This window comes from Callospermophilus lateralis, unplaced genomic scaffold (genome assembly GCF_048772815.1).
Source record: "Callospermophilus lateralis isolate mCalLat2 unplaced genomic scaffold, mCalLat2.hap1 Scaffold_66, whole genome shotgun sequence".
Lineage (NCBI taxonomy): Eukaryota > Metazoa > Chordata > Mammalia > Rodentia > Sciuridae > Callospermophilus > Callospermophilus lateralis.
Window position 1 is genome coordinate 6,490,081 of NW_027514882.1, and position 144,179 is coordinate 6,634,259.

Here is a 144,179-nt window from a genome sequence, read left to right on the forward strand (position 1 = left end):
AGGTCTGAAATCAGAAAGAAAATACAGAAAGTGAAAGATCACCTCAATGAAGAAACAGAGATTATGTAAAAAAAAAATCAAGCAGAAATAATCAAAATGAAGGAATCAATAAACCAAATTAAAACTTCAATGGAAAGTATGTATAACCAACAGAGAAGATCACTTAGAAAACAGAGTTTCAGGCAATGAAGAGAAAATATATAATTTTGAAAACAAAGTTGACCATGGAGAAAAAATATTAAAAGACCATGAACAGAACTTCTAAGAAACAATCTGAAAAGACCAAGTTTAAGATTCATTTGGATAGATGAAGGCTAGGAGATACAAACCAAAGGAATGCACAATCTTTTCAATGAAATGATATTGGAAAACTTCCCAAATATAAAGAATAAAATGGAAAATAAAATACAGGAGAATTACAGGACCTCAGCTATTCAAAATTAAAACAGACCCACAGTAAGGCATATTTTTATGAAAATGCCTAAAATACAGAATAAGGATAGATTTTTAAAACCTGTCAGAGAAAAATTGCAGGTTACATTTAGAGGGAATACAATCTGAAGCTCAGCTGATTTCTCAACTCACACCCTCAAAGCTAGGAGGTCTTGGAAAAATATATGCCAAGTTCTGAAAGAAAATGGATTCTAGCCAAGAGTATTATGCCCAGCAAAATTAAGCTTCAGAATTGACAATAAAATAAAGATCTTTCATGATTAAAAAAAAGTTAAAGAATTCACAACTAGAAATCCTGTTCTACAAAACATAGTCAGTAATATATTTCATGAAGAAAAAATAAAAAGTAAAACTGAAAACCAGCAAAGGGAGTAACTACACTAGAATAATAGTCCATCAAAGGAAACTAATTCAAATTAAAAACCAGATAAATCTAAGTAACAGGGAATTTATTAAGAATAATAATTTATTAAGAATAATATTTCTCAATAATAACATTGAATATAAGTGGCCTAAACTCATCAATCAAAAGACATAGGCTGGCAAATTGGAATAAAACCAAGACCCAACAACATTCTGTCTCTAAGAGACTTACCTCATAGGCAAAGACATCCACAGATTGAAGGTAAAAAGATGGGGAAAAAAACATATCACTCACATGGATCATGTAAATAAGCAGGTGCTCTTAGCCTCACATCAGATAAAGTTGACTTCAAGTCAAAGTTAATCACAAGGGACAAAGAAGGACATTTCATACTGCTTAAGGGAATTATACATCAACAAGACATAATAATCATAAATATTTTTGCCCCAAACAATGGAGCATTTACATATATCAATCAAACCCTTCTCAATTTCAAGACTCAAATAGACCTCAACACAACTATACTGGGTGATTTTAATACACCTCTCTCACCACTGGATAGATCCTTAAAACAAAAACTAAATAAAGCAATAAAACTAAAAAATACAATGAATAATTTAGACATAACAGTTATACATACAGAATATTTCTTCCATCAATGACTGAATACACTTTCTTCTCAGTGGCACACAGATTCTTCTCTAAAACACACCATATCTTATGCCACAAAGCAATTCTTAGTAAATACAAAAAAAAAAATAGAGATGATAACTTGCATTCTATCGGGTCATAAGGGAATAAAATAAGAAATCAATAATAAAATAAGAAACAGAAGCTAAACTAACACCTGGAGACTATATAACACACTATTGAGGGACCAATGAATAGCGGAAGAAATCAGGGATGAGGTAAATGAGAACACTGATACAATAAAGAAAAATCTCTGGGACACTATAAAGGTATTGCTGAGAAGAAAGTTCATCACATTGAGCTCATTCATTAAAAATAAAGAAAGTAAACAAATGACCTAATATTACATCTCAAGGCCCTAGAAAAAGAAGAACAAATCAACACCAAAAGCAGTAGAACACAATTAAAATCAGAGCTAAAAATCAATGAAATTAAAACAAAAGAAATAATCCAAAAAATTGAACAAAACAAAAAGTTGGTTCATCTAAAAAATAAATACAATTGATAAACCCTTAGCCAAGCTAATGAAGAGAGAGAGAACTCAAATTACTAAAATTCATGATGAAAAAGGAAATATCATAACAGATACTACTCAAACACAGATGATAATCAGAAACTATTTTGAAAATTTATACTGTAATAATACAAAATTTAAGGGGCTGGGGATGTGGCTCAAGTGGTAGCGCGCTCGCCTGGCACTGGGTTCAATCCTCAGCACCACATAAAAATAAAATAAAGATGTTGTGTCCACCGAAAAACTAAAAAATAAATATTAAAAAAAATTTTCTCTCTCTCTCTCTCAAAAAAATACAAAATTTGAAGACAGATAAATTTCTAGAGACATATGACCTACCCTAATGAATAAGGAGGACATAGAAAAGATCAATTTCAAGCAGTGAAATTGAAAATCCATCAAAAGCCTACCAACAAAGAAATGCCCAGGACTAGACAGCTGAGTTCTACCAGACCTTTAAAGAAGAACTAACCACCAATCCTCTGAAATTATTCCACGAAATAGAAAAGGAGGGAACCCTTCCAAACTCATTCTACGAAGCAAGTATCACCCTGATACCAAAACCAAACATACATCAAGGAAAGAAAACTTTAGACCAATATCCCTGATGAACACAGATGTAAAAATTCTTCATAAAATACTGTCAAATCACATACAAAAACATATTTTAAAAATAGTGCACACAATCAAGTCGGGTTCATCCCACAGAGGCAAGGTTGGTTCAAAATACAGAAATCAATAAATGTAATTCATCACATCAATATATTTAAAGACAAGAATCATATGATTCTCTCAATAGATGCAGAAAAAGCATTTGACAAAACACAGCATCCATTCATGTTCAAAACACTAGAAAAACTAGGGATAGTAGGAACATACCTCCACATTGTAAAACCAATATATGTCAAACCTAAGGCCAACATAATTCTAAATGAAGAAAAAAATGAAAGCACTCCCTCTAAAAACTGAAACAAGACAGGGATGCCCTCTTTTACCACTTCTTTTCAACATACTCCTGGAAATTCTAGCCCAAGCAATTAGGCTAAAGAACAAAATTAAAGAAATTTAATTTAAATTTAAATTTAAAGGAATTATAATTTAATAAATTATAGGAAAGAAAGAGCTCAAACTACCCCTATTTGCTGATGACATGATTCTATATTTAGAAGACCCAAAATCTCCATTCAAGAACTTCTAGAACTCATCAATGAATTCAGCAAAGTAGCAGGGTAAAAAATTAACACCCATAAATGAATTGTGATCCTATACATCAGTGATGAACCAGCTGAAAGAGAAATTAGAAAAACTATCCCATTCACAATAGCCTTTAAAAATAAAATATTTGGGAATCAATCTACAAAAGAGGTGAAAGACTTCTTCAGTGAAAACTACAAAACACTAAAGAAATAAGTTGAAGAAGATGGAAAAATCTCCCAATCTTGGGTTGTCAAAATGGCCATACTACCAAAAATCTATACAGATTTAATATAATTCCTATTAAAATTCCAATGAAGTTCTTCATAGAAATAGAAAAGGCAGTCATGAGATTCATTTATAAAAATAAGAGATAAATCCATTTGATGGAGTAATAATTTGAATGGAATAATGCATGGTCACTGTAAGCAGGTAGCATGTGGCAAGAGGCAGTAGGTTGGTGGGGATGTGTCCTTGAGGGTAATATTGTGCCCCGTGTTCCTCCCTGTCTTTCTTTGCTTCTAGACGGCCATGAGCTAAGTAGCTTCCTTCTGCTGTGATGTTCTGCCTCATCTTGGGCCTAGAGCAATGGACTCAACTGACTATGGACTGAGGCCTCTGAAACTGGGAACCAAATTAAACTTTTCCTCCTCTCAGTGGTTCGTAGTAAGCATTTTGGTCACAGCAACAAAAAGCTTACTAACACAAGATCCAAGTGTAAACACAAAACCACTGATGTGCATGTGCACCTCATACTGATAGCTTAAAGGCAATTGTATACAGTCTTTTTACTGTGGCTGCATTTTAACTGTGACCTGTCTCATAAGGTAAGGAGTGAAATGTATCCCTTGTGGCAGCCTGTTAGTGCCTATAGATTTGGATTTTGGAGCATTTCTGATTTCTGATTTTCAGTTAGGGATACTTAACCCATACTCTGATATCCTGAAGGAGAGAGGCTATCCTGTATTCACATATTGCTGAATGAACATCTTGATCCATGTGACCCACTTCCTCCATCACCATGCACAATTTTTGCCAACTACTAAAGATTTTGCCACAGTCAGCAACAAGGAGTATTTGCAGATGCTTTGCAATCTATTCTGGGATTCTCTAACTCACAGGGAAGTCCTCTCATCATGCATTTGACAAAATGTTGATCAGCACCCAGGAGTCTGTAAGAAGTAGGTCCCCAGAACAGGAGATAAAGCAAAAATTAAAAGGTAAATCATCTTTGATGTGTTGGTTAGTTGATTGTTAGACTTGAGTTTCATAGATGTGTCTAGATGGACCAAACAAATTATAGGCAAAATCATCAGAATGATTCAGGATGAATGATTTCATCTAAATAAGGCAAGACAAAGAACTGAGTTGAAAATCACAAAAACAATTTTACTATTTACTTTCCTGAACGATGCAATTCGAGAAGTGATCTCTCGCTCTGAAGAGAACCCAAATGAACTTGGGGAGAGTATATCATCCTATGACATGGTAGCAACAGGAAGCGGAACAAAGCTCTGCTCGTGCCCAGGAGGGCTTCCCACTGAACTAGGTCTTGAAGAGGGACTGGTGTTTCAGGTAGATGGACTTGTGGGGTGAAGATGACATGGAGTCAGAAGAGTGGTCAGAAATGAGACTGGGGTCAGATTATGACGTCCTTCCGGGCCAGGCTGATGACAGCACACTCTGCCCTTTAAAAGCACCTTGAGGTCATTTTAAAAGAGTGACGTTTGTCAAGTGTGTATTTTAGAAAGATCACAGTGAAGGCAAATCATGGGTTGAATGTGGCAAGGACGGAGGCTGGGAGGCCAGTTAGAAGTTTCCTATAGGAAATAAGATTTCAAAGAGGACAGTGGCAACGTAAGGTTGGAGGGTACTTAAATTGAATGTTGATGTAATTTTAAATATTTGGGAAATTCAATCAGTAATATTTAGTAATTGCTTAGACTTAAGGAACAAGAGGAAAGGGGAGTTGTTAAAGATGATTCTCAGATTTCTGGCTTGGAGAAATTGAATAGTGGCATCAGAACCAAGACCATGCAGCTCACATAATCTGCATAACAACTCTGAGACACACATGATCATGAGCTGTTTCACAGATGAAAACGTGAGATTCAGACAGATTAAGTGATTTGCCTAAGGTCACACAGCTAAGAGTGAGTTTTATAGCCCACAGTCTTCATAATGATAGTTAGCCTAAATTTCTTATTTTACTAATAAGAAATTGTGACTCATGTGAAATTGTGTAGGCAGTTAGTATTAGGCAGGATCAAATTATGGTTACATAGTCTAGAAATTAAACTCAGCTTCCCCATGTGGATGGTAAGAATTCCAGTAAATTTAGTTCTCTTCAAGTATACAGGGAAAAAGAAGCTTGTAGTTCTCAACAAAAAATAATAATACATTTAATGCATTAATGCATTTAGTTAGTTCTGGAGGTTAGAAAATCAAGTATAAGAGTAAACATGTATTTTATGTAACTGCTATCCACATCACAAGATGACACAGGGAGTTCTTTCTTCACAGAGAATACTGGGAGAAAAAAACTAGGGTGCTGCCAAGAGTGTCTTCCTTTAGTGCTCCCAGTGGAGGTTGGTCCTCTGACTTGTGCTTGGTAAATGTATTAGCCAGAGTTCTCTAGAGGAACAGAATCAACAGGAAGTGTAATCACGAAAAGGGAGTTTTATTAGACTGGCTTATGCAACCAGAAGCTGGAGAGTTCACAGTGCCATGTGAAGGCTGCAGAGCTGGAGGAACCAGCAGCTGCGCAGTCCAAGAGGCTGAAGCCCCAGAACTAGAGGGGTCAGTGGTGCTACCCTAGTCAGAGACCAAAGGCTTCTGGAGGATCACTGGCAGAGTCCACTTTAGAGGAGTGAAGAAGCCAGAGTCTTATATCCTCAGAGGATCCCAGCAGCAATCAAGAACCCCTTCAAGAAGAATCAAGCTTGCATCTGCTCTGCTTCCTTGTTTTTCCAACTTTCCAAGCCATCATCCTACTGGACAGCACTGCCCATGCTTAGGGAGTGTCTCCATTTCAGTTGGCTATCCCAATGCCAATCATTCCTGGACACACTCTCATTGACATAAGCCTCTTAATAATTGGCATCTCTTAATCCAATCAAGTTGACAATTCGAATCATTACAGTAAATAAGACCCTTTAATTCATGCTTTCCTTCATTTTATGTCATCAGATAGAGCATTTGTTAGAGGGAGCCCCCTCCTCCCCACCTCCACTCCCTTACTCATTCCTGGTTAGCACCATGCCAGGACAAAACCACTGCCACCAGGGTTCCCAGCTAAAAACCACTAACTAGTGATTGAAAAGACTGCCTGAACAACACTCTGAAATCTAAGAAGCAATACAAAATAATCTTCATGTTTGGGGATTTCACTATATCTAAAGCAGCTGGACAGAAAGGAAAGGAAAATCTGAGCCCCAGTTTTAGCTCTGCCACTGGCTAGGGGTGGACCTTGGGATAAGCACATAAATTCTCTGCATCTCAATTGCTTTGCTTGTAAAATGAAGGTCTGGACCAAATGATGTCCAAATTCCCTTCCAGTTTTTAATTCTATGATTCATGAGATTCCCAATACCTCTCTTTATTTCTATACAAAAGGGTCACCTATCCTGGGTCCCATATTTAAATGGACCTGGTACTAACTGAATGAGCCTACACTTGGACCTGCTCCAAACAGCTAGGACTCCAGAAGTCTCTGGTGGTGTAGGCTCAAATTTCCACATGCATGCATATGAGGGCCTCAGAGGACCAGGTAGACTGGGATTGGGAAGCACAGACCACTGACTCTGCTACTGAATGGTACCCTATGGAGCTCAGAACTCAATTTTCCAGGTCATTACAACATCTATTAATGGAAGAGAATAGAATGTATTTAATAGCCCAATTTTCAACTTTGAAATATTTAGGAATACAGTGAGTGGGCTTCCATTTGCATTTTTACCTAGGGCTCTGAAAATGTTAAAGATTGCCCCAGAAATCTGTATTCAACTGTCTTCCTCCTAAACGTGGCACCATGGTACACCCCTGTATCCCCAGCTACTTGGGAGGCTGAAGTAAGAGGATCACTTGAGCCCAGGAGTGCAAAGCCAGCCTGTGTGACATAATGAGACCCTATATCTAAATAAAATAAAATAAAGAGACTGGCTTTCCAGAGTTCTGAAAGTTTTAGTCAGTACAAGGTATGAATAAATTTGCAGGATGTGGTGGGCACAGGGTAGATGGGGTATACATACATTAACTCAGAGTCTCAAATGGTCATGTATCTTTCAAAAATAAAATATTATGAGTTATGGTTTAGATATGAGATGTTCCCCAAAAGCCTGTGTATGAGACAATGCAGGAAAGTTTCAAGGTAGTAATCCCTGATAAGGATTCAAGGACTGGTAACTGTAGGCAGGAAGGGTGCCACTGGAGGAGGTGGATCATTGGGGGTGTGTCTTTGGGGTATATATTTTTTTAGCTGAGCTTAGACTCTCTCTGGTTCCTGGTACCATGTCCCCAGCTGCTTTCCTCTACCACACACTTCTTCCATAATAGTCAGCCTCATCCTGGGCCCCAAAGAATGGAGTCAGCTGTTTATGGACTGAAATCGGGAGCCCCCAATAAACTGTTCTTCCTCTAAAATTGTTCTTCTCTGGTAGTTTGGTCACAGAAATGAAAAACCTGACTGCAACACTCTGCTTATTCTTAAACCCCCTAAGTTATTTTATGGCCTTTACACAGAACTCACTGTAAATCACTAATCTGTGCATTGTAAATCTAACCTCAGAGTAGTATCATTAATGAAGTGTTGAAAGCTATTTATACAATTATTCTCTTTCCCACTCCCTTTGTCAAAAGGCAAACAGAAAATTGAGTTCAGTGGGTGAAATCTGGGGCTCCAGACATGCACTAAATGATAAGAATATCCTAAGGATCCCAAGGAACAAGAATGAATTCAACAGGCTTTGTTTTGTAATATACTCTCCTCCAACTCCTCAAATACCCATCTTCATATTCTTCTCACTTTTGCTCTCATTCTGACTTTTACATTCTTTTCATACCTTAGACATCAGCCTCTAAGCAGAGAAGATTCGCCTGAGAAACTCCTTAATGCTACCTGGTCCCAACATCTTATCCTGGCTCTCAAATGACTCCAGCTACAGTCAGTCCTCCATATCCTCTGGTACAATAAATGTGTATTCAATCAACCTTGGTTCAAAAATATGTGAAGAAATAACTGCATCTGTACCAAACATGGACATATTTTGTTCTTTTTTATTATTTCATAAATAACAACTATTTATATAGTATTTACTTTGTATTAGGCATTGTAAGTAATCTAGAGGTTTAAGTATACAGGAGGATGTGCATAGATCATATGCAAATACCCATTTTACATGAGGGATTTGAGCTTACACATAGTTTGGTACAAAGGAGGCCCTGGAACCAATCCACCAAGGATACCAATGGACTATGTTAGATTATGTCCGTAGCTCTCAGCCTTACTCTGTACACCTTTCTGCCCATCCTCCTACCCCCATTTTTTATTTTATTTTCTTCCTGGGCTACTCCCTGCTCCCTGTAATCTTAAGTATTTCATTATATTCACTAATATTAAAATGTTAAGGGCCAATAGTAATGCTATCACACCACTGATATTTTTCAACAGAAGTTCCAATACCTCATTTGGGTGTTCTCAACATTAGTGTGCTGAAAAGTTGCCAAGAGAGCTTGTTAAAATTCAGATTTCCTAACTGGGAATGGAACCACCATTTGACCCAGCTATCCCTCTCCTCAATCTATACCCAAAGGACTTAAAATCAGCAAACTACAGAGACACAGTCATATCAATGTTTGTGGCAGCACAATTCACAATAGCTAAGTTGTGGAACCAAACTAGATGCCCTTCAGTAGATTAAAGGATAAAAAAAAAATATGGTATATATATACACAATGGAACATTACTTATCAATAAAAGAGAATAAAATCATGGCATTTGCAGGTAAATGGATGGAGTTAGAGAAGACAATGCTAAATGAAGTTGGTCAATCCCAAAAAACCAAATGCCAAATATTTTCTCTGATATAAGGAGACTGATTCATAGTAGGGAGGGGGAACAGGGGAGAAATAGATGAACTCTAGATAGGGCAAAGGAGTGAGAAGGTAAGGGAGGGAGCATGGGGTTAGAAATGATGGTGGAATGAGATGGACATCATTATTCAAAGTACATGTATGAAAACAGGAATGGTGTGAATATACTTTATATACAAGTGAAGATATGAAAAATTGCGCTGTATATGTGTAATATGAATCGTAATGCATTCTGCTGCCATATGTAACAAATTAGAATTTAATTTTTAAAAAAAAAATTCAGATTTCCTCACTCCCAGTATATAGGTTCTATTATTGAAGGCCAGGGGCAAGATCTAGGGGTCTGTATGTTCTATAAAGTATCGGAAAGGGCTCAATGAGAAATAATAACTTATAGAAATTATTTTTATAGTGCAAATTTCAACATGATGGCAAATGGCAAGACAATGGGAAGATTTTCAGTGTTTTTATTAGTGCATTGTAGTGACACATAAAAGTGGAGTTCATTTTGACATAATAATACATGCATCAAATATCACTTGCCCCACTTCAATCCCCAGTATTTCCACTTTCCCTCCCCTGTTTCCTTTCCTCTACTCTAGTGATCTTTCTCCTATTTATTTATTGTTAGATATACATAAAGGTGGGATTCACTATGGTATGTTTGCATGTGTACAAAGCATGCCTTGGTCAATTTCACTCCACAGTCTTCATATCTCTCATCCCCTTCCTCCATGTCACTGATCTCCCTTCTATTTTCAAGGGATCCTCCACACCCCATTCCCCGCCTCCCCACCCGTTGATCTCATGTTTTCTGCATATGAGAGAAAACATTCCACTTTTGACTTTCTGAGTCTTATGTCACTTAGCATGATGTTCTCCAGTTCCATCCACTTACTGGCAAATGACATAATTTCAGTCTTTTCATGACTGAGTAAAATCCTCTTGTGTACATATACCACATTTTTGACCCGTTTTTTGTATTGATGGGCATATGGGATGATTTGATAACTTGGCTGTGTGAATTGGGCTGCTATAAAATTGCCTATATCACTGTAGTGTACTGATTTTAGTTCATTTAGGTAAACATCAAGGGGTGAAATAGCTGGGTCATATGGTAGTGCCATTTCTTATCTTTTGAGGAATTTCCATACTGATTTCCAAAGTGGTTGTACTACCCCCCAAATCCTCTACAACACTTATTATCATCTGTATTCTTAATGATTGCTATTCCAAATGGAGTGAAATAAAATCTCAATGTAGTTTTGATATAAAATTTCTGATTGCTAAGTACATTTAACTTTTTTTTTATATATTTTTGGCCATTTCTTCTTTTGAGTAATGTCTGTTTAGTTATCCCCCCCCCCTTTTTTTAAATTGGGTTGTTTGTTCTTGTGTGTGTGTGTGTGTGTGTGTGTGTATGTGCGTGCATGTGCATGTGTGTGTTAAGTATTTTGAGTTTTTTTAATAAATTCTGGATTTAATCCCCTGTTGGAGAAGCAGCTGGCATAGATCTTCTCTCATTCTGTAGGCTCTTTCTTCACATTCTTGTTTCCTTTGCTGTGAATAATCTTTTAAATTTGACATCTTCCTGCGTATTGTTTCTTGGTTTATTTCTTGAACATTAGGAATCTCATTAAGGAAATCAGTGGCTGTGCCAATAGGTCAGAGTGTTGATTCTATGTTTCTTCCCAACAGTTGCAAAGTTTCTAGTCTAATTTCTAAGTCTTTGAACCACTCTGATTTGAGTCTTATTCAGGGTGAGAGATAGAAATCTAGTTTCATTCTTCTACATATGGATATCCATTTTTGCCAGAACCATTTGTTAAAAAAAAAAAGCTATCTTTTTGAGGCTGGGATTGTGTCTCAATGATAGAGTACTCACCTTGAATGAGTGGGACCCAGGTTCCATCCTCAGCACCACATAAAAATAAAGGCATTGTGCTGTGTCCATCTACACCTAAAAATATATATTTTAAAAATAAAAAATAAAAAAGCTATCTTTTCTACAGTGTATGATCTTAGCTCCTTTGTTGAGATGACTATATGGGTTGGTCACTGTGTGTTCTGTTCTATTACATTGATTTTCATATCTGTTTTTTGGATGCCTCTTGCATGGGTTCTTCTTACTCAGGATTGCATTAGCTATATTTTTTTTTTTCTTTCATATGAAATTTAGGACCTCTTCTAGTTCTGTGAAGAATTTCATTGGTATCTTGACGGGGTCTGCATTGAATGTGTGTATCATTTTCAGTACTATGGCCATTTTGAGAGGTGTCTACCCAAGAATGTGAGAGGTCTCTTGGTCTTCTAAGGCCTTCATCAATATCTTTCTTCAATATTCAATTATTCCACTGTAGAGATCTTTTACCTCCTTAGTTAGCTTTATTTATTCCCAATTATTTTTTTAATGTTATGGTGAACAGATAGTTTTCCTGAGTTCTTTCTCAGCGAGATCATCACTGGAGTATAGTGAACCCATTGATTTATGTATGGGTTAATCTTATATCCTGCTATTTTGCTGAATTTATCATTTCTAGAAGTCTTCTAGTGGAGTTTTTTTGGGGGTCTTCTAGATATAGAATCATGTCATCAGCAAACAGAGATAAGTTGATGACTTCTTTTTCCATTTATCCCTTTAATTTCTTTCCCTTGCCTGATTGCCCTGGGGATTTTTGAGACCAATTTATTGAGTAGGAATGGTGAGAGTGAACATCCTTATCTTGTTCCTGACTTTTGAGAAAATTCTTTTAGCTTTTCTTCATTCAGTGTGATGTTGGCTTTGGGTTTGTCATATATAGGAGGGAAACATTAACGAAATAAGCCTTCATTTTGGCATCTGGTGACATCGGAGAAGTGTCACGTGCCTTCTGTTCACCCAGGTCCTCTCTGTAGGTAATTTCCCATCACCTTCCTCCTCTTGTCATCACACTCACCAAGAAACATGCGTTGGTGCCAAAGACCCATCTGGCACTACTCAGAGGGACAAGACAGGCTCCTTGCCTTCCTATACAGCCAGCTAGAGACATGGGGACAGTGATATAAGAAGGTGGTTTAAGTTTCCATAAATCCTAACAGACAAAATGTGGCCCAAAATGCAACTTTTCACAAAGTTAAAAGAAGCAAACAGTTTAGGGGGCTTTGTTTTGCTTGCTTGCTTTGCATGTTTTGTTTTTAATGCATTGACATGAAACATACATAAGCAAAGATCTCTCACCTGTGTCCAGAGGTCTCAGCGTCCTGTCTCAGCTCCCAGCAATTACAGCCTACTGTCTCCTGATCAAGATCCATCACAGATTTGACCTGCCATGCACTCATTCTATAAACAATTACTAAATGAATGCTTACTATATGCTGTCCTGAACACTAGGACACAGTTTCTCTCCTCATGATGCTTAAATTTCTGTGAGGGGAGGGTGGTTGAGACTGTGTTTTCCTTTGGTGCTGGGCATTGAACTCAGGGCCTTGAGCATGCCGAGTACCCCTCCACCACTTAGCTGCACCCCCAGCTGGGTGTGAGATAGTAATCAGATGTCTATGAGTATAACATGTAATATGTTACATATATATGTTTTACACACATACACTTGGGGAAAAGTCAGAGGTATACACACTCAAATGAAAATGGTAAGAATTGCTGAGGAATAGAATTATGGATTTCTTTTCTTCTTTCTAATGTTTTGTATATTCTCTGATATTTTTTGCAAGCTTTGCAATTTCATAATGAGGAAAAAAGCAATTTTCATCATAAAGACTGTATGCTTTTGAAGATTTATTGACACAGGAAAATGTCATATATTGCTAAAAACAAAATCTAAGATTGCAAAACAGCATGTATAATATGATTTCATTTTGAGTACATGATGCAAATAAGAAACTGAAAGAGCATATACCAAAATACTAATAGCAATTATCTCTGATAGAGTAAGAGACAATTTTTAATTTCATGCTATTTTTAATTACCCAAGATTTCTGCATCGAGCATGTACATTTTTATTTCTTGAAATCGCACCACCTCTGGGAAGCCTTCTCTGATCACCACCATCTACTGAAACTCCCAGAAAACTTGTTGAATTTTTTGCCTCCCTAACACCAAGCAGGAGATGCTGCTCATCATTATTTCTCTCATGAGCTCTGAGAGGAAGGCCTTAGGTGTTTGATTTCTTTCACCCACGCCAACATTTGATCATGTTCAGCAAACGCAAGTAGCTTCATTGATTACTCTCAAATGCTACAATGGCTTTCTGCTGCCCAGGTTTAGGGTTGGGTTGTAAGGTATGCAGGCAGCAGAACTGCCCCCAGCAGCCCTTACACTCTGTTCCAACTCTCTCTCAGAGCCAATGAGTGAATGTCGCTTCCTCTTCCCATGCAGAGTGCACCTTGGAGAGATTCAAGCTCATTTCTAAACACTTTTTCATCCTCAGCCCATCAAGGTTTGCTGTGAAAAGTAGACCCACCAGATGGAACAAAAGGAGAGAGCTCATTATTACAGAACATAATTTATTACCCACAGGATCCCTGAGTCACTGCCACAGAGCGCGGAAGTAGAGATTCGGAGACTGTTGAGCCTGGAGGGGAGTCCGCAGAAGCTCAGGCTTACCCATGCTGACACTGGGTGCAGAGATAAAAAGCGACACCCCCACAAGAAGTTGGTGACGGACTCATTTCTCCCACTGCCACAGCCCAAGAGATAAATGAAATACAAAATCATCTGCACAGAATGATGGAACAAGGATAGGAGGGAGAAAGTTCCACATTTGGCTCTGAGTCTGTATGGCTTGCATATTTAAAGGGAAACTGAACAATGTTTACAAATGGATGACTAATGTCCGAACCTAACAAAGATATACCATTTTAAAATTAAAAAAAAAAAAATCTGCCAAACCGAATGACTTTTACTAAGAGCTTGGCTTCTGAGCAGATTTCTGGGACCACCTGTATGGCCTTATCACGTTCATGTCATACCCTCCAGCATAGAAGCATGTGGTTAAAGAATAGATTTTGTGGTCAGAGAGACTCAAGTTTCAATGTAAACTTTATATCTAACCAAAAAAAAAGTCTTACTGTGTGACTTTGGAAAATCAATTAACCCACTGTGTTCTGTTTCCACGGCAGTGGAGAACGGAGCTCACAGGGTCACCATAAGAATTGAGATACTGTGACAGTCCTGGGAACCTAGCCTTGGAGCCTAGCAGCTGCTCACTTTTCTGGCTCATTTTTTTTTGCATAATCTCTCTGGTTGTGGCTGGTTTCTGCTACCACTTGTCTAGGCTGCTTTTGTGATGCAGGACAGAAGATAAGCCACTTGTCATTCAGCCACTTTACTCAGGTGGCTCCTGATCCCTTGGAAGGGCCTCCTCTCTTCTTTTGCCCCCTTAAAGGCCTGAATTTTCTTCCAGAATCAACTCAAGGTTTGCCTCTCTAAATTTATTCTCAAAGCACCATCACATAAATACTCCTTTCTCCAAGTTGTGACAGAGTGTTGGGAGAGTGGCGATGATATTTAAATGTAAGAGGACATACAGGGAGAGAAAACAGGCAAGAGGAAAGACTCTGAGCTTCAGGGTCAAGAGGCTGTGACTAGAAGCTGGTCATCTGCCAATGACCAGCTGTGTGACCCAGAACAAATCACCTTGAACCCTGAGCTCCCATCTCTTCATCTGTTAAATAAGCATAATAATTCCTCTAGCCATTTCTTCTGCCAAGAAGAGTCCAGTAAGTTAGGAATAAGGATAAGGAGGAAGGGGGAAGGAAGATTCAAGGTAGAAAATGGGATCATGATAAAAAGGACATGGGGACTTTGGGCAGATGAAGATGGAAGAGATTAGTGGAGAGGAAGAATGCAGGGACCCCATGTCCACATCAAGAGCAAGATTGGTTGTGATGCCTGTGGGTAGAGTCAGAGGGGCCTCGTGCCACCAGATTAGTGAAGACAATACTCTCTATCCTAGAACAAAGCAGTAAGTTTGGCATTAGTTAGGACATGGAAGGACATAGAAGGACATACAAGGCAACCACTCACCCTTACAAGTGGCAATAGGTAGCCTGTCTGGGATGCTTAGTTGCCAACTGTGTGGCCAGGGACTGTTGTATACTAAATTCAACCAAAGAATGTTCAAGGCCTATTTCAATGGTGATAATGTTGGGATCACTAGCACATTTCCCCCCATCTCCACAGCAATGTCATGTGTCCTACCACCCGCGCTTGGCTCACAGAAAAGAGAGATGACCCAGATCTGGTCCATCAGAACAGCACATTTTCAGGGCTGCTACTCAAAATATTTCACAACTAGAACAGCAAAAATGCCACTTGTCAGCATGGGCTCCTGCCACAGATAACTAGTACAGCCAGGCTGGACGCCGGCCTGCCCACTCCTGTGGGCTTAGGATGAGGCTGGCGGTGGACCCAAAACCAAGTAAGGTCAATCAGGTCCTCCTCTAGGAATGAAAACTGGACCTTAGGAAAAAGAAGGAAGGTTCTCTTTTTTTAAAATATTGTTTTAGTTGTAGATGGACACAATGCCTTTATGTTATTTATTTATTTTTATGTGGTGCTGAGGATCAAACCCAGTACCTCAGACACACAGGGCAAGCCCTCCACCACTGAGTCACAACACCAGCCCCAAAAGGAAGGTTCTTGACATTCAGAGAGCCAGGATATGAAACCTGAGACAAGAGAGCAAAATGAAACCAGAGTAACAGAAATGGGAAAGAAGATGGTGGTAAATGGTATCCCTGGTACTGTAGTTCTTTCTTGAATTCCATGGTCTATACCACCTTCCATCCCAGTTACCTGAGCCAATCAACTCTATTTTTTTCTTCAGCTTGTTCAAATTGGCTTTGTCATTTACAATCAAGGGTCATGACAAAAACTCCTTTGTTCACAGTGGCAAACCTTAACTGTGTACAAGAAGGAGCCACGTGCCAAATTAATCATAATAGAGACATAAGAGATCATTAGGAGAAAGGAAGGAAAGGCCCTGGGGACTCACCCCTGGATGAAGAAATCTCTACCCTCGCTCGGCTCCTCTGATCTCTGGTGATGGCTAACTTCAGACAAGCATCTGCTGAAAACTGAGCTGGGGGCCCCAGGCACCCCTGCTTGTCACAGGCTAACTCCTCAGACCTCAGGTGTTTGGTCTGCTTCAAGTTAATGCACTTTCTCCTGTGCTGGGATATCCCTGGCCCCAGGTTGTCTCAAATTCCACTGTGGCCATCTATTATTCTCTGAGCATTCCCCAGGAATACAGTCTCTGGGCTTGCGTACAGTTAACACCCAGTAAGTGCTCACGCCATGAAAGAGAGTGGCGTTGTACAATGACATCAAGTTCCTGGTCTCCCACCTAACCAGGCAGGACAGCTGTCTCTTCATGCAGTTTGAGCCCAGCAGAATAAACATACAGGAAAATATCACTGGCTACTCTTCTAATTCCTTTGCGACCAGAGCACAAGTGACTGAAGCTTGTGGGTTTTGTCAGATCCACATATGAGTGACCTTGACCATGAACAGTGAATGGAGAAGGACACCTGAGGTTATAAAACTTTCAGTAGGCTCTTTACATTTAAGAAAAATCCCTGAAGTGCAAATACTCAAAAATGCAGAACTCAGTAAAAGAGTAAATAGAGAACACCTATAACTAATCTTACCTAAAAAAAAAGTTAATCAAAATGGTCAGAAAGCCCTTGACAGACATCATGAGGCTTACAGTGCTTGGGGCTTTCTATCCAGCTATGCATGATAGGCAGCCAGGAAGATAGGAACATGTGGGACGGACAGCTCATCAGAGGACAGGAAGGTGGGAGCAGGCACAGAGTAGCAGGCAGGACACATAAACCTTTTTCCAGGTCATACACATATCTGCTCAACCTCACGGTCCCCTTACCCAGGGAAGCTTTTGGCCCACTCCAAATAAACAGGATCTATTCACTCTCCGTTGTAAGCAATAATAGACATTCAATAACTGCTAGCTGGGTAACAGGCACCATGCTAGACTCTTTGTATGCATTAGACAACTTAACACTTGGTAAAAAAAGCTAGACTATGGAAGCAACCTAGATGCCCTTCAATAGATGAATGAATAAAGAAACTGTGGTATATATACACAATGGAATATTACTCAGAATTAAAAGAGAATAAAATCACGACATTTGCAGGTAAATGGATGGAGTTGGAGAATATCATGCTAAGCGAAGTAAGCCAATCCCAAAATAACCAAAGGCTGAATGTATTCTCTGATATGCGGTTGCTGATCCATAAGGGATGGGGGGGAGTGTGGGAGGAATGGAGGAACTTTGAATAGGGCAAACAGGAGGGAGGAGAAGGGAAGGGGCAGAGGGTAGAAAAGATGGTGAAATGAGATGGACATCATTACCCTGAGTACATGTATGAAGACAGGAATGGTGTGGCTCTACTTTGTGTACAATTAGAGAAATGAAAAATTGTGCTCCATTTGTGTACTATGAACTGTAATGCATTCTGCTGACATGTAGAACAAATTAGAAAAATAAATAATTTTTTTAAAAAATCTGACACAAGTGTTTAGATACATAGTAAGGGGTTCCTAGATGTTAAGTATCATCACCATTTTTAATCTTCACAGTATTTCCATGAGGTAGGTACTATCTGTTAGTAGTTATTTTATAGATCATAAATCAGAAGCTGCTATAGTTTGGAACTTGAATGTCCCCCAAAGACCTATGTCTTGAAGGCTTGGTTCTCAGCCTGTGGTGCTACTAAGAGGTGGTGGAACATTTAGGGGGTCTAATGGAAGGAAACTAAATCATTGGGAAATGTTCCCTCGAAGGAGATGTCAGGACCCCAGCCCCTTCCTGTCTCTCTTACTTCCCAGCCTACATGAGGTAAGTCACAGTCCCATTATGATGTAGTCCCATCACAGGCTCAGAAGCAAGGAGGCCAATCAACCATGAACTAAAACCTCCAAAACTGTGAACCACAATAAACCTTTCCTCCTTATAAGTTGATTATCTCAGATATTTTGTCACAGTGAACAAAAGCTGACTAATACAGAGACTTAAGAGAGATTGAGTGAGTAGTATGAAGTTACTCAATAAGCAGAGAGGTCAGGATTATAAACCAGACAACCTAGTTCAAGAGCTCTTAAACCACAAAGCATGGTGGCACACCTGTAATGCTAGTTACTCCTGAGGCTGAGGAAAGAGTATCACAATTTGAAGGCCAGTCTGAGCAACTTAGAGAGAACTCATGTTAAAATACGATTTTAAAATGGCTAGGGATGTAGCTTGGTAATATAATGTTTGCCTGGCATGCACAAGGTTTGATCCCCAGCTCCTGGAGGAAACAAAAACTCTTAAACATTAAGCTCCAGCACAAAGTACATGTATGAAGACTTGAATTGGGTGTCAACATACCTTATAAAAAGAGATATGAAAAACTGTGGTATATATGTGTATTAAGAATTGTAATGCAAAAAAGTACATGTATAATGGCATAAATTAATGTGAACATACTTTATATACAGAGATATGAAAAAGTGTGTTCTATATGTGTAATAAAGATTGTAATGCATTCTACTGTTGTCATGTACTTAAGAAAATAATGAAATCAATTTTTTAAAAAAGGAGTCTCAGAAGAGATAGGGAACAGTTTTCTGACAGTAATTTTCATATTCTACAAATGTGTAAGCTTGACCTTCTCACTCCTTCCTATCTGGTACTCCAGTGGTTCTCAAGTATTATCATGCATCAAAATCACCTTGCAGACTTATTAAAATAGAGATTTCTGAGTCCTGTCCCCAGAGTTTCTGAGGCAGGAGATGCAAGGTTGGAGCTGAGAACCTGCAGTTCTAGCAAGTTCCTTGGTGATGCTAATGTCGCTAGTATAGGCACCATACATTAATAAACACTGCCAAGTTCTTGCTTTCAGTTCATGGGTCTATGGATCATTGAAATGGTCAACTTCCCCCAAGAAACACTCTAAAGTTTCTTCCTATGTGAGGATCTGTTCACAAAACAGTCTTCTCCCACATTTTCATTTTGTTGCCTAATTCACTCATTCATTGTACACATAATTACCAAACTCCTACTATGCTCCACCTACAGACACTGGGAATAGAGCCATGAATGGTGCAGAATTGATTTTCAACCTGGAGGAGCACACAGCAGATATGTACCAAATAAAGACACAAAATATACTAAATTTCAACTTGGACAAGTGCTACACAGATGAGGAGCTGGGTTCTTTAAGAGAAAACCACAGGGGAGGCTACAGTGGAGGCTCTTGGCTTTTGTCTATTCAGTATGCATTCCTCCATTCCTCCCCACCACAGCCTCCCACCTCCTGTTGTCCACATTGCTCTGGAAGCATGATCTCAAATGTAGGGTTCCATGCCCTCCCCTCACCCACGTTAAGCCAAGACAGCAAAGAAAGACATGAGATGGTCTCCAACCAGGCCTCCCTTTTGCCCTGCCTCATGATGGAAATCAGTTCCCAGGTGGGAAAAAAATGGGCACAATGAGTGACAAAGGTAAGAGGTAGGAGGGAAAAATCAGAGCTAGAATGCAGTTGGCATTGTTGGGAATTCCTGGATCCAGTCACACCTAAGGTCAGCTGCTTCCCTGGCCAACTCAAAGACCAACTGAGTCCTTATTCTGCTGAATTTTCAGTATTTTATTGAAGATAACAATGATAAGCACAGGAATCTAACTTATTGAGAGGGATACTTTGGGGGACAAGTAACGGTTAGATGGAGGCCTAAAGACTGAGTAGGAGTAGCCAAGAGGCGATTTGGAATTATAGTTCCAACAAAGAAAACAAGAGATACAAAGGACCCGGAGTGGGAAAAACACTTCCTGCAGGACTTGGAAGCAGAGGCAGTCTGGGGGGGCCAGCGTGCTGGGAGAGGAGGTGGAAGAAGTAGTCAGATCATGCAGGCTATGTAAAAGCCTTTGTAACTCATTTTAAATAAATGGACCATAACAATCAATCTACAGTTAATCTTCCAACTTAAAACTAAAATAATTTTCCTTTAACCAAAGTTTCCCTCCACACCTACTCCAACTCAAAACAGAGCTATACACACACCCTACCACCCTATGACATCTCCTTCACCTCTTTTTTTTTTATTAAGTATTTCCTACTGCATTCAAATGACTCTGGGCCCAAATCCTTCTCTCCTAGACTAGAAAAAAAAAGCAGACATCCTCTGATAGCAGATGGCAGGGGACAGAATTCTCTGGGTAACACTGCTGTTTCGATAACTAAGTCATGGAAAGCAGACCCCATGGGGCCAATTAGCACCAACTCTAACTACCAGCAGAGGCCCCGTTCTCAGATTTGCTCTTCCCTTTATAGAGCTTTGCTTACTACTTCACGACCTCAGATAGAAGGGCACTTGGGGAGGTGGAAAGCGTCCTTACTGAGGAGTTCAAACACCTGCTCCCTCTGAGGAAGGACATTTACTCTTCCTTCCTCCAGCATTCCAAGGTCCCAATCCTAAAAACGACACTGTAAATTCTTAGAACCCTTACATATGAGTTCTTTTAAATGGATTACTTTAGTTACTAATGGACATCTCAGGGGCAGCAGCAGTGGCAGCAGATGTCTCGGGCACCCATCACTAGATGTCAAACATCAAGAAGTACCCCTGTGTGTGAATTTACTCTGTTTTTCCAAATTACCTAGGACTGAGGCTCAGAAAGGTGAGTGGTGACTAAAGATGGCCAACAGTTAAAGGTAGTAAATGAGAATGGAAACTGAGTGCCAAAGCATGGGCCCATAACCACTGTGCTATGCGACCTTCATCATCAGGAAACTATGCGGACTGGTCTACAGAGCTATTAGATCAAGACAACCACTGTCCTCCAGTAGTGTGAACACCCAGTAAAATAAAACAAGGTCACACAAAGAGATAAGCAAAATGCCAAGCCAATAAACACAACTGTGTTTCTCACTGGCTGGTTCAAACCTAGAGCTCAAGAGAATCCATAGTTTTTCCTGCACTCTCCCCTGGTTGTCACATGGATCTACTGCCCACCTGGCCAATCATCCTCCATAATGTGCTAGCATCTGGCTGCATAAATTTCATTTCTCTGAAATCCTCTGACAATCCACCTTTTTCATAAATATCCACAGTGCCAAAAATCAAGAAGAGAAATCACTGCAACTTATCTTAATCACGTTGTTTCTCCTTAGAGTTTGGTTCCACTCTGTATTAACTGGGTAATTTAAGGCAAAGTATTTAACCTTTGTGAGCCTTAGTTCTCTCATCTATGAAATTACCTTCCTTCTGGGGCTGCTGCAAGGAATATGAGAAATAATTCATACACAGCATTTGGCTTAGGGCACAGTGCCTGACATGTAATAAACACTTAATAAATTTCAACTATTTGGGCCATATTAGTATGTATAATCTGATATGGATATTATTATGTATAATGTGATGTCTAAAAATTCATAATTTTCAAATAGATAAAGATCATGGATTATATTAAAAGAAATCATTTTACAAGAATTTATCATAGAATCTTTCCTTTCTTCTTTCCTTCCTTCCTTCCTTTTCTCTTATTTCTTTTGTTGTTGTTGTTGTTTTTATTTTTAATTAATTTTTTATTTGTTTTCCTCTTGTTTCTATTTATAACACTTCGACACCAAATTTGTTGGGTTATTCCTCACACCAACCAATTCTCCCACTCTCCAGGACTGAACGTCCTAAAATTTAATCCAATTCTGACACCAACTAACCAGAGCTAGTGTCAGACTCCACAGGCCTAAGGGTTCAGTCTTGTAGGGCTGCACTGACTTCAGATTCCAATCCCAACTACTTGACTTGGCAACTGTATTGGTTAGCTTTCCGTTAGTGAAACAAAATACCTCAGATCTATCCTTTACAAAGAAGAAAGGTTCATTTGGGCTCACAGTTTTGGAGGTTTCAGTCCATGGCCAACTGGGTCCATTGCTTGGGGCCTGTGGTGGCACATCATGGAACCATCACATGGGGGAGAAAGCCCATGTGTCTCATGGCTAGGTACCACACTCTCTGTGGTAGTGACCAGAGTCCCACAGTCCCCTCCAAGGTCATGGCCTTAAGGACTGAAAGACCTTCTACTTGGCCCCACCTCTTAAAGCTTACATCACCTCCCAACAGTACCACCTAGAAACTCCACCTTCAACACGTGGGCCTGGAGAGGACATTCCAGATCTAAACTATAGCAACTACAGATGGGAAGGTTCCTCAGGACCTAGGTTCCTTTTTTTAATAAAAGATACAACTCAGGAACAGAGAAAAGAGATGCAGAAAGGAAGAGGAAAGGTGCATAGAGTTTCCCAGGCCCTCTCCAATCGCTCTAGCCTCTCAGCACCTCAATGTGTTCCCCAACCCAGAAGCTCTCTGAACACCATCACTTAGGAGTTTTTCTAGAGGTTTCACTCCTAGGTATTATTGACTAAGTTATCTTGGTCACCAGTGATTATGTCAATCTCCAGCCACTCTCCCCTCCACAGAGGTTGGAGTGGTGAGGCTGAAAGTTGCAACCCTCTAATCATCATGCCTCAGGCTTTCTGGTGACTATCTCTGATGCTGAAGCTCTCTAGGGGTTGCCAGCCACCAGACATCTCATTAGTACACAAAAGACACTCTCGTCACTTGGAGTTTCCAAGGATTTTAGGAGCTATATACCAAAAACAAGGGGCAAAAACTGAATACACATTTCGTAGTATACCTAAAAGTTAAATAACTACAACTTAGAAAAATGTCTATGATGCAATGCAGGGTACATTTCAATTATAGGGCTTAATAACCTCCATATCCATTAAAAATAAATTCTAGAAGGAAAAAGAAAGTCATTTAAAAAAAACCTGCCCATTTATGGAGAAAGCAAGCCAGCTAAAAGTAATTCCCAAACAATTCACCAGGAAGGAGAATAACAGAAGCAAATCCTTCCTAGAGATCTGACCTGTTCACAGCTAGGCACCACCTGGTTCTGAGAGGTGGAATAAGTTTCTTACAAGAAGTTAAGGAAGTGGAGTGTGATGTAACCAATGATGTAACCTCAGCCAGCTCACATAATCTCTATAGACTTCAGTTTTCTTGTTGATGAAATGAGATAAGTACACACCAGTGATTTCTCAGGCCCTTTTTTGCTTTCAAATGCCATGACCCAAGAAAGACTACCATTGCCTGTGTAAGATGATACAGGGAACTTTTTTCAAATAACACCATTCTTCAAATCGAAAACATGCTATTATATTTTAACATCTAACCTTGATCCCTGATGGTACCCAAACCAGGTAATGATTAAATCTGTCAAAAACAAAACTTGAAGATGATACTGAGGAGTAGGTTACAGGTGTTTGCCACCCTGACTGGACATCCCAGTGATATGCCCTTTCCTGCTCATACTGGCAAAGAAAGGGACATCCTCCTGAGCAGCCGGAGTCAGGGATAACAGCCTTCTCCTAAGAAATCACCATACCTTCATAACATATAGCCCTTCATGTTGGAAATATCATAACATTTATCCAAGGAGTATGCCAATAGCAGCACGCTATTCTCCAAACAAGGGAGAATCCTGGCAAAGGGAGGTAAATAGGTAAGCTACATGGGAATATAGGATATAAAAATAATTCTACTTTTATGCCACAGTCACAAGGAATTTATCACCTCTCAGGGTGACCTTATTACAGAGGAATGCATTGCATGTTTTATTGAGTCTAGCAAAGATAGGCATTTCTTAATCTGACAAGTATCAAAGGGTACAGGACATTAGAACTGGCTTAGTAATTAGTACAAGTGACTAAAACTAGAGAGTGTCTCAGTTACATTCCTCCTGGAGCCTCACTGGTCGATGTAAATGGAGTCCATTTTAGGCTGCTAGAGTGAGACGTCAAAGCTCTTAGTTATAAGCAACAGCACTGATCACTTCATCAGAAGCAAACATTTTGGGGAGAGAGAATATCACAGAGCTAATGGGAGCCTGGAGGAGCAGGCTGAATACCATGAATCAACCCTGGGAACTCCAGGGATGCAGAAGTGGCAAGTCCCACGAGCACATTGGCGACCAAGGGGTGACTGCAGCTGCTCCCCATGATTGGTGATATCCAGGTATCGTTATGTCCTTCAATCACTTGCTCAAGATTCAAAGTACCAAGAAAGAGAATCCAATTGCTAGAGTTGGCACATGCCAGTCTCCTGAGATCAGAGAGTAAAAAGGCTCTGATTTCTTCCAGTTCCATGGAGGGAGATGGCCACTGAACATTGACCCTGCCAGAAATGCCACAAAAAATCGTGAAGGTCAGTCTCTCAGAGGAAATCAGTGTGCTATGAAGGAAGATTTCATGCTTGCTTGCAACCAAAAAAAAAAAAAGAAAGTTGAAAACAACAGAGCTATGCATGTGTTTATTTATCATTTAATAAGCACGTCATATGATTCTATCGTGAAGGAAATCCCAGGGCATAGAAGATCGCATCAGCCAAAAAGTGTGATATCTAACACACTCTCAGGGCCTTGGATATTCTAAGCTATTGTACATTAAGAAAGAAAGAGATTCCAAATTCCAATAAGATTGATAGTCCTATGACTCAAAATAAAATGCCCAAGGACTTGGTGGCTGAACAATTTCCCATAAAGTCACTGGGTTCTTTTTCTCCTTTTCCTCCTTTTTTTGGTACTGGGAATTGAACTCAGTGGCACTCAACCACTGGGTCACATCCCCATCCCTATTTTGTATTTTATTTAGAGACAGGGTCTCACTGAGTTGCTGAGGCTGGCTTTGAACTTGTGATCCTCCTGCCTCAGCCTCCTGAGTCACTGGGATTCCTCCCTCTTTTAAAGAGGGGTTTGAAAAAAAAAACTCAGGTTTCACCATAAGTACCTGATTTTCTAATTCAGATACCTCCTAGGTGCAGCTGCAGATAACAAAAGCCTGTGGTTTTACGGAAGGCAAATATCTGTACCCTCTCCTAAGCCAGGTTTTCAACAGTGAGTCCAAAACAAATGGTCCTGACTTAGAAGTCTCATCCTTATATCCCAGGCAAAAAGCAGGGTTTGGCAGCAGCACACTCTTTGTAGATTAGTAGGCAAATGCTACACCTTCTGTGGAAGTGTGGTCAGCGATCATTCTGAGATCTGCAGGTGGCATCATGAGAAATGTCACCATGGCTTATCACATCAATGTGATTTGATGTGTATTGAAAACCACCTACTTTGAATCTCCCTACTCTGCTGAATGATGAGGTAAGGGGTTCAGAGAAAAAAAAACTTCTTTTAGGGAATTTTGACCTGTAGAAGGCAATTGCCTTATTTTTTATAAGCCGCATTCATTTTTTTTAACATAAAATTCTCACAAGCTCTTCTTCCTATTCCATGAGGAAAGAGTTGATCTGGGTGTTTTCACTGAGTAACTACTAAATTATTAAATAGTAATTATAATGATAAGCACCACCAAGCTCTTTTGGTATATGTACATTTTTTAAAACAGCCACTAAAGGCTACCCTGTTCTACTAAGAAAACACACAATGAATTTGAATTCTCTAAAGTAAGCTTTCAATTCAGCAAAGCCTTGAAATACCACACTACCATTTCAAAATATTTGAGCCATGAGAGACTTTGGACACAGATGAGCAGACATGAAATGCTGCAATAGATGTTTCTCAAAAGAGTGCCTGAACCTGAAAAGTTAGGTGAGGATGTGAGTTATAAAACAAAGTCAATGCTAAATATGCTCACAAAAGAAAGTTAAGTGGTCAAAAGCAGGGCACTACTCTTCCCCAAAATAAAAGCATCCATTTTATGTCCACTGATGTACTAAGTAAATGCTCAGTTGTGGCCAGAGGTGCCCCAACATTTGCTAGGTTCCCCCAGGAACTGGGTCAATCCTGCCTAATTAGTAATGAACTCTTTGCAGCTCATTGGTAGCCCATATGTACTGTACTACCTCCTGTCCTGAAGAATCTGATCATTTTTCTAAAGGTACGCAAATTGGGAACCTGGCTCATCTTGCACAGGATGCCCAATGCTAACCGTTCCATGGTGTTTAGTTCATACACAGCAACCCAGAGTCAACAGGCCAGGATCTGGTCCTGACTGTTTCTAGAACAAGTCACGTAAACTTTCTGACCCACCGTTCCTCAGTTTCAAAGTCAAGAATTGAATACAGGGATGAATTTTATCATAAAATATTTCTATTTTATAGAAGTAAATTAGCACTGGAAAAAGGGAACCGAATTATCTAAAGTCAAAGGAGACATGAATTATCACCTGTCTTCCTTACTTCCAGGGAACTTCACCTTCAGGTATTAAATGTCTTCTTTCATGCAGCTGCTGTTATTTGTTTTTCCTGCAAATGATCCCTATGTAGCTGAATGGAGTGTTTCCATTTCTCATGCTCACTCATGTATTCATTCACAAATGCTGGTGTGTATGTGCATGTGTTTCAATGCATATGTGTACATACACACACATACACACATACACATATATATTCATACATATCACATACATAAAACTCAGTTTAGTAGAGTCATTTGTGCAAATAAGATTTACTCCAGCCTGAGACATGCCCTGATAGAAGAAGTAAAAATTGACCTGTGAGTGGTACCTAACCCAAACTTTAGTGATCAAAGAAAGACAGGGAGAAAGAAATATTCAAGTCAAATATAGTTGCAGAAAACAAGAATGAGTTACCAGTTGAAGAGGGGTAGAGGGAATATTTCAGGCCAAACAAATAGTTTCTATGACATTCCAGAAGCCAATGAGAGCAACTGGTGTAGTCAGGGAAAATAAATTCTAGCAGAAGATGAGGTTAATTAGGTCAGTAGGTACATCATAAAAAGGCATTTGTATGGATATATTTACATACATGTATGCACATATGTGTGTCCATATATCCATACACACACATAATGTGTGTGCATGTACAAAAGACTTAAGCAAGAGAGTAACATTAATCAGATATGTATTTTCAAAAGATCACTCTGGCCTCAGCTCACTGAGTGAATTTGGAGAGAGGATCACAGGAGACATAGAAACCAGACAGAAAGCAGTTGCAATAATCCAGCTAAGGAAACATGGCGTTAATATACTTTATATACAACCAGAGATATGAAAAAATGTGCTCTATATGTGTAATAAGAATTGCAATGCATTCTGTTGTCATATATAAATTTTAAAAAGAAAGAAAATTATGTAACCCAAAAAAAGAAGAAAACATGGTGTCCCATAAGAACAACATAGCAGCAGAGACAGACAAAAATGAATGGAACTATAAAAAATGTAGCAGAGAGCTTCAGTAGAATTTGACGATTGATTGGACATGAGGGAATGAGTGAAAGGGAGGTGTCAAGGTTGATGCCCCATTTTCTTGCCTGACCCATTGCTTGGTGGTGGTGGTGTTCATTGTAATTTTAAAGATTAACAAGTTTTGAAAGAAACTTGAATTTCATAAATTTGAGGCACCTGCTCAGGAGAGTAATTACGAGGCTAGATTGGAAGTACAGATTTAGGTATCACCCACATATTGAAAGTGAGATCACCTTGGGAGAATGTGCCAGGAAAGGAGGGCCTATATGGGAAGAAGACCCTAAATGATAAACTATTGGTAAATGGCCAAATTAATTGTTACACAACTTTACAGAAATTATGAGTAGTAAAAATTGTAATTAGGAAAAAAGCTTTATTATACTGTGTTGCATTTAAGAGGTCAATCATAAAGCCAAAACCTATTAGTATTATGTTCTTATGGGGCACCCTGGGTCCTTCTCTGGGAATCGTTAGGAACCTTATGCCCTCGTGTTTCTTCTGACAGTGCAAGTCTGGAGCAGGTAGCAACAAGTGCTAGCTGCTTACTGTTTTTTATTTGTGAGCAGCTCAGATCCTTTTAAACTGACATCCCATTGTCTGGTTGCCTTACTCGGGTTGCCCTGAATTGGATTGTACCTCCCTGCCTCCTCATCTCTGAGCTGGTTTCCATGGCAATGACAAAAAACTGAGGAGAAAAAAAAAACACACCACTATCCCAAGGCATACAACACATTAAAATGAAGATATCAAAAATATAGTTTGAAAGCTACAAAGAAAACTTAGTAGAAAACCCATATATCCAACAAAAATTGACAGGGGATAATAAATGTGAGCTAAATTCCTCATCATTTTTTTTCTTTTAAAAGGTTTCAGTCAAACTTACCAAAGCTGAGAAATCAAGGACTGGAGATAAAAATATCTTACCAACTACCAAAACTAAAAAGAGAAATGAGGAATGGCAAAGATGGATTATTTTCTAAAGAGTGGGCCTAAAAAAACAGGAAAAAAGGGGCATGTTTTAAAAACAATACTTTATTTTCTAAAGGAGTTTTAGATTCACTGCAAAACAGTGTAGAAAGCGGAGTTCTCATACATCCCATGTCCCCCACATATGAAGTGTCTCCAGCACTGAAACATCCTATATCAGAGTGGTACCTCTGACAGTTGTTGAGCCCCCCCACACACTCCCTTAAATCCTAGTCCACAGTTTACGTAAGGGTTCACGCGTTGGTGTTTTGCATCTCATGGATTTTGACAAATATATAATGACATACATCCAACATTATGACATAATACAGAATGTTTTTTGCTACTCTCAAAATTTCTCTGTGTTTAGCCAGGTGCAGTGGCACATGCCTGTAATCCTATTGACTTGAGAGGCTAAGGCAGGAGGCTGTCAAATTCAAGGTCAACCTCAGCAACTTTTAGTCTCAAAATAAAAAAATAAAAATGGCTAGGGATGTATCTGAGTAGCAGCTACACACCCCTGGGTCCAAAACCCAGTAACACAATAAGTAATAATAATAATAAAACACTCTCTGGGTTCTACTGAACCCTCCTTCCCCACTAAACCCTAACGATCACTGATCTTTATACCATCCATCTCCACAGTTTTTGTTTTGCCAGAATGACATACAATTAGAATTAAACAGCATGTAGTCATTTCAGATTGACCTCTTTCACATCATAACATAAACTTAAAATCTACCCATGTCTCTTCATGCATGGCTTGGTAGCTCATTTATTTATATGGCAGAATAATATTCCATTATATAAGTGTATTATAGTTTATTGATCCATCCACCAACTAAAGAACATCTTGGTTGCTTCCAAGTTTTTAAATTATGACATAATATAGAATAGTTTTGCTACTCTAAAAATTTATCGGTGTTTAGTCAGGTTTTAATAAAAACATCTGTGGGCCAGTTTGGGTGAACATAATTTTCAACTCATTTAGGTAAATACTAAGGAGTGAGGTTGTTGAATGGTATAGTAAAAGTTTTGTAAGCAACTGCCAAATTGTCTTCAAAGTGACTGTAGCATTTTGCATTTCTACCAATAAGAAGTGGAAAGTTCCTGTTGCTCTACATCCTTACCAGCATTTTATACTGTCTATGCTCTAAATTTTACCACCCCAGTAGATGTGTATTGATATCACATTGTTTTAATGTATAATTTCCTAGTGACATAGGACAATTAATTTTTGTTTGCTATCTCTATATTTTCTTGGGTCTTTTATCTTCCGATCTTTTGCTTGTTTTTATTTGGATTGTTCCTTATTTTATTGTTTCAGTTTGAGTCCCTAATACATCTGGATAACATTCCTTTACCAGAAATTCTGCAACTTGCAAATACTGTGACTTTTATTGTCATTCTGACAGCATCATTGGCAGAGTAGATGATTTAATTTTAATGTAGTGTAACTTATCAATTATTTCTTTCATAGACTATGCCTTTGGTGTTGAATATAAAAAGTCTTCACCAAATCCACGGTTATCCAGATTTTCTTCTGTTATCTTCTAGAGGTTTTACAATTGTGCATTTTACATGTAGATCCATGACCCACTTTTCAAGTAGTTTTGTGACAATATAAAAAAAAAGTTTTTAATGTTTATTTTGAATGCTTTGTTACTTGTCTGTTTCCAACTGCTTATCTTATTTTTAGATAATTTTCAAAAATCAATATCCAAGAGCCTGATAATTTTTAAATAAATAAGTTTATTTTCATTGACTTATTTGACCAGGAGCCAAGAAAAGGAGTACAAAATTGTTGAGAAGAAGTTTGAATCTATTACCTCTGAAACTCTAAAGAAATTTATTCAGGTTCTGCTCTGGGTTTGACACTGGGTTACAGAAATGTGCTCTACAAGGACCCCAATCAAGGTATCAGGAGAGCAAACCTCATGTTCCAGAACAACTGGAACCCGAGCCAATGTAATGTCAGATGTGGGCTGACAACTTCATGAGTCAGTCATTCATCCAGAGGCAAAATGTTGAGAAAATGGGAAACTGGTTCTTCATGAGTAATTTCAGACAAATGAAGTCAGAAGAAGTCAGTGCACTGCACAGATGGTGCTCAGCATGCCACAGGATCAGGACCAGGACCAGAGAGCACCCCGATGTCCTTTGCTTCTTTTCAGATTGCTGTTGTATTGACCGTCCTACTGTTACAGGTTGGGGTCTTCCAGGAAACTGAGGCAGTACAAGGGCTCCCTACAAGCCCCAATTCATGCAATCAAGTCAGAAAAATTTCAGACATGTCCGCCAGAGTAGCAGGCATGAATTTATTAGAAGGATGGGAAAGAGGCGATGGGGGGGGACACTCTCATGGCTCGGTAGCTCATTTATTTATATGGCTGAATAATATTCCATTAAATGAATGTATTATAGTCTTCTAAGAGGGGAGAGGGATGGTGTGCTTCTCTTGCCCTCCAGTTTTATTTGGGGGCGTGGGTCCCTGATTTTTCTAGAAAGTTGCTAGAGTCACACCCAAGTCCACCTTTTGACTTTTGACTGACAGCCTCGGAGCTGCATGGACCACCTCCAAGAGAGGATGCTGTGACCCTCTTAGAGTAGGATAAACCTAACATTTTAACTTCTAAGAATTTACCCTAAGAAAATTTGGATAAGCTGTTTATCCAACACCATTTATGACAGTGGGAAAAGTACATGAATAGTTCAAATAGATTATATCCATACGATAGAATGTTATGAACCTATTTAAAATAATGCCTTAAAATAACTTTTATTTTCCTGGAAAGAATTACACCAAATATTATCAGTAGGATATTTATACTTTATTCCTCGTACCTTTTCATATGATGTATATTAGTTTTATAATCAGAAAAAAAATAAATTTTTTTCCTCAGGGACTTGAAGTATCAAGTAACCTTTTAAAAGAGTTACATTAAAGCGTCCACAAAATAACTAGTGACAATTTTCCAGATTCTGGACCAAAACAAAGATATGATGTCCAGTCTTCCTGCTACCACAAAATAGGTTTAAGCACTGAAAGCACACATAAAACTTTCCAGCAGAAATCAGCGAGACATAATTAGTAAAGGTTGGTTTACTAGAAAGAAAATTTAGATGATTAGAAGGGAGATCTGGGGGTTTCAGAATTACAGGGGAAGGATAAATGATAGAATTATAGCCAGGAACCAGAAAAGGCTCTTCAAATATTTCTGTGAAAGGCAATCTGTTAGCAGACAGAAAGGAATCTTCAACAACTGCGTGGTAAGCTATTACTGCATCTAGTCCATCCTGATGTCTGTCTTTCTCTTCATCATGGGACAGGGAGCTAACACATGAAATTTTGCAGATCATTTTCTCCCAAATAATATGTCTACTTTCAGAAGAAACATCTTGTTATTTGTGGTGTAGGTCCTGGACTGAAGGTCCAAGTTTAAGTCACAACTCAATGGGTATGATGTGGATAAGTCACAGAGCCAATGTGAGATAGCTGTCTTATTTATTATGATACCAGCTCTGTCTCTATCACAGAGTCATCATGAAGATCAAGAGAGATCATGTACTTGACAGTAAAGAGGTGCCAAACAAACAGGATGTCTTTTATAGTAAGATGATTCTCATCCTATCAACAATTCATTGTTTGGCCTCTAGTAGCAATTCAAGAAGAACAAAAATTAAAGCCATCATTGAAAGGGCAACTGACTAATGTGGCTGCCTAGCAAAGCAACCTCTCACCCCTGGTTACTGTGTGTGTTGTACTCCTGAATCTGGGTCCAGGGTCCACAGTGTCAGATGACTTTCTGCATTCAGGTAGACAAGGGTCATTCTTCAACTGCAGTTAACATGTGGCTATGCTTCCAAACTAGACCTACCAAACTAGACCTACCTCTCGAATGCACCACCAGCCACCACTTCTATGTTGCATTGCTATGTCTGTTCATTCATCTATCCATTGAGAAAAGATTATGTGCCGAGCTTTGGCAAAAAAAAAAAAAAAAAAAAAAAAGAACAGAAGTCAGACAAAACCCTGTCCACATGGAACCCACACCAAGGGGGAAAGCAAATATTAATCACAGAATATGTACATAAATATGAAATGAAAGTTGTGATGATAAATAAAAGAGATATTTTTGTAAGAATATTTAGTTAGAAGGGTTTATCTGGGCCAATGGGTATGGAGAAGTCTTTCCTGAGTGGTGATGGAAGAGATGAATAAATGGGGAGATAAGACTAAATAGGTCATGTAGAAGGATCAGCATGATAAAAGATCCTGTGGCATAAAATACATTCAAGAAAATGAATAGAAGACAGTATCTCTAGAACAGAGATCAGGAAAAGGAATGGAATACAAGATGACAGAGGAAGGTAGACTACACTAAGGTTTGCTATCTTTAATTTGAGAGTAATGGCAGCCATTGAAAGATTCTGATCAGAGAAGTGACCAAATTCAATTTGTATTTTGAAAGATAATTCTGACCATAATGTATCAGGATGCCAGGTCACTTCATATGAGATTTACATACAATTTTTTTTCCACATACACAGTTATATATAGGGTCCTACAGTTGAAAAGTTTCTATTAAAGTTCTAACTGTAAAAGACCACAATATGCCAAATGTAGTGGGGAACACCTGTAATCCCAGCAGCTCAGGAGGTTTAGACAGGAGGATCAAAAGTTCAAGACCAGCCTCAGCAACTTAGCAAGGCCCTAAGCAACTTAGTGAGTCCTTATCTTAAAATAAAAATTAAAAAGGCTAGGGATGTGGCTCAGTTGTAAAAGTGCCTCTGGGTTCAATCCCCAATAGTCCCCTCCTTGGAAAAAAGACCACACTATTTTCTTAACCCTATTTCTATAAGACAATATTGATGACCAAAACAACAAGACATTATTGACAAATCCTACCTTAAGCAATACTGCCTGGGAGGAAATAATAAAAGGTAATGAGTTTCAGCCTCATTTTCCTCATCCTTTTCCAACATGGCATATCAACATGTTTTGGTTAATGAAAAAGATAAAATAGATTAAAACAGGCAAAATCCAAGTCTAGAAAAGCTGGAAAATTCTGACAAGCATTGTGAAGTTAAGCCACAACATCTAGAATAAATCTTACCCACATTATGCGATATGCTAACATGCAGATCAACAGCAAGATATCCAAAGTATCCAGTTCTAATAATATCAAAATAACCCAAGTACTGAAGTTAGTGGGTGATTGACTTCTTTGTAGATATCCCTGCAATCACTTCACTGTCTCTCGAAATCATCCTGAAAGATTTTCTTGACTGAAAGAAAGGCACTGTGACATTAAGCCTGCACAGTTCACAGACTCTCATTTGTGCTAGAAATTTCACTGACTTAGCACTAATATATCATTGGTTGTTGAAACTATGTATGTAAAACATAATTTTGTTTTTCACTTTTTTCTTACATAGGCATACATATTTAGTAATAAAGTTAGCACAAATTAAGAACATGTGAATAATAATGATACACATTTATCCAGCGATAAACAATAATGATCCTAAGGGCATTTCTGCGAGTAACAACATAACAATTAAAATTTCTAGGTCAAAAACTGCATGACAGTAGAAGTGAACTTTGTAGTGATGTTAATCATGCAAATAATATACTTTAAAACTTAAAACTGTAAGTTTTATAATCATAACAAGGTATTTTCTGCTTATTTGTTGATGGGATGTACTGGCTTATTTCATTACCTAGTAAAGCATAACTTCTAAAGTAAAGATGAAAATGAGATTATTCATGTGAATTGATTTTCCTATATAAATTATAATTTGACATTATAAAATTGGCAAATATATTGTTGACATGCCAGCAAATTAGGGCAATGAATGCCATGCCAGATGGATATAAATTAGTGACACTATATGCTTGCTTTGGATTTCATCTAACTCTGAATGCACTTGTAGAAAGGTGAGATGCATGGCAGCAACATCTGTCTTATGCATCCTGTCACAATAAAGTATGACATCCGGGAGCCTTGACAAGGCAGAGTGAAGAAGGCAGTCCAGGTTAGAGATACAGAAGATCAGCACACATTAAGAAGGAATAAGCAGGCATCCAAGGGTCACAGAGTTCTGGCTGTTAGCACAATGAACACATAGCGAGAGACCAGAGATGTCAGCCAGGAGCAAGGATGTCAGTTAGAAAACAGGGAACACAGAAGCAGTTATCCAGGCAGCCAGAGTGACCAAATGAAATGGGAAGCTCAATGAAGTAAACTGGAACCAGAGACCAAATTCTGAGAAGCAGAGCAGAGGAAGGGAGTGGTGAGGAATCTGACTTGAGCCTTGATTGTGGGCTCCTATCTCAATGCCTAAGGACAAAGCTGTGTGCTGGTAGCCTCGGAGGGACATGTGCTTCTTATAACCAAAGAACTTAACCTCCTAAGAAAATCTAATGTAGAGGCCCAGAAAAGTCAGGAGAACTCTACAAAGAACAGAGCCCTAACTAGAAAATTTCCATTGTGTGAGGCAGGATGAGGAATGAGAATCACCCCTGGGTTCAAATTCTGGCTCTATACCAACAGTTTGCATTTAGGACAGTTATTTAATCTCCATGCACTTTGGTTTCCTTCTCTATACAAGATAGATAGGCCTACTAAATCTCATTTCTCAAAGCTGTTGAGAAGATTAAATAGGAGACTCTATGTGAAAGAACCATGGACCCTGGCAAAATAAATGTCCACTTCTGGATCTTCTCCCTCATATCTGCCAGCACCTCTTACCTTTCTCCAACAGGGTGACTCTGCTGCTTTCTGTTCCATATGCACAGGGTGGCCTTTTCTACATGACTTTGTTAATCCCTCCCTTATTTTACACAATGCTCCTTTCCTTTCTACGTGTGACCATTGAACAATATTCTTAGTCTTAGGGATGAGTGCTTATTGTTTTAAATAATCTCTTCACTATGACAACAGTGTGGTTATGGGGGTGGGGGGGACAACTGAAATGCCCCCTGGTCCACAACTCTCCTTTTGGCCAAGTTGACCTCAGTGCTGGAGCAGTTAATTTGCTCCAGCGGCCTTGTTTCAAATGAGAGGCAAAAGAAGCAACTAGATCATACCAACTCCAAACCCTGTCGTTTCTTAAAAAAAAAAAAAAAAAAAACTCTGCTAATTTTTGTATAAGTGGCATCAAATGCAAATAAGCAGAGCTCACTGATAATGTCAAGTGAATACTGGCATTGTCTAAAGTTATCCACTTGGGAACAGCAGATTTCCGGAATGCATTTAGAAAATGAGGGATTTTTTTTTTTTCTGGTACTAAGGATTGAACACACAGATGCTCTACCATTGAGCTACATCCTCAGCCCCTTTTATTTTTTATTTTGATTTGGAGTCTCACTGAAGTTGCCAGGATTGTCCTCAAACTTGTGACCCAACTGCCTTAGCCTCCCAAATTGCAGGATTACAGGGATGCTCCAAATGTACCCAGAAAAAAATGGGAGATTAAATTTAAAAAGGTTAATTGTAACAGTGTTTAGGTGACTACAACCTATATATTTTAGAAGTAAATATATCCCTTTTTCCACAACTATCATTTTAAAATATCAAACCCTAAAATCAGTTCTGAAAGTTCTATCACTTTCATCAATTTGTGCTCTGAACCTAGCCAGCCAACAAGGGATCAAAGCAAATGTAAAACTACAGGTATTACAATAACAAATCCCTGTATTTCCATTGTAATTATTGACTGATTCAGTCAGTCATTCAATTTAACAAACAGTTATTGAGTGCCTGCCACATATACAACCTTATGATACATAACAGATAGTAAATTTTGTCCTTCAAATTAAAAGATGAAACATAAAAGCAAAGACATTGAGAGTCTAAAGGGAGAAAATGGGAAACACAGTATCCCAAGGAATCAAATTATTTTAAATTACTTTATCTTAAGTGACAGTGTATCTCTCTCTCATCCATACTCTATTTCAAATCGCTAACTCTTATAAGACTTAAATAATTCTGAAAACCAATTTACTGAAATCTTGATCCCATTCTCTTAGCAAAGTTTTATCTTTTTCTAGGGTCTCTTCACATTTTTGGTAATTATCAGAACCTTCTCTGTTCTGGAATATACTGGGAACAAACTCTTGATTTGTATTATTTCTGCTGAAGACATCTGACTTTCTTTCTATCGGCATAAACAGACAATAATTAAAACACTATTAAATTAAGTTGAAATAATGTCAAATACTTCTTCTATACCCCACAATTTTTTAAAACAAAAATTTTGTCCACTTAAATTATGAGATTTTCCTATCTTTGGCTACAACTATATGAGTTCTGGCCTTGGTATGTGATCTTATGATGTAGGGATTCATTAGAAACTCCTGGACTCATTCAACTCTCTTTTTAAATGCCATTGTCACATAAGCGTTTTGATTTTCTGTGTTTTCTGGTATCTATTATTTGAAGATATTTCACAAAATGCCAAGAAAAGTGGTTGAGATACCAGATTTAAATACTTATCCCCAAATCTGACATTTCCATGTTCCCATGATACAAGAATAAGAAAATAAATAACAGTAACCTGAAGTAGTAGAGCTCTAATTCTGTAGGTCACTCATCCATTTCTTTTAATTACATATTTTTTAACACATAAATTTTTTTTGGTGGGGGAGAGAGTACTGGGGATTGAATTCGGGGTCACTCGATCACTGAGCCCCATCCCCAGCCCTATTTTGTATTTTATTTAGAGGCAGGGTCTCACTGAGTTGCTTAGGGCCTCACTTTTGCTGAGGCTGGCTTTGAACTCAACATCCTCCTGCCTCAGCCTCCCAAGTCACTGGGATTATAGGTGTGCATAACACATAAATTCTTTTTGTTAAGTTCAATCAATTTTTTTCAGGGATTATGAGTCCCTAACAATTATGCACTTCTAAGCATATATCATGTGCAATTGATTTCAAAGCATATCCATGATGTGACTTCATGTTTTAAGTATTAATTTCTACCCTTCTATTTTAATGAATTCTGTGCAAAGATAAAACTATAGGACATCACATGGCACAGTAAGTGTATATTTTGCACTGCCCCATTGCTTAGATGGTCAAACAGTGAATCAGCAGCAGAAAGTGGGATTCGAGTCAAGGCCAACCAAATAATCCACTGTGCAATTTCCAATGCATAAAGGTGGTAGAATTTAGGAGCATGTGTTCTACAATTTTCACTTGTGTCCCTATCTATTCAGAGCTAATACATCCTTGATATTTCCAAGAACAGCAAAAACCATTAATTCAAATCTTCAACTATATGCTAAACTGAAATCAACAGGCCCCAAAATACCAATAAAGATTTCTATGTAAAGCTATTAAATTAGGTTCTGAAATTAGAATTCAAGATTTTGCAAAGTGGAAGTGTTCACTATTCACTACATTAATCATTCAGGAAATCTGATTATAATCTACCAGAGTACATTAGCACTATATGAAGGAGGAGCAGAGGGAGTGAGAAACCCAGCTGGAGAGCTGGAATACTGGGGGAGGCCGGGCAGGAGACTGGCTTAGATTTATTGGAGACTGAGTAAGAAATGAGTTGGAGCAAGCAGCTGACATCCAGACTAAAATTAGAGGAGCAAGCTTCATTACAGACAGAGGGACTCGGCCAAACACCAAAGGAAGAATAGCAGTCCGCTAGCCACACAAGGATATCAAGCAGAAAAATGCAATGACCCACACAAGTCTATGTAAGACCTATTGATCCAGAAACCAAGACTCCAATTAAGTGCAAAGAGTGCTTGGGATCACTCAGTTCTCGTCTGGAATCGAAAACTCAAGATATGTTTCCTAGGGATATCTCCTTGATCTGAGTCCTAACCCTTCATAAAAAGTAGGAATTTTTAAAAATTACCTTATAAAGTTATGAACAGAATTATTTCCATCAGAAAATGGTTTGTGAAAAGCAAATTGACACACAAATGTTATTAAGTTGTGGCGGTGTTATTATCATGGCTTTTGATATTTCTAGTGTTAACTGAGTGGAAAAACATTTGAATAAGGACTGACAAACTTTCATCCGGGTCAGTTTGTTGCCCCATGATCCCTTGCCACTGAGGCTGAAGCATCTACTGCTGGCTGGCAGAACCAACTTGAAAACAAAAAGTCATTGCTCAGCCCTGACTTTCAAAACAGACGATTTTAAATAATAAAAGGCATAGCACACAGGACAGTAAATGTTTTAACTATAAGAATCATGAGTCTCTGCTTCTTGATCACCACAATGTGAGCTGCTTCCCGCTACCACATTCTTCCACCATAATGTTCAGTCTCCAGCCCTGAGAAATGGAGCCAGCCTTCTATAGACTAAGATCTCTGAAATTGTGAGCTCCCAAATAAAATTTTTCTCCTTACAAAAAAAGAAATCATGAACTTAAGAGGAAGGGGGTTGTTTTCTGAATTCCAGAAGCTTCCCTTTATATTAAAAACCAGAGCCTAATTAAAGACATAGAGCTTTGTTTGTTTGTTTCCTATCAGAAGTATAAGAGAAAAGATAGAGGACACAAAAGGAAAGATCCTCAGAACTACTCCTAGGCTGGATTAAAGAACTGCAAGAAAAAAAAAACAGTAGAAGTTAGATGTGCCAGGGCTTCTGCCACTTCCTCCACATCCCCACACACCTGAGGTTTCACTCCTGGAATTGGAGAAAGGGAACTAGAAATGCCTCTTCCCCTCCCCTGTGATTGAGGTCTCAGGAGTGGGAGGGACATTTTTCCTGCTTCTCCCTGGAATCCCAGGAGGATGCAATCTTTTAGAGTACACCCCACCACCACGGGGTAGCTGCAGCAAAGAAGAGGCAAGTAGGTACAGGCAGAGAAAGGGTCCCTGAGAGCAACATGGAGTGTGCAGGGAAAGCAGCCATTCCCAACTGCCCCGCTGGAGCCTGGAGACTCACTGAGCAAGTCAGTGGACCCAGAGGAACCCAACATGGGATCAAGGAGAAAGACAGAACACCAGGGGCCGTGGCAGATCATGAGCATGGGCTTTCATCCCTTCTCCCCTTCTCACTGAGTGGCAGCTGCTGGTGTGCCTGGAACCACCCATGCAGGTGGGAAAGGAGGTCTCCCGCCTCTGCCTCGGGAGATGTCTTCCTAATGGACTGGCAGACAAAAACCAACAAGGAAAATAGGCTGTGTCCTCTAGCAGACTCAGTGCCATTTGTCTTTGACATTTAGCAAACCCAATATCAAAGGAATTCTAGGCATTGTACCAAGCTTCAAACCCAAATATAATATATGTACATATATATATACACATATATGTCCATGTATATACACATACAAGTACATATAGCATACATACATACATTATACATATATTTTATCTATATAACATATGTACATATATTATATTTGGGTTTGGAGCTCAATACAATAAATACATAAATATATCTTTCTGTGGCTCCTTCCTGACCCCCCATCTGTTGATCCCTTTCCGCCTCTAGGCCCTTCCCCCATGATGTGCTGCTGCATGGTGGATCCAGAGCAGGGGAGCCAGTTATCTATGACGTCTGAAGACGTCAGCCCCAAATAAACTTTTCCTTCTCTAAAGTGTTCTTGATGTATACTTTGGTCACAATGGCACAAAAAAATAACTAAAGCAAGGGGAGGGGTCCTTTGGTTTTCTATCCCCCTTTTTTTCCCTCCACACTTGGGGTTCTAATTTGTTCCTCTATTGCCACAGTAGCCAACAGTCACAGAACACAGACTTCTGACAGTTGGCCCTTCTTAGGTACTGGATTTGGGATCCGAAGGACTTCAGACATCCTGTTTATGCCTCAGGAGTTGGCAGCATCTCTTTCACAAGGGCCAGGTGTGACAAAGCCTGCAAATGTGAGTGTGAATGTGTGTGTGTGTGTGTGTGTGTGTGAGAGAGAGAGAGAGAGAGAGAGAGAGAGAGAGAGAGAGCGAGCGAGAAAGATTGAGAGAGAGAAAGAGAAAGTGATTGTGTATTCTCTTCCCTATTGATTTGCTGGAGCATCGTGCGAAATGCTGGACTAAGGATATCATCAGATGATGGGGGGATGGATATTTAAATATCTGTATTTGTTCTAGAAAGAAATTAAGTATCAAATAGCATAACTTTAATATATTTGTAATCTTTGATCCAATAATCCAACCTATAGGACTATGTAAAGACAGAAATTTTCAGATAAGGGGGTTTACTAACATTAATAAGACCATTATTAGTGGTCTTAATCATCTAAGGGTCATTGATCACCTAACTTAATGGTCATTAATAGGTAATCACCAAAAAGAGTTAATGAAAAAGTGGTTAAAAATTAGAGAAGCAGGGTGCAGTGACGCACATCTGTAATTCTAGCAGCTTGGGAGGCTGAGGCAGGAAGATCAGGAGTTCAAAGTCAGCTTCAGCAACTTAGCAAGGCCCTAAGCAACTCAGTGAGACCCTGTCTTTAAATAAAATACAAAAATATAAAAGGAGCCAGGCATGGTGGCGCATACCTGTAATCCCAACAGCTAAGGCAGGAGGATCACAAGTTCAAAGCTGTCCTCAGCAATGGCATGGCACTAACAAGAAACTCAGTGAGACCCTGTCTCTAAATAAAATACAAAATAGGGCTCGGGATGTGGCTCAGTGGTCGACAGCCCCTGAGTTCAATCCCTGGTACCTCCCCCCGAAAAAAAGGGTTAGAGAATAGCCATATACATGTTTTCTGTAAGCTGTGCCATAAGATTTAGTAATCTCACTTTCTTTGATGTGACATCTACATTTTTAAGGATGTGCACATACATGTACAATCCATTGATTGATAGTTGGATGGATGGATGGATGGATAGATAGAAGATATAAAGAAAGAGAAGATTATAAAGAAATTTATCAAACTCTTTTGCTGGTGGTTATAATTCCCCTGGAGATGCTCATTGCAGAGGGTTATTACACAATAGAAAAAGTTTTTAAAGAGAAAGAACTGCCTCTTGTGTCCTTGACTAGGGAGTACAAATACAGGATGCACTTCTGCCTCAGTGAGATAGTTGTGAATGGAAAAAAGGAATGGGTATTATTTGCTAAAGTACATGACTCTCTTCCCAATATCAGCTATTATTGTTTTTCTTTTGAAGTTTCCAGTGTTGAAGGACACTGGGCATTTGAGCCCTTGAACTCCATGGAAGACTCATCTTCCAGAAGCAACTGCCCTGACATGGAGCACAGCATTTCGAAATCCATATCCAACCAGAGTGTCTCAGTGAGCTATTTCCCTCATGAGGACAGCATTGAGTGTGAGGATACCGTACCCTGTGAAGAGTTGACTTCTGAGGGTTTTCCCTGCCACTTCCTCCCTACTGTCCAAGGGGGATGGGGAACCAAAAGTGTAAAGAGACCCACGGGGAGGCGAAATCAAATTCAGGACAACCCAGAGGAACTTGGCGAAGAAGCCATCATTGAGGTCTTGGATGCCTATCTGGGCTGCCACCATGAAGACTCAGTAGGTAATGCTCTGAGTGAAGACAACCAGAGGATGGACCAGTGCCCACAGAGGAGGACCAACCAGACCCTCTGGGACCTAGATGATCTAATGAAAAATCTTAAGGCCTTTCTAGACAATGAGAAAGATGACAAGGACCATGACACTGTGGTCTCTAATTCTCAGGAGGAAGATCTCCAGCTGTCCAACAGGATCTCTCCCCATATGGATCAGGTCAGTCATCAAGAACATGAAGCTTGTCAGGACTTACCCCCGTGTTGCCCACCAGAAGACAGAGACATTGACCAGTTTCTGGAAATGCCTCCTGGGCTTGAGGATGATGAAATTGTTGAGGTGAGCACAGAGCTGCCTCACTGCAGAGCAAGGCATGGGCCCAGTGTGGGGTGCCAGGTTGGACAGCATGGAGTCCCCGCACCTGCTGTGAAGCAGAGGTGGACCCCAGTGTCTGCGCAGATTTGCAATAGGAGAAGGATGACAGTAAGGAAAGGAGCCGAGCCGGGAACGAGGTATGGGGAAAATGCCAAGGAGCAGTGAGAGAGGCAAGAGAGGGGAGGAGCAGAGAAGGAGTAATGATTATACAAACGTGTGTGTGTTTAATGATTAATGAGTAATGAAACTTTGCATTTACAGTTGGCTAGTTTGGGTAAAAAATTAAATTACATATCCATGAATGACTAAGAATTGACTCCGTTGCTGCTGACATGGTATGTCTCTAACTCATCCTCTTCGCCTTGACATATGCAAAGCCAGGAGACTGGCACGGCAGTGACGGCCTCAATCTCCTCCAAGCAGTCAAAGGAAGGGAACAAGGGGGACGTGTCCTCAGATAAGGAAACCACGTTCAGTGGGAATTTCCAGTTCAGCTTCCAGTGGTTCAGAAAGCAACTGGGCTCCTGCCTGCCAGGGAGGAAGCACCCTGAGAGGGCCAACAAGGGGCTCATTCTGCTGGCACTAAAGAGAAGACATTTGGGGGGAAGCAACAGAATCCTACCTCAAGACTCGCCCTAGTTAGGAAACCCTACATATCCAGAATTTTAATAGTTTTGATAGACCCTATTGTACATTACCATGATTTTATGTTTTCCCAATAAACAAATATATATGTATGTATATCCCAATTTCCTCACAGTTTTCACTGTCACCAACACTGGTGGACTGTGAAGAAATTGGGATATCCCTAAGTAAAAAAGAGAAATGGGTTGGGCCGGGGGTACAACTCAGTTGGTAGAGTGCTTGTCTTGCATGGACAAGGCCCTGGGTTCAATCCCCCACCCCCCAAAAAAAGAAATGTGTGATACTGAAAAAATTATCACCAGTTTCTGAGAATTATCTTAATCTCCTACAAAATATGTAGAATCTAGAAAATGGACACAGATGAAGTGTGTGAACTATATCCCTTTCTTCCCTTTGGGCTACATAAGTGTTGCTTCTAGGATACCCCAAGTCCCTAAAAAGTCAATTAGAAAGTAGCAAATAATAGTTTTGCAGAAGGTTTTGGATTCCTCTTGAAATGCATGCATGTGCGTACGCACATACACACACACACACACACACATACACACACACACACACACCCCACAGGCCGTTTAAAAACATTTGCACAACCTGCCCAAATTGTCTATCATCCCAAAATAGAAAAATAAAGTAATTCCTAAATAGATTCACCCTTTGAAACTTCTGAACTTTTGAATATTGAAAAATAAAACCCTGAGTGGCAGGAGTGGGGAATGAAGGGAGCCAAGCTCATTACCAGCCTTCCTTTTACCTTTTTTACAGGTACAATGAAACTTAAAGGTCTCAGGGAGAGAACAAAAACTAGGAAAATTGAAAGTTACACCCTCAAGCAGTTTTTGTCAAACTACTTTCTTACCAATTTGCTATGTGCATCCACCCAACCCCTTCAATGAAGGGGGAAATCCATTCTTTTGCCAGATACAGGGAAATAGTGGCAAAGCAAAAAATTCTCCCTCCAAGAATAAATACTGCAAACTGCCTGACTTGGTGAAAGTAAAGGCAATCAGTAGATAAGCCAAAATTGTACCTCGTTTTTATTTTTAAGCAAAAAAATACACCTCAAAACAAACATGCTCATGGTGTGTATCCTTAACTAAAATGACACTAATCATTTCAGAAGAGCAATGGCTCTTCTGAAACCAGCTACGGAGGACATTTGACTCAGATCCTGTAACTTTGATTGCAATTTATCACCAATTAGATTTTATGATGTGCTTCTCCACAAAGGTTTCTAGATTTTTAAAAAATGAGCTAAAGGACTGGGGTTGTAGTGTTGAGGCCCTGGGTTTGATCCTCAGCAGCACATGGGAACAGATAAAGAAAATAAAGATATTTTTAAAAAAGCTCTATAATTTGTTCAACACGTTGGAATGTAATATTTAAAAAAAGACATGAGTTCCATTGTATAACTAACACTTGGTTTGCTTCAAAAAGTATCTTAATTTGAATATGAACCTTCTTATCTCTAACAATGCTTCTCCCCAATATTCTTGAACTTTCATGGCTACTGCAATTTTAATTTAAATTAATGTCATCCTATTTGACCTATATATTATAAAAGGTAAAAACAATTTCCAGGGAATCTGCAATTGCAGATTAAGATGATGTGATCGTTCAACACATTACGAAAATTTCAAAAGTGACTTTTTTTATATGATTTTCAGACTTTGCATTGAAGTAATATTTGAATTAGATATAGGTTATCTGTCTTTTCTAGACTGTAGTTTGATTTTTATTTTCCTTTTTTTCCTATCAAATTTCAGCAGCTTGCCTTCTGGTTTATAAGCAGGTCTGAACAATCTAAGAAGGGAATTGCATGTCTCAAAATACCAAGCAAGGAATAATTCTCCATTCAACTCTCTTTTCAGTAATAGTAGCACAAAGCCTAACAGAAAAATAAAAGATGTTTTCAAAATAAATAATTTCTATTACATTTTTTTTCAGATTGTAGAAGTGTCATTTAGACTAAGGATAACTGGAAGAATCATTTCCAAAAGGAAGACATTAAAACAACCCTAAATTCACTACCTAAAAACTGGAGTAAATGTACGTTTTAATGTCATTATTTTTAAGCCCTGATTATTGCAGATTGAGATGCATCTGGGTTGCACCTAGGCGACGTTCTTAATTTGTAAAATGGTTCTGGATAGATACTAAGCCTCCACAAACAGAATCTAATAATGATAGAGGCTTAGGATTCACTATATGGTAGGCAGATTAATGCTACCCCTGCCCCCCGCACCACACACATACATAAAGATGCACATGGCCTCATCATCAGTACCTATGAATATGTTACCTTACATGGCAAAAGGGACTTAACAGATATCATTAAAAACTTCAAGATGGGAAGATGCAAAAGGGACTTAACAGATATCATTAAAAACTTCAAGATGGGAAGATCATCCTGGATCAACCTGATGATCTCAATCTAATCACGTGAGTCCTTAAAAACAGAAGAGGAAGGCAGAATAGTAGAAAGTTGAGACATAAGAAGAACTTTTCCCTCCCTCCATTACTGGCTTTGAAGATGGAAGAAGGGGTAGACAAGCCAAGGGACAGTGACCTCTAGAAACTGGAAAAGCCTAATAATGAACTCTTTTCTAGAGCTTCCCGGAAGGAACATGGTCTCACCGACAACACCCTGATTTTAGCCCAGTGGACCAAGATCATGCTGGACTTCTGATCTACAGAACTTTCAGGGGGAAAAAATTGTGCACTGAGTCACAAATTTGTTATAATTTGTTACTGGAAACAATAACAAACTAACACACAGACCATAGTCTGACATTTTACATATGGGAAACTCAGGTCCACAGAGTATGAAGATAAAGCTACAAAGAGAGTACTTCTCAAGATTCCAGCCCAGTGATTGTCCCACTGTGCCAGTCTGCCTTGATTGCTTTTGTGTTTGTCTTTATGTAATTTTCTCATATGGGTGGAATGAATAGCATTCAGAGAAAGAGAGGGATTCTGTTTAACTAGGACTTAAATTGAAATCATAATGTTTGGATAGAGATTCAGAGCTAGATAAGAGGAAGAGTAAGGAAAAGAAAGGAGGAGATATGTATTCATATGAAAAACAAAAAGCTGCTCTCCTATGTAAAATCAGCCTACCTTTTTATTGTTATTTACATGCCTGTCTTTGATCCTTTACTGTCTAACTAGTTTGGAATTTGCAGAAATTAAAACAGCTTGGGTATGGGTTGCATGTCCTGCTGTCTCTGGAGGATTTGTAAGGATCTGTTATCCCAGGGATTATGCACATTTTCTGTTGGCTTAGGTGTCAACCATCTGCAGTATAACTAGAGCTGTAATATGCCTGCTGAGATCATGATTACAATCACAGCTCCATGGCAACAGCAATGCCAGAGTCAGCAGAGTGAAGGACATCAGAGCTCAAGCTTGCTTCAAAAATCTCTCCACGTTCACTCCGGCTTCCCTTTCTGGTGTGTAACAGAAGACCAGCATCAACGCCACAAAGAGACTTCTCCCACAGGTCTCACAACGATGGTCCGTCCTATGGTCAAAAAGACAACTGGTAGGAAGAGGAGATGCCTCTGTCTTTTTGTCCTAAAAGTCCACAAGAATCCCATTCCATTTCTATAAACAGCCCACAGGCTGACCTTTCAGGATGTCTTTGTTGCTCATGTTAGCTGGGTTTCATCAGGAAAAAAAAAAAAACTGGGATGACAATAAAGCACAAGCATATAACATGATCTGCGCTCTTCTCAAAAATAGCCAAAATGGACCACAACTTTAATCTGATCTGTGCACATGCAAAGTCTATAATCAAAAGTGTATCTGCAGTCATGCCTCATCCAAGGAAAACAGCTGAAAGGTAGGGCAGCTCCTCCCACCCTCCATTTATAAATGGAGGACCTGGAGGATACCTGGAACTGCCCATTCCTTTGGCCAAGGAGGGAGAAGCACACTGCTCTCAGCACAACCTCCAGGGTGTGACAGGGAGAGATATGCCTAATATTACAAAACAACCAAGCCGTCCTGCAAAGCTCTTCAGAAATCCCATCTCCAGTGTTATGACTTCCCAGGCCATGTCAGCTCAGTGACTGCCTCCTTCCTCTGAGTTTAAGCCCTAACACCCCCAAGCATTTCTCTCTATGCATCTGTCAATGACAGAAACACAATCCAAAATAGCTAAAGCAAGACATAATTATTGGCCGACAAAACTAAAACATCCAGGACCATAAGACTAACTTCAGGTATAGCTGGTGCTCAAACAAGGCCATCAGAAAGCTATGTTTCTCTGGCTCTTGGGTCAATTTCCCCACATAGCCTGAGAGGAAGTTTTGTAGGGCTAGGGATATAGCTTGGTCAAGCACGTGGTTAGCCACGCACAAAGCACTGGATTCAATCCTCAGCACCAGAAAAAGGAAAAAAAAAAGAACATTTCTTTAATTTTGCTGCTAGGCATCTGTCTTTTTTAAATACCTTTATTTTGTTTATTTAGTTTTCTTATGTGGTGCTGAGGATCGAACCCAGCGCCTCAGGTGTGCTAGGCAAGCCCTCTGCCACTGAGCCACAGTCCAGCCCTAGGCATCTGTCTTTTAAAAATCAGAGATGGCAATGCAGCTCCATATTTATGTATGAGATACTCACTGTATGTTTTACCCCCTCAAAAAAAAAACAGTAATAACCTAAATCTGCAACAATCAGAGCTAAATAAAATTTATTTCTTTGACTGTTTATCCAGCTGCTGAAAGAAATGTATTGGTGACAACTATTCATGTAAAAAAAAAGAAAGAAAGAAAGAAAAAAAATGTTCACTCTATTAAGTAGATAAAAACAAGATTTTAAATATTGTGTCCAGTGTGATCCAAATGCGATATGTAAAAAAAAAAATCTATGATGTATATATACCAGAAACACGTATGCCAGCCAATATGGTAGTTCAGAGCAGGAGCTTTGGAAACAAACTGACCTGGTTCAAATCCCAGCTGTGCCACTTTCCAGCTGTGTAACCCTGGGCAAATTAGTTAACCTCTCTATGCCTCAGAATGCTCTCCTGAAAAATGGGGATAATAGTACCTACCTTACAGAATTGAATCAACAGTAAATGAGATAATTCATGAAAATGGCTAAGCACTATGCCTGGCACACTGAAAGCACTCAACATCCACTAGCCAAGAATGAACAGAAAGGAAATGCACTAAAATGCTACCAAGAATTCTCTCTGGGTGGCACAATATGAGATCAATTTAGCTTTCTCTTTACAGTGGTCTTTTTTTTCTAAAATTTGTACAAGAATACCTTATTAAGGGATCAGGGGAAAAATACACTATAAAAGTGGGGGCTATTGGCGAATGGCCCCCAGTACTAGGGAGGCTGAGGCAGGAGGATTGTAAGTTCAAGCCCAGGCTCAGCAACTAAAAGAAAACTCAGCAACTTAGCAAGTCCCTGTCTCAAAATAAAATTAAAAGGTCTGAGGATGTGTCTCAGTGGTAAAGCATGCCTGGGTTTAATCTTCAGTACAAAAGAGAGAGAGAGAGAGAGAGAGAGAGAGAGAGAGAGAGAGAGAACATCAGATTAAATACTGATGTTGGCCTGTAGAATATCCATTGTGGGCCCCCTGTGACAGCGATGAATGCAGTCCGCGGCCACCCTCCTTCACGGGGTCACTACTCACGGGTGCAGTTCCTTGGAAGCCGTCCTCGGCAGTGTTGGTCACTGGGAACTCGCCCTGCCAAATGTTGGCATAATGTTGGCCTCTCGGCTGCAGCTTGTTGTCCCAGGGGAAAAGTCTGTTGGAAAAGACACGGGCATCAGCCTGCCAAGAGGAACGGGCTTCTGGGTTAAAGTCAAGGGACCGAGGGAACGACACTCTTGCTCTGAGTGAGCTTTTAAAATATACATATATAAAGAGAGAAGAGCTTTTAATCAGTTTTTCCTAGTTTCCTTGTAACAGCTCATGTCAAGTTACCAACAACCTCAGTCCTTCCTGAGCACTCGGAAGGCTGGAGGCCAATCCCATCACTAACAGCAGGACTTGTGAGAGCCGGGGAAGGAGGCCTCATCCTGGACTTATTTGGTAGCGTGATCAGGCAGCGCCACACCACACTTTTTTATAAAGCCATGGCTATTTTAAGGAGCTTTTCCTAGAAGATGTGTCCCAAACATGAGTTTTCTGTCTCATAGCTCTAGAAGCGAAGAAATACCACTGCTTCAGAAGATGCCTAAAATAAGAAAATGCTAACAGCAAGGCGGCCTACCAAGCCGCTCCAGGGACTAACAAGCAACACGTGAACCGCTGGAAGTTGCTTCAGGGCTGCAGGGAGCCCTGTTGGCCAGAAACCTGGCTTTGGGGACTGCAAAAAGTCAGGGGGTCGCTCACCAGTGTCACCTAAGTAACCTCACAGGGAAGAGGAAAACCCTGTAAGAACAAGAGCTGCTTGTGTTCAACTTTCTGAGCAAAGAAAGTTCCATGGAGTTAAACAAAAAAGGTTTGGGCAACATGAGGCCATCAATACTTATCTGCAGCTCTCCTCGACAGCTGTACTCCTACTCAGCTTCCGTGGGCAACCGCTTTCTTGCCCACGTGCAGTAGGCAACCGCTTCCCTGCCCACATGCACTAGGCCACTGCGTCATTCCAGGAGACGTGGAGCACCGGGTGATTCGGCCTGGGGAGGAGGGAGAGCAGAGTGAACAGACACTCCAACCAGAACAGGAAACAGAAACTGGCATGTCTACTCATCTCAGTTTGGTTGGTGACCCTGTGATGAAAACCATGGCCATGCACACCCCAGGGCTCCATGCACTTATTGGGCCTGCATTGGAGTTTCTGTTCCCTCCACGGGGGACCCACAGTGGACATTCTACAGGTCAACTCTATCAGCCTCAGTTTCCAGAGAACCCAACCTAGGACATCCAGCTTCAAACTCTGCATCTTTTCTACGTTTCCACAAAGGACTGACTCGTCATATCTGTGTGGCTGGAGCAGATCCCAACTCGTTCTCCCTTTTCCTCAAGGGACAGAGGGATGGGGATGGCATCTTGGATTGAATCCCCTGCTCACTTTGTCTTTAAGTGGTCTACACATTCTGAGTTCCTTCCACATACATCTTTGAGTTTTCTACAGTAATTACACCAGGACTTTCATGTATTCTTTCAACGAATGTTTGCTGAGTAGCTATTATGTGCCAGATACTATTCCCAGCACTGATAAAAGATGCACTTTTCTCAGAAGACTGACTCAGCCAGCCATTCAGTTTACTACATGAATTTAAAAATACATCCCATGGGGAGGCAGCACCACGGTAGAGCACGTACTTAGTATGCACGAGGCCCTGGATTTGATCCCCAACACTGCAAAAAATAATCCTCTTCGGATTTTTCTGCCTCCCTTCTGCCTGCTTTTTCCTCTCCCCATAAACTCAGGAAAGAAGTTATGAATAGGGAGCTCAGGGGCCGGCCCTCCTGAAAGATATCTGACTTTTGTCAAGGGGCCTATCCCTAAAACTGAACTCATGTCTTCCCAGCTTCTGACAATCAGGGGAGCAACCAGGAATGCTGTGAAGATAGACACTTGAAAATGCCACCTGAAAAATGAGGTTAGGAGAGCAGTCTGCTTGGGCTGTAGAGGGACGAATCCTCACCCAAACCCTCTCCACCTCCGGGCTTAAAGTCGACTCTATTTTTGCTTGAGATAATTACTTCCTTGCCACCCTGGAGACTGGCTGATCGACTTGCTGCTCTGTGGTTTTGGAGTCAGATGGTAGCTCCAAAGTATGTCAGCCCGGAACTACAGAGCTCATGGATCCTACACTCAAGGGCCACCTGGCAGGACACAAGTGCCCATCCATGAGACAGACAGTCCTTCCTCATAAAGATGCACTCACGAGGCAGAACAAATGGACAGACTGGAAAGATTAAACATGACATGAGCTCTATAAGAGGCCTGTCAAAGGGGGAAATCTGCAAGAAGATAACTCTTTGACAGGCCAAATGAGGAAGGAAAGAGGCCATCTATTAAGAGCCTTCTGGGAGGCCACAGTGTTTAGGTCGTCACAGACATTATTTCCTGTCATCTCATTTTCCTACCAATCACTGATGGTTTGTCACTCTTGCCATTATCTTATAGCTGAAGACGGCCACTGGGTTCTTTCTCAAGAGCACAAGAATCTGTATGGAATGAAGCGTGTCACCTGGGCCTCACCTGACTCACCTGTGCAGAACAGTAGAGTCAGGCCCCTCTGGGTGTCTCCAGTTAGCGCCTTTAACAGGTAACCACCAGGGAGCGGCTGCAACCTTGAAGCAACCCAGAAGAGGCTGATGTTAGCCACTGTGACGGTCGAACACTGCACTCGGCACCAAAGCCCCATCTGGGTTACCAAACATATACCTCTACCAAAATATCAAAAGATTGTTTGTAAATAAGTCTTCAATGAAAGTATCAATTTATATTATAAAATGTCACAGTGGTGAAATAAGTATGTATTTAACTGATGTGTGGTTCTAAGATTATATATATATATATATATATATATATATATATATATATATATATATATATCTGGCATGAACCCAGGGGCACTGTACCACTGAGCTACATGCCCAGCTTTTTATTTGTTTGTTTGTTTATTTGTTTGGAATAGGATCTTGCTAAGTTGCAAGACTATCCTCAAACTTGTGATTCTCCTGCCTCAGCCTCCCAAGTTGTTGGGATTACAGTTGTGCGCCACAGTGCCCAGCTTCTAAGAATTTTTAAAAGATGCACAACTGGGGCTGGGGATATGGCTCAAGCAGTAGAGTGCTCGCCTGGCATGTGCGGGGTGCTGGGTTCCATGCTCAGCACCACATGAAAATAAAAATAAAGATGTTATGTCCACCGAAAACTAAAAGATAAATATTAAAAAATTCTCTCTCTCTCTCTTAGAAAAAAAAAATGCACTGCTGACTAATCCTCTGTGATCTCTGACAAATGTAAGATAGCCTGTACTTCTCCTTTTTAAAACATGGAGAGACAGCTAAACTTACCATTAAGTGTGGGGCCAAAGTGAACCAAGGTGGTCAGAAATCAAGTTGAATCACTGAGGAAAAATGGAGTATGTTTTTAAAAGACCTTGATTTGATTTCTAGCCCCACATGGGCTGTGTGAGCTGGGGTAAATTCTCTACTTAGCTAGCCAGCCTGAGAGCCTCATCTGTGAAATGCTTCCCCTAACTCAGAATACCAGAGGAGGTCAGATCTTGGAAAGGCTCAGTAAACTGTTACTTGGATCTTTAAGGTTCTGTTCATCTTCTTAACAAAAATAATAACAGCAAGGGTCCTCAGTTAGTGAGTGGTGAAGAACAAGTCTTTGAAGCCATCAAAACTAGATTTGAATCTTGGCTTTGCAGTTTACAGTGTGACCCTTGGCAACATCTTTAAGCTTGAGATAGCAGGCACCTACGTCTTGAGTTTTAGCAAAGAAGAAATACAGCAAAAAGGGCTTAGGAACTTGGCTCTTAGCAGCTTAGGCTAATGACTCAAGGAGAAGTCAATAAAGGGAACCATTCTCACATGATCTTCCCCATGACAATCAGTGACAAGGACAGGCTCAAAAGATAGTAAGTGAAGAACAGAAGTTTGCAAAGGATTCTTCTAATATAAACTCCAGCGGTCAAGGTCATCTCCATGACAATGGTACTCTCCATCCACAGCATCCTGCTGAGCATGGCTGAGTGGAATTGACAGGAGCTGTGTCCCTGCTACCAGCAATAGCTATAACTGGAAGCCCAGACTCCAGTCTCACTCATCCTTTCTCAGAGCTGGGATCTTCAAAGAAACAGAGGCAACATGAAGACCCCCTTCAAACCCCAATTCTTGAGAGCAAGTCAGAAAGATTTAGACATGACACTCAGAGTAAGAGGAATGAGTTTATTCAGGGAAAGCAAAAGGGAAAGGGGACACTCTCAAGGGAGAGAGTGGGTTCTCTCAGAGAACCTGCACACCAGGTTTATTGGTGATCCCAGAGAAGTTTCCAGACAGTTCCACCCAGGTTCACCTCTTGACACAACAGGGTGACTTTCAAGTCCCCACTGTCATGGCAACTGTAGGTCACCTTGGCACATGCTGACCAGTTCTAATTGGATTTTTTAAAAATATATTTATTTTAGTTGTATACAATACCTTTGTTTTTATTTATTCATTTATATGTGGTGCTGAGGATTGAACCCAGGGCCTCGCGTGCGCTAAGCGGGCACTCTACCGCTGAGCCACAATCCAAGCCCTCTAATTGGATTTTTGACTATACATTCTTGTAGATTTTATGGTTAAGAGGAACTATCCTTATGTCCTAGAGTTTCAGGATCTGGTCACAAGAGTCTCCTGGGTTCCTCCCATCAGCATTATCTTGGGCCTGCATTTCTCTTGCAGTGAACAGGTAGTTTGCTGAGGAACGTAACATAGCTTGTCCACTTAGGCCAGGCAGGACTGCAGGTAAATGGCTTCTTGGAAAACCAAGCACATGGGCCCATTCTATAGAATTATTCTCTTCATCTCATGTTCCCACTATCCTCATCGGTCTGATCCCTAACAACATCAACAAGCTCAGGACATGCAAGGTCTCGATCACAATGTGATGGCAAAGTCCATTTCAACACAGAAGGCATTTTGTCCTTAAACAGCACTACTGCACGGGTCTCACCCCAGAGAGCACAGGGTGCAAAGGCAGGGTTTCTTTCTGTTTCATTTGTGGCACTGCAGAGACTCATCTGAGACATTTTCCTTGACTGGACCACTCCATGTTCAGGTGCCAGTGACAGACAGTTTGCCACATGTCAAGGGAAGATGTGCACAGAGAGCCACAGCAGTCACTCCACTCTTGTGTTTCAATGCGACCTTCAGATCACTCACCCGACCCAGCTCCATCCCCAGCACTAAGCACCCCACAGGAAGTTCTAGTCTTAAGTTTAAAAAAGAAAAAGAAAAAAAGGCTAGCATAAATAAAAATGGCAAAATACAGACACATATAAACCTTTGTTAAATTTGGGGTAGCTTTTCTCTTCAGACCCTTTTATGTTTTGAAATATTTCCTCATTAGCAATTAAAAAAAAAGACTCACAGCTGGATGTGGTGGCCCAAGTCTGTAAGCAGAGCTACTCCAGAGGCTGAGGCAGGAGGATCGCAAGTTCTAGGCCAGCCCTCGCAACTTACTGAAACCCTGTCTTTAACTAAAAAGGTTTTCTAAAAGGATTGGGATTGTAGTTGCAGTGACAGAACACCCATCTGGTTCAATCCCCAGTACACAGAAGAGAAAAAAAAAATCTCAAAGGGTTTATCTTTCCTACTACTAATGGGCATTTGGGCATTTCCAGTTTGGAGCTATTTTGAATTGTGCTGCTTCCCTGAATATTCTTCAAGGAGTCTGTGACCTTTAATAAACATGTGCATGCCTTTCCATGGTCTGTACACTGTGGAGAGCAACTGCTGGATCGTGACACCCACACCCAGCTTCAGCAGAGACAAACACAAGCCTACCAGGCAGAAGCCCCCGCAGGGTTTCAGGACCTTTTTAAAAGGGGAGCTTCCATGGCTTACCAACAGAAGACCTGGGCCTGTGCTCCAGGGGCCAGTCAGGCCATTCTTATCTTTTTCCCCTAATTCAAACTGGTTACAAATACTTATTGAGTATTTGTATTGAACCACCATTTGACCCAGCTATTGCCCTTCTCGGACTATTCCCTGAAGACCTTAAAAGAGCGTACTATAGGGATACTGCCACACGGATGTTCATAGCAGCACAGTTCACAATAGCTAGACTGTGGAACCAACCTAGATGGCCTTCAATAGATGAATGGATAAAAAAAAAATGTGGCATTTATACACAATGGAGTATTACGCAGCACTAAAATATGACAAAATCATGGCATTTGCAGGGAAATGGATGGCATTAGAGCAGATTATGCTAAGTGAAACTAGCCAATCCCTAAAAAACAAATGCCAAATGTCTTCTTTGATATAAGGACAGCAACTAAGAACAGAGCAGGGAGGAAGAGCAGGAGGAAAAGATTAACATTAAACAGGGACGAGAGGTGGGAGGGAAAAGGGAGAGAGAAGGGAAACTGCATGGAAATGGAAGGAGACCCTCATTGTTATACAAAATTACATACAAGAGGTTGTGAGGGGAAAGGAAAAAAAACAAGGGAGAGAACTGAATTACAGCAGATGGGGTAGAGAGAGAATATGGGAGGGGAGGGGAGGGGAGGGGGGATAGTAGAGGATAGGAAAGGTAGCAGAATACAACAGTCACTAGTATGGCATTATGTAAAAATGTGGATGTGTAACCGATGTGATTCTGCAATCTGTATACGGGGTAAAAATGGGAGTTCATAACCCACTTGAATCAAATGTATGAAATATGATATGTCAAGAGCTTTGTAATGTTTTGAACAACCAATAAAAAAATAAAAAAAATAAAATAGTTATTGAGTGCTAGTGTATGCCAGTCCCAGAGTCTAATCCCTGAAGGAGATCTCAAAATCCCAGAAAACCTCAGAGTACCACTCAGGACAGTTGGCACAGTCACAATTTTTACAATTATTTGTTTTACATAAAATAATTAATTCTGTGATTGCAAAAAGTGGAATATAAGTGTGAACCTAATAAACTCTTTTTTCCTTCAAATACATGCCCAAAATTCAAATTGGTGGGTCTCTCTTGCCTCTCTCTCACTCTAGACGTCTGCTTTCCATTGCCCCCGGTATTTTTCAGAAATTTATCACATTGCTCTAGCAACCCATCTGAAACAGACTGTTAGCTCAAAAGTCACACAGTCACAGAGCCATGAGATCCTTGGCAATCTCAGTGATGTGCACAGAGAAACAGGGCACAGCCTGGCTTGGGCATGGGAAAGCCAGGACACCACTGTGCCTGACCAAGTATCAAAACCTAGTTCTTTGGTTCAAAACACTGAGATCTGAAGCAAGTATGCAGAGACATGTGCACAGCATATGAAAGTGTTATAAACAAAAATTACAAAATAACCCAACTGTCCCTGGTGTTCATCCATACCAAACATACTGCTCAGCTAGTCACCCAAGAATGCTCTGACATGGGAACACACATATTGTGTATTAAAGGTGACATGTACCATACACATTGATTCTGTTTCTACAAATACATACGTAAAATGATAGTGGCAAGACCAGAAGAAAAAGATTCTAGAAGAATATACATGCATTTTGCAGGGGTGAAGGACTGGGAGAGGAATACTTTTTAGGAATGCACATGCAACACCAAAAGGTTTTCTCAACCTTGGCATTACCGACTTTGGTTTATTTGTTTGTTTTTCTGGTACTGGGTCTGAACCCAGTGGTGTTCCACCACTGAGTGACATCCCCAGCCCCGTTTTTATTTCGTTTTGAGACAGGGTAGCCCCCTGTCTGAATCACCCTGTTGACCTTGACCTTGTGATACTCCTGCATCAACCTCCCAAGTCACTAGGGTTACAGGCATCCATAGTGCTACAGGGCATGATGGCACACATTTTAGGCCACATACTCCCTTGGTGCAGAGGGGTGCCTGTGCACTCTAGGAAGGTCAGCAGCATCTCTGACCTCCACCCACTAGATACCAGTTGTAGCACAAAACTGCAGAACACAAAAAAATATCTCCATTGTTGCCAGATGTTCCCTGAAAGGAGCAAATCACCAGCTGGACCAATAATCAGGGGAAGAGATTACTCTTCTTAAGTGTTAACATACAGTTCATAGTAACAGAGGGTCAAAGCATCTTACCCAGAGTCAGCTGCCTGGAGTTTAAGCACAGTAGTTCATTTACAAGACACAGGCTCCTCTGGCTCTTTGCCCTCTCCAGGCCCCAGCTCACTCATCTGTGAAACAGATGTAAAAATACTACCATCTACTTCCTAGGCTCACTATGAAGACTAAATAAGGAAACCTATGTAAAGCACTTGGCCAGGTAAAGAGGAAGAATCGCAGCAGTATCAGCGTCATTATTGGTATTTTTTGTTTACATTACTACAGGGTGCAACATTCTTTTGGAGCTTTCAATGAACAAGATCCTACTAGTCAAAAGCCTACCCCAGCAGTTCTTCAGCGAGGCTCACCCACCCACCACTTCACCCTTTCAGAATATTGACAGGCTGAGAAAAGTGCCGGAGAAGAGGAGGTGGTCAAGGATGTGCTGAAGAACATTGGTCACTTGCAAAGAACTCTCGGGAAGAGTATGGAGTGGTGTCTTCCACTGAACTCATGATGTGAGAGCCATGTTCAGGGAAACTGACCCACTCCCTGAAACAAAATGGACAATGAGGGTGTCGGTGATGCTTGGGCACCGGTATGGGCACCAAACCGTCTGTGAGACAGACCACAAGTCACTACTGGAACAGTCAGATGCAGAATCCCAGTCCCCTCTGACACATGCAGAAAGGAAGTCAAGTAATCAGAATCTGACCGGAAGGACTGGTGGGAACGGAGGCAGGGCCTCCCTCATCCTCAACAGCAGGCCCTGGAAGAGCCAAGGAATTTTCTGGTCAAATTCATGCAACTCCCATCTGATGACACCAGACATCTTTCTTTTCTTAATGTCACTGTTTCTTAACTCAGCATTTAAAAAAAATGTTCTTGAACACCTGGTTCTGTCTTGAAAAATGAATGTTATTCTAATACGTTTAGGAACTTGTGAACAACTTTTGAGTTGTGTATTAGCTAATTTATCAAGATTACATGCAAACAATGACATTTTCCATTCTTTTTCCTTTTCAGGAATAATCTCCACGTGTTTTCTTTACAGAGCAGAAGCAACATGAGTAGACTGACATATATGCTCCAACACATCCTAAAAAAGAGAAGTATTTTTTTGTGGGTTTTTTTTTTTTTTTGTGTGTGTGTGTGTGTGTGTGTGTGTGTGATGTGATTGTCCACCTACACATTTTCTGCTCAACTGAGACAACTTCCAGAGTTACAGACTCCCTTATATCCAGGAGGAAAAGGACTTTAACATGACTTATTTCTAGTCAAATCTCCATAGCAACTGTCTTGGGTTTTAAGTTGAAACAGCTGTAGCAGCCAGTGACCAATCACAGTGTAAATGGGATCTGCGTGGGCACTGATGTCCCCTTGAGACATGGACTTGAGAGAGCAAAGACATCCTTTCCCACCTCTCCCAAAAGACATACCCAGATCTGTGGTAACAGCTCAAAGGAAAGGAAAGGGGAGACAGCAAAGGTGCCTTCATTCTTGCCAGAGGTGATGAATTATGCTTCTTAAACATACACAGCCCAGAATAAAAATGGCACTGGAAAAAGACAGAGTGTGGTGTGATTATGCAATGTCGGGTGTAAAGATGTCAAGTTCACAACTTTACAACTGCTCTCTTAAAAATTTAATGCTTTTAGACAAGCAAATTAAAAAGATGGACATTTCTTGAAATGTAGTATAAACATGACAGTTACCCCTATAAAAACAGCCTGTGAGAATTTTTCAACTGGCACCAGTGAACAATGAGAAATTACAGATCCATTCAAATTCATGAAGTATAAATAAAACTGGAGGGGAATCTAACAACTGAAAGAATCAAATGGAACAGTGAACACCCAATACAATGCAGAAGGTTGGAGAGAAGCCTTAAATAAACGAAAGAGTGAATTCGTCATCAAAACAGATAGGTAGTTGAGTCTGACAGCTTATTTCAAATTAAATCTTAAATTGGGTACCTTGACAACTTGATACACTCTATGGAAAGAAAAGTGCATGCTTTTTCAGATAGGCCAACACAGTCATTAAAATTATATGCAGAAAACCACTTCTAGGGCTGGGGTTGTGGCTCAATGGCAGAGTGCCTGCCTCACACATGTGAGGCCCTGGGTTTGAACCTCAGCATCACATAAAAATAAATAAATAAAATAAAGGTGTCATGTTCATATATAACTAAAAAAAGAATATTTAAAAATATTTAAAAAGGAAAAAATTAAAACACCCAAGTAAAAAAATATGCTAACTCAAAATAATTCAGATACTTAAAATGGCCTAAAAAATTCCGTTAGACATCATCTCCAATCTCATCACCCAGAAATAATGATTACAAAAATTTCCATATATAGGCTACTAATAATTTTGTGATGTGTCTCTCTACATGTTGATATATCTTTTACTGAATTTTTACCATACAGACATTTTTATAATTGGCTATTTTACTTTTAGTAAATGGTGAAGATTTATACAAGTAATTAACATTGAAAAACAAAAGCAGGCAATATTAAATGTTCATTAAAAATTACTAATTTACTAATTACTAATTTACTAATATAAAATTTCACTTTTATATTCACCTTCCAGTTTCACCAATAAGCATATACGTTTTACACAGTTTTCTCAAATTATATATGGATCATTTTCATTGGTCTTACTAAATATTTCTCTAGGTTTTAAGTGGACTCACAACAATCATTTTTTAGTGATTTCATAGTATTTCTGAAGACAATCTATCACAAATTACCAATCTCTAAACATTGAACCACTCAGTTATATTCAGGTTTGTCCTCGCCTTTTTGCTTTATCAATTACATGACAGTGAACATCTTCAAAAGTCTTCATTTCCTTCTGCTGAATTTAAAGACGCAGGGACTGGGGTTGTGGCTCAGTGGTAGAGCACTTGCCTCACACATGTGAGGCACTGGCTTTGATCCTCAGCACCACATAAAAATAAATAAACAAAATGAAGGTATTGTGTACATCTACAACTAAAAAAAGAAAATTAAAAAAAATTTAAAGAAGCAGCATGAGGACTGGGGTTGTGGCTCAGCGGCAGAGTGCTTCTCTAGCATGTGCGAGGCCCTGGGTTCAATCCTCAGCACCATATAAAAATAAATAAATAAAATAAAGGTATTGTGTCCAACTACAACTACAACTACATTTTGTTTATTTATTTTTATGTGGTGCTGAGGATCAAAGTTATAAAGACACACTCTTAGGTATAGTCATGCTGCTGCATGACTATACCTAAGTCATGACTATACCTAAGAGTGAGTCTTTATAACTCTTGCTAAAAAAATCATCATCTTTAAAAACTCATCACATTAATTTATGGCATAGGTAATTTCCCTCTGGAAAGAGAACTGAGTATATATGTATTAATCATGGCATCCCAGATGAAGGTATTTATTAGAACTCTTTAGAAGGAGGATCTATTTAGGATATTTAAATTGCTAATGGCTTACTTGTACATTTTTTTCCAATGTATGAGACAGGGAAATTAAATACAGTCTGAATGCCATTTGATTGCATCTGAGTTATTTCTTGATGCTTTACAAACACCAAAGCTTCTGAGAAGAAGGGCCAAACAGAAAGCAAAACATAGACAAGGTGATCCAAGAAGAGAAGATTCTCCTACACAGGTTGCCTTTAGAGTAAACAACCAAATAAGTAATCCCAGGTGTCTTAGTCCGTTTTTTGTGTTGCTATAACAACAGACTACCCAACGCTGGATAATAAATAAAGAAGCTTACTGGGCTCTTGATTCTGTGGCTAGAAAGTCCAAATGGCATGGCTCTGGGTGTAATGAGGGTCACTGGGATGCATCACAACATGTAGGTAAGAGGAAAGGAAACTGGATGCATGCAGAAGGGGCCAAGCATGTGTGGTAGCCTCACACAGTAACAACCAGCTCTCTTGGGAATTAATCCAGGCACATGAGATCTCACCCACTCCCTAAAAGATGGGCACTAAACCCTCCCAAGGGCAGTGCCATCATGATCTGATCACCTACTAGGACCCACCTCTTAAAGTTTCCAACACCTTATTCCCCGGGGCCCAAGCTTCCACTAGGTGAACTTTCCTAGTAAACCATATTCAAACCATAGCAGCACCTATTATTTGAAAAACAATGAAAAAAAAGCATCCTCACCCCACACAGCACTATAATAAAAGAGGACAGGCACTCTTGTTGCAAAGGCAACGCAGGCCCACATTTGGAGATGACTTACTTCTGTCACATGGTTAGAGACAGGCATCTGCAGAAAGCCATATAATGCCATGGATCAACTGCTGCCCCTTTAAACAAGAGTCTGCTACTGTATCAGCTAGTCTCAGCCAAGCCTGCAAGGATAGAGAACAGGCTGTGAGCACTTCACAGCTGACCTCCTAGGTTGCCAGGCTGGCAAATACTATTTCTCCCTACAGCTGGATGCTATGCACCAGTGGCAGAAGGGTGACTCCCTGGGGAGCACACTGTGCAGGAAATACCTGTATACTTTTCATGATACTGTGCATTTTGCAAACTTCTGCAAGAATAGGGGAACAAATAGGCTTGGTGAGAGTGGAAACCTGGACCCAGAAGGCCAGGTATTGAGTGAAGTTCCAACACTGCTACATGCTTAACACATAACTGCTTACAATGCCACAGGATTTTAAAGGTAGAAAGGATGTAGGACACATTCTACTGAAAGTCCCTCATTTTACAGATGGAAACATAAGTGCTGGAAACTTTGTAGTGGCAGAACTATGGACACAGGCTTTCAGTTCATAACTCTTTCCACTATTCAAACATCTCCCAGGGGCTATTTGTAAGTATCTTCCATAAGATGTTAAGGGGGGGTGGGGAGGCTATAGCTCAGTGGCAGAGTGCTTGCCTCGCACCTGTGAGGCACTGGGTTTGATCCTCAGCACCACATAAAAATAAACAAATAAAATAAAGGTATGTTGTCCATCTACAACTACAAAAATAATTAAAAAAAAAAAGATGTTGGTGGGGAGAAATGGTTTACCATGAAAGTAGTCACAGTGGGTAGAAAGGTCCTAGGTTAATCAAAGTTAAACTATTTTTAACTACAGGACTTCTGTGAGTCTTTAAAATGCTAATGTAGTGTGGGCTAAGTCTTGGTCAAATGCAGGATGTGGTTTGCACTTGAGTGGAGAAGTGAAGCATTCCTGGTCCCCATCCTGACTCTCCTATTACAGGATTAACCACGTGAGGTTGGCTTGGCAGTTTACTTAGAAGTCTCAGAGCCTCTGTTTTCTCAATCAGTAATGTCAGTATTCCAAGAAAACTTACTTAATTGGCTTGCTGTGAGGACTGAGCCAGGTGTTGGTACATTACTGGACATCTACAGAATGGATTCATGATGTTACTCTGTGCTCAGCCCTGGGGGTACAGTATATGATCTAGAAATGGAGCAGACAAATAAGCAAATAATTGCAAGTCTGTGATAAGTGAGGCCAAGAAGAGCTCAGTGAGCCATGGAAGTCCAAGGAAAGGCACCCAATCAATGTCAGGGGATGATCCCGTGGATTCTTCCCATTGTAGGTGAGGAGGTGGAGAAAGTAGAGGTGGTGGTGGGGGGTGCACCCAGGGCTTTCCACATGGGAGTCCATCCACCACTATATACGTGGTCCAGCAAAGGTGGGCATTGATTTTTCTTGTCAAGTAAAATGTACCAAAGATCTTTAGAACCTCAGCTCTGGAGGGTGTGGGGAGATCAACTAGATTCAACCAGCACCCAAAGGCATCCCCTCTACCATGTTTCTGGGAAGAATAGGGATGAGGTAGGATGGATACTGGTTCCTATGTGACCTGGTAATTCAGATTTACACCTGTTACCCAAGAAGAATTAAAAACATTTCATTTCACTCCCAAAAGTACCCCAAGTCTGGCCTTTACAGTCACTCAACCAACAGTTGGTCCCCCCAGTCTCAGTATGAACAATCTATCAGACATCACTTCCTGATGGGCAGCCCATCACATGCAGATCCTTCTAAGAAACAGAGTTCTGATTTACAGCTAAACTGATATTCCTCCCAGAGACCTCCCACCTGCTGGCCCTGATTAGGTTTCCAAGGCCCACACAGCATGAATCAAATTCCTCTTTCATTCGCCTTTCAAACATCTGTAGAATAAACTACACTCATTCACCTCTTAGGTCTTCTTTAGGTTTGGGAGCCCATTCAACCTTCTCTAAGCTCTCCCATCTCAAAGTTAAGGGCATCCCCATCTCTCCCCAGTTTCTCAAGTCAAAATCCAAAAGTCATTAGATTCCTCTTTCCTTTTCTAGGTTCTCAGAAGTTATTTTCAAATATCAGACCACTTTTTAGCATCTCTACTCCAACCACCCTGCCTCCCAGCTCCATCACCTCTCCCCTACACTATCACAAAAACCACACAAAGCCAGGTAGTCTCTCTAAAATGTCAGTTAGATCCAATGGCTTCTAACTGATGTTAAGATGACATTCAGACTCCTCTTAACCCACTACCTGGCTCAAGCCCCACCTCATCTTGGGTGGCCCTCTTCTGGATAAACACCAATTTTAAATACAGTCTTTTCAGTAAAATATCTTTTTGTAGTGAGAGAGAATCAACTCCTGGCTTAAGGGTTGAAGCAGAAGTCTGTGGTGGGAAGAGTGAGGCTGGCTCTAAGGCACCTCCAGGTGCCCCCTCAGATGGATCTGGAACTGACTAAAACCATTTCCCCTTCCTGGGCCACAGCTCACCTGTAAGAGGAAGGCTTTTCTGCTGGGTCATTTTGGAAGTTCTATTCATTCTAAATACTTATTTCTTCTTAAGTTGATCTTGAAGCAGTCCAGGCTTTCTGATCAACAGTCTATCTGTTTCTCTAGGGAGGTGGATGGTACAAACCCCAACAATTGGGGCCAGGAGATATCAGCACCATTTTTCTTTCTTTCTTTCTTTCTTTTTTTTCCTTAACTTTTAAAAATTTAAGCTTTCATTGTTTATTTAATTTGTTTTTATGTGGTGCTGAAGATCAAACCCAGTGCCTCACCACACTAGGCACACAACCCCAGCCCACCATTTTTATTTCTTAATTCCAGTTAAGCATCAAAAGACCCATGACTTTAAAAGAAATTTATGGATACCTTACACAGGCATTTCTAATCTGAACCTCTGGGGCTCAGCATGTCTCAAATATATTAATTGTGATCAAGGGCCTTGGAATGGGTTGGGGAAAAGAAGAACCTGTGTCTGTTATCGTCTCGTATGGGGCTCTCTTCCTCTAACCTTATCATGGTTCACTTCCTGAGCTCATGCCACACTGACTGCTCAGTCAAGCGAACAAACGCTCTCTTTAGAAAGGCACAAGAGACAGTGTTACCTTCTTATCTTATCCAATCGGCCAGGCCTGGACTGCCTCCCCCAGAACTCAGTTACCGTGAACCCACCTTAACCCTGATGACAGACCAGTGTCTCTCGCCAAGGAAAAACTGACTGTGTAACCGACACAGGTCACATCAGGTCTGAGTCCTGCGGCTTTCAAAAACTAAATGCCTGGCAGATGATACCCAATGGCATGCTTTCATTATTTTTTGAGAAATACATATTAAGTGCTTATTAAGTGACAGTTTTGTGCTGAGGACATAATGGTGAATACAACATGTGAATTCCCACCTACCCTCACAGAATGAATCTAAGAGAGGGTAAAGTATTCAAGAAATATCTACACAAATAAGTGTCATCAGAAATAAGTGGATGAACACTGTGAAAGGAAGGCATGAGGAGCCACAGGAACACACCTGGGGAATGTGGATGTCAGGAGGGTGTTCTGACTGACAGCCCAGGGCGGTCAGCTGAGACCTGACCACACAGGGCTGAAGGGGGGAGTTAGTGATGGGCGCGGGAGGCCCTCTGCTGCAGGCTCTGCCCTGTGGTTTCCAAAATGCGTTCCTCCTCATCTGCAAGGGTCCCTTCAAATACCTCTTCCTCACTCAGACCTTCTCAGAGCAAAAAGCATGGAAAATCCCCAGCAGCCAACAAGTGTCACAGAAAAGCACAGGACAGTTTGAGAAGAACAGCACAACCGGAGGAACTGTGCCCACCAATAACAAGTGAGGGGGAGCCCACAGGAAGAAGGAGTGAACACGCTTCAATAGTCCTGCCCCAGGAACCCCCTCACAGTGCTGGAGGCCCCAGAACTCAGCACCACTATCTGCTGACACTGGGGAGGGCTCCCTTGGATATACCATGTCATGGCAGATGGGATCATGGTGGGAGCACACTCAAGAGGAAGGAATTATGTGGCAAGACGGGAAGCCAGAGGGGGGGTTCAGAGGTGAGGCCTACATCTTCCTCACAGTTCACCTCAGTGAGACCAGCAGCAATCCTTCCAGTGGCAGCTCCTGCAATGACCTAATGACCTCCCAATAGGCTCCACCTCTTATTATATTTATCAATTTTATATTTATTTATTCATTTGTTTTCATACTAGGGATTGAACTCAGGGCTACTGACCTACTGAGCCACATCCCCAGCCCTTTATATTTTTGAGACAGGATCTTGCTAAATTGCTTAGGACCCTGTTTAGTCACGAGGCTGGCATCTCAGGCCTGCACAAAGGAGCTAGCTAGGATCTGCTGCCAAAAGGTCTACCACCTCTCTATACTGCCACTCTGGGGACCAAGTTTCTAGCACATAAAACTTTGGGGACAAACCATATCCAAACCAGAGCAGAAGATGAGTTCAATTTAAAAAAAAATCCAACACACAGTTTCAAAATGATGGGAATGGCATTAAGAAAATGATAAGTGAATAATAAAATAAATCCTAATCTGTGAACTCAGATGAGGTACGGAAATTAAAAAAAAAAAACAACTGAAAATAAAACAAAAAGTCTTTTCAGAAATATTGCTTAAGAGGCAAAAGACAAAAAGAAGAATATGTAAAAGAAAAAGATATAAATTGTTTAAAAGAAAATGAACACTGAAAACAGGTAAAAAGAATCCTATGTGGGCTGGGGCTGGGGCTCAATGGTGGAGCACTCGCCTAGTGAGGGTGAGGCACTGGTTCAATCCTCAGCATCACGTAAAAACAAATAAATATAAATAAAGGCATTGTGTCCATCTACAACTAAAAAAAAATCTAAAAAAAAAAATCCTACAAATTCCTGATGACAGGACACAAAAACAGCAATTTATTTAAAATTCTCTTAATGTTTAAAAATTGTGAAAGTACAACACATAGAAAAAGCAAACTGTAAGTGAAAAACACTAACCACAAGGACCAACAGCAAGATACTAGATAATAAAGAAAAATAAATCCTTGGGTTCTCAGGCAAAAGTAATGAGTAACTTCAAAGATAAAGAAAATGAGATAATCATTGGCCCTTTGAAGAACAGTACTTCAATCCAAAAGAAAAATAAGTATGTAAAACCTGAAGGAAAACATATGTGAATTAAAGATTTCATGTCCAACAAAAGTGACTGTGAAGTAGAAAGAGTACTAACAAAGCACTGTCAATATGTGAAAGTCTGGAGAAGAATGTCCCCTGGCCATTACTTGAAGAACCTGGTGCAGAAGAGCTTTGCCAAGTCAAATGACTAGGGCAACAATGTCACAAAGCACCAACCATGTGCTTCCTTGGATAGATAAGCTTCAACAGGAGCTAAAAAGCAGAGAGTACTCTATGCATGGACATATGTTCCGATAATACAGATCAAGTGCAACTATTTTAAAACTGGGGAGAAACAGGAAAAGCATATATAAAAGTCTGGGTTTTTTTTTTTTTAAACCTGTTCTCGGTAATTACACTGGTGATGATAGCACTGGTGTTGTTATTTTGAGACTGTTATGTATGTAATCTGGGATAAAACAAATGAGTAATTATGGACTACTCTAATTCTATCCCCTATGTCCTTGGGAATCAGGATTACCGGTGTCGGGAAAAGAAAAGAAAAAAAAAGGAGGAAAAGATGTCATGCAGAACAGGTTTAAAAACCTGAAGTACAATGTGGACTCACAGGGCACTGTATCTTAGCTCTGTCCACTGGGAGATCTAGAAACAACCACAAACCTAACAGCAGCAAGTTCACCTGGAACCTGGAGAAGGTTCTAGAAACATTATTCTCTACAAAAAGTAGTGTCTGCTTAGAGTAATGGGCAATTCCAGGCAGGGGAGGGTGATATATCCTGCCTTAGAAAAAGCAAGAAGCTACAAAGGGTTCCTAGGGTCAGTTCAAAAGGGATCAGGATCAGCTGTCCAAAGCAGAACGTCAGAATGGGGAGTAATGTGCAAATGGACAAAGGGTTTCTTTCTTGGCTGATGAAAATGTCCTATTCCATTCTGTGACGATGGCACATACATGGCAAAACAACTCCATACATACATGGTAAAACAACCCAGGAACTGTTTGCTTTAAAAGGTGTATTTCAAAGCATGTAGATTATATCTCAGTATAGCTGTTAAAAAGAGAGAGAGAGAGAGAGAGAGAGAGAGAGAGAGAGAGAGAGAGAGAGAGAGAAAGGATTCCCAAGAACTTGAAATGGCATCCAGTGTTCAAAAGTCAAGGGATCATGATTCCAAGTGAATCAAACCCACAACATGTATTTAAATTCTGAGTTCATAAAGATGATTTTAAAAATCTGGTTCCAAGTACATAAATCTACATTTATGATAAAACTGCACAGAACTGTATACACACAGAGAATGAATACATATAAAACTGGTGAAATCAGATGAAGACAAGTGGGTTGGACTAATTTCCAATTTTCTGGTTGTGAAAATATAGTATAATTATTTACTATGAGAACAATAGAGGAAACACAGAAAGGGGTATACAGGATCTCCCGTATTATTTCTTTGCAACTGCATGTGCATCTATAATTACCTGAAAAATGAAAAGTTCAATTAAAAAAAAAGAAAGAAATAAAACCCATCACCTATACAGAGTAATGGGAAATCAACTCATTTTTTTAAAAGCTAGTAAAGATTCATTTACCTATTTTTCTTCTATGACCCATATGAATGGTTAAGAAAATAGTAAGAGGAGCGAGCTTACCTCTTTATTATTATTATTATTATTATTATTATTATTATTATTATTATTATTATTATTATTTGTAAAAGGACACAATATCTTTTTATATATTTATTTTTATGTGGTGCTAAGGATCGAACCCAGTGCCTCAGTGAGGTACAGCCCCAGCCTGAGAACTGAGCTCTTTATGAAAATATCCTCATTAATAAATGAAAAGAGGGGCTGGGTATGTGGCTCAAGCGGTAGCGCGCTTGCCTGGCATGCGTGCGGCCCGGGTTCGATCCTCAGCACCACATACAAAAAAGATGTTGTGTCCACTGGAAACTAAAAAATAAATATTTAAAAAATCTCTCTCTCTCTCCTCTCTCTATCTTAAAAAATAAAAATAAAAAATAAAGGCATGTACCACCACACCTTTTAAAAAATAAATAAATAAATGAAAAGAGTAGATAAATAAATGAAAAAGAACTATTTAGATAATCACTCTTACAACCCCAAATAAACTCCTGGAGTTAGCCACCAGGCATTAACAACAGCTAGCATGAAGAGAAGCAGAAGGAACACGTATCTGATGCCTCCTATGGGGGAAGACACAACTTTAATGTCTTGCCATGGAGTGAACATGGGTCTGATCAGATTTGAGGATGTGGTTACCAATTAGCAGGTCACCAATGACAGAGAGAAGAGCTGAACTGCACTGTCAGAGCACAATCAGCAAAATTCAGATGTGGGCCAGTCTGCAGGTCCTGTATTCTTCCAGGGATAAACCAGGAGGAAAGACAGGGGGATGGGGCAACGCAAAGGAAACCTACAGATTATAAGAGTCTCAAAAGACACAGGTTTCCTTAAAATGGGTAAGGTTAAACTTGGGACATAACCTGGGCGATTATACTAGAAAGAAACTTAAGGGTGCATCTGCTTTAAAAAGCAAGATAGGGGCTACCTTAGGGACAGTAGGGGCTGCTGGACTAGGCAGCCAAATTCTAATCCCTGACCTGTGTGATGGTCACAGACATGTCTGCCCTAGGATAACTCAGAAAGCTACCCCTCTGTTATGTCACCTTTCTCCATTTGTATTTTATTTTGCAATAAAAAGGTCTTCAAAAGTGTGGGGGGGGGCATTGTATCACTAGCATAACCTGCATAAATGCAAGGCAACATTTAAAATAAATAATGAAAATAAGTAATACTATTTAATTTTTAGCTACAACTATAGCCTGAGAAAGATTCCAAGCCCTGTTTTCATCTCTGGGATATATAAGGAACTCAAAAAACTTACCATCAAAAAAAAAAAAAACCAAAAAACAACCAACCCAATCAATAAATGGGTCAAGGAACTGAACAGACACTTCTCAGAAGAAGATATTCAATCAATCAACAAATGCCAGGTGTCATTCTGATCGGCTCTCAACACAACATCTCTAGTAATTAGAGAAATGAAAATCAAAACTACTCTAAGATTTTATCTCACACCAGTCAGAATGGCAGTTATCAAGAATAAAACAACAATAAGTGTTGGTGAGGATGTGGGGGAAAAGGCACACTCATACATTGCTGATGGGACTGCAAATTAGTGCAAGCAATCTAGAATGCAGTATGGAGATTCCTTAGAAAACTTGGAATGAAACCACCACTGGACCCAGCTATCCCACTCCTGGGTCTATACTCAAAGGACTTAAAATCAGCATAATATAGTGAGACAGCTACATCAATGTTCATACCAGCTCAATTCAGAATAGCTGAACTGTGGAACCAATCTAGATGCCCTTCAGTTGATGAATGGATAAAGAAACTATAGTATATATACACAATGGAATATTACTCAGCATTAAAAGAGAATAAAATTATGACATTTGCAGGTAAATGGATGGAGTTGGAGAATATCATGCTAAGCAAAGTAAGCTAATCCCCAGAATCCAAAGACTGAATGTTCTCTCATAAGTGGACACTGATCCATAACAGCAGGGACAGAGACAGGGAAAGAATAGAGGAACTGTGATAGGGCAAAGGGGAGGGGGGAAGGGGAGGGGGTATGGAGGCAGGAAAGATGGCAGAATGAGATGCATATCATTACCCTAGGTGCATGCATGACTGCACATATGGTGCGACGCTACATCCTGTACAACTAGAGAAATGAAAAGCTGTGCTGCAACTGTGGACAATGAATCAAAATGCATTCTACTGTCATATATACCTAATTAGAATAAATAAATAAATATATTTTTCATGTCGTATGCTTCTAGAAACACTGAATTTATAAATGATCTAGTGCCAGGCATGATGGGGCATACCTACAATTCCAGCAACTGGGAGGCTGAGGCAGGAGAACTACAAGTTCAAAGCTAGCCTCAGCAACTTAATGAGACCTTAAGAAACTTAGGGAGACTCTGTCTCAAAATTTTAGAAAAGGGCTGGAGTGTAGCTCAGTGGTACAGCCCTTGGGTTCAACCCCACTACTGAGATGAGGAGAGATCTGATGCATCAAACTAAGTCAGGCCTCAGGAGATGAAGAAAACAAACCTGAGCTCTTCTATAACTCACAGATTGTATTCATTCAGCCTTCTCCAAACAAGCTTAAAAGGTTTGCTTTTCCATTATGAGCATTTAAGCAAGTGACAACACTGAGTCCCAGTAAGAGGTACTTGTCCTCATCCTGGTTACAGGTGCCCACACTTCCCTAAAAGGGAAGTGCCCACTTAAAAGGGCACCTTTGGAGCCCAGCAATAATTCACCTCTCCCTTCATGCCCAATGTGTTTGTAGGTTCTCCAGGGACAAGATGTCCTGTATCTGAATGCACAAAGAACAGAAATAAGCACATATGCCCTCCCTCGCCCCAACTCTGTATCTTAAAACAAGATACCATATCCCAAGCTGCTGGGTCATCAACACCAGCCAGAATTGACCACCAAGCCCTTGGAAAAAAAAAAAGATGGGGAGATCAGATTACATAACAGACCTGTAATATAAACTTGCAAAGAGCAAAGAAAATGTGAAATTCAAATGGAGCCAAATCACATTTTTCAAACACTTATCTCAAATACAGAAAAAGTGACCTGACTCACTAAAACATGGTTTGAGACTAAGTCTTGTTTTACTTTATTCCCCTCCCACATCAACTGCTACATTAGTTTGAAATGAAAGAAAATGTGGAATGCACTAGCTCAAAAAGAAAGAAAGAAAGGAAATGTGAGCCAGGATAGCTCAATTTTTCGGGTAGTGCTGCTCTCCAGAGAGGACATAATGCCGGCAACACATAAAGTTCAGGAGTGGGACTGTGGAGCTCAGTGGTAGAGCGCTTGTCTAGCATGCACAAGATGCTGGGCTCCAAACCCAGCACTGAGAATAATAAAAAGATGAAATGCAGGCAATAATTCAAAGGAAACTATAGGCAGGTTGAAACTAGATTCATCTTCAGATCTGTTTGTTTGTTTGGTACTGTGGATTGAACCCAGGGGTGCTTAACCACTGAGCAAACCCCCAGTCTTGTTTCCTTTTTATTCTGAGACAGGCTCTAAGTTGCTTAGGGCCTCCCTAAGTTGCTAAGGCTGGCCTCAAACTTGCGATCCTCCTGCCTCAGCCTCTGGAGCCGCTGAGATTACAGGCCCATGCCACCATACGCAACACATCTGCATCTTAGTCAGTCTCCCTTGAGTAGACTAACCCCTCCCTCACTGTCTGCTGTTGCCTCTGCATTCTCTGCACATTTTTCTGTGTGACTTTCCAGCCTGGCCTCATACCTTCCCTTGTTCTTAAATTTTTGTGAGAGATGTACACAAGCAAGCCCATAAACGCCACGACCCTGCTGAAATGGCTGGAACAGGAATCTAAATTAACTATGATATAATTACATACATAATGTCTATATATACACTTCAGTTGAACAGCTAACATAAAATTGAATCTTCTCTAATTTTGATCAACATTCAAAAGAACAAGGAAGTAATTATTTAAATAGTGCTGTGAATTCACCTGTCCACCCAATGTATGAAATACTTCTATTATTATGGAAGCACACTGCACCATTTCCAGTTAAGAGAAACACACCTAGTTCAAATCCCATGGGTCCTCCCTATGACACAGTATACCCCTGCCTGTAAGGACCAGTTCCCAGCCTTCATTATGAACATTTGCAGCAAAGGGGCCCTCCACGGAAACTGCTCTGACCATGTGAGTTCATGAATGTCAGAACAGGAAGCTCCGTCTCCACCTGGCCCCTGATGATATCAAGAGCATGGAAACGAAAATTCAGTTAACTCTCCATTCTCCACATACCTATGATAAAGGACACCCACCAGTGTTTGGAGCTGTACTTAGGAACACAATGCATAACTGGGACACCCAGGACAGAAGGCAGACAGAAACTTCCTCAGATGCCATCCACCTGTGGGCCTGGTTCTCTGGGCAAATCTGTAGCCACAGAATTGCCAGGTGTTAGGAGGAAGAGGAAGGGGGTCCTTGAGTTTGGATTTCTCACCCAGACCTTTTCCAAGGAGCCATGAGCAGTACGAGAGCCTGTTAAAGGTTACTTACTGCTTGCTGGATGCCAGTCTTCACCTGCTCGCTCAACATGCCCTCAAAGACAAAGGAGTCGCCAAACTTCTCAGCCTATAGGGAAGGTAAGAAATAGAAACCCAGAGAAGGTTGCAGTGATGTGGTGTATGCATGCCATCTTCTTTGGACACTGCTAACGGGATTCTTCTCCCAATGAACCTGAGTTTTTCCTACATCTTCCCACAAGACCCAGAAATGACTTATAGTCATCTGTGTCCCTCTTAAAACAGGTTAATGTTGCTCTTTGAACCTGTTTTCATTTAGTTGTTAAGAGTGCTTTACCACTGAGCTATATCCCCAGCCCTTTTTCCAATTCTGAGACAGGGTCTTGCTAAGTTACCCAGGCTAGACTCAAACTTGCAATCCTCCTGCCTCAGCCTCCCCAGTCTCTGGAATTACAGGCATGCACCCCTGCACAGGGTGCTGAGATTAGCTTTTCAGAACAAACTGTTCACATTTACCCAAGTTTACAAATAGCCCAGGGAAATAACAGAAATCTATACATATGAGATTGTGTAACCCAGCCTGTCCTTTGTCCTCCTCCTGGAATTCAGCAAAAATAACTAAATGCCACTGCTGATATTCTGACACATTCTGGCTCCACCGAGGTATTAAATGTGTTTATAAATATCAAGTGGTTAATTTAAGCACTAGATGCAAACCTGAACTTTAATAATTCTATTTAATATGAACATCTCAATTCTTCACAGACCTGGTTCTCTTCCTTGCGTGAGATCTGGTTCTGAAAACCGGGTCCTCTGTCCCTTGGCATCCGTGACTCTACTCCTCCTCTAGTTTTCTTCCATATATCTGACTATTCATCCTCATCCCCTGAAATACATGGGCTCTTCCTACGGTTCCTAAGATGCTGCGGTTTCTCAGAGCGCTGTCCCTGCTTTCTGCACTTCTCACACTAGGTCAGCAGCCTCCAGCTCTGTGATCATACCTTGGCCTGTGAAAACCAGAGGCTGCTGCTCCCCATCCCTGGGGAGTCTGATCCTGGGGGCTGTGGCAAGGCTCAAAAACTCTGCCTAGGTCACACCTGTAGTCCTGACACTGGTGGTTCCAGATAAACACACTGGTCAACCGCTGGGCAACTTCCCATGTTGTTATTTTAATTACAGCCAGCACTTCCCATGGCTCCAGAGCTCTGCCCCAGTCCCAAGGGGTCCTCACCTGACTGCGGCCTTGCACTTCAGGCCTTACCCTGGCACCTCAAGCTCCCCTTCGGGTGGCGCTTACCATCCTTTCCTCACCCCAGATGTTCTTACTATATTTGCTGGTGACATCACCGTGCCTAACAACCTAAGCCAGTTTATTCATTTCACAAACACTATCTACCCAACACCCACTATGCGCTGGATTTAGAACTAAATGAGGGGACACAAGGTCAATATCAGAAAGGCATGATCCCTGTCTTCATTGTGCTTAAGTGTGCCGATACAGGAAAAAAAATCATGCCCAATGAAGAAAGAAAAAATGATTATAACTTCATTTCACCTTGTAAGGTTAAAAAAAAAAAAGTTAAACACAAGCCTCCTTCTGACAGAGTGAACAGAGGTAGTCTCCTTGAAAAAGTGATAATCAAGCTGAGATGACAAGAACAAGCAGCAGCCAGGCACAGTGGACACATCTGCAATTCCAGCTACTCGGGAGATGGCAGCAGGAGGATCGCAAGTTCAAGGTCAGCCTCAGCAACTTAGCAAAACCCTGACTCCCAAAAAATTAAAAAAGAAAAAGATGGAGAAGGAGACAGCCTTGTAAAAAGAAGATAAGTAAAGCAGCTGTGGATTCCAAGCGGAGGAAAAATACGAACCAAGCTCCCAGGCTGGGAAAGAAGGTCTGGTTCTCAAGGAATAAAAACAAGACCAGTAGGACTGGCAAGGGGCGTGGGATGTAAAATAATGTTGAAGTTGGGGGGGAGGAATCTGTAAAGTGCTAGAAAAAAATGAAGCATTTTGTCCAAGTTAGGGCTTCTGAGCCCCCGTGCCCTACACCCTCTGGCATCATACTGAAGCTTAGAAACCTCCTTCTCAGAATGAAACATTTAAATGTATAAAATAAAATCAATAAGACTACTAAAACAATCATTACATAAATATTAATAAAACAAATGGCTGTTAGAGTCACCTGTATGCTTTTTTTAAAAAAATATATTTTCTTTAGTTGTTGATGGGCCTTTACTCTATTCTTTTATTTTTATGTGGTGCTGAGAATCAAACCCAGTGCCTCACACCTGCCAGGCAAGTGCTCCACCAAGGAGCCACAACCTGAGTCCCACCTGTATGCTTTTTATTAACATATTAAGTAAGATCTGGTACTAGTTCTCATAATTATCCTATTTCAAAGTGGGATGAATGCAAACAGTATTTCAAAATATCTGGAATAATAACAATAAGAAAGTAAATCTGTGATTTCTTTGTCTTTTTTTTTTTTGTACCAGGGATTAAAAACCCAACGGCACTTAATCACTGAGCCACATCCCCAGCCTTTTTAAATATTTTATTTAGAGAAAGGGTGTTGCTGAGTTGCTTAGGGCTAAGTTGCTGAGGCTGGCTTTGAACTCGCAATCCTCCTACCTCATTCTCCTGAGCCACTGGGATTACAGGTGTGCCCCAGTGTACCTGATGAAGTCTGATTTCTATTGGTAACAAAGTCACAGGTAGTAAGTTTACCATGGTTTGTTGTCTGTGTGATAATTGAAGGGCGTGCTAAATTTCAGGTAGAAATATCCAGATGAAAATTTTTCTCCTCTGTGCTCATGGATGCCTAAATTCTGCTTACTCTATCTAATCTTCATAGAGAACCCTGGTCTAAGGAAAGCCTTCTTCCCACGAAATCTTCTAACTTTAGCAGAGTACTGGCAACTTGACCTTGGAATATTCTTTTCAAACAAAAAGAACACAGATGTTTGCTTCTGACAAATGTTATTAAAAAGATTTATAACCACTTTGTATATTTGGGGAAATTTCAAAGAAATGTGAGAATGCAAAATCCTATCTGACCATTATTTTGCTTTTCACATGCACTCTCAAATTAATGCTTTTAAATTAAGAAAAAAAGATAGTTGGTGCTTTAAAAAGGAAAAAAAGAAAAGAAAACAGGAACTCCACATACTCAAGACAAGGGGAAAGTTTTTGGCAAGAGAAAATGGGATGCGTTTTAGAAAACAAGTCTATTTCAGAGACTCATAGAAACGCTCATAAATTCCAAAGCTTCCCCTTCCTGTTCTCATTTAGGGCAAACATCCAGTTCCAGAGCCGTGCTTGGTGGTTCAGTGACCACGGGATAATGCCAGGAACTGCCACAGAGGAGCCTGTGAACCATCGAGGCACTGGAATAAAGCCACAAAAATGAAAACCTGCACTCTGGCATCTATCATTCCTAAAACATGTAATGCTTCTGGAACATCCAAGTTGCACGTTATTGACAGGGAAGAATGGCCTTACTTTATGTGACATCTGTTATCTCAAAAAGTTGAGTGAACAGTCACCATCTCTGGCATGCTTGAGCATTAACACAACATACCTTTATGTTTAAGAACACAGGCTCTGGGGTCCCACTGTGCAGGTTGGAATCCCAGTTCCATCAGTAACTAGCCACACAACTTAGAGCAAATCACTTTTCTAACCCTCAGTTTCTACCTGAAGAAAAACCGACTGCACAGGGTTTCTGGAGAAATTAAGTGAAATACATAAATAAAGGGCTTATGTTAACTGTGATTTAAAACATTTCTCAGAGCAATGGAAAATAATTAAGTTTCCCCTTTTGTCCCCAACCACATTACCTCTGTCAAATAGCCAGTGGAGTTCACAAACTTCTCGAATTCAGCATTACTGACTTCATAGGCATCCATATAAAAGGCATCAACAGTAACTCTCCTTGCAGGGGCTTCCCCGTCCTGCTTTATCTGAGGATCATCTGTGCCCATTGTAAACACTCCAGCAGGGATGGGGACCATCTGCAGTGAAGACGGAGACACAGAAGTCATGCATCACAAACTGTACCTGGGCAAGGTGTATAGTTCTCAGTCCACGGTAAGCACATATGCTTAGTAACCCCCACCAGGAAATCACCATAAAATTAGCAAAATCACTCCACGCCCCAATGAAGGTGAACCATGAACTGGGGAAAAAAAAAAGGTGAAAATTTTTTAGGAAAGTAAGTTTCTTTAGCCCAAATTCTACATGTCCTAAATTTGCGCACAGGATGCAAACAGGATTAATAGAAACCAAATCGTCTAATGGGGAGCCACAGGTGCCGGGAGAGCATGCCATATTTCTTCACTAGATACATGTGTACATATTTTCTTCAATATTTTCATTTCTTTCAAATTAATTTTAAAAACATACATAAAAATGCCATATATAATATCACCAAATACTCACTGCATGAATTTTTTTCTTTTTTGGTTTAAAAAATGGAAATTTATTTCTTAGGGTTCTAGAGACTAGCAGTCCAAGATCAAGGTGTTAGCAGCTCTGGTTTCTTCCGAGGCCTCTCTCCTGAGATTTTAGATGCCCACCTTCTTACCATGAGCTCACATGGCCTTTTTTCTGTGTGTGCATATCACTGGTATCTCTTTTGTGTGTCCTAATTTCCTCCTCTTATGAAGAAGTCAGATTAGCCAAAGACTTTTTTTGTGGGAGGGTGGGCACCGGGGATTGAACTCAGAGGCATCACTGCATGAATTTTCCCCATTAAAGATAATGGGAAGGGCTTAAATCACTGAAACAGAAAAATCTGAAAAGTTTACTAAGGGATTATGTTTTGTATAATTCCTTACCATATTGCAAGTACATTCTTCCTATCTACCGTCACACATGAACTTAAACTTCCAGGGGAAAGAGACTGGGACTGTTATGTTTACCAGTTCCTAGCTGAGCGGGGTTATGTTTACCAGTTTACCAGGGTTATGTTTACCAGTTCCCAGCCCTGAGCACAGGGTCTGAGGATGGTACAGTAAGTTTTCAGTTAAAAAATGCAAGTCCAGGAGCTGGGTATGGTGGTTCATACCTATAATACCAGTGGCACTGGAGGCTGAGGTAGGAGGATCTCAAGTTTGAGGCTAGCGTTGCCAACTTAGCAAGGTCCTAAGCAATGTAGTGAGACCCTGTGTCAACATAAAATATGAAAAGGGCTGCAGATGTGATTCAGTGGTTAAGTACCCCTGGGTTCAATCCCTGGTACCCACCCCCCACAAAAAAGAATGTAAAAATGGTGCAGGCAATACATAAAAAATTCAGCAGGTCCTCAAGAAATGAACAAAGAGTTAACATATGATGCCCCCTTGCACCCCCAGATATTTATCCAAGAGAAATGAAACTATGTCCACACAAAAGGATTCACAGTAGCGTTATTCACAATGGGCAAAAGTGGGAACAACTCAAATATCCATCCTCTGATGCATATGTAGCAAATGTAGTGTACCTTAATTGGAAATAATGCTCAGTCATAAAAAGAATGAAGGGCTGATTCATGTTCCAACATAGATGGACCTCGACAATGAGACTCGAGATGCAAGAATCCATTTCTCAAAGGTCACATATTGTGTGAACTGATTCATGTGAAATATCCAAAATAAAAACACAAACAGAAAGGAGTTGGTGACAATCAGGGGCTGGGGGAGACAGGAATGGGAAATGATTGCTACTGAGTATGGGGTCTCTTTCAGGAGTGATGACATGTTCTAGAATTAGATAGTGATAATGGTGTGACTACACTAAAAAAGCAGTGACTGGTACAGTTTAAGAGTGAATTGTATGATGGGTCAATTATATCTCAATTAAAAGCAGACTCTCAACCATACCATCTGTCAGAAACACACTCTGCAGACGCAATGTCTAACTTTAAAATCACGGGCCCAATGATTCTATACCTAGCAGACCCAAAAGGGTCTACAAAGAAACTATTAGAGCTAATAAATGAATTCAGCAAAGTGGCAGGATATAAAATCAACACGTATAAATCAAAGACATTCCTGTATATCAGGGACAAATCCTCTGAAATGGAAATGAGGACAACCACTCCATTCACAATATCCTCAAAAAAATAAAATACTTGGGAATCAAACTAACAAAAGAGGTGAAAGACTTATACAATGAAAACTACAGAACCCCAAAGAGAGAAATAGAAGAAGATCTTAGAAGATGGAAAAATATACCCTGTTCATGGATAGGCAGAACTAACATCATCAAAATGGCGATATTACCAAAAGTTCTCTATAGGTTTAATGCAATGCCAATCAAAATCCCAATGGCATTTCTTGTAGAAATAGAGAAAGCAATCATGAAATTCATATGGAAAAATAAAAGACCCAGAATAGCAAAAACAATGCTAAGCAGGAAGTGTGAATCAGGCGGTATAGCGATACCAGACTTCAAACTATACTACAGAGCAATAGTAACAAAAACAGCATGGTACTGGTACCAAAACAGGCGGGTGGACCAATGGTACAGAATAGAGGACACAGAAACCAATCCACAAAACTACAACTATCTTATATTTGATAAAGGGGCTAAAAGCATGCAATGGAGGAAGGATAGCATCTTCAACAAATGGTGCTGGGAAAACTGGAAATCCATATGCAACAAAATGAAACTGAATCCATTTCTCTCACCATGCACAAAAGTTAATTCAAAATGGATCAAGGAGCTTGATATCAAATCAGAGACACAGCTTCTGATAGAAGAAAAAGTTGGCTACGATCTACATACTGTGGGGTCGGGCTCCAAATTCCTCAATTGGACACCCATAGCACAAGAGTTAATAACTAGAATCAACAAATGGGACTTACTCAAACTAAAAAGTTTTTTCTCAGCAAAAGAAACAATAAGAGAGGTAAATAGGGAGCCTACATCCTGGGAACAAATCTTTACTCCTCACACTTCATATAGAGCCCTAATATCCAGAGTATACAAAGAACTCAAAAAATTAGACAATAAGATAACAAATAACCCAATTAACAAATGGGCCAAGGACCTGAACAGACACTTCTCAGAGGAGGACATACAATCAATCAACAAATACATGAAAAAATGCTCACCATCTCTAGCAGTCAGAGAAATGCAAATCAAAACCACCCTAAGATACCATCTCACTCCAGTAAGATTGGCAGCCATTATGAAATCAAACAACAACAAGTGCTGGCGAGGATGTGGGGAAAAGGGTACACTTGTTCATTGTTGGTGGGACTGCAAATTGGTGCAGCCAACCTGGAAAGCAGTATGGAGATTTCTTGGAAAGCTGGAAATGGAACCACCATTTGACCCAGCTATTCCCCTTCTCAGCCTATTCCCTAAAGACCTAAAAAAAGCATGCTACCGGGACACTGCTACATCGATGTTCGTAGCAGCACAATTCACAATAGCAAGACTGTGGAACCAACCTAGATACCCTTCAATAGACGAATGGATAAAAAAAAATGTGGCATTTATAGACATTGGAGTATTACTCTGCATTAAAAAATGACAAAATCATAGAATTTGGAGGGAAATGGATGGCATTAGAGCCGATTATGCTAAGTGAAGCCAGCCAATCCATAAAAAACAAATGCCAAATGTCTTCTTTGATATAAGGAGAGTAACTAAGAACAGAGTAGGGCCGAAGAGCATGAGAAGATGATTAACATTAAACAGGCATGAGAGGTGGGAGGGAAAGGGAGAGAGAAGGGAAATTGCATGTAAATGGAAGGAGACCCTCAGGGTTATACAAAATTATATACAAGAGGAAGCGAGGGGAAAGGGGAAAATAATACAAGGGGGAGATATGAACTACAGTAGAGGGGGTAGAGAGAGAAGAGGGGAGGGGAGGGGAGGGGAGGGGGGATAGGAAAGGATAGGAAAGGCAGCAGAATATAACAGACACTAGTATGGCAATATATAAATCAATGGAAGTGTAACTGATGTGATTCTGCAAACTGTATATGGGGTAAAAATGGGAGTTCATAACCCACTTGAATCAAAGTGTGAAATATGATATATCAAGAACTATGTAATGTTTTGAACAACCAACAATTTAAAAAAAGGATAAGGCTAACCTCAAGATAGCTGCATCTTGGGGCTGGGACTGTGGCTCAGTGGTGGAACACTCACCAAGCATGGGCGGGACCCGGGTTCGATCCTGAGCACCCCATAAAAATAAAGGCATTGTGGGCTTGGGATGTGGCTCAAGCAGTAGCACCCTTGCCTGGCATGCACTGGGCACTGGGTTTGATCCTCGGCACCACATAAAAATAAAATAAAGATGTTGTGTCCACTGAAAACTAAAAAATAAATATTAAAAAAAATTCTCTCTCAAAAATAAATAAATAAATAAAGACATTGGAAAAAAATAAATAAAAATAAAATCAAGGGTCCAAGTCACCTCAGAGACTGCTTGGCAGCTTAGGAATTGTCAGTCTCTACAAACAGGATTTCAAATCAAAGGGGAAAAAACGAAGAAGTCAAAGAGATAATTAGTTGAGATAAAAAGAAAGAATACAGCTTAGCAATAGGAGTGGGAGAATCACAAAAACAAGATTGGAAGAAACAGAAATCAGGAAATGAATGATTATCTTGATTCTACTTTCCATTCCAATTGATTCTCTTTGCTGTCGTTGCTACAATTCTATGCATGCATTTCCTGATAAAAATGGTACTATTCTCATCTATGTGAGTAATAAACATAGCATTTGCCCAATGTGTTTTTCTATTCCAAAAAATCATCCTTGGCTACTTCTGTTCCCTAATCCCACCATATATATGTCACCCAGCCTTTCTGATGCTGCTACACATATCTCCCTCACATCTCTCCCTCTTTTCTATTCCCAGGTAACTGTGCAGGTTCATATCCCTCCTTACTTCTAAATCATCCACCTTCCATTCAATCATTCATTCAACAAGTATCAAATTCCCATGGATGGCTGGGGTGTTGGGGCTCAGTGGTAGAGCACCTGCCTAGCAGATGTGAAAAACTGGGTTCAATCCTCAATACCACATAAAAACAAATAAATAAAATAAAGGTAAAAAGATCATTAAAAAAAAAATCCTGCAGTGCTTTCTGCAAAACTCAAGCCTTCTATGTCCAGCACAATTTATAATAGCTCCATAACAGAAACAGGCTGGAATAGTCTCTCTCAGCCTCTTTCCACAACCTAAATGTTCATTAATTGTGGACTAGAAAATGGGAAATTAAGCAGCCTTAAGAAAGAAGAAAACCAGCCACAGTGGTGCACACTTGTAACCCAAGGACTTGGAGGCTGAGGCAGGTGGATTACAAGTTTGAGGTCAGCCTCTGCAACTTACGGAGACCTGCCGGGGTCCAGCCCTAGCAGGGTCTAGGGAGTCCTGAAGGATGAGTGGCATCGTTCTGTTCGAGCAATCTCCAGAGAGAGAGCGCTAAAGCAGCTTTCTCTGGGTCCCCTTTTATTACAATTTTTCTCATTTTTATTGATTCACAATACGTCATTAATTATATAATTTAAAACTTTGCCAAGACATGACATTTCCTTAACCATGATTGATGGTACATTAATTTACATTTTTCCAGGATGTGACCTTCAGATGTGACCATCTGAAATTTAATTTGTTTGGCATTTAACATACTCATGCCTCCTGTGAGAAACATAAGCATGAAAATGCAAAGTTCCAATTACATAAAAAAGGGTCTCATGGTTTCGGTTACCCACCAACCAGCGTGGCTTTGCCAGCATTCATCCTCACTGTGACCCTGTCAAGACAGTGGGAGAGCGGCTTTGCCAACACTTTTTCTCACTGTGACCCTGTCAAGACAGTGAGTGAGGGATCGCCTTCACCAGAGACCCTATCTCAAAATTTAAAAAAAAAAATGAAAACAGCTGGGGATGTGGCTCAGTGGTAGAGCAATCCTGGGTTGAATCCCTAGTACCACAGAAGAAGAAAAAAAGTAAATATCTAACATTCTGATAGAAAGCGATCTGACCAAGATAAAGAGCTACATGAACAAAGCACATTGCACAATCGTATACAGGAAGTGCTGCCATTTGTAAAGAGAGGTTGTGGAAAGAGGCTGAGAGAGAATACAAGACTCATATATTTTTGTATTTGCTCCCATTTGTAGAACACAGCTCTGAAAAAAAATACACAAGAAATGCATGGGGTGGTTGTTGGAGGGGAAGGTTAATAGATAAGGTGAAAATTTATCAGTATTCGCACATATATTTTTAAAAATTTTCAAAGTACCATCTATTTGAAATATAAGTGTCAACCTGATCATATCATTTTCCTATTTAAGTTATTCAGGAATTCCCATGACCTTTCAGGGTAAAATATCTAAACATCAGAATCTAAGTTCTCTCCACCTTTCTTACTCTGTACTTCAGCTGCACTTCTTGAACCACTCTGCCTCTGTAGATGGTGTCATTGTTCAAGGATTACCCCCAGGAAGACTTGCCTGCCTACCCATCCCTGGCTGCCTGGGTTATGGGTGCCCCATTTAGGTTCCTCTGATCCAAGCCTCTATCTATCCTAACAATTCTCATTCTCTCTCTCTCTCTCTCTCTCTCTCTCTCTCTCTCTCTCTCTCTCTCTCTCTCTCTCGGTATCTTAGTTACCCGTTTTCATCCCTCCTAGATCCTAGGCTCACTGGGAACTGGAAGTTAATATTCTCATTTCTATCTTCCCCAACATGTAGCATGGCGTGCAGTTCTTGGTAGACATGCCAAAAATCTTGACTGACTGAATGAGTGAGATCATGAATATAATGAGGATTTATTATTTGAATTATTCATAACTATAATTATAGAAATTCGATTTCATTTATAACACAGTCCTAGACATGGGTGACATGTCTGTGTCGCAGTGAAACCTGGGTAACAGCCTCAGCTCAGGGACTGAACTGGGCGGCCCCATTATTCTCATTGTTGTCTAAGTGTCTGGAACACAAGATTCCGCAGTCCTTAGAAATCAGAATTTTAAGCAGCTCTACAAAGAAGGAGGAAAACTAAAGACCTGAGGCAAAAGTTTCCAGAATAGTCTTAAAATGATTTTTAAGAGGATCTAATAAAAGTTTCCATAAAGGACTTAAGAGAAAAAAAAAATCACACTCTCCAGGAGCAGTCAAGTGGGGCCCGGAATGAGAACACTTGTGCACCCCTGGGCTCAGACAAGGCCCACAGGAAGCTCTGCCTGTTGTGCCTAATGGATTTTTACAATTACCTAATTTTTTTCATCCCCTTCTGCCTCAAGGTGAATACCCATAAAGCAAATACCATCGCGACATCCACTGTGGACGACTGGCCTAGTTTCTTTTTCTTCTTTCATTAACCGCCACAGCACTGAACAGACTAAGTTTCCATTCCAGAGGCGATATACAAAATAGTTCTGCACTGCTGAAAATTCTAACTTATACTGATAAAGTCAAGTTTTCTGGCCTACAAATATAAAATGTCCCTCTAGTAAAACCCGTAGCAGAGGACCCCAGTCCAAATAAAAAGGCCCTTTGAACTGAGTCTTTATGGAAAGTCCAGGGTCAAGGAACTCATTCTTCCTGGAGTCTAAAGGTGAATTACCTCTTCTGCCACCCACACAGCTTCTCCACTGCCACTCAAGCCAGAAGCCTACCTGAGGTCAAGAGTGACTCTGCTATCACCGTGAATGGGCCACACACTCAGGCTAAGAGCAATGGGCATCTATCTTTATAATTTTTTTTTCAGTGCTAGGGATTGAGCCCACGACCTGACCTCATCACTAAGTCACGGCCCTCATCCCTACTATTTTTGCCAGTTCCTCTACTTCTTGTGAAAGTACCCAAAGTCCTTTTTGAAAACCACTTTTTGCCAGGCACATGATTCTAATACCAGCTACTCAGGAGGCTGAGGTGGGAGGACCTCAGTTCAAGGCCAACCTAGGCAACTTAGTGATACCTTGCCTCAAGATAAGGATATAAATTAGCAATAGGATCAACTCTGAGCTCAATCCCTAGTGCTGCAAAACCACCACCACCAAGAAAGGACAGAGAGAGGAAAAAAAAGAAAATCACCTTTTAAACTAAGTACATGTGGCCCAAGTGGGACTGGATGGCCCGACTCTACCTCCTGTGACTCAGGCCTGGCCAATCATAGCATTCTTTTTCTTTTTATTTTTTTTGGGGGGATAGGTACTGGAGATTGAACCCAGAAGTATTTTAGTCAGTTTACCACTGAACTACGTCCCCACTCCTTTTTATTTTTTATTTTGAGACAGGGTTTTACTAAGTTGCTTAGGGTCTCACTAAGGTGCTCAGACTGGCCTCAAACTCACAATCCTCCTGCCTCAGCCTCCTGAGTTGCTGGCATGTACCACTGCACATGACTTGTGGTATTCTTTGACCACTAGGAATAAGCCCATGACCCAGGGAAAGTTCACCTTAGAATGTTTGCTGGAGCTACCAGGAAAGAGGAATTCTTTCTCCTCCAACTAGTTTATCAGTAGAAAAAGAGATTACCTGAAGGCAAAGATAACACAAAAAAAAAGAGACAGAGAGACTTTCAGAAGTTCCTAATCCTTAAATCTCACTATGTCTGGGGCCACAGAAACTCTTGAACTTCACAAGCTTAAGAAGAGTCCATAAGAGGTCCGCCCAATTTTTTTTTCTGCTTATATCAGTTTGGCTTTTTGCTTTCATTTTTTGTTTGGTTGCCTGGTTTGGTTTGTTATTGGGGATGAAATCCAGTGGCACTTTACCACTTAGCCATATCCCCAGCCCTTTTTATTTTTCATTTTGAGACAGGGTCTCAGTAAGTTGCTTAGGCCCTCATTAAGTTGCTGAGGCTGGCCTCAAACTTGTGATCCTTCTACCTTAGCCTCCCAAGTGGCTGACATTACAGGCATGGGCCACCACACCTGACTTACACCAGTTTTAATTATCTTTTTTTTTTTAGTTATTCCTATAAGATTTTTATCTTGTATACAAAAATAAGATCATAGCCAACTCTTTTGGTGTAGGTCTTATTTCCTTTTCCTTCTTTCCACTGCTCAAACTTAAATCAAATGCTAAAGGCTAAGCAGAAAGTCTGGTAAAAAAAGAAAAGAAATTAGCTCTCCGGATCTGTCTACAAACTGCAGCCTTATCCACCCATACAGAGCTTATTTATTTTTACCATCCTCTCACCCTCCTGCCTCCGCAGACATTAATCATACACGGAATGACATTCAAAGTTTCTTCCATCCCAATGAAGCCTTAGTTGCATCATCTGTGAAGTGGGAGATACGATAAGTCTCACAGGGTTCTGGGGAAGATAAGTACAGCAAAAGCATATTTTATAAAGATGTCTTTCAAAAGTATCTGATATCCTTTATTCCTCAGGTAATCTTTCAATATTGTATCCACATAAAAGGCAACAGATCATTGGAGGAATTGTTACAGAATGCTTAAAATATGTGAGGTACCTTGGGCATGTGGAGATACAACGGGTCTAAAAATGCCTTCAACGTAGAATGAGATAGACAACTCCGCCAATAAACTAAACTAAATAGATAAGTTGCCATCAGAAAACAAAAAAATATGCTACGGAAATTCAGAGGAAAGAAACCCTACTTTTTGGAAGAAAGGTTTCACAGAAGAGATGGTCATCAATTGTGCTTTTATGCCAAGGCAGTGTCACACCATCAGAAACAGCCTCAGACAAGCCATTAACTGACTTTATGCACAGAAGCACCATACACACTTTCAACACCTCATGACCCTAAATGCCTTATAAGCTCCTCTTCTAAATGATCCATGGAGACTAAAACATCCTGTCACTTTGTTACAAAAGAGTAAGTGATATGAAACATTGTTAGGATAATTTTCCCAGTAAAAACTGTATTTCTTAATCAGAGGGAATCTAAGTCAAATTTTATAATGCATGTTGTTTCCGGGAGATTCTTACTACCATACTTTTCAGTGAAAGTGCAAATTTCTTGAAAGCCTAGTATTACTTGCTTCTTTGTGTCCCCACTTTACCAAGTGCTCATTAAATCAATTAAAATGCAAAAGAGAGGGCTGGGAGTGTAACCCAGTGGTAGAGCCCTTGCCTAGCATGCATGAGACACTGTGTTCAATCCTCAGCACCAAATAAAAACAAAGAAATAAAATAAAGGTATGTGTTCATCTACAACTAAAAAAATTGTTTTAATGCAAAAGAGAGGGAAAAAAAAAAGGATTTGCACTCCCAGTGGTTTGGGAGATTGAGGCAGGAGGATTGCAAGTTCAAAGTCAGCCTTGAGTTCAAAGCTAGCAATGGCAAGGTGCCTAGCAGCTCAGTGAGATCCTGTCTCTAAATAAAATACAAAATAGGGTTGTGATGGGGCTCAGTGGCCGAATGCCCCTGAGTTCAATTCCTGGTACCCAGAAAAAAAAATGTGTGAAAAATGTCACTCCCAGGAAACCTAAAACATTTACATGTCCCAGAACACACAATGCTTCCTACATAGTGCTTTGGGCCAAAGCTATTCTCCTTGGAATGTCCTTCAATCTGACCCTCAATCCTCAGCTCCTGAAAATATCTCCTCCAAGACCTAGCTCAAATGACCTTTTCAAAAAGCACCTCTTGACATATTCAAAAAGCAGGAAACCATTTTTCCTCTCTATGTAAAAAGCACATTACTCTGCCTATCACCATATACAAAATTATACTGTTACTATTCACAAAATTATACTTATGTGTAGTTGTGTGTGTGTGTGTATGTGCAAATGTGTTTGTGTGTCTGAAAGAATGAGAGACAGAACCTACCAGAGTGGAAATGCAATGAGGGTGGAGAACAGTTCTCTTTTTGTTCTGTATGCCCAGCACACACAACAGAGTCATATATATATATATATATATATATATATATATATATATATACACCAAACAAAAATTGGTTGAACCAAACCAAATAAACAGAAAACCAAGAGGAAAAGAAGGACTACCACTATAATATTAGACTCTCCTAAAGTAAATTTTACTTCCTAAAATTTAGAAGAAATGCTGCCAGAATTAAACTAGTCATTTGCATATAAACTATGACATTTAAAACCAAGGAAAACAGGTGAAGAACTACCTCCCATGAAGACATTGGCCTTGATAATAAGGTTACTTTAGGATCAATGATTGGGTGGAAAGTTTGTAAGCTGTGTTCTCATCAACTACTAATTTTATGAATGGCTTGGAATGCCTCCAAATATTATAGAAAGTGAATACAGGACTGGTCAAAGATGACCCAGGCATTATTCAGTGAGGGCACAGAACCACTCTATAGGGACAAAAGATATATATCTTGTAAATTTAATTCAAAAGATGATGGGGACTCACATTCCATTCTGGAACCCACAGAAAGGCAGAGCATATAAAAATGAGAAATGTTCAACACTGGCCACCAGTTTCAAGACAAAATTTTGAGAAAGATCAGTATGCATATGCAAATAAGACAGCTGTCCTGTTAGTTACAAAATAGATTAATAGGCTTTCTCCTTAGAAAGAGAGAGATTACCAGTTAGCATATAACTTAGAGAGGGTTAAAATTAAGTATGATCAATATCAACTAAAAAAAAAAGTAATCAGGACCTCCATAAAAGGTAAACACCAATAATGAGGCCCTTGCCCACATTATCTTAAAAAAAACCAGAAAACTTTAAAGGCAAAAGTGTACAGAAATAATGAGAAGCCCAGTTGTCAACCTCCTATACTCCATACCTCAAAGACTAAATTATTGTCCTAACTTCCACCACCCTCAGTGTCTAGTTAAAGGAAGAGACAAATATTCTTAGTTATTGTTATGTCAAAATTAACACATAGTACTGGGACAGGATATGGAAATAATGATGGGAGGAAAGCAGAGGAGGTCAGGTAAACCAGTAGTGGATGCTACCTCTCACCCAAATCCTGAATATTGTCCAGAAAAAAAAAAAAGAAAAAAAACCAAAGGAAAGAAAACTGAGATGGAAAAAGAATAGGGTACACGAGGTATACAAGAAGGGGCATTAGGTTTGCCTCAGATGTACCAGAATGCAAAATCGCTGGCAGGTAGGATGGGTACCACCAGTTGTTATTGCTGTTTATTCTGTACAAACCCTAGCCCCTCCACAACCAGCCACTGTGCAAGACATAACAGATAAATAAGACAAAATAAAGCAACCAGTTGGCTGAGACCTTCCTAGTGTTCAACGTGACAGAATAAAATGACAAGTCCTTGTCCTCAGGTAGCACACCATACAAGGCAGGCGACTGCAAATCAGTGCAGTGCAAAGTTGGAGACGCTGATCCTAATTTCCCTAGAGTTAGTAAGACAGGAATTGTGGATTTTAACCCGAACTTATCCAACTTAAAATTCACTTGTGGACCTCGGGACGGGGGAGGGAGGAAGGCGGGGAACTGAGTCCAGGGCTCACAACCCGGGAGCCCCAGGACGCAGCCCGCCCTATGGAGGTGCGGGCAGGAGGTGCGCCCGGTCGAATGGGAGGGGAAGGTGCGTGGCGCGGGTGTGGCTATAGCCTCGACTTGCCGTCAGGTAACCTTCCCCTGACCGCGCCCATTGCGACCGGGTCCTAGAGCCCGGCAGCCCCCCCCCCACCCGCCAGAGGGGAGTCGAGGGCGCACCTTGGAGGGAGCCAGCGGCCGCTCTCCTGGGAGCGCGCTCGGGGCGTTTGCCTCCAGCGAGTACCGGTGCGCGGCTGAGGAGCTGCCGGGGCCCCGGGTCGCTGAGGCATGCCGCAGCCGCAGGAGCCTGCGAGGGACGCCGCGAGCGCACCGGTCTGGCCTCTTCGCCCCGCGCCGCCCCGCACATCAGCAAAAGCAGAGGCAGCAGGAGCTCCTGAACGGGCGCGGGGCGGCGTTCACCAGCCTGCCCTGGCGCAGGCGCAGCTACGTTGCTCCACGAGCCGTGGGTCACGAGGCCACGCTCTCCTTAAAGGGACAGCCCTTTATTTCTCAAAATTTTCTCCTTTCATCCTCACATTTCTCCAGTGATATGGGTTTCACAGAGCCATGGAGTGGTTTTTTGCCCAAAGTCACATGGCAGCAAAGTGTCAAAAGCGAAATTTAAACTTAGGGAATCTAACTTCAAACTCTGAGTTTTAAACCCCAACAGTATCTGTACCACCTGGTGAATCAATATTGTCTTTTTTTTTTAAATATTTTTTAGTTCTCAATGGACCTTTATTTTATTTAGTTATATACACTGCTGAGAATGGAACCCAGTGCCTCACATATGCCAGGCAAGCGCTCTACCACTGAGCCGCAACCCCAGCCCTAGAAATGTACTTTTCCCACTGGCAGTGGCACAGGCCTTTAATCCCAAAAGCTCTGGAGGCTGAGGCAGGAGGATCACGAGTTCAAAGCAAGGCACTAAGCCACTCAGTGAGACCCTGTCTCTAAATGAAATACAAAAGCGGGCTGGGGATGTGGCTCAGTGGTTGAGTGCCCCTGGGTTCAATCTCCTTTACCCCCCACCAAAAAGTAAATAAATAAATAAGCAAAGAAATGTAGCCTTGACTGAATCTCTGGAAACAGTAATGGGTGGTTTAACAAAAATCTCCAGATGATTCTAATGTACATCAGTTTTAAAAAGCACTGTTCAGTTTTAGGAGCAACAAAATGCAAAATTAAAAGATGAAAAGAGAATCTACTGATTAAAATTGACCTAGCAATCGTCTGCCCTGGTGGCAATGTTTCAGCTACTTAGCCTGCTGAGGTGGGAGGATCCCTTCAGTCCCAGGAGTTGGAGACCAGCTTGGGCAATATAGCCAGACCCTATATCAAAAAACAGGCAAAAAACAAAAACAGCACCCGGATGCAACACGCAAGCCTTATCTAAATAATGATTCAAACTGAAGACATAAAATTTATTTATCTGTATATATTTTTAGTCGCTGATGGACCTTTGTTTTATTTAATTATGGACCCTTATTTTACTTATATGTGGCTCTGAGAATCAAAACTAGTGCCTTACACATGCTAGACAAGTGCTCTATCTCTGAGCTAAAACCCCAGCCCTACTGATATAAAGTTTTTTGAGATAGTTTGAATAAGGGATAGAGTTAGAGAAATCCAGGCTGCAGGACATGCCAAATCGTACCTCCCAAAGTTTTATCCCACACCAACAGTATCTGTACCACCTGGTGAATCAATAGAAATATTGTCTATTTTTATCTGGAATATTGTCTACTCTTATCTGGAATGCTTGGAACTAAAAGTTTTTGTTTTTCACTTTTTGTTTTTGGCACCAGGGATTGAACTCAGAGGCACTTGATCACTGAGCCACATCCCCAGCCCTATTTTGTATTTTATTTAGAGATATGGCCTCCCTGAGCTGCTTAGCAACTCACTAAATTGCTGAGTCTGACTTTAAACTCCTGATCCTCCTGTCTCAGTGTCCTGAGTCACTGGGATTACAGGTTTGCACCACCATGCCTAGTTGAACTAAAAGTATTTCAAATGTTAGATTTTTTCCAGTTTTGGAGTTCTGGCATAGACTTCACAGGTAAAGCATTTTTAATTTTTAATATAAAAATGCAAAATCCAAAATGGTCCAAACTCCCAAACTTTTTGACCATAACATTAGCACTCAAAAATCTTCCAATTTCACAATCTTAGAATTTATTTTTTTTCCTGCACTGTTGAAGATCAAAGCAAGAGCCTCAAGCATCCTACATCCTTAGCCCTAAATTTTGGATTTTTGAATGGATTTTTAAAATGACATTTAGCCTATAAGAATGGAAATGTGATTGCTGAATTGAATTATGATATTTGAAAAAAATAATTACTGTAAATTTATTTTAGGTTTTTAGGAGTAACAATAGTATTTGTGACTGTGTTTCCTTAAAAATTATTTTCTCAGAAAATAAGAGGGGGCTGGGGTTGTGGCTCAGTGGTAGAGCATATGCCTCACATGTGTGAGACCCTGAGTTCCATTCTCAGCACCACATAAAAATAAATAAATAAATAAATAAATATTTAAGAAAGAAAAAAAAATCCCTTTCTTAGAGGTATATATGTGGAGCAAAAGATATGTCATTGAAAATTTGTCTCCCCAAAAACGGGCAATGAGATGAGTAGCTAAGGAAAAGTATAATTGGCCATCAGTTGATGACTGTTGTAGCTGCTTGATGAGTATCCAGGTGTTTATTTTATTATTCTCTCTTGGCTTTAACATGATTTTTTTTTAAGAAAAGTCCTTTACTGGGCTGGGGTTATAGCTCAGTTGTAGAGTGCTTGCCTAGCATGTGTGAGGCACAGGGGTTCAAACCTCAGCACCACATAAAACTAAATAAATAAAATACACGTATTGTGCCCTTCTACAACTAAAAAATTTAAAAAAAGAAAGTCCTTTCCTCCTTGTGGGCTATTTTACAGCAGTTTTTACACATTTTCTCATTCAATTGCAACCAGTTGACAAGAGCGAGCTGTGCTCTGCCCATTTCATCATTGATGAGGCTTCAAGATGCATGTATAAACCAAAGTTTTATGTATTTACTGTGCACAATCTATATTCCACAGTCGAGGTCAAAGGTCATCTTTATTCATCTCTTTCAAATGGTCAGTCTCAGCACACGCTGGGTCAACTGCTTAGCAGAAACCTGAAGGTCTCTGTTCTAGTCCTGTGACAGCATTAAGCTAGAGGCTCCATAAAGGTGAGGACCCTGATATTTTGTTCACGGGTATATTGGCAATGTTGGGTGTGTGGGAGACTGCGTGCTGAAGTATAACTTCTGTCTTGCAAGACGAGATTACATCTCGCAAGAACATCATGGAATCCCTTATCCCTCTCCAAAAGGCGCCAACCGGAAGAGCCTCACCCTGCCAATCAGCATCCGCCACATGGCTTACGCAAGCCTTCTTAAGCGGAAGCTTGCAATCTCATGCTGTCTGCCCTTTTCCTCTTCTTTCTCTCCTCTCTCTCCTTCTCTCTGCTCTTTCTCTTTCTCTCTGCCTTCCTCTTCTCTCTCTGCCTCTCCTTTTCTTTCCCTTCAGGCAGCCCCCCAATAAATCTCTTGTTTGAATCTCCACCTCAGGTGAGTCACGCGCCTTTCAGGCACAACGTGGCAAAGGTCGGCCCCATGATAGGCCCTCAGGGTGCACATTTCTTGAATTAATGGATATATGAGTAAATGACAGAAATCATTATCTTTCTCCGAAGAGGAAGAAAATTCTTAAGAAAATGATACAGGTTGCAGACTAGCACAGAACTGTGTTCAAAGCTGGTCACTTAGCTGGGTGCAGTGGCTCTCACGTAATTTCAGGTAAGCCATTATAGAAGATAAACTAACTTTACTATTAGGTAAACGATAAGCAGTGTCCAAATAATCTCATTTTTTAACAGGTTATGTCTCAGCAAAATTAGGCGGCTTACTGTGTTGCATATCTGTAATTCCAGCCATTTAGGAGGCTGAAGCAGGAGGATGGCAAGTTCCAGGCCAGCCTCAGCAATTTAGTGAGGCCCTGTATGAAAATAAAAATTAAAAAGGACCGGGGATGTAGCTCAGGGATAAACCAGTAAGGTACTCCTTGGCTCAACCCTCAACACAAACACACACACACACACACACAAAAAAAAAAAAAAAAATGGCCACTTACTAGAAATATGTGTGCTTAAGAATGATAATACCTCCTTCTTGGGCTAGGAGTGCAGCTCCATGGTAGAGCTCTTCCCTCACATGCCAGAAGTCCTGGTTTATGTTTTGTTTTGTTACTTGGAAGTTGGACACAATACCTTTATTTCTTTATCTTTATGTGGTGTTAAGGATCAAACTCAGTGTCTTGCACTTGCACTAGGCAAGTGCTTTACTGCTGAGCCACAATCAGAGCCCAGGGTCCTAGTTTAATCCCTAGCTCTGCAAACAAACAAACAGACCCCCGTCCTTAGAGGTTTTATGAGGCTTAAAAGAGATCAAGTATGTAAGGCTTAACCTTCATTTAACATATCTCCAAAAACATTTGCTGTTTTTAGGAATCACTGTCAAAGATGGAGCTTTGTGGGTTCCCCAGGAAGAGCATTCTTTGTCCATCATAGAACTTCTTTGTGGTCTCTAAGTGAAAAATATTAACTGAGAAATGCTTAGGTGAAGAGGCCTCTGCGCAGTCAGCTCTGTATAAATTAGGGTGATATTCTAGATGTTTTCCTGCCTTGTCTCCCACTGAGGTCCTTATGCAAGCTTTGTTTTCCCTTTCTCAGGGCTGGGGATGTGTCGGAGACCAGCTCCAACAGGGGGTCTCAGGAGACGAACGGATGGTGAGGAGTTGGCGAAAGAGGGGTGGAGAAACAACACAGACACCAAAGTGCAGGTGTTGATCCCAATCTTTACTTGTGAACTTGATCATATATACTTTTCATTTTGGCAGGCTCACAGTACTTTGTGGTTACAAAACAGGAATCATTATTCAAAGAAACAAAATATTACCTAGCTACAATCAGAATAGAAGAATGTATCTTGGCTTATACATAAGCAAACATTTGTACTTTCAGTTCGTGTTTTGCTTTGAGCTGTTTTTGCTTAGTTAACTTTTAATAATAGTTACAAATGTCCCAAACTATTGGCCTATACCTTGACTATTCTTTCTTGACTTACTGACTGGAACCGGTGCCATGGTTATGGCAAGTGGTTGACTTGTTATTAGTTTTAATCAAACAAGAGTAAGAGCACAAACCATTGTGCACAGGAACAAGAACAAGTTGTCCAGTACTAAGCACTAATCTGTCTTCTTAACATTAATTTTTCTTCTCTAGATTTTAATTTAATTTCTCAAAAACTTCCTTGACAGGAATACAGGGAGTTTTTCATTAGACATTAACAATTTACACTCCACAGCTGAATCATTGCATTTAGAGCAAACAGATCCATTCTTTAGAAGTAGTTGTATTAATTGGGAAAGTCATGTTTTTTCCTTCATACTTAATGGTCATATGAGAAGTCACAAGTATACTTATTAAAGGAATACAAAAACAAATCAGCCCATTCCCAGAAACATACTGCGCTCCTCCAGAGGATGGACGCCTTGCGCCATCCACCTCAGTAGGGCCTTGCCATTGCCTGAGTCAGGGGAGGGGCGCAGCAGGGATGGAACCCAAGGCCTCAGGCATAAAGGCAAGTCCTCTACCACAGAGCCACATCCCCAACCCAAAAATTCTTATCTGTTTCTATAACCTTTAGATAGAAGTCTTTTGTTTCCTTTGGTTTGTATGTGCATAGGTGTTTGGTTTGGGTGCTACTGATACTGCCGGTTATTGGTGACTGAGTCCTGCTCCCTCACACGTTGAAGTTTGAATGTTAGAGAAGCACAGGGAGGCAAGCAGATAAAGCAGGGTTTATTTAAAAAGGGGTAACATAGATTTCTCCCAGGAGGGAGAAGGGGACCATAGCTGGTATCCTGGTATTCCAAGAGGCGAGCTGTTCTGCCCTTTTTATATGTCCTAGGATTCCTTTGTTCTCGGCCTTTACCCCCTTATCTTTCTCCTTCCCTATGTGACTAGCCCCCCCCCCCCAATGCTCAGTGGGATGGCCAAAAGGTGGGAAACAGGTGGGTGGAAGGGGAAAGGGTGGGATGGAGCAGCCCTGGACACTTTAATTAACAACCTTATAGCTCCCTGTTGGGAGGGGCTATTCCTGGGACGGGTTACCTTAGCAACAGGTTGGAGCAGGGGCAGGTTCTTGATCTGGGGTGGAGGAAGGGCTCTGAAGGAATTAACATTTCAATCCCTCAGGGGACAGTCTCCAACTTCCTGGACTCAGTCAAAATTGGCCTCCTTAATCTACCTGACTCGATTTACCTGTCTAGACTGACTGTCTAATTCTGGCTTCAGTACTGGGGATCACACGATCATGCAGGGCTTCACTCATGTGAGGCAAATGTCTTACCTCTAAGCTACATCCCCTTCTCCTGTCTATAGCCCTGGCTGCCACTTCTCTCTAATGAAGTTAGTTGAAGGACCCTGGGTCTGGAAGTGCCTTGTGTATTCACTGAACAGCTAAGAGACTGGTGTGGTGACAGTGGCATCAGCAAGGGTTAGACTATGGGAAAGAGGGTCAGAGGGCCAGGTTGTGTGTTAATGGTAGAGAATTTGCCTCCTGTGGGACTCAGCCCACATGGTTCCTGCATCCCCTTCCTGTTAGCTAGGCCACCTTGGTGGCCACCAAGGTCAAGAGCATGCTAGAACAGGAACTGTGACTAAGCAGAAGTCTCCTTCAGCTGCTGCTAACTGTCTGTTTCCCCATGCAGCTGCCAGTGTGGGGAACCCTGGGTTGCCTTGCTCCTCCTCCTCACGCCACCTCCCTCAGAGGAGTCAGGTTGGCCATCTTCTATCCAATCAGTAGGTCATGCAGACATGGTGCTTGCACCAGAATCACAGAGAGGCATCTTTATTTTTTCACAGTACTGGGGAATGAGCCCAGGGGTGCCCTACCATTTTTAGTTTTTCCTATTTGTGTATTTATTTATATTTTAGGAGTAGTTGGACACAATACCTTTATTTTATTTGTTTTTATGTGGTGCTGAGGATCGAACCCAGGGACTTGCATATGCTAGGCAAGCACTCTACCACTGAGCAACAACCCCAGTCCCTAGTTTTTCTTTTGAGGCAGTGTCTCACTAAGCTGCCCAGGCTAGCTTTGAACTTATAAATCCTCCTGCCTAGGGCTACCTGGTAGCTAAGATTGTAGGCTTGAGCCACCCACACCTCACCTGGCACTAGAAAGTCTTTTGAAAGCAATGATTGCTGGGCTTGTCCACAAATGCTTGAAATGGGTCACAAGAATTTGCATGTCTATCATGTCCTCGGGTGATGCTGATTCTACTGATCTGGATATTTTATAACTGCCACTTTCTTAAAGTAAGCCTCCCGCACTAGCCCTCAGTACCTGTGCTGGGTAAGGCTCCCCCCAACCACCTCTTAGCAATGCTGGGGGTGTGGTAGGCTCTGTAATTAACAACTCTAATACAGCTTTAACTTACCCTTCTCCAAACTTACCATGTTTATCTTCTGGATGTTCCTGGACAGTAGTACTTGGAAAGGAAGATGAGAAGAAGTGAGAATGGGACCAAAAGAAATTTAGATCAAGCAAAACATGCTTTATGTATCTTTGGAAAGAAACAGGAAGGAATATTATCAGAAATCCCCATCCTGGGTCCCTGTAACATCCTAGCTTTCGCACTGTTCGAAGTCAAGTAACACAAGGGAGAAGGGAGTCCCAGATTTTTCAAGAAACAGAGCTCAATTGTAAAGGCAAGATGGATAGATATTCCAGATGCTTCTATAACAGCATTTTTATTCATATCCATTTATTAAGAAAACGAAATGTCAAGATGCTGCCATGGAGCCAGTGTATGAGCAAAGAAAACTGCAGAGTAAATCACATCGCCACCTGTATATCTTTAAAAGTCACAAATATGCATCATACTCTTCCAAGCCTCCACCAATGCTGAGCATATGCACAAATTCTTGTCATTTGGTTTCCTGTGAGTCTGTGACCAAAACTTGGAAGATCAATGACAAAACAACTTTTTTTGGTACTAGGGGCACTTAATCACTGAGCCCCACACCCCAAGCCCTTTTTATATTTTGTCTGGATTGGGTCTCCCTGAGTTGCTTAAGGAGTCGCTAAGTTGCTGAGGCTAGCTTTGAACTCATGATCTTTTTTTTTTTTTTTTTTTTTTTAGTACTGGGAATTGCATGCAGGCATTCGACCACGAAGCCACATCCCCAGACCTGTTTTGTTTTTTTATTTAGAGACAAGGTCTCACCGAGTTGCTTAGTGCCTTGCCATTGCTGAGGTTGGCTTTGAACTTGGGATCCTCCTGAGCCGCTGGGATTACAGGCGTGCAGAATACCTTCTTTCAAGGCAGATGAAAACCATCATTCCTATGTGGAGCAGCCTCACCTAATGTGGTGGAACTTGCCACGGAGTTGAGTTGAAAACTGGACTTTGACTCATTATATACATTAAACTTCCATGAGCCTGAGTTTCTTTGTTTCCTAACAGTGCCTTACTGAGATCAAGTGTGCAAGTATAAGAAGAGACACATGAACACTAGAAGATAATTCTGTGGCATCACGGTGCTTCTAAGAGATGCTTCTTTCCCATTTTATGGTTTCTGAAATCTGGATATATTTTATGAGCTGTCAATACCTATAATTTGGTACAGTTCCATTTCCCTCCTTTTAAAAGGGCACAGTGGCATACAGCTATAATCCCTATGGCTCCAGAGGCTGAGGCAGGAGGATCAAAGTCAGCCTCAGCAAAAGTGAGGTGCTAAGCAACTCAGTGAAACCCTGCCTCTAAATAAAATATAAAATGGGGCTGGAGAAATGGCTCAGTGGTTAAATACCCCTGAGTTCAATCCCTAGTACCCCCAAAAAATAAAAAAAAATAAAATTAGAGGTTTGTATTTTCAGTAAATTAATAAGGGAAAATTCCTTTCCACACTTTGCTAATTGACAAATAAAATATGAGTTCATCTTCTCTTCTTGTTCCTATCGAATTTTGCAAATGTAATCTCTAAGAGAGAAGACTGCCCTATACTATAAGAGAAAATCCTGGCAAGTAGACAAATTGCCTCCAAAGATGTCCATATCCTCTTTTCTAGGACTTACAAATGTATTACTTTACATGGCAAAAAGAGACTTTGGAGATGTGATCAGATTAGATTCCCTGAGATGGGGGGCATTAACATTACCCAATGTCCCACCACAAGGGTCCTCCTAAGCAGGAAAACCAGCCCTGGCAGTGCCTAGAGTGACATGCAGCTGTGGAAGAATGGTCAGGCGTGCCACAGTGTGGATTTTGAAGGTGGAGGAAGGGAGCCAAGGCCAGGAATGTGTGAGGGCTCTAGAAGTTGGGAAAGACAAAACAAGAGATTCCTTGAGAGCCCCCCACATGCAGAGAGAAACACAGCCTTGCTAACGTGAATCTTAGCCTAGTGGAACCCAAGTGGGATTCTGATCCTACAGCACTGTAAGGCCATACATTTGTATCATTGAAAGCGAGTTTGTGCGTATTGTACAGCAGCAAGAGGAAACTAGTGTAAATATATATTTCAGTTCCAGCAATTTCACGTGGTGAAGGTTGGAACTTGTGGGCAGAAGGGCCAGCAGATGCATGAGTCTCCATTTTCTTGGCAAACTTGGAAGAGGGAGGTGATGTGCTTCGGCGGGGACACAGCTGGATCACAGAGGAGCTGTGTGCCACTGGAGGGACTCTGTCTATCTCCTTAGCCTCTTCCCCTTGCTACTTTTTTTTTCCCTGGGAGAGGAGAGTAATTGATCTGCATGGGCTAATGGTATTCATAACCCATGGTGCTTAGAATAGTCTGAGCTCTCTGTTTAAGGGAATTCAGAAGATTGCCAAACTGCCCAGCCCCTGGGGTTCTTGAGGTGGTCCCTGAAACCATGGAAATTCTGCAGCCTCCAACTGAGAAACAGGAAGCATGAGCCCCTGCCTGTTCCTGGCCAGGCAACTCAGAGCTCTGGAGTCATTTTCCAGACAGACTCCATTTCCCTAATTACAAGCATGGTACATAGATCGCATATCCAGGTGCTGCTGATTTTTCAGGATCCTCAGAATGACCTGCAGGGCTAAGTAAAATACAGATTGCTGCCTACCTGTCCCTGCCCCCAACCCCTGGAATTTCAGACTCAGTGGATCTGAGGTGTAGCTTGAGAATTTGTATTTCTAACAACTTCCCAGGTAATGTTGCTGCTGCTGCAGATGTTAAAAACCATAGTTTGAGAATCACAGACAAAGTGAGTGAAAGCTCAGGACTTGGTGCAATGACTCAAGAGGCTGAAGCAGGAGGATCACAAGTTTGAGGCCAGCTTCAACAATTTAGCATGACCCTGTCTCAAGATAAATTAAAAGGGCTGGGGATGTAGTTCAATGATAAAGTGCTCTGGGGTTCAATCCCCAGTATCATCAAAAAAAAAAAAAAAGAAAGAAAGAAAGATGACGACAAAGAAAGAAAAAATAAAGCTCAGGATTCAAAAGAAAAAGAAAAGAAAGCTCAGGTTTCAAGCAACCCGTGCGAGTCCCATCTCTGCTTCTGATTTGCTCTCGGGACAAATGGCGACAGCAGTTCTTGACTTTCCTTCAAACCTGCTCTGAGTTTCCATGAGGTTACTTATGATCTATCTGATTGCATGTGATCACATGAGTACAGAGAGCTTGGTGACTAATTTCCCCCAGGCACATTTTTCCACAGGGAACTCATAGAAACATCCCACTTTCCCAATGGCCTAACCTGTTCTGTTCCTGTGACCCAGAGAATGAATTCCTCATAATGGAAAGAAAAGGGTGTCCTTCCAGGGGTGACCTCTTTTGTTCACACAATGGTAATATCAATTATCCTAGAATGGGAAGAGAGAGAGAAAAATAATATATATGTCCAAACCCTTTTTTTCTTGTTAAATTTCCCAGAGGAGAGAGCCTGGCATAGTTTCTTTTTATTCTCTTCAATTATTTGCAAATTAATTTGCTCCTAGTCCAGTTTACTTCTATTCATTTCTACAGCTATTGCATCACACCTAAATGAATTTCCTTTCTATTGTTGGACACATTTTTTTTTCCACAAAATATGTGAAAACTTTCTGCTTCCTCTTCATTCTGCTTTGGGGGCTAAAGATTTTTTTTTCAGACTCTTTCCTCCCAGAGTGCTCTGGAGTAAAAGACGTAAGGTGGAAAATTTGAGTGTTGTGGGGGAGCAGCTTGTGAGGGCACACTTATTGTCTACAAATGGCTTGTCTGTGGGTGTTCTTCTGGTGCCTTGTAGGTTTATTACACTCAGTAGCTTGTCTTTTAATCATCATAATAATGGTAAATGCATTATAATAGAAACTACTTATTAAAATCTTACTATGTGCTCAGTGCTTTGCCTAGACCAACCCTTTTTAAAAAATATTTTTTCTAGTGGTAGGTGGACACAATACCTTTATTTTATTTATATGTGGTGCTGAGGATAGAACCCAGTACCTCACATATACTAGGTGAGTGCTCCACCGCTGAGCCACAACCCCAGCCGCTAGACCAACCTTTTAAATCCTCATTATAAGCTTAAGAGATGTGTTTTATTTAACTCTATTTCTTGGATGAAGAAAGGTGGAAATGTAATAATAGCTTGGCCATTTTGGAAAATAGTGTGGAGGTTCCTCAAAAAACTTAAAAGTATAAATATTAATGATCAAGCAAATCCTCTACTGGCCATATATCCAAAGGAAATGAAATCGGTATATTGAAAAGATATCTGAACTCCTATGTTTATTTCAACACTATTCATAATATTGGAGATTTGGAATAGGCCTAAATGTCCCATAACATATGATTGGATAAAAGAAAAAAACGTGATTGGATAAAGAAAATGTGGTATACACATGTAAAATGGAATACTATTCAGTCATAAAAATGATGAAATCCTGTCATTTGCAACAAAATGAATGGACCTGGAGGACATTATGTTAAACAAAATAAGCTAGACACAAGGAAAAATTCTGAGACCGGCACTGGGGAGACTGAGGCAGGAGCATCATTGAACTAACGAGTTTAAGACCAGCCTAGGCAATGTGGTGAGATTCTGTCTCGAAAAGAAAAGAAAAAAAAGATTCTGAGTTATCTTGCTCATATGTCAATTTTACAAAAGCTGACCACATAAAAGGAGAGTACAAGAGTAGTTACCAGAGATTGGGGAGGGGAGGATGGAAAGGGCTTGATAACAGGTACAAAGTTAGATAGGAGGGTAAATTCAGGTGTTCTGTGGAACAGGAGGAGACCATTAATAATGACAGTATGTTCCAAAATAGCTAGAAGAGAGATTTTTTTCATGCCCTTACCACAAAGAAATGATAAATACATTAGATGACAGATATTCTATTTGCCCTGATTTGATGATTATATAGTATGTGCATGTATCAAATCAACACATTCTGCCCCACAAAGACCTACTATCTGCTATGTGCCAAGCATGTGGTAGAAACAGGGACCCAAGATCAGAAATTAATTTGGAAAAAGGACCCAAGATCAGAAATTAATTTAAAATTCATCATCAGTTCTACCCAAATCTCTTTATTATCGAGTGTTTGATGGATATTGATATTTGCCAAATACATGTGTCTAAAGGGTATCCCATTCTATATGCAAAAAAGTTTTCTTCTCTTCCTGAGTGGGCTTCTTTCCGGGGGCATGATGGAAGTCGACTTTTAAGGGAAACTTTACGATTCATTTTCTCATTTCCTCAAGAGTCTCTTACACTGTAATTTTTTTTTTGGACCATATACCTAGCCCTTTTTTATTTTTTATTTCTTTTAAATTTTGAGACAGAATTTTACTAAGTTTCCCAGGCTGGTCTCAAAGTTGCAATCCTCCTGCCTCCGCCGTCCAAGGACTTGGCATTACTTGTGTGTACCACCACACCCAACTCTACCACATTTTACCTGGAAGGACACAAAACAAGATTCATAGTTTAATGGCTGCAATTCATCAACTTTACTTGCTGATGAAAAGTTATTTCATAGACCACATGAAAAGGTTTTTTTTTTTTTTTTCTATTTACTTTACCTTGCATTGTGGATTAACACATCACCAGTACCATTATTGCTTCAAATCATTGTTCCCAAATAGGTTAGCATTGTAAGAAATCCCATTTTCTTTTAGCATCGGTGTCTCTTCCCTTGTGTTATGCTCTGAAAATAAGTGGAGGGAAATAAAAGCCCATTTAATCTGAGAATCTAGTTTCTAATAGTGATTTGGGGTCAGAATGTACAACTTCTTAAAAAAAGAAAGAAAAGAAAAGCCAGGACAAGTGTTGTAATACAACGATTATTCTAATAGTCACTTCTCATCTCAATTCTCTAACCAAAACCAGATGGCCTTTACAACTTTGCTTTTTCTGAAAGCCAAATAATTGTTCAGTGATGCATAAGTTAAAAATAATTAGTGAATTCTTACCTGAATCATTTTTTGGAAAAAAAAAACAAATATATTTAGTTGCTACTATATAAAAATTCTTTCATTGAGCCTTGTTTCAATGTTTCTTTCCTCGGGTACAAGACATTGTATTCAGAATCTAAGAAAGAAGGGACTAGCTTTTCCTATGAGAAGGACTCTTTAAGAAGCATTAACTATTTTCTTTTGAATACCTTCTTCTTCTTCTTCTTCTTGTTTTGTACCCATGGCCACTTAGCTACTGAACCACATCCTCAGCTCTATTTATTTATTTTTAATTATTATTATTATTTTTTTAGTTGTAAGTGGACACAATACCTTTTGTTTTTTAGTTATATGTTTTTAAGTGGTTCTGAGGATTGAACCCTGTGCCTCGCATGTGCTAAGCAAGTGCTCTACCACTGAGCTATGACCTTTTTATTTTGAGACAGGACCTCACTAAGTTGCTGAGGCTGCTTTGAACTTACAATCCTCCTGTCTCATCCTCCTGAGCCGCTGGGATTATAGGTGTGCCCCACTGCACTTGGATTGAATACCTTTATTGATTTTTTTTTAACTTTATTTAATTTATTTATTTATATGTGGTGCTGAAGATCGAACCCAGGGTCTCACACATGCTAGGTGAGCACTCTACCACTGAGCCACCACCCCAGCCCCCTTTATTGATTTTTGATGATAAAATTTATAGAATTAAAAACATTTTTTTCCTAATGAAAACTGATCTTTACAGAATGGCTTCAAGGATAGTCAGTTTTTTCTGTTTCTTAGGTATTTCAGATGTTGACTCAGACCTAGACTACCTTTAAAATACATTCACTTTCTACTTCTTCATCCTTCTCCTCCTCCTAAAAGGTATCACAATTATCAATGTAAAAAAAAAAGATAGGGGGCTGGAGATATGGCTCAAGTGGTAGCGTGCTCGCCTGGCATGCATGTAGCCCGGGTTCAATACTCAGCACCACATACAAACAAAGATGTTGTGTCCGCCAAGAACTGAAAAAATAAATATTAAAAAAAATTCTCTCTCTCTCTCTTAAAAAAAAAAGATAGGTCAAGGGAACTGTTGATTAGAGAAGCTACTCAGAAGCAACTTTCTTCACTTTCTATGTTCAATATAAATGTTTCAATGACAAAGAATCATCTTTGTCACAGGTACAGTTTTTTGTTTTGTTTTGCTTTGTTTTTGTGGTACTGGGGATTGAACCCAGGAATATGCTAACTCTGAGCCACAGTTTTTAGTTTTTATTTTGAGACAGGGTCTTGCTAAGTTGCTTAGGGCCTTGCTACCTTGCTGAGCCTGGCCTTGAACCTGCCATCTTCTGCCTCTGCATCCTGTTTGTCATCCTCTAAGCATCCTGTCTGAAATTTTTTTGCAAGGAAAGTAATGACAGCAAAAATAATTTGCATTCTACTCCTTCTTTCCATCTTCCCCAGTACCCAGAGTAGCACCTGCTAGAGTAGGTAGCTACCCATTAAATATCAATCTAATAGTGACAGCCCAGCACTCAAGCAATAAAATGTCCCTGGATGCTTCCTCCTGACCCTCCACCCATCCAATCTCACTTCCCTGGGTTGGACCTACCTTTAAGATTTGTTTCACAGGCCTCCAGCTCTCCACCTGGGCTAGCCTCATGAGTTGCTCATATCCTAAAAATACAACTAGAGGGAAATACTACCTAAAATCTGGGAACAAAATTAATAGGGAACAAAATGAAGCAGTTAATTATTTTTTGAGTCTCTGTAATTGGTACGGGAAGTGAAAGAAGTGGTACCCTTGATTGGTAACTGAATTAGGTAGAATTCAGTTCCTGGGTTAGTGACTAAGTCTGTTGATCATTAAGAAGCCAGCAAAAGTTCTCAGGGTTTCCATTAACCCTTTCACATACATAATTCCCTTTGCTCTTCTGGTTGATTTGAAAAGACCCTAAGAAGGATGTATTATAGTAATAGAATTATTCATAACTTGGAGGCTATTGATATAAAAAGTTGCTTAGTTAGAGTAACTAGCTTGCTTTTTTTTTCTTTCTTTTTTAATTTATTTCTTACATACAAAACCCCAAAAGCTAAATAATTACTCTTACAGCCTACCTGTGAAACTCTCACAGAAGGGGGTAGAAATATCTACTAATTTCACAAAGTTCATTTATTCTTTCCTCTTCTTTAGTACTAGGGCCTTGCATATGCTAGACAAGCTCTCTAACACTGAGCTACACACCCCTGCCCTTTCCATTTTATTTCAAAACTGTTTCTCTCTAAGTTGCTGAGGCTGCCCTCAAACTTTTGATCATCTTGTCTAAGCCTTCTCAGTAGCTGGAGCTATTGGTGTGCATCATCATCAAAAGCTACATAGCTTTTTTGAGGAAGATAGACAAGTGTAAATATAAAAAGAAGTAATATTCTATATTCTGTAAATTCTGTAGAGAATTTAGGAAAAAAACATAGAAAATTATTAAATGTTTTGTATTCTATAAATTAAATAGGCATTTTTGCCGAGAGTGAGTTTTAGATAGCATGAGATTATACTTTGTGAAATCTTAGTCTAAATAAAGTATTCCACAGGAAGCTACAGAATGGTGATTTTTAGATTTATTATTTCTCCTACATCTACTAGCTGAATTCTTCTGTAATGAAGAGCTTTGTGTTTTTCTTTTGACACACAGATTTCACTTCAGTTGGAACAGTAGGATAAGACAATAAGACTCCAAAGCTCTAGATCCAGCTTGTCCACTAGAGCAAATAACAATGACAGTCTTACAGAGGGGAAGCAGGAGACTGGGAAAAGTGACAGAGTTGATAATAAACCCTGGATTCTGCCTATTTCACAAGAAAATAATGTGCAAAAATATTAGCAGCTCTCTTTTTTTGCTTAGGTGACTGTAGACAAGATTGACAATGTTCCCATCAGAGATGGTATAAAGTGTAGCTCTTTCTTTTCCAGTTCTAAGGATCAACCCCTGGGCCATTCACACGATGCTAGGCAATGCTCTACCCACTGAACTATATCCCCAGCCCCAGGTTTGCATTCATTTGTAGCTACGAGGCTGCTTTCCAGATGTTAAGTTGTTGATAATTTATCCAAGTTCCCACCACTCACAAGGTGATTGAAGAGCAACCTTTTCTGCACTCCAGAGATAGCACAACACAAATATGACCTGTCCCAGCATCATAGGATGCCAGGACACTGGACTGAGAAAATGTCTTCCTCTTCCTATCTCCATACCACATGATTCTCTCTCCTGCTCTTGTTGGAATACCAGCTACATTCTTCCCATCTCAAGTAGGACTGCAATGTGTTTGTAGCTCATTTCTCCAGTGAACTCTTGTAGCCCTAATAGTTAATTAGCTGCTAAAGCTGAACACACACACTCTATCCAGATCTGACAAAGGTGCTATAAAAGACATATAAATATAGAACCAAGTCCCCGTCTTCAAAGATCTTATCAGGTTGGCAAGATAAAATCACAGAAAGATGGAGCCAGGGCTGGGGTTGTAGCTCAGAGGTAGAGCACTCACCTACCATGCGTGAAGCACTGGGTTCGATCCTCAGCACCACATAAAAATAAAATATTGTGTCCACCTATGACTAAAAATATATATATGGACCTAGAAGATAATCTACTCTTGTGGGTGTTTAGGAAAAAAACTCAGAGTGGCTAAAATTTTGAGTGTCTGTGTTGTGCTGGGACAAACATTCATGAATTTTATAAAATTCTCAAGCTAGACTGACTCCACCCCACCACCACAGGAAATGGGTAAAGTTACCAAGAAAGACCATATAGGTATTGGCTGTATAGTAGCTATTTCTCTTTGCTGACACTTCTCACGGTCAATGGCAATCTATCAAACCAGGTAATAAGTTAGCACCAAAAAATAGATAGAGTGTTATGACTTGAGTATTATAAGTTCTGTCTTGCCACTTAAGAGTGACTTAAAGAAGCTATTAACTAAAGCATGTGAGGCTTATTGTGATATTCACAGGCAATGGAAGTCTCCTGCCTGGGGAAAAAATTGGGAATAGTGCTGTCCCGAGAAGCAGAGGTTTAGTTTGGAAGGGAGTAATGAATCAGAACACATCAGTTTCTCTGTACTAGTTGATAATTCTCTTATTCTTGTGCAGCTCAGGTGAACTTTGAGAGTCCTTTCCTGTCCTATAACACATTGATTCATTGGATTTGCAGGGGAAGGATTAGAGGTATCACCCAGTCAATCAACTCAGCAACATAAACCTGGATATTAAGAGTGCTACTATGTGTTAAGTCCATGTTTTTCCCCCTGAGTCCCCCTTTTTCCAGCACATCTTGCCCTTTTAATCAGGGCAACACTTGAGGGTGGGCATCTTGGCAGATGAATTCAGCCACAGTTTTCAGCCATAGACTGCTAATGAAACCTGTTTCTATTTGTAGGGCTTCCCTGGGGGTAGGCTGGTGTGCTAGTTTTGAGCCTTCTTCAGACTTTGGCTCACTCTATAACACTATACTGACTCTGCGAAGCCATCTACTTCCCTGAATGGGCATTTCAAGGGCAGTCATGAACAGCAATTTTCGTGGCTGCTCATCATCTTAAATTTTAATCTTGAGAATCAGGTTTTTAGTTTTCTAGATCTTTATGTTCCCAAAGCATATAATATGAACTTCATATGTAATTTTAAATTTTCTAGTAGCCATGGTAAAAAAAAATTAAAAAGAAATGGGCAAAATTAACTTGAATAATCTATTTTATTTAACCCAATATATTCAAAATATTATAATTTCAACATGTAATCAATATATAAATTATTGAGATATGTTGTTCTTTTTGACACTATCTTTGAAATTTAATGTGTACTTTACACGTTGAATAGTGTGCAAATGACCCTTTTATTCTGATATTCATCAATCATACGACGTCACAGAGAATCTCTTGCATCACAGCAAAATTTAATAAAATTACTTCCTAGTGACTTAGCAGCTTCCAGAACTTGCCAAATGATGAAAAGAACTGCATGCACAAACAGCCAGAGAAAGCAGGCCATGATATGAGTGGGCTGGGAGATTTCCATTGCTCAAAAATACAGTCGTGCTGCCTGCCATATGCCTGACACACCTTTCCTTTAAAGGCTTCAACAATTTTTTTTTACATCTGCCAAAATGTGAAAGTAGAAGACTAAGTATTGCTGGGTCGGGGAAAGTGGGATATGTGAGCATAAGTGAGACAAGGTCCCGGACTTTAATGAAACTTGTGAACTTGGAGGAAAAACAGTGGTAAAGCAAACAGGGGACAAATGTCCACTGTACAGCCAAGATGAAAGCTGCCTAACTCCAGCTCGTAAATATATGGGAATATTCTTTGGAAAACTCACACACGAATTTCATTGCATTTCTGAGTTAGAAGCATGTGAAATGAATACCCTTCTTGATTTACTTGTTACATTTTCATAGACTTGTTTTCTTTGCTAGCAAAGTAGAATTGACAATCCTTTGAAAATGGAACAGGTGCTTTTCACTAGAACAGATAAAGCTCTGTACTCCTTTGTTGTGGCAGTTGGGAGGTGTTCTTGATGATGGGGAATGATAGGGGAGACATTGGCATTAGACTCTTGTGCCCAATAACTGAGGGATTGTCCTGAGAGGAGGGGCGGGAGGAAACATAATGAACCTAAATTGGTTTTAAGAGCTTTGCCTTAAATAATACATTGCATATGTTTAAACTCTCTGAGCCAGTTGAGGGCAGTAAGAAAGGTCAAGGTTTTGGGAGTTCAGCTCAGCCATCTGTGTGACTTTGGGAACGTGATGTAATTTCTCTGTGCCTGTTTTCTCACGGATTAAAAAAGAAAGAAAGAAAAAGGGGGAAAAAAGTCACTAATAGGATTTGGTGAGGTGCTATACATAAACAGTTTAAAACAATGAGTGGCACGTGGCATGCACCCAATAAATGCCACTAATTATTAGTTTTGGCATTATTATCACAGTAATAATTTGTTACCGGTGGTGCATTTCTAATCTGTACCTAAAACTTCACAAGGCTCTTCTGTCAAGTGATCCAGATAGAAAGTAGGCAAATTCTAATGAGTAATTGCCTCTCTGGTGGCAGAACAGGAGCAAACAGATGAAAATGACTTGCTTAAGGGCTCAAAGACTGCTGCTAAAATGTGGAGGGAGACCGTTTAAGGAACTGGTGATGGAGCCAGACTCTAGGCTGCAAGCATGCAAGGATTTAACTTTCTGTGAGTGACATTTTGGGATGTTACCTGATTTTTCTGAGCCCTCAGTTGTGCACCTGCCAGACAAAGATAATAAAATACACTCAGAGATGGTAAAACTTTCCATGCAAGATGCATGGAAAGTGCACGTGGTCTGGGGCTCGAAAAAATAGCAGCTTTTTAATCATTATTATTATTACTGTTGTTATTTGCAGGTCTTACGCAGCAGCAGGCAGCGCCTGTCTGGGATGCCATATTGCATTTTGGCTCCCCACTGTGCCCCAGCTCCTGGCACCCAGTAGACACTCAGGAAACGTTTGTGGAATGAATACACGTCATCTGAGGTAGGGAGCAAAGCCCTTCCTCTCTTTCCAAAACCCAGAGCCCACGCCATCTCATAGCCTGAGACCTCAAACACTATTTGGCAGTGGGATGAAATCCATTTCGCCCCTTTTGGAGATGCTGGGAGGGCGCCTCACCTGGACGCGCATCTCTGTGTGAGCGGCTCTGTTCAAAGCCCTTATTTTTCTGGTTTGCGGCTTATTTACTTAAGCATTTACAGCTTCCAGGAGCAGGGGGTCTGCTAGAAGCAGGCTCAGAAACGAGATTGCTGTTTCTATTTGTTTTCTGCGTTTCAATCGCTGCGCTGGAAAGTCACAACACGGTTCCTTTATTTGCGCACCGGAGAGGTCTGCGCTCCTTTACCTCCTGCCGGGCGACGAAAGGCGCATGCAGTTCAGAAAAGTGCTCTCAGGCGACCAGCCTCTGTTCCCGGTTGCGTGGACCGTCGCTTCCAGACTTAGGATTTTTTGTGTTTTGTTTTTTCAAGAAACACTAGCAGGGCAGAGCAGATTAAATAAAGACAACCTCGCGCCTTTAATCCTTGACCGCAAACACTGGCGTTTCTGTGCCCCGGATTTCTGAAATTCTTGGCTTAGGGACCCAAAGAGGGGGTGGTGGGGGTAAGGGTGGACAACAGCTTGTTAAAAAACAAACAAACAAACAAACAAAAAACTTCCCAAAGCAGAAATTCAAGCCCCTCCCCGCTTCCCGGTTCCCTGTGTCACCTGGATTCAGGGTAAGGGACACAGCCACAGGAGAAAAGTCCCAGGGGTTGGGGGCGTCCCGGGATGGGTGTCCAGGGGGATCGCGAGCTGCAAGTCCGACGGGTCCCGGAGCAGAGTCGACTTTGCAGCGGGGCAGCCCAGCAGGACGTTTCCCCCCGCCGCGCTCCCCCCCCCCCCCGCCGCGCTCCCCCCCCCCCGCCGCGCTCCCCCCCCCCGCCGCGCTCCCCCCCCCCCGCCGCGCTCCCCCCCCCCGCCGCGCTCCCCCCCCCCCGCCGCGCTCCCCCCCCCCCCCCCCCCCCCCCCGCCGCGCATCTATTTAGAGCCCAGCCCGGGGATTCTGGGACTTGCAGTTCCTCCCAGGAGCCCCGGGAGCTGGCACGACCAGGCACTCGGACTGCATTGCCCAGGGAGCTTCCCGGCCTATATAAAGCGCCGCCGGGAGCCACTTCAAAGTGCTGTAACCACGTGGATGTTCTGCTGAAGCGTTTCCTCAAGATTGCTGGGGTGGGAGGAGTGGAGGAGGAGGTGGTGGTGGTGGAGGAGGAGGAGGCAGGGGGTGGAGAGAGAGAGAAAGCGCACGCTGAGAGGAGGTGTGGGTGTTCCGCTTCCATCCTAACGGAATGAGCTCCCTTTTCGCAGACATGGGATTACCTAGCGGCTGCTAACCCCTCTCCTCATCCTGCTCCCCCAAGTCGGAGTGGCTCCCTGGGCACCAAGGTAGAGGCTGGGGCCGGGCAGAGGGCGCAGGGAGTTGGCATCGGCTCCCCAGGCGCAGAAGTTTTTGCCCCACTTTCTGGGAGTTCTTGCATGCACTTGGCATGTATGTGGGGGTTCTTTTACTGCCGGCAGTTTATTTGGAGGTCTCATTTCAGGCTTTAAAAAACCCAAACAAACCCAGATATCCTCCCTGGACTCCTGTGCCTGGCTTTTGAGGGCTCCCCATTCTGCACCTAAATGGCATTCCCCCAAGTTGGAAACTGTTGGAGCAGCTGCAGGAAATAGCTTTTTTTTTTTGGAGGGGGGTTGAGGGGGTGTCATAAGTGAGTCTGCTCAAGGAAGCAATCTTTCTAAAAATGTAGCCCTCGTGCTGCATGGTTAGGAGAATAATGCATGCGTGGGGGCCCCCGCGGGGAGGGTTTTTTTTAAAAAAAGGAAGAAAACTGGGGGAGCGGTGAGGGCAGAAGTCTGGACTGAGCTCCTGTCCAATGAGGGTGCGGGTTTCCGATACTTATCATCCGCGTGGGGAATCCAGTGCTTTGGGATCTGCCAAACACTTCGCTTAGACCCAGCTTCATGCACGTTCGAAGTTTGTGCGTGTCCGGTCTCACTTGTCAGTTATGCCCTGGAAATAAACAAGCGAAGTTACCTATAATCTTTGCCAGGTGATCCCACCAACCTTTCTGCCAAGTTTGGAGGAGAGAGCATCCCTCCAGGGAAGGGGTCTAAAGAGGGTAAACAGGTGAAATTAGGAGGAGCATTTCTGTTAAGAGACCCAGAGAGTTTCATACTTGGTGGTCTTTCTTTCTAAATATCTAGGCGCTGACTACTGGAGGAGCAGGATTCGCATTCCTGGCTGGGCGTACTTTGGTAACAGAGGGGCTGACCCGGGGTCAGGTGAGTGTGGAAGCCTGAGTGCTGTAGTCAATAATGAGTTTTTTGTTGTTAGTCTGTTTAGTTTTCTCTAAGCAGCCATGGGGGTGGGGAGTAGGAAAGAAAAGGTAACTCCATGGCTGGGTCTTCAAAATTTGTCACTGCCTTTAATGAGGGCTTTAGGGAGCTGAAAGCTGGTGGATAGCTTTGCACTATTTATTTATTTGTACTGGAGATTGAACCCAGGGGTGACTTCACTTTGAGCCATATCCTCAGTCTTTTCTTTTTATTCCTTGTTTTGAGACAGGGTCTCACGAAGTTGCTTAGGGTCTTACTAAGTTGCTGAGCCTGGCCTCAAACTTGCAAACCTCCTGCCTCGGCGTCCAAATGGCTGGGATTACAGGCGTGTAGAAGTGACACAGCATGAGAGCTTTTGAGGGTGTAGAGAATTAAATGGAGCTGTAAAGAGGGCGGGGGACACCACTGACCTGAGAAGCAAGCTGATGTTTTAGATTCTGATGATTGCAGTGTGTTTCATCTGCCAAGATATGTGAGCAAAAATTTAATGCCTCTCTTTCAAAAACAGTCACTTTTGTTTTGTTAGTGTGAACATGTGTTTAATTAGAGTAGGTTGAATTCCAAGAAATGAAAGTGGTTGCTGGCAAGTTGAGAGAATTAGAACTTTAAAATGGGAAGTTAGTTCTTGAAGAATATCCTGACTGAAACTACCTGCATGTCAAGGAATCTGGTGTGTCTCTACTGTTTTGGTGCTTCTTGTGGGATAGGAGCCAGGGCAGCGTTTATCTGTAAACTCAACAGCTCCTATTTTTTTTTTCCCCAAAATGGTCAGACTGCACTTCAAGCGAGGGAGGTCTCAACCGGTGCACGTACATCCCCATTGCTGCAGATTTGGCCAACAAAAGTTTTTTCTTCTGAAATGGTCTAGAGCAGGGTAAACAACAGGGCCATGGGGGTGGGGAGGGCAGAGGGCGCCTGGGTCTTGGTAACTTCTTTAACATTCTAAATATTTAGCTGTTCCCTGGGCTACAATCTTTGGGCTTTTCTAATTAGAAAATAAAAGCCAGACGCTTCATTATAGCAGTATAGTGCTTTTGTTTCCTGTTGATAAGATCCTCAGGAGTGCTGGGGGAGTGAAAAGCATTTGGATGTGTAAGGTCTAGTTCATTCTTGGAGTTTAATTGACTCATGACTCTGTGAGACCTCATAGGGCCAAAGACAAGGTAGAGTTCTTCCCTTTAGAATGAGGTGCAGACGAGGAGAAACTGGTCCCTAGACTGTCCACCACAAGATTGCTAAAATATCAAGAGTGGCACTTTACATTCTTGTAACCTAGATGTACAGCCATGTGTCATGTGACTCTATTATATATAATATATATATGTTATATATCATAGCTCTTTACCTGTATCTTTGAGCCAGGTATGTAAAGAAAAGGTATAGAGTGTGAAATCTCTCGGAAGCAACATGTGACCCCAAACATTGGAGCAGTATTGCAGGAGTGGCTGGACGGGAATAAACTGACTGCTGTTAATGAAATGATTCTTATGTCGTACTGATGATGAGCTACTATACTTGGTAGAAGGAGGAAATGACGTAGCCATAGATGTGGATAAAAGAATGGATATTTGAGGAGGCCTTCAATAACGGACAAGTTCATTTGGAAAACTATATGTCAAAAGTCTGAATCAGAGTACCACACAAAATCACCAGGAACATTGTCCACATTCAGCATTAGGCTCCTCTGAAGTCGATGTGTACCTGAGGTAGACGTTTTTTGTTTTTGTGAGGGTGCTGAAATTGAACCTAAGGCCTTTCTCATGCTAGGCAACTGCTAAGCTACATCTCCAACCTTTTATTTTTATTTATTTATTTAGGGAATTGAACTCAGGAGCACTGAACCACTGAGTCACATCCCCAGCCCTATTTTGTATTTTATTTAGAGACAGGGTCTCACTGAGTTGCTAAGTGCCTTTCCATTGCTGAGGCTGGCTTTGAACTCATGATCCTCCTGCCTCAGCCTCCTGAGCTGCTGGAATTACAGGTGTGAGCAGCTCAACCCTTTTTATTTAAAGACAGGGTCTCACTAAATTGCCCAGGCTGGCCTGGAACTTGAAATCCTCCTGCCTTAGCCTCCCTAGTTATTGGAAATACAGCGTGCACCACTGTGCCCACCTGAACTACATATTGATCATTTACAACAAGGTGTCCACAAAGGTTGAAAGGGTCAGGTGTTTCTCCATTCGGAGAATTTAAGAGTTTAAACCGCATTTAGTCCGATCTGTTAAATACTGGTCATTTCTCATCTACCCTCCTGTTTAGCTCGTCACCGACTGTGCAGAATATTTCAGTTTTTCATCTCTCTTTCAAGTGTGCAAATTTGCGCATGTGAGTGTGCACATTGAAAGAACAACTTGTTCTTTGACTAATTCAGTTCAGTACATAATTTCTCATCAAGATTTTCTTTATCATGCTGGGAAAGATCGTCATGTTCCAGATTAATTACTCTTGGTCTTCACATCAAGTCCCGAGAAAGTCTTTAAAGCTTGACAATAGTATCATCCATTTGAAATAGAATGGGTGTTTTTTTGGAGGGAGATGGATTTCTATTTTTTTTCTTGGTGCTGGGGAATCGAACCCAGGGCTTCAGGCATAGGCGGTAAGTAAGTGCTCTACTGTTGCATGAAATCTCCAGCCTGAGTGTCTTCTGTTGAAGACTGAGAGATGGGATGGTTGCTTGGAGGAGAATAGACTAGTTCTACAAGAAAGATCTATGACCTTTTCCCTTGAAGTATTTTCAGCTGAGGTAGATCTGGGGGAGAGACTGACTCTGCCTCTGATCCACTGGAATACAACCCACTGACTTCCAGAGAAAAAACTCATGTGGCTTTTTAGCTCATTTATAATGAGCTCATGGAAATTCTGTCTGATTTTTTTTTTTTTTTACATGCAGCTCTTAAAAAACAAACCAAATGAAACAACAAACACCAAATATGAATGTTAGGGGAAAAAATTTTAAAAGTAGACCTAAAGTTAGGTTTCTAGGTCAAGCTGTCCTTGGATACGTCTAATTAAGGAGCCTACTGAAGGCCACTGTCCCATCTCTTTTGCTGTTCGTTTGATCTTTTAAAATAAAGCATATTGCATTTGCAGGCTTTCTATGAACTAAAAGTGCTTTTTTTTCTCCACTTTTGCTGTTTTAAGTTTTGCTGTGGCTCTTTTGGTGACTGTGTGATTAGGCTTGAAGTTAATGACATGAATGACACGATTTTTATGATTCCTTCCAATGGTCACCCTGTCTGTGGTTCACGGATGATTACTAATGAGGATCAGCTGAATATACATCCGACATCATCATCATCACATGTTAGACTTTGAGATTCCCCAAACCCGGTAGAGTTTAATGAATGTGGTGTGGCGAATCTATTTAGCAGATTCAAAAGCCTGTTAAAGTGGTTGTGATTCAAGCATTTTATTTGTTCGGCAGATTTCTTGTGCAGCTCCTATGTGCAAATCCCGTTGTTAGGATAGAGCAGTGAGAAAACAGTCCTGTCCCTAAGAAGTTAAGTTTTAATTGGGGAGGGGGGAGTCAATTTAAATAAGCAGGTAATCGAGTATGATGGGTAGAAGAGGCTAGGGAGAAAATAAGAGAGGGTAAGGGGAGCAGAAAATAACAAGCGTCAACAAGAATGAGGGGGATGCAAAGTGACACAGCTTCCATGGATAATGGAATGGTGGGTCCTCAAAAAAGCTGAACATAGATTACCGTGGAATGTGGCACTTCCACTCGTAGGTGTGTATCTAAAAGAATTGAAAACCAGGGAGTTGAGCAGGTATCTGCACACCCTTGTTGACAGGAGTCTTATTCTTGTAGTCAAAGGTTGGAATAACCTGAGTGTCTCTTGATGGAGGAATGGATGAACAAAGCACATGTGGGTGCAGTGGAAGATTATTTAACCTTAAAAAAGAAGCAAATTCTGACACGTGCTACAACATGGATGTAACTTAAAGACATAATGCTTTGGTGAATTCAGCCAGACACACAAGGACCCAGACACATAACTCTATGATCCTGCTTACCTGGGGTACCTAGTAAGGTAGGAATCACAAAGCCAGAATATATTTTGCTGATTGGGGCAAAGGGTGGGATGGTTAGCAGAAAGGAGGGAGTTTGTTCAGTGGATACAGAGTATCAGTTTGGAAAAATGATACAGTTGTGGAAGTGAGTGGCAGTGACGGTTGTACGGTGAGTGCCCCACAGAATTGTGATCCTTAAAAGAAATTATGTGTGCTTTACCACAATAAAAAATAATAATAGCAACAACACAGGGAAAGGTGGGGCCAGCTAAAGGAGTACTTAGGTAGGGGTTGAGATCAGAAAGGGCTGCTTACTGTGGTGATGTGTGAGCAAGAGATTTGTTGAAGAAGGTCAACCAGTTAGTCGTGGAGCTATCTTGGAAAAAGGATACCTGTTAAGTCTAGGCAGCCCGTGCAAAGGCCCTGCAGTGGGAGCAAGTGGGACCTGTTGAAGGCAGTGCAAGGGGCCAGGGTGACCACAGCTCAGGGATAGTGACAGGAGTTGGGGCAGGCAGGAGAGTCGAAGTCCCGTGGTAAAAGGGCCAGATTCCTCAGGCCACCAGTGATTTCCTGAGGAATTCTAGCCCTGACAGAATTCTCAGTGTGGTTTTTCAACATGACTGGATTCCATCATCCTTTCCAAAGAGCCTCTGGAGAGGCCAGCAAGATCCTGTATCAGATGGGAACTCTCTAGGTGGGAAACCTAGACTTCAAGACTTTCTGGTTACTTACATGACTTACCTGGGATTGAAATTCAGTTTTGTAGGAAAGGAATCTTTGTCGATAAATAGGGAAACCTGAATTTGGTTTGCACTTCAAATTTTTTTTTTTTTACTTTTTATTAAATTTTTTTTTGTAGTTGTCGATAGACAGATGCCTTTATTTTATTCATTTATTTTTATGTGGTGCTGAGGATCTAACCCAGTGCCTCATGCACGCTAGGCAAGTGCTCTACCACTGAGACACAACCCCAGCCCTTGCACCTCAGATTCCAAGGATCTAATGGTAACACGGGGGTTTAGCATAAGCCATCTCTGCCCTCCTGCCACCCTGCCTTCTGTCCAGGCTCATTTTAAGTTTACAAGATGAAGACCACCATTGTTCTCTCCAACATTCCTGGGGAATAAGAAACCCCATATCAGTGACTCTTCCTTGTAACCCAAGCGGATATCTTCATAGGTGCAGACCTCAGACTGAGTTATTAGGGAAGAGACACACACACATATTTATTGTAGTGAAACATTAGGAAGATAAGCAATGGGATAGCAACAGTTCCAACCACCCAAGACTAGGTTCCTGGCTTTCTCCTTATTATACATATGTAAAAATTATGTGTGTATTAAAATTTCATAACGAGGGACTCAATTCAGTAGCTTCCATATGGAAACTTATTTTCTGCACCCAGAACATCTTGAATACCTTCTTAATAGACATCTGTGACTTCATTTTTCTGAAAGTTGTCTGTCCTGCTGATGGGATTTCATCTGAGTGATGGCAGGTATGAAATCCCTAAGGTGAGAAAAAAAAAATACATCATTCAGATCCGTCACCACCAAGTGCAGCTTTTCTCACTTGGTTTATTCTGTTCTTTTCAGAAAAATAATTGGAAGATAAAACATTACTCATATGTTACTGTCTTATCACAGAGGTCAAGGCTGTATTAAGTATCACATTTCTCGTTTGTTCAAGTAAATTAATTCTGTGAGGTGTTACCAGGGACTCTTTCCTGTTTGCTTGCAACTAAAAGAAAAACTTGACCATAGGAAATTTTAAGACATGTGCCAGTAGCGAGTGGTCTCAGTATAATGAACCCTTTTTATTCATTATGCATCCTGTACCCTCAGCCATGATCAATGGATGACCCGTCTTGTTATCTTCAGACTTCTCTTGAGTCTTGGATTGCTTTGAAGCACACCCCAGACACAGCAGTTCATCTGTATTTTAGTAGGTAACTTTGAGATTCTTTATGTAGACAGAAAGAAATACTTAACAAAACCTACAGTTGTTCTCTCATCCAAATGCTAACCAGACCCCGCCTTGCTTAGCTTCCTAGATTTCAAAACCAATTTTAACTTTACTTGTAATTTAGTTAAAGCCACATTTAATTTTAAATCAGATTTCTTGAGATTATATGCACATAGGTATAAAACACACACAAATAGTAAGAATGCATATAATTTAAGCACACACCAGTCTGAATTAATATCTAAGTAAATACACTTCAAATGGTTATCTCAGTTCATGTGTTTCCACTGCACCTCTTTTTTCCTATGCAGTTTGTGGTTGTGGATGAATAGACTGGGTTTTGTATTTCCTATGGTTTAGATTTTGCCGACTTCATTAGTATGATTTAGCTGTGTTCCTCTGTTCCCTATGTTTGTCGGCATTTGGTAGTTAGATGTGTAGTCCTAATCAGAGTCAGGTCTTGTTTCTTTCTAAGTCTGCTTGGTGAGGTTTACTCGGGAATGATGTCACATTCACTCATAATGAATGTCTCCTATTTTGATGTTGGTGTCTGCTCATTGCCTTAATCCACCAGTTTGTTTCAACTTATAAAACTCCTCATTCTTACTTTTCCTGTTTTCTTTATTAGTTAAAATACTTTGCCTGGCACGCTGGCGCATGCCTGTAATCCCAGGCTGAGGCAGGAGGATCACGAGTTCAAAGCCATCCTCAGCAAAAGCTAGGCGCTATGCAACTCAGTGAGACCCTGTTTCTAAATAAAATGCAAAATAGTGCCCCTGAGGCATTAAAAAAAAGGTTTTATAAGAATAAATTTTCATGGATACAATGGCACACACCTGTGATCACAGCAGCTCAAGAGGCTGAAGTAGGAGGATTGTGAGTTCAAAGGAAGCCTTAGCCACTCAGGAAGACCCTGTCTCTAAAGAAAATATTTTTTAAAAGGGCTGGGGATGTGGCTCATTGTTTAAACACTCCTTGGATTCAATCAATCCCTGCTAACAACAAAAATAATAATAATAGTAAATAAAAAAAAATTTCCACTGAGTTTTTGGTTATTGCAGGATAGAGTTCATATAGGAAAGATATGACCACTGCTAAATCTCTCTTTTTAATATATATATCTTTACTTTTATGTGGTGCTGAGGATCGAATCCTGGGTCTCACAGGTGGTAGGCAGGCACTCTACCATTGAGCCACAACCCCAGCAACTTTTTTTTAATGTATTTTTTAATTGTCCATGGACTTTTATTTTATTAATTTATTTATATGTGGTGCTGAGAATCGAATCCAGTGCCTCACACATGCCAGGCAAGTGCTCTATCACTGAGCCACAACCCTAGCCCTGCTGAATTTCTTTATTTTAACAATTTGAAAGATACTGTGAAACCGCCCCCCCCCTTTTTTTTTTGGTACCGGCAGTTGAACCCAGGGGTGCTTTACCACTGAGCTACATCCCTGAACCTTTTTATTTTGAGATAGCATCTTACTAAGTTGCCCAGGCTGTCTCTGAACTTGTGATCCTCTTGCCTCACCTCCCGAGTCTCTGGGATTATAGGTGTGCACCACCACACCCAGTTGGATATCGTTAATTTTTAATGGAAACTGTAGCATGGACCCCTGAATCCGTAGCATCTTCATGACTCTGGTTCCCAACTGAGGCTCATCTGGCAATATCTGGGAAGATATTTGGTAGTCACAGAAGATCTAGGCCGAGGATGCTGCTGGCATTTTATGTTTAGAGGCCTGGGTAGCTACTGGATAGCAGACTGGTCAGCGTTTCCCATTCCACAGGATCAGTAGTGCCACCGTTGAGAACCCTGCACTGAGGTGGCCAATGCACATGGTTATTTGTGAACATCATGTGAACCATGCATTTAAACATGTGTTCTATGCTTTACTTTGTGTAGTTTCCCCCCACCACCACCCCACTTCCGGGTACCAGGGTTCAACTCAGGGTTAATCACTGAGCCACATCCCAGCCCTTTTTATTTATTATTTTGAGACAGGGTCTCACTAAGTGGCTTAGGGCATTGGTAAGTTGCTGAGGCTGGCCTCCAACTTCCGATTGTCCAGCCTCAGTCTCCCGAGCGGCTGGGATTACACTGTGTCATTATCTTGATTAACACTGTGTCATTATCTTGATTGAAGTTCACATTATTTGTCCTTGGTTAAGGAGAGGGATGTCACTCAAATTGGTTCCTGAGACTTTGGATACAGCCCTAAAGGTCTTCAGTATCATTCTTGCGTTGTATATGACAAGATATTCCAAGTTTATCTTCTGTACTTCTCAAAACAGCCATTTCATTAATGGGCCCTCATTGTTTAAGAGAGAAATGGTATTTAGAGACTTCTGCTTATTCAAGAGTACAGACTCAAAGAAGTATACACCTAGTAGTGGTTCACTGATGAGGTTATAAGGCAAAGTAAAACTCTGACTGGGCATCTGGTGTATACATGGAATCCTGATGGCTCAGGAGACTAAGGCAGGAGGATCCCAAGTTTGAGGCCAGCCTCAGCAACTTAATGAGGCCCTAAGTAACTTAGACTCTGAAAATAAATTAATTAATAATTGAAGAAAAACCTGAATTGTTTTTCTTTGTAACTCCCGGGCTCAAGTGATCCTCTTTCCTTAGCCTCCCAGGTAGTGGGGACTATTGGCATGTTCCAATACGCTGTCAAACACCTAAACAGTTTTTTTTCTTTAATTCTTTTTAGTTGTAGATGAACATGATACCTTTATTTATTTTTATGTGGTGCTCAGGATCAAGTCCAGTGCCTCACGCATGCTAGGCAAGTGCTCTACCACTGAGCTAAACCCCAGCCCTACCTAAACATTTTTAATGAAAGCATTTCCACAGAACATTTGGTACACCTTTGCCTGTTAGAATTCTGACATAATCTCAACTTCCTTAGTAATTGGCCTGAGTTTTAGTAGGAATGTTACCTTTTTCCACATGCTTGTTTTTCTAGTTGTGTGACACTTTGCTAAGAAGTAGGGAAATCGATTTCATAGGCCTTGATTGACTTTTTAAAGTGGATTAAGTAGAATAGAAAGTATCAAAGGGTGTTGTGTTGATACAGGTTGAATATTCTTTACCTGAAATGCTTGGAACCCGAAGTGTTTTAGATTTCTGGTTCTGGAGTACTCGTATACGTGTAATGAGATGTATTGGGATGGGACCTATGTCTTAAAATGAAATTCATTTAATTTCACATTCTCCTTATACACACAGCCTGAAGGTAATTTTATACAATAATTTAAATAATTTTGTGCGTGAAACTTTGTTACAGCGGTGTGGAATTTTCCAGACCCGGCATCACATCATTGCTTGAACAACTTTGAATTCTGTAGCATTTCAGATTCGGGCTTAAGCGTGCTCAACCTGTACTCAAAAAGAATGGTGTATGTGGGGCTGGGTTGTGGCTCAGTGGTAGAGTGCTTGCCCAGCACGTGTGAGGCACTGGGTTTGATCCTCAGCACCACATAAAAGTAAATAAATAAAATAAAGGTTAAAAAAAAGGAATGCTTTACCTTTGGGGGAAAAAAATGAATGGTATATGTTGCAACAAAATATTCTCCCCCCTCCCTCTTCTCTCTCACCCACAGTGAACGTGGGGTTGTGATTTTAATATTTTTTTCTTACTGTGGGTTGCACCCAAGAGTTCCAACAACACTGTGCTGCATCTGTGCTCCCCACTGTGCAATCCCAGGCCGCCGTTCCTGGCTTTCACCTAGGAACTTGTCAGCAGCTGCAGACTCTTCAGGCCCCACTGAGTCAGAACTGGAGGTTTCCGTACTATCTCCAGGTGATGAGCTCACCCTTGAGATGCTGTGCTGGGGGATGCTTGCTTGCTTGCCAGGTGCTTTTCTAGTACTGTCTTTTTATAGTTCCCTTGTTTTTCAGGGTTGTCTCTCACCTGTTGAGACTTGACCTTTGAACTTCCCCAGCAGCCTTCTCCTTTTCAGTGAAGTGGAAAGGGAGCCCAAAGCACAGCCCCGAGAGGAGACTGAGCAGGGTGGTCATGTTCCTCCCTGACCAAAATGGAAACTTCATACGTTTAGTGATGCTTTCATTGGCTGTTCAGGTAGCTGTGGAAAGATACAGCCACCTGGGGAACCTACGAGGGCTGCGAGATCTCTCTCTCTCTCTCTCTCTCTCTCTCACACACACACACACACACAACAACAACAACAACAACAACAACAACAACAGCAAAACAGCTGCATTTCAACCTGCTGTTTTCAGATACTGTGAGGAATGGACAAATTATGTTTTAGGACCCGTCTCGTCAGCCAGATTCATGGACTCAGTACTGTTAATTACTACTCATCAGGAAAATCTGAACATACGAGAAAATGATCACTAGCCTCCAAGTTCCTTGGTGGTTATTGGTTATTTGCATTTCAAGAAGAGCTTTTTGTCTAGGAAGTGATTTTTGTTTTGCAAAAACAGCCAAGAAGCATGCCAGGCACCTATTTTCTGAACAGAAAAACCTGATAGGACACCCAGACTGAGGGAGGTCCATCTCTTTGCCTTGTGGTGTGTCTGTGCACATTCTGCCTGTTTCTCTCTGCCCGCTGTGTTCTTCCACACCCTCTCTGGGTGCCCTTTGCCATGTCCTTCTGTTCCTTAGGATGCTGCCCAAATAATTTCTCCTCTAAGAAGTTTCCTGATACTTGAAACTCTATTATTTGGAATTCCACAGCACTTGCACTTGATCTCTGTTTTTCTCAAGGACCTTCAAAAAAATCCACAAGTGTACCTCGTACATAGAAAGTACTCATAAAATATTTGTTGAAAGAAGTTTTTTTTTTTTTTTTTAATACTGAGGATTGAACTCAGGGGTACTTTGTTACTGAGCTACATCCTCAGCCCTTTCTTAAATTTTGAGACAGGGCCTCACTAAGTTGCTCAGGACCTTGCTAAGTTTCTCACGCTGGCCTCAAACATGCTATCCTCCTTCCTCAGCCTCCACTGCTGGACAATGAAGTCATCTATATACATGTTTTTTCTCCTTTTGAAGATTGTAGGCTGTTTCTCAGAAGAATCTAATTTTTTCTCTCTCTGCTGATGAAATGTTTCTTTTGTTGGCATTGGCTTTCAAAAGCCCCTTTGCTATGGATAGCAACGTGGGGACCAGGTAGAGTGGTGTTAAGCTGTTCTTTTTGATGTGTTTTGAGATGTTGCTCAGTACCACTCTCTAGGGCATGTGTGGCTTTGGGGAATTGTCAGTGTTAATAACGGGGGAAGGAATGAGTGCCGGGCTGCAGGACGTATACTCCTGGGCCCCCATCGTCGGCTGCTTTGAAGGTACAGGCAAAACCAGAACATCTGTGTGCCTGTTTCCTTTTCTGTAGATGAGGTACAAAAATACCTGCTTCAGGTCATTGGTGCCAAGATGTCTAGTGATAAATGTTTGCAAAAGATCTTAGAGGAAAAAAACAAAGAAAGCTAAATCTGTGTGCCACATCAGTGGCTCTCCACCAGGGCGGTGGTTCTGCCCTCCAGGGGACATTTGGCATTGTCAGGGGACTTTCTGTGGCCCTATCCGGGGTACTAGGTGGAGTGCTGCTGGCATCTAGTAGATAGAGGCCAGGGAGGCTGCTCAGCACACTTCAGTAAACAGAAGTTTCCCCACGACCAAGAACTAGGGCTCCAAAGTGTCAATAGTGGCAGGGTTGAGAAACAGTCCTGGAGTCCATTTTTATCTTTCTGAGGACATTGACCTAATTGGATTTACTGGCTTTTTGTGGTTTAGGCAGAAGGGTATCTTCTTAGGCTGAGATGGACTTAAACTTTCTTTCCTTTTTCTTTTTCTTTTTTGTGGTTTTGGGGATTAAACCTAGGAGTGCTCTACCACTGAGCAACATCCCTGACCCTTTTTATTTATTTATTTTTTTTTTGTTTTGAGATGGTCTCTCACTAAGTTCCTGAGGCTGGCCTCAAACTTGCCATCCTCCCTCTTCAGCCTCCCAAATAGCTGAGACTGTACACATGAGCCACTGTACCTTGCTTTTTTTTTTTAAAGAAGCTCTCTATCTCTATTTAAAAAAAAATTAGTTGTTGATGGACATTTGTTTATTTATTTATATTTGGTGCTGAGAATCGAACCCAGTGCCTCACACATGCTAGGCAAGCGGTCTACACTGAGCCCCAGCCACAGCTCCCTGTATCTTGCTTTTTAAACAAAAAAATAAACATCCTCTTCCCACCTCCCACAAGCACTGGTCTTGGTGTGGGGAGCCCTGTGGTACTGGACTAGCTCTCACCGCTAACGGACTGTGCGACCTGTAAGAAATCACTGGACCTCAACTTGGTTGGTTAGTTGGTTTTTCCACTTATAAAATGAGGAATTTTGGCTCAATGCTGTCTACCCACCAAATCTTAAGGTTGTCTTAGTGGCTAGTTTTGAGCTTTTGATTGACTTCTCTTACTTTGGTTCTGAGAAGTTAAGAGCAGATGTCGGTTTGGGCATCTTTTTCAAGGAATAACTTCTGGCAGGAGGTGTCATCTGTTATGAGAACAGACTACTTAGCAGACGTGTATGTGAATAAAAGTAGCTTTGTGTGTCTGGGTGTGTGAGCATGTGTGTGTGTTTATAAGGAGCAACACTGAAGGTAGAGAATTGCTCTGAACTTGAGATTTACAGTGGCTGTTTCTGAGATTGTCGTAAAGGGCCCTGCTTGAAGCCGAAACTTCTGACTTCCTTTCCGACTGGCTGAAAATGAAAGCAGAATATGATGTGTGCTCTGAGAGAAGCGGTTTTTCACCATAGAACCAGTTATGTCGTGGTGGGGACGGGCTGTGTTTCTCAGGATGGTCTGATTGGCAGCTAATGGGACGTGAAGGCCCAGGAGGGGATTGAGTGTGGGTGTGTCTGGTGGGAAGAGGGTGGCACCGTGTCCAGCCCAAAAACGTCCTGCTGCCGATCCTCATTTCATAAAGCAGATGATATTGCCCAAGCATCTCTACTCAAAAGGAAGTTCTGAAAATTAACCCCGAGGGAGCCTAGCAGCAAAAGCCAATGCTATCAAAAGGAAAACCTTTTTCTCCCTCTTGAATGAGTCCAGCATAAATGTGTAGGGTTTGCGCTACCCTGTATTTACAGCTTATGCCCATATATGTACCTGGGCGAGGGTGACTTAAGGAGACTTGTGCTCCTCCAGAGAGGGAGCTTCCTTGGCCCCTTCCCCGGAGGTTGGTCAGACGCCAGTAGCTCTTCCTTATCATGGGCATGCCTTTCCTTTCTCTTTGACAGACTTCATGGTTTGTCTGCTCTGCCCGTCACGAACCCGCCCCAGTGGCAGATGCTCCACCCCAAAGTGAAGTGGCACCTTTTAGTGTGGGTCCTTATCTGCAGTTCTCAGGGGCCAGCTGCCTGACAACCTTCACGCCTGAGCCCCTGTCTGTGATCGCTGATGTTAAAGAACCTTTTTGATTTTGTTATTTTTAAAGCAAGCAGTAATCAAAACCAGCACTAAAGGACTTTCCCAGGGGCCCTTAGTGTTTCAGAGGATGCGTTAGAATGGAGAGGCCAAGACAGAACAGGGAAGCTGATGGACCTTTACTAGATACATGTTTCCATAGAAGAAAGACCGTCCACCTGCAGGGTGCTTGAGGCCAGGTGGCAGAGCAGTGCTCCCTGAGTGGGATGCAGGCTCCTGTTCCTCACCTGGCTGTGCTTTGGTGGCTCTGGTTATGTTAGGAGGAGAACATTCCAGCTTAATGCATCTTATAATGGGTCCCTTTTCTACTTTCACCCACTTGGACTGGCTGTTGGGTAGGGATGATCCTCAGCTGACTGTGAACCCTGAGATGTTTGGAAAGAGTAGTTTGTGAGAACAGAAGACAGAGCAGGTGAGAAGGTAGAGTGACGGCGACCAGGAGAAACTTGCTCTTTTGGACTTCTGTGTGCTGAATGTGCACGTCACCTTCTCTCGTTTAACCCTCAGCATAACTCCAGGAGGCAGCCCCTCGTCATCTCCATTTCATAGCAGAGAAGTTGCAGGCCAGAAAGGAAGTACCTTGGTCAAGGCTACGAACTGTCCATCTCTCTCTTAGAATAAAAGGAAACCTGTGTTCAGCATGCACAAGGCACTGAACACCATCTCTAACACAAAGCAACAAAATAAGGCGGCAAACATTTCAGGCCTTTGTAAGTTGTCTGGTGAAGTCCTCTGGCCCCAGCTTCCCTCTTCTCTGACCTTACTTTGTACCTTCTTGCTTTCTTCATCAATTCTGCAGACTCTGTGGCCAGTCGTCTTTCTTGAACTAGCCAAGATCTTGCAAAGCCTCTGCCTTTGGGTCTTTAGACTAGCTGTATCGTCTGTTCACAATGCTCTTTTGCCTGAAATTTTTTAAATTTTTTTTTGCATAACTTTCTTTGTTTTGACCTTCAGATCTTAGCCTAAATGTCTCATCTAGTTTTTGTTTCTTCCTCCTGACCAGCCAAAATTAAGTTGGTGCTCAATCGTATCACCCCGTTTTAATTTTTTGTATCTACTTCTCATATCTGATCTGCCTTGCTTGTTTTAGCTGGTCTATTTGCTGTCTATCTGTCTTCCATAGTATCAGGAGGGCAGGGACCTTTTCTGGTTTTGTCCTGTATCCCCAGCTACTGCAACAGTGACAGCACTTGGCAGAGATCACTATGTGTGTTGGATGAAACAGAAGATGTAAGTTTCATATTGAGGGTCCCACTCTCTAAACCCCTGACTGTTTAGTGTTTTATGTTTTGTATTTTCCTATACCTAATTTTTCCTATTTGATCAGTATGAGTCCTAAGCACTCAGCCATTGCTAGAGCAAATCCCAGAGGAAAGTTCATAGCAGTGTTTTTCAAATGTTTGGATCTCAGGATGTCTTCACATAATTAAAAACTACTGAGGAACCTCAAAAAAATGTTAATTTTTACATTAGAAATTAACAACACTGTAACTGAGAAAACCCCTGACCGGTTAACTTAGTAACATTTCTCATGAAAAATAATATTTAAAGAAAGTTTTGAGATGAATGACATCATTTTACATTTTTGCAAATCGTCATAAGGTCTGGCTTAATCAAGGATTCGCTCAGTGCATATCTGAACTGCTTTCCGTGTGTCATAACATAGTCTTGCAACCCCTGGAAAAAGCTCCACTGTATGTGTGTAAGACACTGAACAAAAAGGCAGATACCGTCTCGGTGTTTTTAGGAAAAGAGTTTTGACCTTGAAATTCCCCTGAAGGAGTCCCAGGAAGCTTATTGAGAGCCACTGGCTCTTGGGATCCATGAGTCATTAGAAGGCTGGATGGCGGCATGGAACGGGTGAGAGGGAGAAGCTGAAGGCTTTAGTGGCAGGGTGCAGCTGAACGTCCCTGTGTCTGGATATTGTATCAGATCTTTCTGTTCAGGAATACATGTACAAGCAATGCTTTTTAGCTATTTTTTGCAAAATTAAAAAAAAAAAAAAAACTTCCCAGCTAAATCTCCCCTAAAATATAAAGGAACACAGAGAACTTGAATGCCGATGATACTGGTCTCGTGTTCATCTCTTTCCCACAGCAAGATCATATCAAGCAGCCTAGGTGTTCTGCAATGGGAGGGGACATGAGAAAATGATGGAGCATGGGTTCCTCGCTGTGAGAATAGCAGCTTCAAGTGTAAATTCCTTGATGGCTGTTACTCTGCTGTCCCTCCAAAGTTCTTCTTAGAGATTTTGGTCTCAGGTGAGGTGGGTCCTTCTTCTGAAATGAGGTCATCTCACAGCTGCTTTGCACTTGGGTGTCTGTTACAACCGGTGTGGTAGGAATCCAGGTGAAAACTCTATAACAGAGGACATAGCCAAATGAGCCAGCTGGACTGTTTAAGAGGGGTCAATGATTCCCATTCGGGCCTCTGGAAACTATGTCTTGGCTGAGATACGACTTTCTCTGGTCATAGGGCCCTAAAGCACCCATGATAAGCTTGGTAGTCAGGAAAGGGTGCAGATGTGGTCAGAGAGTCCTCAGTACCTGACTCCCAGGCCTGCCCATTTCTGAAAGCCAGACTGCTCATCCACAACAGCTAGGTGCCTTCATCTGAATTGAAGGAAGGAAGCTTGCCTCTTGGTGAGTTTCTGCAGGTCTGTGGCTTTGAGGTCCTGGAGCTGGATCTAAGACATCTTACCATTTCTCCCTCGTCTGTCCACCTTTAAAGATGAAGTGACACATGATACCTTAGGTAATGTCTTAGTTAATGAAAGTGTTCTAATTTAGTCTCAGTTTCAGGAGTTCCTAAACTCTTAAATGCTGCATGGTGTGTAGGCGAAAGTTAAAAAGTTTTTTTTTTTTTCCCCCTTAGGAAAATGAATATAATGTAATTAAAGTGTGTGCAGGATAAAGGATAAATAAAAGATGAGAAAAAGTACAATAAGTGATTTTTCTGCCACAATCAAAGCTTTTAGGGGGGAAAAATTTTTCCAAAACTTATCTTGAGCTGTTTAAAAATTAAATGAAGCATTTCTTTTTCAGCAAAGCTATGCTTCTGCCCATTTATAACACCACAATGGGAAAGAGTCTAAATAATTGAATTATCATCCCTTTGAAAATGTTCCCACCCTCCCCACCCCCTGCAGGGGACCCAGTTTGATGTGAAAAGAGGGAGTTGGGTTGTGAATTCGGGTACCAGAAAACTACAGGACTTGGGCCATGCTGTCCCAAGACTAGCTACCCCATAGGCGTCCAGAAGATCTAGAGGTTTCTGGGGTCCATGTTGTCTTAGGGTCAATTTCTAGCAAGTAAGAAATGTAGATCAAGCATAGGAATCACAAGGTAAAGGCAGAGGTGAGTGAAAACTTTGAAGCAACAGAGTAAATGTTTTCATTTCAGTCTCATTCTAGAGTACAAAAATGAGCTCTTAGTAAGGTTCAAGCATGGCATTGAGCACATGATGGTGGTGGTTGATACCTCATAATAAACCCAGGAGAGGTGAAGGATCGCCCCCCTCCACCCTACATATAAGGGAGGTAAGGTTCAGAGAGGCTCTCGAAGTTGTTTAAGGACACACAGCTGGTAGATGATGAAGCTGACAGTCGCACTCAGGGTTCTGAGTCTGTGTCTCTGTGTATGCACACTTGTCAGCATTCATAAGCCGTTTTAGAAGGATGGAGGGAATGGCCAATGGTGTTACTGTGTTAGTCAGCTTTTCTTCTCCACTGATGGGGACGGTGTTAGTCAGCTTTCCCTTGCTGTGATTAAAATACCCCATGAGAACAACTTAAAGGAAGGAAAGTTTTCTTTTGGATCATGAGTTTCAGAAGTTTAATCCGTGATAGGCCAACTCCATTGTTCTGGGCCAAGGTGGAGCAGAGCAAAATGACAGAAGGTTGTGGTACAGAAGTGAAGCTCTGCTCATGGCAGCTGGAAGTAGAAAGGGATGAGAGAAGAAGGGACAGGGCCACAGGGAAGATGCACCCTTCCAGGGCTCGGCCCCCAGTGACCCACCTCCCACCCCGCCCTGCCGGTCTACCATCCCCACCAGTCCATGTATTCAGACTTGGATGGACTGCTGAGGTCACAGCTCTCCCAGTCCCGTCACTTCTCTGGTGACTATTCCTGCATCAACAGGAGCCTTTTGAGCACAGCCCAGATCCGAATCATAACAAGGATGAAAGTTGGAGTAGATTTCCAGGGGTGAAATTTAAGAATTTTTGTTTCTTGCTCCCGTATTTCTCAGAAATTTGCTAAAAAAAGGCCTGTAGGCTTCCGTTCTCTGTCCTCAATTCAGTGATGTACAACTTGGCTTTTAATTTGCTTTAGAAAACAGACTCCTAAAAAAAAAGTCTCAACTCACTTAGGCAGTAGATAGGCTGGTACTACTGTTCCACTGAAACCAGGCTTGGGGGCTGGCTTGGCGCAGGCGCTAGGAAGATGACGCCAGTCCCTGCCCTCACGGGTTTGTATTCAGTGGAGAAGAGAAGTAGGTCAGCAAAGAAGTGAATAAGCCACGCTGGGACAGTGGTAGTGAGCTCAGGTAGGGAGACAGTGGGCTTCCTAGAGGTGGTGACATCAAACTGGGGCTGTAAAGATGAGCGGGAGTTAGGGACAAGTCATGTTGGCATAGGAGGGAGAGAAAGCTCTAATGCCTTGGGGATAGTGTGTGCAAAGCCCAGGGAACAGAGAAGCATCCAGCATGTTGGGGAGGGCCTTGGAGTATAGAGGATGGAAGGGAAGTAGAGAGATGAGGAGCCAGAGGTGGGCCGAGCTGGATCATGCAAAGCCCAGAGATTGCAGAGGGCAGTGATGTGGTCTGATTCATGTTTCTAAAAGGTCATTCTGGCTCTTATATGCAGAATAGATTTTGATAGCTTCAAAGAGATGAATAGGAAGGCTGTATAGTGAGTATCCAGTTAAGAAATGGTAGACTCAGGGGGAGGTGAGAAGGGGTTACAAAGAATTGGAAGGTTCAGCAATATTTGAAAGATTAAAATCGGTGAGATCTGATGGTCAGTTCAGCTTCTTCATTTTTCCCCCCATTGGACAGATATTGACTGAGCACCTACTGCGTGCTAGGAATTGGTGTTGGGGATGTGATTTTTGTACAAAACAGATCCTACAGTGAATCTCGAAAATGAGACGTGGGCATTGAGGGTGTCAGGCCAAAGTATCACAAATATGAACCTGGAACTGAAGCTGGGTTGGAGTGATTCCCAGGGCAGAGAGAGTGTGAGAGAGGGGTTTGTCTTAACGGGGGTGGGATGGGGGGGTGGGCTGGGGGAGCGTTTCTGGTGGAAATGGCAATTGATGGAGATCTGAAGGGAGACTCAGCCTTCACTAGAGCCAAGGGTAGGGGCAGAGTTGAGAATGCTCTGGGCTCAAAACATGGGCAAAGGCCCTGCAGTAGCCATAAGGAGAGAAGGAAGACTGGAGGTGTCACTTGGCCTTGGTGTAGGCAGCTGAGACAGTGCACAGGCGGAGGAAGAGAAGCAGCTGGGCAGGCAGGTGGGTGCTTTTTTGCAGCTGAGATGCTGTGGGCATCCAGTAGCAGAACCCTGGTATGTACAAGCTGTGAGATGTAGACCTAGGAACCCTGGACACGCAGAGGTGGCTGGGGCTGGCAGAGTGCACCAGGAGATGCAGGGAAGATACAGAGAGGGCAGAGAGTGACACAAAGGGGAAGCCCACCCGTCCCTGGCTTCTGTTTGCCCAGGAGATCTGCGACTGTGTTGTTCTTGCTCCCTGCTTAGGAATGGACTCCCATTTCCCTTTTCCTCAAACATCGCCCAGGGAGACATTTCTCCCAGGGCAAAGGGGAGCTCAGCCAGTGGGCAGGATGGCTGCTGGGGCTACATCTGTGGGATCCCCTCCCAGGGGCAGCACTCCATCTTCCACTGCTCTGGCCATGCCCCTTGGGAATCAACCTATTTTACCAGGGGCTTCAGCCTTCCCAGTGGTAGTGGCTGGTGGCAGCTGTGGTCTCAGAGTCGAAGCTTTTGTAGATAGCATGTCCACTGCATGCAGGGTCCTTTGCCGAGTGTTTGGTGAATGTGATGGTGGGTAAGTGGCAGAGTTGGGTTGGATGCAGTCACTTTGAAGCTGTACCATCGGCTCCTTGGGGCAAGGGGTGTGTTCAGAGTTCCAGGAGACGCCTGTCCTTGTGGGTGTGTGTGTGGCGGGGGGACAGTAGAGGTATTCCTATCAAGGTCAGATGCTGAGCCAGAACTTGAGTCCAACCAGAAGGGACTCTGTGGGGGGATTGCCCTGCTGGATGAGAGATGTCACTGCATGCTTTATACCAGCATTTTTTCTGCAAGTCTGTGTATTTTGCAAGGCCAGAATCCTTTGGTAGGGAGCTGCATATAATTCTGTGTTGTTCAGCTTTTTCCCTACAGGGAAATTAAAGAGGATGATTATCTTCCCTGAAGTAAAATACATGTCATGGGTCAGACAGGAGACGATTTGTTAAAATACCCAGCTGACTCTGTATACAGCAAATCCTCACTTTTATGAAGAATATTTGAAACCCTGGAGTCTTCCACAATTTCACTTTTTTTTTCCCTCACTGAAGAGAAAATAAGTAGTGTTGAGCAGTGCAAAGGGCCACTGTCCCGGGCCCTTTGCAAGCATGCTCTCCTCTTTTGCTGAGACACCCCCTTGAAGTTAGCATTATCCCCAAGGCGGAGGAGAGCTAATTGCAACAGCTTACCTATAGAGCACCAGGCTGGCCCTCCCAGACTGACCACCCGGCCTGTTCTCGTGTGTGTCAGAGCTTGTTAGCCAAGAGCCCCGTGTGTGTCCCCAGAGTTGGAGGCACCACAATAATGCAGCTCCATGGCAGGCTGGCTCTGTTTTTCTCCCGTGTGGTCCCCAGGTATTGTGTGAGTGACACCCAGCCCTGAATGCAGCTGCTCCAGGCTTGCAGACACAAATGGTCCAGAATCTGATAAAGAGTCAGGCTAGCCCACCCAGCTTCCCAACAACAGGAAGTCTTCCTAAAGATTGCTCTCAGGGCCCTGCTTCCCACCTCTTCCCCTCAACCCCAGCGGCCTGTTCTCTTGACTTTCCCCGGCCTTTGTTTTTCCTTTCCGGACTTCACTGATAATTGCACCAGCCCCCTCCCTCCTGTGCCCTTCATTAAAGGTAGGCCAGGGGAGACCTCCAGAGGTTTCCAGAGAGACCGGAGCCTTCTTTCTGGTCCTCAGCAAGGGGGATTGTTGCCAATTCCCTTGGGGAAGAATCTGTCTCCTACTGGCTGCTTGCCCAGTTGAGGACTGTGGGGCAGGCAGGGGCCTGTGTTTTCAGGGGAAAATGTAAAATGTGGCTAAAGGTTACTTGTTCAATTATCTTGTCAACTTAATAAGCATATTGGTGAGCGAGAATCTGCTTAATTTTTTCCCTTTGACCTATGGAAATGTTACATTGAAAAGTTAGGAGATGTCACAGTAGAAAAATCAGGAAACTGAATTGTGCATAAAGAAGAAAATTGGTCCCCCATAATCTCACCATCCAGGGAAGAAAAATAGTGAACAGTTTGGCCTGTGTTCTAGGGATTGTTGATGAAGACTTCATTTAAGAGTCAGACTCGGGTTAAAAACCCTGGTCCACCTGCTCGCTAATTTTATATGCTTTGGGCATCTTAACCACTTTGGAGGTCATTTGCCTAGCAAAAGATGAGAATAATGGCAGTGCCTGTCCCGGGCTATGGTGGTGAAGATTCAGCGAGAGAACATTTGTGGGCATGAGAGTGCTTGGTTGGCTATGGTTAGCTCTTGCGATCAGGAATGCAAGTCAGGCAGAATCTTGTTGTCGAAATTCAGTATCTAAGCATCTGTTGCCATTATCAGCTGCAGGCGACATTGGTGATGTCACACTTTGTCATTCCAGAATCCTGGATTGTGTCTGCTGCTTCGCGTTTTGGGCCCGGAACCTTTCAGTAGGGTACCCAGATGGTGATGAAAGTTCCTAACCCAGCAGTCTCACTGCTCTTTCCTGACCTGGTCCTCACTGGGACCCAATGCCCATTTGAAAGGCAGACCCAGAGGAGAGTGTTAGTCACCCTGGACAAGGAAGGCCCTGGTCATCTGGCCCAAGCACATACCTGCTCTTTTGCATTTGGCAGTTCCCCCTTGTCCTTCTGGGAGGCTGGTGTGTGTAGACACAGATTTGGTCTGACTCAAAATTCAAGCAAATCGTTTTCCAGTAATTGGACCCAGGGCTGGGAATGTAACTCGGGGACAGAGCACTTGCGTAGCATGTGCAGTCCTGAGTTCATTCCTCAGCGCTGGAAAGAAAAATCATTTTGTGCCTTCATGATACATGATACCCTGTTTTTGTTTTCCTTAAAATATATCAGAATTGACTAGCGGTGTCCCCCACTGGTAAAGTCTTGCCTATCATGTACAGGGCTCTGGGTTTGATCCCTAGTACCATAGCAGGGGGAAAAATTGGTCCCAGAAATAGGCTGAATTTCTGGTCCTTTAAAGATAAAATTTTTAAATATAAACTCACGGGGCAAATATTAATGTCCATTGGTGTTTGTCACTCGTGCCACCAGCAGGGATATTGTTTAAAACCTTCCTGGGGAGGTTATTACTACAGCTACTGGGGAGGCCGAGGCAGGAGGATTGCAAATTAGAGGCCAGTCTGAGCAACTTAGTAAGATCCTGTCTCAAAATAAAGTTCAAAAAGGGCTGAGCACGTAGCTCAGAGATAGAGCACCCCTGGTTCAATTTCCAGTAGTGTAAAAATAAATAAATTAATTAATTAAAAATTCTTAAAAGTTGCCTTGCCCTTTGGTGTAGTATCTAGTTAAGAGGAAACAACCAGTGATTGACAGGATTCTAGAGGGCATCCCTTGGCCAGCCCTCTCTGTGTCTTTCCTTCAGGTTCACAGATGCTGGCTCTTTGGTTTGAGTTTATTCTGTATTCTCAGTTGCTCTCTCTCTCTCTCTATTAATAAGTTTGTGTCTGGTGAAATGCTCTTTATCTCTCTTGCATGGTCTGCATTGTGTGGAGGGGGAAAAATGAGTCCTCCCCTGCTTGCAAGAAGCTACAGGGTTTGAGCTGAAAGGGTTTGCTTTCAGTAGCTGGCATTCCTGCTAAGGGAGGAGAGTGCTTCCCCAAGTTCCATGTTGATCACTGCTGCCTGATTCTTCCTAAAAGAAAACTTGGCACCCAGAGAGCAGTTGAAGGGGAGAGAGCACTTTTCTACACCATTGCAAGTCCCTGGGCTTTGCCAGATAAATGACTCCTGGGAGGGGAGTGGGTGGTAAAGGTGTTTAAAGGGGTCTGGGCTTGGGGGAGCCCTCTGTTTCTCTGTGCATCTACCCACCAGGTGTCTACCGGGAATGAGCTGCTGTCCATAGCAGCCCGCCCTCCTCCCACGCGAAGGAGTTTGTTTGGTCGATGTCAGTTCAGCTTTTTAAAATTGGCTCCCACTCCTCAGTATTCATGGCCCTGATGAAAAGCTGTTTTTATGAATCACTTCAATGTTTTTGTTAATATTTGTGTGTGTGTGTGTGTGTGTGTTTTTAATGATTTCTGGGTTTTTTAAAGGTTTTGTGGAACTTACGAGTATTTTCAAAAACTGCCTCTGACTAGCTCTGTCACTGGCCTTGGAACCTTCTTATTTTTACCAGAATACTGAAGGGTTTTGGAGCCAGGTGCTGTCCTACGACCTTTCTCTCTCTGGAAGTATTTTTGGTGAAGGATGCACCACCACCACCAACAACAACAAACCATTTAAGTAACATTTGGGTGAAGGGTGTACAGTTGAATTTTTAATAAGGCAGCTAGGGTTTGGGGGTATTTATGACACCAGGTTTCCTTTTGTTAATATCATTTTGTTCTTTGGTACCTTGGCCCTGGGCTAATAGCTCTGCCAGATTCAAGTTTTATACCAGGTGTTTCCTTCTAACTTAACATTCCCTGAGGCGCGTTGACTATGTTAATGTTTCATAAGTCAGACTTTCCAGCCCCTTAATTGCTGCAAGTTCTTGGCCAAGTTCCCACAGTCTTTATAGTCACTGTTTATTATTGAGGGTCTGCAACTTGTAGAATCCGATTCAGGCTGGTTTTGCTAGAGACAAATGTTACTGTGGTTGGAATGTCCTGAGATTAAATAATCTATGAACAAAACTGTGGTGCCTATGTCCTTTCTTGGCTCATGGAATCTCCTGCCTGTCAAAGTCCTATTTAAATTTGGCTTTTAAGTAAGGCACTTTGGAACACTGAACTAAGCCAGCTCTCGGTGACCCCTGCTAGCCCAACCACCTGGCATGGCTTCTAACCATGTTGCATATTTTATTTTGTCTAGGATTTTCAAGGAAGCCATGTCTGACAAAATGGCCAGTTTCCTACATATCGGAGACATTTGTTCTCTGTACGCCAAGGAATCAACAAATGGATTTATCAGCACCTTGGGGTAAGAGCACACAGTTTCTTGTGTGGCAGGTTCTTGTTTAAAACATCATAACATCAGCTTAAAAGAAACATGATTTTTTTTTTCCTAAGATAAGCACGTTACTGTTTTACTCGGCTTTTCCAAGGGCGGTTGAAATCACAGATTCCAAATCCCAAGTTAGCCAAGTTTAACCTCTTACACAAGAATACTGTTTTCCATCTGTTTTGAAAGAACAAACCCCTCATTAGTTAAGACTCTATGAATTCAGAACTTCTTGGATGCTTAGGTCTCTTTGAAGCAGAACCTTCCTTAACTTTCCTAATCTAAATTGCCGAATGCATTTGAAAGTTACAAATGGCACCAAGTTGTGTCAATTGGGTTTCTCTGTTTGTGCTTTCTTCAATCTCGATTCCACTTTTTTTCTTTTCAAAATTTTTTTGTAGTTGTAGATGGACAGAATGCCTTTATTTTTGTTTATTTTTATGTGGTGCTGAGGATCGAACCCAGTGCCTCATGCATGCATCCAGTGCTCTGCCTCTAAGCCATGGCCCCAGCCCTTGATTCCACTTTTAAGGATATAAATATATGCCATTATGCCCTCTTTGGATTATCTTCTCCCCTTTCCTCCTATTCCTGTTGTCTGAAAGAGGAAATGAGAAGCCAAGTGGCCCCCAAGGCAGACAAGAGCAGAATGAAGGATCAACATAGTGAACTCCGGACAGTCAGTAATGGTGTGTACTCTGTATGGAGGAGCACTTAGGCCTGGGGAGGCTTTGTTGAATTTGGCAAGAGCTGATCTCAAGTAAATGGGGAGAAGGCAGGTCCATAGTATCTCCAAAAACCTCTATTTTACAGCAGCCAGAGTCTTCCTTTTAATTATAGCTATTATGGAAATTAGGCTTGTTTTCTGGTGCTGATGCCATCAGTATTCCCAAGGCCTCATTCAGCTTACTCCACCCTTAAGGAGGAAAGTATTTCAAATACAGAATTACAGCTCAATTAGACCTGGGTTCTCACTGTACAGAAAGTTTGGTTTCCAGTCATTTGATAAAAAAGAAGTCAATGGGTTTGCCCGGTCACCAGTCTAGTGACTGCTTCTACATTGGATATCCCTACCTGGTGGACCTCCTCTTCCTCTCTGACCGCCCCTTCTTTCATCTAGGCTGCCTCCTCCTCCTTTCCATCTGCCATGGTTGAATTTTTCACCCTCTTATTTTTCAGCAATGGCGACAGTAATGTACAGCAGCGGTAAGCCCTGCGTGAGCCCCGTGGGTGTTCACTGTGTGCCAGGTGCTGTACTAGGTCCCGTGCCTACACCCTCCTCTTAATCCTCAACACCCACCTCTTCACAGTATCACCATGGTTCATGGAGGCAACACCTCTGCATTTCAGAGAGGTGCAGATGCTTGTCCAAGGAATCACAGTTTGGAAGGCTCTTGTCTCCAAGGCCAGGGGTCCTGACAGTTACCTTCTGTAGGGCAGCCTTTCCCTTCCCAGCTTCCCAGAGCACCCCTCCTCGCTGTCTGCCCACAGCTCTGGTCTGGATGTCAGGGCTGTCAGACTTCTGCCCCACTGTATGCTCACCATTCCTCAGGGTCCCTTGTCCCACCAAGTCATCCAGGCTCACATGCATGCGGGTCAGATGCAGAGTTCCAGTCAGCCTCTGAGATTGTACCTCTTTTTAGGGTCCTACCTCTTAAAACTCCTCCAAGGTTCGAACTCTTTGCTTTATGTTTTCCTATTAAAAAGTATTACAAACTAATTAATGAATGAGTCCCCCTCATCCCCTGAACACACATAAAGTGAAGATATGGATTGATCCCTAGCACTGCAAAATTAGTCTTTAAATAATATTCCTAGTTGTAGTTAGACACAATATCTTTATTTTATTTATTTATTTACTTAATGTGGTGCTGAGAATCGAACCCAGTGCCTCACATACGCTAGGCAAGCGCTTTACCACTGAGCCACAACCCCAACCCTGCAAAAATGTTTTAAAAAATTAAAAAGCAATTAAGAGAGGGTGGCTGTTCTTTAAAATTTGGATCTCTAATACTTTTTTTTTAACCTGGGGATTGAACCTAGGGGCACTTTATCACTGTGTCACATCCCCAGACCCTTTTATTTTTTTCATTTTGAGACAGGGTCTCACTATGTTACTGAGGCTTGTGATCCTCCTGCCTTGGCCTCCAGAGTCTGTGGGATTGCAGGCATGTGTCAGTGTGCCCAGCTCTGGTACTTGCTTTGGATGAATACTGTGTTCACCTTTTTATCTGCACATATTGGAGGATAGTTGGCATCAAAATTGATTTGGAAAACTAAGTTTGAGCCCACCTTCTTCCTTTTTGGTATGTTTAATGTTATTTTATGGAGGACCAGTCATGGGGCTCAGTGGGACTTGGTATCTGGCTCCTTGGCCCCCTCCTGTTGGTGGAGATGGGTGTGCTCACCTCCGAGTGGCTTCATCTGCTCCTTGAGCTTTAGAACTCCAGCCCAAGGAGTCACAGCTCAGAAGAGAGAGAGCCAGTGTGTTCACAGATGCTAACTAGTGACGCGCTTCTGAGTCACCTCCAGATCCTGTTAGAAATGAAGGTTCTTGGGTCCCTTCCCTTCCGTAAGCCTGGGGGATGACAGGGTCCTGGGATGAGTGTTATTTAGACAGAGAAAGACTGATGAGCGAAGGTGAGAATCTTTGAGACCAATTCTTCCGTTTTACAGATGAAGAGATTGAGATCAGAAAGGGTGAGAAGGACAGTCACATCTGCAGGTGGCAGAGAGCCTCCAGCAGTCTAGACCTGAACAGGGCCTTTTGTCTTCCTCCTTCCTCCTGGTTTGAGAATTGGATGAATGACAGCCCTGCCTGGGGTTCTGTGCCCACCTTTTCAAGTCTTTTGTTGGCTTTGGTGGTATTACCCCTAACAGGATTGAGGGTGGGTTTGTTTTATTGGTGAATTATGCTGTTATGGGATTTGCGGTTGCATTTTAGTCCATGCACACAATTTAACAATATAATTTGGTCAATATCCATCCCTTGCACTTCCTCCCTCCCTCCCGCCCCTCCTTCCACCCCCGGGTCAGTTTCCTCTCTTCTGCTGATCTCCATTTGCTTTTCATGTGATTACACCCCAGGGTGGAGTTTTTATAGCCCTTTATACTCTTTTGAGTTTTTGCAAAAATAAGTAAATGAATGAATAAATAAAGAAATAGAAATAATAAAAAAAATGATAGAAAAAGAAACAGAAAGCCTCAGACCCTGGACCATGTTGGTGCTCCTGTTGATGCACAGTGAGGTCTTATGCTCTGAAGCCTGAGGAGGACAGATGCTGGTGGCTACTCTGGACACTGGTTCACTCACCAAATGGACACTGACTTCCAGCCTTGGGCATCTTCTGGGCTGCACACCAGGCTCCCATGGCCTCCATGGAGCTTGTAGCCTAGAGCATCTTTGCTTTCCGCCGGGGAGGTTGGGAGGTTGGTTGTTTATTGGTGACTTATTTTCCTGCTTTGTCCACTCATCACGTTTGAAGCTCCAAATCCTTCCCTCCCAATCTCTGTGGGTTTCCTCAGGGCTTCTGGCACCTAGAGACGTTACCCTCCTTGTCCTCCCACCTCTATTTCAACTCTCCCACTAATTCCAATGTGACTTCCTCTGCCTCCTGCTCTCATGGCCTCAGCCACATTGGGTTTCTGGCTGTATTTTCTTCCTTTTCTTATAGCCTTTTCAGTTACACTGTCCTTATCAGTTTGCTTTTGTGGCTTCTGCAGTAGCCTTAAGCTCACTAAGGGCTGGGGCCAGGCTCGTTTTCACCCTCACATCTCAGGGCCTCGTACAGTGCCTGGCGCAAAGTTGGCACCTCAGCTAACCATTCATTGGATTGCACTCGCCCTTTTTTTTATGTCTTCTGACCTTGGCAGTATAGCAGATCGTGTCCACATCTATCATGAATATGGTTCAGGGCAGAGAACAGTCACCTAATGCATCCAGCATAGAAACAGAACCTTGGGCTTTTGGATTAGATGGCACTCCGTTTCCTTTATTGCAAACAGCTCCCTGGCAGAAGAACACGAAGTCTACATTTTGTGCAGGAAAAGCCCTGGGATATTTAATTTTTTGCATAGCGCCGAAGAGTTTTATTTTTCTAGACTTAGTTTGATCTGGCACTCATCTCTGTTTTCTTTGCAGCCTGGTTGATGATCATTGTGTTGTACAGCCAGAAGCTGGAGACCTTAACACCCACCTAAGAAATTCAGAGGTAAGGTGGTGGCCTTCCCGATGGGTCACCTTGACTTGCTTGAAGGGCATTGGCTCTTTGGGGGCTGGAGGGTGGAAGGTGGTAAAGCAATGATAGGTTTATTTACTTACATATTTCTTCTATATAGTGTGAGGCATTACAGCTTCTTGAATAAGACATAAATAAATTTATTGTCAAGATTTGGATGGGTTCTCCTAGGGCTTTCACATGCCTATTAAAAAATGTTGGTGCTGATTCAGTTTAAAGCTTTTCATTTGTGCATGTATTCCTCCAGCCGAATAGGATGTATGGATCCAGTTACAGGAACATGGGTTATTTCAGTAGATCTCATTGTCCCTTTGGGGGGGCCCTGATAGTTTTAGATACCTGACCTGAAATGAGCCACTCTTAATTATTGTGCTTGCTTTTAAAGTGAAAAGATAAAGCCAGGAAGCTTTCCCACCAATGTTGGATTTTCGTTTCTTTTTTTTTTTTTTTTTTGCCTCTTGGTGTCAGTGTCTTGAAAGGTAGCTTAGTTGATTGAAGAAGGTGTATAAAATACAGTTGCAATCTTCCATAATAAGCACTTTATTTTTTGATGTGGTGGGGTTCGTTATAACCACCTACTGGAATTATCTGGGGAAACTTTCAAATTCAGTAGATGCTCAGGGCCCCCCTCTAGATCAATTAAGTTAATCCCTAGAGGTTGGGGACTGGCGTTCTTTGAGGCTTTCTTAAGTGATTGTTTTATGCAGATGGTGTTGAGGACCCCCTGGGTTAAGCATTAGACTTAGGGCCTCCTTTTCAAAGGACTGAAATCTTGCCATTTGCAGATTAGATCCTTTAAGTTATAGGTCCTTATTGCTGAATGATTTAGAAACTGGCTTTTTGGTTGAAGGCTAAAGAGAGGAGCCTAAGAAGGCAGACATTCAGATGGAAAGAAGCCATTTGAGGCCACTGGTGTTGACCTGTATCCAGTTGGCACGAGGCTGTCAGGAGAATGTTTTTATCTGAAGATGCGGGGGGCGGGGGGACAGGGGGACTTTGAAAAAAGAGTTGTTGAGGCAGGCCCTCAGTAACAGGAGCCAGAGGTGGCTGTTGCCTTGGCTGCCTGTTCAGCCTTAATCTCTGCTCCGTGTCTCCTTCCAAAACAAGACCTTGAGTGCAGAAGGGAGAGATTTGATCCCATGATCGTGATGCAGCCACTTAGAGAATTAATTTCCTGCTCCAAGATTGATTGACAGTGCATGGCAGTGCTGAGGATGCTGCCTGCGTTAGCCTAGGGAGTCCGCCCTGCACCCTGGGAGGGGATAGGTATCCTCAGGTGCAAATACCTTGTCTGGGTCATGTGGATGGAGATGGATGATTCTCAACTTTGGCTGCACAGAGAAAGCACCAGGAGAACTTTTCAAAAATACAGTGTGTGTGAATTACACTCCCAAGGATCCTGTTTCCATGGGCCTAGGGATTTTTAAAAGCTCCTTAGGTGATTCTCTCATGCAGCCAAGGTTAAGGACCACTGTTAATGGTGCCTGAGCAGTAAGCTGCCAGCTTTATTGCTTGGGGGAAGAGCTCATCCAGGCTCAGCTTTTGCGTTGGGGACTCAGTGGAGCAATGTGCATCAGGAGCCTGTTGCCAGGCTCCACTGTGGGTTCTTGTCCCTTTTCACGCAGGTCTTGGGGGTGGGGAAGTGACCCTGGGAGAGATGGCAGTGCAGTGTGGCTGTTTGTTTCTGTTTGTAAAAATAGTGGAGAATACTGTTTCTTTTCTAATTGAGAAATAAAAATTGTGTCTAATTATGATATTTTGAAATATGAGTACATTGTGGAATGGCTAAATGGCTAAATTGAGCTAATTAACATACACATTTCTTCCCATGCCTTTTTTTTTTAAGTGAGAGCATTTAAAATCTTTGCATGAAAGATTTTTTCAAGTAGATGTTGTATTATTATCTATAGTCACCCTGTTATACAGTAGACCTCTTTTTTAATATTTATTTTTTAATTGTAGGTGGACACAGTATCTTTATTTCATTTTTATGCGTTGCTGAGGTTTGAACCCAGTGCCTCAGGTGTGCTGGGCAAGCACTCTCCCACTGAGCCACAACCTCAGCCCTTATAGTCAACCTCTTGATGGAATCCTTCATAAATGAGATTTTGTATTTTGGACCAACATCTCCCCAGTCCTTTAGCCCTTCCACGGCCTCTGGTAGCCACCATTCTGCCCTCGGTTTCTATGAGCTCCGCTTTTTAAGATTCCGCATGTAGCTGGGCTTGGTGGCCCATGCCTATAATTCCAGTGGCTCAGGAGGCCGAGGCAGGAGGATTGTGAGTTCACAGCCAATCTCAGCAACTTGGTGAGGTGCTAAGCAACTCAGTAAGACCTGTCTCTAAATAAAATACAAAAAATATGGCTAGGGATGAGGCTCAGTGGTTGAGTGCCCATGAGTTCAATCCCTGGTACCCAAAACAAAGAAATAGGACCATTGTAGGGGAAGTGAAAAGAGAGATGTTTTCCTGGTTCTGGGGGGTAAAAGTCCTCTTGCTTGGATGTCTTTTTTGGTGGCTGACTTGAAGGGACCGTTTTGAGATGAAGGCAGCAGTCTGATAGAGGTCATTTAGAAGAACCAATCTCCTTTCATGGCCTGGCCTGTTTCTACAGGTGGTCACATGGCAGTGGCTCGACTTGTTGACCGCCTTTCTCCATAAATTAAAATAAAGGTTTCAAGGTTGTCAGCTGTTTTGTTCTGGTGGGAAAATGCGGTCCCAAGCTTGCTGTGCAGCGGGCTTTGTGAATGTGGGTCAGGATGTCCTGACGCCACGTGCTAGACCAGAGGCCCCTGAACCTTGGTGAGAGCCCTGGGCACACCTGCCTTTGTAGCTGCTGCGGTTGCTAGGAGGATCGGCTCTTCCAGGTGTGACGTGAGCATTGAGGATTTCGCAGTATCCCTTCGGCTGACTTAAAACTTTTTTTTTTTTCCCTAAGATGAGGGAAAACCATGTCTCTTTTGGATGAGAATGCTGCCCTTTCAAATATAAGCATATTTTGAGGTTGAAGTCATTTTGATGTTTAGAAATGTCACAGAGGGCAATTTGGAGGCATTTCTAGACCATTTCCGTGCAGTGCTGTTGCTCCCTGGAGTTTAACAATCACATGGAAAAGAGAGAAGCTGGCCACAGCCCAATGGGATGATGGAGCCCTTAGGTCAGCAGTTGAAGGAACTGCCTTTAATCATTGGGGTCCCCTCCACCCATTTTACTGTTTCCTTATCAAATCATTTTCTGCACGGAGAATCAGCATACCCTGTTCTTAAGTCGATGGGAATCAGGGTCCTGTTTATGCCGTGCTCCCCTGGCCTCACTCTAGGGCCCTGACTTTGGCAGCTCCTCCTGAGGTCTGCAGTGCCATGGTTAATAACACAAGTCCTCGGCCCGGGCTTCCTGGGTTCAAGTCCAGGTCCCACTACTGCTGACCCATGTGGCCCTGGACTAGTGGCATCTGCCCACCTTGGTTTTCTCCTCTGTAAAACAGAAGAGAATTGTCCCTGCCTCATAGATTTACTATGTAGGTTAAATGTGTAAGAACTGATGAAATCCTGTCGTTGGTGACAACGAGGATAAACCCAGAGGACCTTGAGCTTAAGTGAAACAAACCAGATGCAAAAACACAAATACTGCATGATCTCAACTCGTGTGGGGAATCCTAAAAGTTGATCTCTTCAAAGTTGAGAGTAAAATAGTGGGGGATGGAGAGAGAGTGGTCAACAGGTACAGTGTCACTGTTAGGAGAAGTAAGTTCTGAGGTTCTCGGGCACAGTAGGGGCACTCTAGTTAATGGTAATCCATTGTCTATTTCAAAATAGCTATAAGAGAGGATTTTGAATATTATCACAAGGAAGAAATGATAAGGTGCTGGGGATGTAGCTCAGTGAGAGGGCACTTGACTGGCATGCGTGAGTTCTTGGGTTTGATCTCCAGCTCTACAGAAACAGCAGAAGAGCTAGGTACAGAGGCACACACCTGTAATCCCAGCTACTTGGGAGGTTGAGGCAGGAGGATAGCAAGTTCAAGGTCAGCCTGTGCAACTTAGTAAGACCTTGCCTCAAAAGAGAAAAATGAAAAGGGCTGGGATGTTGCTCAGTAGTTACGCACTCCAGATATAATCCCTGCTACTGAAAAAAGAAAAATTAAAAAAAAAAAGAAATGGTAAGTATCATTTAAGGTGATAGGTTAATCATTCTTACTTGAACATTCACAAATGTATAGATGAACTGAAACATCACATTGCATCCCAATCATGTACAATTACTATGTCGATCAAAAGTAAAAATGATTAAAGGTAAAAAAAAAAAGTGCTGAGGAAGCCTTGGCCCTTGTTAAGGACTCAGTAAGCCATAGTTTTTCTTATCTTTTCATTCCCAGTACTTACAACAGTGCCTGGTACTCATAAATGGGAGCAGAAAGAAGGGAACCTTGTAATGATATGGTGAATCCTGTAATGATTTGGTGTTATTCTTGTTGTCTTTAAATGGTTCGTGGGTAGGGATGTGCACATAGACCCCAGGGGCCTGGATTTGAGGACCAGTGCTCCCCTATACGAGCTGAATGACCATTAAGAGGTGGTGTAAGTTTTATGAGCTTGTTTTTCCCGTCTGTAGAATGGGAAGAAAAAATTGCTTCCTTACAAAGATAATAGGATTAAAGATAATGTTGATTACAAACATCATAGAGTCCTGGGGACCTGGTATTTCTCAGTGATGGGCAGCTGTCGTCTTTCACAGTAGATGGAGAAGGGTTAAAATGTAACACACTGGCTTTTCTCTCATGGTTTAAAGTGCCTATCCAGAATGAATTGGTTCTTTTTTTTCCTGATTTCTTTGAATATATCTCCTGCCCCTAACTTTGTTGGAAGAAAAGATTGGCTGCACATCTGTTTTCACATAAGCCAAATCTTTTTCATCATCTGAATGAATTTTGAACAGTGTCATTGCCCTCCAAGTGACAAGGAGA

The 144,179-nt window shown here is 41.5% G+C and overlaps 1 protein-coding gene and 1 pseudogene across 1 annotated transcript; one reads left to right on the top strand and one right to left on the bottom strand.

The window, feature by feature from the left end:
* Nucleotides 1–41,699: 41,699 nt before the first annotated feature.
* Nucleotides 41,700–42,554, top strand: LOC143389832 (uncharacterized protein C12orf71 homolog). The gene has a single exon (XM_076842612.1). The coding sequence runs from the start codon at nucleotides 41,700–41,702 to the stop codon at nucleotides 42,552–42,554; it is 855 nt and encodes a 284-aa protein (XP_076698727.1).
* A 3,879-nt stretch (nucleotides 42,555–46,433) lies between these two features.
* LOC143389833 (formylglycine-generating enzyme-like) lies at nucleotides 46,434–102,411 on the bottom strand (annotated as a pseudogene).
* Between the last annotated feature and the right edge of the window lie 41,768 nt (nucleotides 102,412–144,179).

Excerpts from the sequence above, each read along its gene's own strand:
- LOC143389832 (XM_076842612.1), top strand. The coding sequence starts at position 41,700 with ATGGAAGACTCATCTTCCAGAAGCAACTGCCCTGACATGGAGCACAGC.